The 137,419-nt window shown below is 45.6% G+C and overlaps 4 protein-coding genes and 1 long non-coding RNA gene across 6 annotated transcripts; 3 read left to right on the forward strand and 2 right to left on the reverse strand.

The window, feature by feature from the left end:
• Positions 1 to 17,338: 17,338 nt before the first annotated feature.
• Positions 17,339 to 27,196, reverse strand: HMGN5 (high mobility group nucleosome binding domain 5). 2 transcript variants are annotated; one of them, XR_012675505.1, is made up of 7 exons: positions 26,287 to 26,675; positions 25,052 to 25,081; positions 24,488 to 24,517; positions 23,500 to 23,550; positions 22,183 to 22,561; positions 19,327 to 19,470; positions 17,339 to 18,026 (listed from the first exon to the last, which is right to left on the reverse strand). XR_012675505.1 is itself a non-coding variant. In XM_075161938.1 (7 exons), the coding sequence occupies exons 2-7, from the start codon at positions 26,299 to 26,301 to the stop codon at positions 17,979 to 17,981; spliced, it is 318 nt and encodes a 105-aa protein (XP_075018039.1). In that variant the 5' UTR covers positions 26,302 to 26,390; positions 27,165 to 27,196; the 3' UTR covers positions 17,339 to 17,978. The 2 variants fall into 2 exon arrangements, 1 of the variants encoding a protein (XP_075018039.1); XM_075161938.1 differs by lacking the exon at positions 22,183 to 22,561 and adding an exon at positions 27,165 to 27,196 and having other exon boundaries at positions 26,287 to 26,390.
• Positions 27,197 to 39,507: 12,311 nt separating this feature from the next.
• On the forward strand, positions 39,508 to 76,296 carry SH3BGRL (SH3 domain binding glutamate rich protein like). The gene is made up of 4 exons (XM_075161939.1): positions 39,508 to 39,909; positions 65,756 to 65,941; positions 69,149 to 69,229; positions 73,473 to 76,296. Exons 1-4 carry the CDS (start codon positions 39,865 to 39,867, stop codon positions 73,503 to 73,505), a joined length of 345 nt encoding a protein of 114 aa, XP_075018040.1. The 5' UTR covers positions 39,508 to 39,864; the 3' UTR covers positions 73,506 to 76,296.
• Positions 76,188 to 79,592, reverse strand: LOC142087591 (uncharacterized). Its single transcript, XR_012675506.1, has 2 exons — positions 79,532 to 79,592; positions 76,188 to 78,977 (listed from the first exon to the last, which is right to left on the reverse strand). It is a non-coding gene; the product is annotated as an uncharacterized LOC142087591 (long non-coding RNA).
• Positions 79,593 to 79,769: 177 nt separating this feature from the next.
• Positions 79,770 to 86,005, forward strand: LOC142087592 (TLR adapter interacting with SLC15A4 on the lysosome-like). The gene is made up of 3 exons (XM_075161940.1): positions 79,770 to 80,147; positions 82,283 to 82,344; positions 84,278 to 86,005. The coding sequence occupies exon 3, from the start codon at positions 84,325 to 84,327 to the stop codon at positions 85,246 to 85,248; it is 924 nt and encodes a 307-aa protein (XP_075018041.1). The 5' UTR covers positions 79,770 to 80,147; positions 82,283 to 82,344; positions 84,278 to 84,324; the 3' UTR covers positions 85,249 to 86,005.
• Positions 86,006 to 99,542: 13,537 nt separating this feature from the next.
• Positions 99,543 to 128,701, forward strand: LOC142087906 (sodium/hydrogen exchanger 2-like). Its single transcript, XM_075162694.1, is given in 12 exon segments — positions 99,543 to 100,182; positions 101,660 to 102,123; positions 102,483 to 102,733; positions 107,443 to 107,660; positions 111,435 to 111,631; positions 116,231 to 116,320; positions 118,388 to 118,458; positions 119,596 to 119,760; positions 120,437 to 120,548; positions 121,876 to 122,008; positions 126,435 to 126,509; positions 128,553 to 128,701. Coding segments are annotated over 12 exon segments (2,565 nt in total).
• The last annotated feature ends 8,718 nt before the right edge of the window (positions 128,702 to 137,419 follow it).

The raw sequence follows: 137,419 nt of genomic DNA on the forward strand, positions 1-137,419 counted from the left end.
GTGCGTGTTGGGGTTTAACACGCGGTAGCGGTTTGGTGTCTTATGGCCAGAAGAGGCTGATCTTACCTGTGTAGAGCACGTTGCCAAAGCCAACTTGCCAAAAGCACCTGATAACCCAGGGAATAAAAAAGAAGAGATGTAAGGTTTTTTGCGAGTTCTCTGCAAGCGCAGAGCTTCCAGTCCCGGCGCACAGCCGGGAGGCGTGCTCCTCTTCTCTGGGGTCGTTTACAGCCTGGTTGGATACCCAGAGCAGACGTCCTCATCTGCTGAAACGTTTGCCCAAACGTTACCCTCCCGAGTCCTGCACGTTGTGCTCCACCGCCACAGCATCACTGCAACGTCACCACAGCATCACCGCAGCATCACCGCAACATCACCGCAGTGTCACTGCAATGTCACCGCAGCGTCACTGCAGCATCACTGCAGCGTCACTGCAACGTCACCGCAGTGTCACTGCAGCATCACCGCAGCGTCACTGCAATGTCACCACAGCATCACTGCAATGTCACCGCAGCATCACCACAACGTCACCACAGCATCACCGCAGCATCACTGCAACATCACCGCGGTGTCACCGCAACGTCACCGCAGCATCACTGCAGCATCACCGCGGTGTCACTGCAACGTCACCGCAGCATCACTGCAGCATCACCGCAGCATCACTACAACGTCACCGCAGCATCACCGCAGCATCACCGCAACGTCACCGCAGCATCAGCGCAGCGGCTCAGTCCATGCCCCTTGCGTTTCCCCCCCCCGAGGAGCACGTTGCACCAACTTCAGTGATTTTTCTCCTTCTTGACCTGTCACCTCTTTATAAATATACGCCTTATGTATTTATAAGATATGCCCTGTATATTTATATATAAATATATGCTCCGTCTTTACTTTGCGTCTCAGAACGCTGTACAAGGTGCTGTCGGACACCCTTCAAAAGACACGACACAGTCACTGCTTCTCCCTTCCCTACTAGGCCAACTCTCCTGTCAAAAAATAAATTAGTTTGCTTTGGCGGTATTTGTTCTTGACAAATCCATACTGGTTTTTTTATCATTTTATTAATCTCCAGGATCTCTGTAAGTCGACTGTTTAATATTTTTTCCCACTCCCTTCCCAGATACCGGAGTCGGGCTGACTGGTCTGTAATTTCCCGCTCCTCATTGTTGAAGATGGGTGCTGTGTCTGTCCGTCTGAGCCCCCGGGACCTCCCTGTCACCTTCGGGTGGTCGCGGATGATCACCCCTAGTGACGTCCGTGTCCGGGCGCCGATGCTCTCCGTGACCCGCGCTCCTCATCCCGCTGGTCCCAGTCGGAGGCGTTGCAGCTGCATCCCCTGATGCGCCTCTCCTCTCCTGGAGTTTCTACTCCAGCTGAGATTTTAATCTCCCTCGTGGGACACCTCCCCCCTGGCTTGGGCAGCCTCCCCTGCATTCCTCCCGGGAAGCAGCCGGCACACGTTTCCCTGTATCTCTGCAGTCCCGCAGGTCCTCCGTGCGTCGCAGCCCTTGCCCGGCGCGCTCCGGTTTGCTGCCGTCGGACAGCTCGCTCGGCCGGTCCCGAGCAGACGGGATTCCCTCGCTGACACCAGCTGCCTCCCTTCTTGGTGCCGGCAATCGAGTCCTGAGGGTTTCTGACATCAGGGGAAGAAAGTGGGAGAGGTGCTGCAGGAGGTCCTACACCTGAGGTCCGACATCCCTCTGCTGAGCACCTCTTTCCAAGCCAACGCTTTCTTCACAAGCGTTTCTGCTTGTCCTTCCCCGCTCTGCCTTCCTTCTGCAACTTCCCCGCGAGGCAGAGGGGCTCTCCCGGCCGCGCACAGCTCGATTCGAGCCAAGCCCGACCTCGGTGCAAGCCCATAAAGAAACCTGATGGCTGTTTTATGCCTTTCCGAAAGGAAAGGTGAGCGGTAGAAGCACCACGTTCACCAAAAAATTAATATAATTATTAGGAATTTATTGGCGAACCGCCTCTGATCCCTAAACCCAAAAAGGGGATGATTAAGCTAATTGCTCTCCTGGCTTCGCTGATGCAAAACAGGAAAGCCAGGACCAAGCTGTGGGTCCTCCCCGGCCGGCAGCATCCCCGGCTGCCCCACTGAAGGTTTCTTCTCTTTAACGGGCATCTCTGCGCGGGTCCGTCGGGAGCACGCCTGAGCTGACCCCAGGGCAAGGCGGGCAGCGGAGCTCTGCCTCAGCTTCCTGGGTCTTGTCTTATTTGGATTTTAAAAAAATAACCTCGCGCACATTACAATTACAGGGCACGTTTTTTCAACGTAAGGAGGGAAAAGAAATCAGCGACTTGGACTTCCAATGCACTTTATACCCATTTCTTGACAGCGTGATGTTAGCGTTGTTTTCAGGTTTAGCATTGGCCTTAAATTGCGCTTGAAATTTGGAGTTAAATCCCCTTTGCACAGTAAATAGGCTTAGTGCGGCGGTGGCCATCAGCCTGCTTGCCCCCCTCCTTTTTTTGGGGGGTCTTATTTTTCAGGAAAAGAAAGAGCCCGCTCATCATGCGTAATGCACGGAGGTTCCCTGCTCCAGTAACTGAAATAACTCGGGCTGTTAAAACCCTCGTGAGGAGCAGACGTAGGCTGCTGTGGGGGCTGCTTTGGAGCTGCCGCGGCTCCCCCCACCAGCCGTACCCCGCTCAGCCCCGGCCCTCGGTGCCGCTGCCCGTCAGCTCTGTCTGTATTCTCTTTTCATAAAAAATCACAAACACTGTACAAGACAGAAGTCAATACGCATTTGCTGTGGAGCAGGAAAACCCTATAGCTGCTGATAACTAAAAGTTATTCTGACAGATGGGAATATCTGAAGCTCAAGGCAATGAGCAGGGACTAATTATTGCTAAATATTTTTCATGGACATAGCGTTAATCTCTGTCGAAAAGCCCCAAACACCGTTTCCATGTTTGTTCCCTCCAGCCAGGTTTGCTTTGCCATCGTTTTTGCATTAAATAGGAGCAACGGGTGGAAATTCAGTGGTTTCATTTGGGAATGCCAAACTCTCCCAGGCTCTTTCCATCCCACGAGCATCCCGGCCGGGTTGGGACCACGGCGGGTTAGCCTCAGCGCTGCTGGTGAAACGTCCCCAAGTTTTCTCATAATCCTGGCCGCTTTTTAAACCAGAGCGAATAACTTTGACCATCTCTTTGTCAGGGAAACCTTGATGGGAAACGCGCCGTGGTGCGGGGAAGGCTGCGCGCCGTGCCGCGCTGGAGCCGCGCCGGCAGCTCCGTGGTGGGTCAAACCCCGGCAGCAAACAGGAGTTGTCCTGTCGGGCTCCTCCCCGCTTGTCAAAGGCAAAGAGCATTTATGGGGTAAAACATAAGGCCAGGGGGAAAGCACAGCACCCCCGTCTCCGCCCTGCAGCAGGTCTTGACTAATCCAGTACAGAAAAGAAATTAGAATTGTCCGGCGTTTCAGCGAGGAAGCAGAGATCTGGTGACATTTGAGTTTGAGATCATCGGGATGATACGCTGCAAGAGGTAGATGTTTTTCTGAAAAACCGTGCTTCTCCCCAGGGACCGGGATAACGATTCAGACGGAGAGATGTCCCTGCTGCTCCAGCGGCGGGGGGGCCACAGCCGCCGCTATTTTAAGCCAGGCGAGAAGGCAGCCGGCGTTATGCAAAACCCAGTCTGGGTGTGCCGGGTACGGAGCACCCGGCTGGAAATGTGTAAATAAGTGCTGAAGGCTCCGCGGAGCCACGATTTTTCCCATTTGTTTGGCAAAGTTCAGCCCGTTCATAAAAACCGAGGAAACCCCAGCACGCCCCGGCAGGAATCGGCTGTGTAAGCGAGTCTGGACTTCCAGGTTTTCTGCAGTGATGAGCTGCCGCGAAAATAAATACATTTAAAATAATAAAGCGCTTCCTCGATGCTCTGCTGCTTCGCTCGGCTCCTCCCGGGGAGACTCCTGCTGTCATCTCCCCCTCCCCAAAAAGCCATCGCTCTGCCCCGCTTTCATGTGTCCCCCCCCCCCGAGGTAAATCCAGCTCCTTCAGCAGAGCTCGCCGCGGTCCTTCTCCTTCGTCACAGCCCCTCCTCCTCCTCCCCTCCCGCCCCGGTGGGCTCGGGCCCTGCAGCTCCCCGGGTGCGAGCACGGCCGGGCGGGTGCAGGATGCGTCCCATCGCCCTGAACACCCCGAGGGCTCCCGGCCCCGCGGGTGCAGGATGCGTCCCATCGCCCTGAACACCCCGAGGGCTCCCGGCCCCGTGGGTGCAGGATGCGTCCCATCGCCCTGAACACCCCGAGGGCTCCCGGCCCCGTGGGTGCAGGATGCGTCCCATCGCCCTGAACACCCCGAGGGCTCCCGGCCCCGCGGGTGCAGGATGCGTCCCATCGCCCTGAACACCCCGAGCCTTTCTCCCCCCCAGACCGGGGGATGCACAGCGGGAAGGGAGGCTGCAGCAGCCCCAGCAGGATGCGGCCGCGGAGCCCAGCTTGGTGCGGGATCCCAGGGCTGTCCCGGGTGCGGGACCTGCCCAGCTGGAGCTTTGTCCCTCCGCCAGACCAGCCCTGGCATTTGGAGCCAAATGGTGAGCTCCCTCCAATCGTGGATTTTACTTTGGAAGAAAAAAAAAAAGAGAAAAAGTCAAATTCCCCTTTTTATTTGCTTCCTGAGCTTTGGGTATGCTCCCTGGTCAGAGTTTCTGCTGAAAGCAAGAGGACTATGAACACTTTTTCAAATGGAACCAGAAATCCTTAAGCAAGAACCTCCCTGAGCTTTGGCCGAGCTACGGCACCAGGGGCGAGGGAGCCTGCAGCCGCGTCCTTCCCGGCATTAACGCCCTGGCCCCGCCGGCGGCAGCTCTGCCGAGCAGGAGCATCGCCTCCCCGCTGCCACCCACCCTGCCGCCCTCCCCAGCCGCACCGGTCCCTGCTGCCACCCACCCTGCCGCCCTCCCCAGCCGCACCGGTCCCCGCTGCCACCCACCCTGCCGCCCTCCCCAGCCGCACCGGTCCCCGGGGCCACCCACCCTGCCGCCCTCCCCAGCCGCACCGGTCCCCGGGGCTGCTGCCTCCGGGGGCTGCTCAGCTGCTGCAGGCGCTGCAGGGGCTGCTGCAAAAAAGGCTCTTCCCAAGGATGTCCCTGGAGAAAATACTTTGCTGGGCCTGGCAGGGGCTGGATGTGGGACCGCGTCGCTTGTCCACCCTGCACTGGGTCATCGCGATGGGGGGCAGCGGCTCTGCCTGGCCCCCGGGGATGCGGGGGGCTCGTCCCCTGCGGCTGGGGGATGCTGCAGGTCCCCGGAGGGACCAAGGTGGAAGTTGCTGGGGTGCAGGCGCCCAGGAGGGACGAGCAGAGCCGAGCTCAGACCCCAACCTCGCTGCGAGCCGGAGGGGGAATGCGTGACGGTGCTGCCGCTCGCCGGCTCCGGGCTCGGCACCGAGCGAAACGCCGGCTGGAGCGGTCACACCGCGGGCAGGGGACCCCCGGTCCCGGGCTGGAGCCCCTCGCCGGCAGCGGGGTCCTGCTGTCATTGACTGCATTTTTCGGGGTGAAGTCTAAAAGCAGTGGCGATATCCAGCGACACACGGCTATCAGGTTAGGGACTTTTCCCCGAGTACTCTTTTGATTACAGTGACTGAAGAACTTCAATTTTTTTTTCAGAGTACTCTGTGTGCGTTTCACTCTCTAAATCTCGCTTTGTGAGAGCTTTGCACCCATTTCCACAGCCACAAAAATAATTTACTGCCAACTGCTTCTTTCATAGCAAACCAAGGCAAGTGGATTAAAAGAAATGAGGTTATCTAACGTAAGAAAATACTCCAAGACAACTAATGAGGAGGAAAGGAAAGGTACGGCTTTGACGTCGGGCTGGTTCAACTTGGTGCATTGAATAGTCGGGTGCCATCGCAATGCCAAATAATCGAGTACGTCACATTTTAATGGCATCGGCACGGAGTCCGGACGCTGCCTCTCTCCATCGGTATTCCCTTGCAGCGCCACATTTGCTGTCATTTGACGCAGCCCTTGGTCATTGGGAGAACAAGGAGCAGCAGCCGGTGCAGTTTCCCGACGCCCCGGCAGCGCAGGGGGGCTGCGAGGGTGGGAAGGGTTTCCCAGCGTTAACGTGGGGCCAGCTCCGGCTCCGGCTCTGGCTCCGTCCGGCCCCGGGGCAGCCCCGCTCCCGCTCCCCATCCCTGCCCATCCCTGCCAGCTCTCCCCTGCCAGCACCCACTGAGGAAAAGTAATCACTTGCCTTACCTCCAGGTTTAATTACTCTCTGCTCCAGAGCTAATTAGGAGCGCGGTCCGTCCGGAGGTCGGGGACGGAGCCCCCCTCCTGCTCGGTGCCATCTGCCATTGCCACGACGCTGGCTTTGCTCTCCAGGGCCGGGCGAGCGGGCGGCGCGGGGCGATGGGGCTGGTTCCCCCCCCCAGGTCTTTGGAAAGGAAATTAAAAAAAAAAAAAAAAAAAAAAGAATGGTTCAAACTGCTGCGCGCTGCCCTTTTCCTTGCCGCTTTTTAAGCCTTTTAGCATAGAGTTTTCCATCAATTGGGAGGAAAAATTGCCCTGAAAGAAAGAAACAAAAATCTGTCTTATTTTTTAAACAAAACCCCTCGCGCCACACAAGCAGCTGCAGAGAATTTCTCGTCCAAACGGACGACGTCAGGGGCTTTGCCAGCCAACGCTGTCATGAATAAAAACCTAGACCCTAAAATCAGCCAAGCGTTTGATGAATCTCGTAAGGTTCCTGGAGCAAGCGATCACCAAAACGAGCTCAGGCCGGTGGTTTTGTGGTGCAGATCTTGACTGAAGCGAGCCGGAGAGTCGAGGGCTCGACCTGGGCACTAACCAAAACTGCCGGGTTTTGCACCCGCCGGCCTCGCCGAGGAAGAGGAGAACCGGCGCGGGGGTGACGCCGGCGCAGCAGCGGCTGCGGGGGCACCCGGTGGCACCCACACCCAGGGACACCCTCGGTGCACAGCCCCTGGGGCAGGTGGGTGCTGGGACATCAAATAGGGCTTTCAGCACCCACCACGGAGTCACTCCTGTTCAAAAAATGTCACCTACCACCACATTGTAGATATATTTTTATATATATATTATAAATTTATATATATTTCTATTAAAATATACATATATAATATGAATAAAATATTGTGAATAACTGGCCGTTGCGGCTGCACCGCCAGGCACGTTGCTGCTCTCCCAAAGACATCCCGGGATGCTGAGGTGGGAGACGTGGCAGCGGGCGCTGGGCGTCCCGGCTCGGCCGGGGTCCTGGCTGGGAAGGGGACTGGTGCCAGCAGCGGGGAGCGGGGGTGGCCAGGGCAGCGCCCAGCTCGTCCCGCCAGGACGTTACGGACGGGGCTGGCAACGAGAACCAGGGCCGGGAGCCCGCGGGGCTGGGGGGGGTTTGCTGTTCCCGCAGCGCTGATGCTCCTGATGGGATGAGCCGAGGCCAAGCAGGGAAGACGGAAACGTGGGAGGGGAAATTGAAACGGCAATTTTTTTGCCCCAACAAAATACCTGCCCAAACAAGTTCGACGGCAAAGGGTCGGTGAGCGCCGAAGGCGGCTGCTGCCCGGGACGACGTGCGGGCGCAGCGCGGCCCCTGCGGACCCCCGGGAAGAGGCGCGTCCCCCCGGCCGGCTCCCGACTGGTGCAGGCACTTCTCCTGGGTTAAAACCAGGGGCGATAGCACTGCGTCATGGTTATAAAGCGATTTTAAGTTACGACTGGAGCTTTCTATGGGCAAAAGGCGAAGCACTGCCAATCTACGTAACGCTGAGGGGTCTGTGACCCGCACGAGGCTCCGTCCCCAGCACAAACCCTGCTGCAAAGCCGGAGCCGCTGGAAAGGAGGTGCGCTGGCCCCGTAGATTACAACCACTCGCTCTAACCAACGCGCGCGCTAATTGGGGAGCTTCTACAGCACGTATTCCTCACCTGATGTCCTGTGACGGCTGGAAGCCGTTTCGCGCTGCCGGCTGGCCAAACACGCATTTGGATCATTTTTAAGATGTGCACAGCCTACCCCATGGGCTGTAAAAGATATACGGAGCAATTGTTATCCGCTCCATAAAATATATTTGGCTTTTAGAAAATGTCCTGGTGAGATGCCTTCGTAGAAGCCTCTTAATTTATCGATCGGCGCCGCGGCCATCACCGACGTCCCCGGGAGCTGAGCTGACCACGGCACGCCAGCCGCCGCCGACCTCTGCACGAACGGGAGCCCCTTCTGCGAACACGAAGCAAGGCGTCTTCCAGTCGTCGGCACGTGTCCCCCAGCACCTTTAAACCCGCTGTTTCTGCATCGTGTTTCTACACCACGTTCGGACAGACCGCAGCGGCGGGTCGGACCCGGCTCCCGGCAGCCCAGCGCCATCTGCCCCGCACTCAGCGCCGGGCTGGCAGCTGCACGCCGGGAGCGAGCGATGGAAGACAGACGGTTGTTTTGTTTGGTTGTTGGTAGCAAACAGCACTAGGACTGCTCTGGGTTTCATTAGGCTGTTCTTGCAGGACCTCGTTCTCGTGGTTTTTCAGCGCAAATCGTTTCCAGCCCGGTTTACGTAAGGATCTTCTCGGTGCAGGACTGGGCTCCCCCGTTCCCAGGAATTACAGCTCAGAGGCCAGCCTGCGCACCCGCGGCTGCGGAGCCGAGCGCCCGGCGTCCCGGCTCTTCGCTGTGGACCTGACAACAGAGGCTCCTTCTCCGGAAAAAAAGGACGAAGCTGGCTCCCAGGATCAAAGGGCAGCTCGGCAAGTTGGCACCTGCGGTTCATTTAAGGCCAAGATAGGGATCTTTAAAATAAATCTCTAATGAAAGACGAGCTGTATTCTCCTCTTTGAATGATTCCGACCCTGCGTCCGTGTCAGACGGACGCATTTCCCGAGACACGCGAGGCAGCGGGGCTGGACGTGCCAGAGACCTTGCTACAGCAGCTTTTTTCTTATGTTTTTCTCTTTTAGCTCCTGTATGGTCACTCTGCTCCATTAAAGAAGATTCTTTTATGCAAATCTGAGAAGATAAATACGCGGTACACTAAATAAAGACAAATCAGCGAGTGCTGTGACGGCCGGGTTGTTACAACGACCGGGCTCTGCAGCCAGAGCCCCGGGACGGTGCTGCCGAGGTTCAACCAGCCGGGGCAGGACCAGGTTTCCTGCCTGGAGGCTGTCGGTTAGAGCTGCCGCCGACTGACAGGTCCAAGGAAGACATTAAAAGAAAACACATCTGTTTATGAGGCCTGGACCGTATGAGAGGTATTAGATTTCAATCAAAAAAGGCCAAACTGGCACACTTGAAGCAGAGCCAGTAGATCTAGGATGATCCCATATGATCCTACCTGGATTTCAACTTATAGGAAATTAGAGGTGCTGCTTCCCACCTGCTATAGGTGGAAACCTCTGGAAGAAGAGCAGGGCAGCAGGAGGGCTTTGCTGTGCTTTCACTCCCACATCCTCCATGGATGACCCTGCCGCCTCGCGGGTCAGCTGCCCTGGTTTTCCATAGTTCTCATTACGAATAGTGACCACCACCATTTATCCAGCGCATTAAATTTATACAAAGATTTAGAGAATGAAATCCTCACCTTATGAAACCTGATGGAGAAACTTCTGTTGACCGCAAGAGAGCGATGACTTCAGCTTCGCATCCACTTGGATTCCTACAAACTGCTGTTTCTTTTCCTCCAAGCTCACCCGTTTCAGTAAGCAGGACGTGCAAAACGGAACACGAGTACTTGCTTGCTTCTCATCCACCGCGGGACTGGCGCAAGCCGCTGTCCCCGTCACCGGAGCAGCAGGAAAGCGCGGGCACCCCGCCGGGTACCCGCCAGCCCGCAGGTTCTGCTGCATCCCGAGGGAAGGCAGGCTGGCTGCCCAAAACTCGGCCGCTGGTCCCTGGCCGCGGGGCCCGGAGGATGGGGACAGGCAGACCCACAGTTTCCGCGCCCAAGAGGCAGAGGCAGGGCAGGGAGCAGCGCCCGTGGCCCCGCAGGGCTCCCGCGGGGACGTCACGCTTCCGAGCGGTGGGGGAGAACCGCGGATGCGTTTCGCTTCGCAGCGCCGGCTCACGCCACGGCTGGCCCGGCGGTCTCGGCTGCCCCTGCGCAGCCTCGCTGGGTGTTTCTGCTGCGGGAGCTGGGACACAGGGGCTGCCGCCGCGTCACCCAGCCCCGTGGTGACACGGTGACGCGGCGCTAAATACACCGGTGCCCCGGCAGCAAACGTCGGGAGCTGTGGCACATCCTCCTGCTCACCGTGCCGTCAACCCCCCCACCCAGCCGATTAACCTCAAGGCCAGGGGGTCCTCCCGCCTGTCCGGGTGCGTTTGCAGTGCCGCTGCAGGAGAATGCTCAGACGTGACCACCACCTAGAGGCTAGAGCACTACATGAAGCCAGAAAGATTTACAGTCGAGATGGGCCAAGAAGGGGGTTGGAAATATTTCATGAGCCCAAATCGAACAACGATGAGTGCTGGGTATCTGGACCACCTTCCTCCAACCCCGGGGTGGCCATCGCCTCAGCTTCAGCCTACGCAAGAGCAGCCAACGGCAGCACCCAGCAAACCTCCCACCCTGGGGGGAGGCGTGCAGGGAAGGAGTTTTGCAAAGGGCAGAAGAACGGGGGGCCCCTTTCCTCCCGTGCACCCTCCCCTCGTGCGGGGGGTTGAGGCGGAGCCCGTGATTCAGCTCCGATGGAGAATCAGATTCCGGGGCACACGCTTGCGGGGGGGGACGCACGCAGCAGCATTCCTCGGCTTCGGCAGCTGAGGAGCCAAGGTCCAGCAGCACGGGGCTTGGCAGGGACGCGCACAGCAGCTCGCCAGGCTACGGTCCCGCGCTTACATCCACGCTGAAGTCACCGCTGCGTGTCTGTCCCCACCAACAGCCAGAGACACGTGCAGTTCGAGAGCGGGCACGTTTTTCTCCTTTGGAGGTGGCAGGAGCACGGCCGGCGGGGCTGAGACCAAGGGTGTGTACGAGCCCGTGTCCCCTTGCCTCCAGCCCCGGCCGGAGGTGACGGGGAAGGGCAGAGCCAGGGACGGCTCCAGGTCCTCTCCCACCCTCCCACGGTTTGCGACCTCTGCTCGTCCTGCACTGGGGACGTGTCTTTGTGTTCCACGGCCCCACTGGGTCGTCTTCCAAGAATTTGTCTAATTGCTTACTAAACCATTACGATTTTTGGGATCCATTTGGGCAATGAGTTCCGCGGCTTAATTACACATTGTGTGAAATATCTTCGGTTTGCATCTGCCACTTGGTAATTTCATTTGGTGCCTCTTTGTTTGCTTTGTCTTCCAACACAAGAGCCATCGACCCCTATTCACTTTCTCCGTGCCACTGCATGAGTCTATGCGTCTCCCTCCTCCTTCTTTCCCCCCCCCCCGTCTGTCAATTCTTTGCAAGACAAAAAGGGTAATTTATTTAATTGTTGCTGATATAACGTGCTAAAATTCTCCTTTACCCTCCAACAGTCAATTACACTTGTTAATTATTTTAATTACTCCCAGGGTAATGGTCCAGGTATAGAGGAGGTCCCCACTGGGCTACAGAGGCATAAAGAGAGAGCAGGAAAGTCAGCGTTTATCCGACGAGCTACGTTGATATAACTGGTCTGTAACGGCACGGGTGGTGAAACCGGAGCAGGGAAAGCTTGGCCTAGATTTGCAACTTTCTGTCTGCAGCATGGAAAGATGTCTGGGAGGCGGCCGGAGGGGAAGGCAGACCCCGCGGGAGTTCCCTTGGGCTGTCGAGGCTGCTCCAGCCTCTGCCTCCTTAGCAGAGACGATGCTTTCGGTGCAAAACGGAACCGTGACTGGGCGAGGTGCTCATGGCCGGCACCTCTGTGATGGTAGATATGGTTATATGAAGGAAGAAATCAAATCAAGCAAACTTTCAGCCCGGCTGGAAAGCTGAGGCTCAGTCCTAGGCTCAGCGACAGCCTACCTCTAGCTACGAGACGAGTGCCTAAGGGACCGGCAGCCCCCCATCAGTAAAACAAAAAAGATCATTTGTGGTCTCGCAGAGCAGCATCTGCCAGCACCCTTGTAGCCAGGATGAAATCCGAGCGCTGCCGCAATCTAAACCTCCTCTGCAGTTGCTTTTATCTTACCAGGGGGAAAACAAACAAGAGAACCAGAAAGCTTTGTGGCTAAGATGTCTCACATCTGGTTTTAGCTCCAAGAAATGTAGTTCCACCCCCTCCCCGAATTGTTAAACAAACAAAAAACCTCGGCGATTTTCCTGGATTTCGGCTCTCAGATTACTTACAAGCAGCTTTGACTGCGAATTCCAGGCTTGCGCTACCCTTCGTGCCTAAGGAAAGCACCTCGCGTGGCCGGAGGGAGGCAAACCGAAAAGCCGTGCCCTGGGACCGGCACCCACCGCCTGCGCGCTGGGGACGCCGACGCCGGGAGGGAGAAGCGGGTTGCGTCTCGGCGCTGGGAAGCATTCCCAATCTGGGACAATTCCTAAGAAATGTCAGCCCGGGAGTGCTCTGCCGGAGCTCTTGCACCTCTCCGGGACAGCCTCTGCATTGCAGGCTCCTCGCTTCTGCTCCAAGAGGGACTTCAGCCTCGTCGCTGCTCCGGGGGAGCCTGGCTGAGGAGTAAAACGAAGCTGGGCTCTCCTAGGGAGAGATGAATTTCCTATTTCCAGTGAGATGAACCTGGTTTAAATCTTGACCATTCTATTTTTAGGTTTCAATACAGCATTTTTGCCTGTGTTATTTATGCTTCCCCCTTTTTTTTTTACGAATGCCTGGAAATGTTTAAGATGTGTCCAATTGTATTAACATGCCTTTGAGAGCTTTATGGTGTCAATTTGATTTCCACTCTTTTAGAAACAGAGCTTTCTAATTTGCGATTTTATTCCTTTTACATCACAGAAGCACCTACTTCATTTCACTGCTTTCAGGTGCCACGTCAATCTGAAGTTCACGCTAATGCATTTGGACATCACTTACATTTCCATTTGACACCTTTCGAGCAATTCCCTCGCTGGCGCCCCAGGAGAAAGGCAGCGTTTCATTCCTCCGGGATCCTCGCCCGCCGGCCCCTCGCTGTCCTCTTCCAGCAGCGTTGGAGGTAGCTGAATCGGGGCAGAAGAAGGGTGCGGGAGCAGCACAGCGGTCCTCTCCCCATCCCCTCCTGGGGTCACCCCAAGCCCGATCCCAGTCACACGCCTTCAAAAGCAGGGGGTGGTAGCCAAATGAGACACCGACGACTTCTGTCACCTGCCTCCGCGCTCGCTTGTGACCAGCTCCCCTCTCTTTCGGGAGCTGGGACGGTCTCTGGCCAGGAGCCACGATAACATTGTTCTCCCAAAATGCGAGAGGCTCCTCGAAAGCCGTGCAGCGGCGGGGCCCCAGGGGTGTTCTCGGCTCTCTGGAGCCCGTCCAGGGCATCAGGTTTCAGAGCAGGGGCTCCCATGCCAGCTGCGTGGGGAAGGAACGTCTCCACTGGGACAATTAGAAAGGAGCACCATCCGTTTCTATTCAGGGGATTCAATTTTCTTTCTACTTCATCAGATTAACACCAGTGTAACTCCATTAACTACCAGGGAGTTGCTCTTGATCTGAAAATCAGACCCGTCGGATTTTCTGGCTTTTGCAGGCAGTCACTTCATCCAAAGGAGTGAAGGTGGATGTAGGATGTACCTACAAAAGCCTTCCTTGTATGTGGGTTTGTTTTCTTCCCCCCAATTACCTTTTTTTTAAAGCTCAAGGACCTCACTGTGATTTTCATTTTCTGCTTGCCGACGGCAGCCGTGCTTTTTCTCTCCCGTTCCTCCCCCCGTGCTGCTCCAGCACATTGCTCATGATGGACACCAGGAAGAAGTCTAGAGGTGCTTCCTTCCATTTCAAACCTCGCTTTCCAGGACGCTGAGCAGTGTTTTTCTAAGCCTTTCATTGTTCTGATAAAGCAATAAGCAAATGCTTGCCCTGTTCTGTTGAAGACCCTGTAAGAACATGCGTTATTGCGAAGAATGGGAAGTCTCAGTACTTTCTCTTAAAGGCATCCTGAAGTTACCTCAGCCCCACGCTGCACGAGGAGCCTGCACCAAGAGTTACACCATGAGTCCTATTAATGCACCAAGCCTGGCAAGAATGACAAAACAAAAACCCTAGTGAAGAGCCTTGCTTTGCCCAATGATTGCTCCTAAATAAAATCACTGTGATGAATCTCCTTAGCAATAAGACGGGTCTGAAGCATTAACGTGATCCCTCCAGTGTTGCACTAAAATTGGGTCGTTGTTCACTGTCATCTCGCTATATTACCCTTGACTCTGAAGCTGTACGCTGTCGGCGTTTCCGTTTGGACAGGTTAGCGTGGCCCCAGACGCCGATTCCCACCACACCACCCTGCTATCCTCTCGACACCGCAACACCCTCCGGGCCTGGCACTGGTCACCCGAACGCCCAACACCACTTACCCACAGACTGCACTCACCTTGACACACAGGTCTTCTCTGCACGTAAAACTGAACGATTTCTAGGGTTCCTGCTCCCGATTTCTAGGGTTCAGCAGGTAACAGCATCGGTAGTGCTCGCTGTCTGCTTGTTAAACAGGACATAAGGTTTGTCAAACTACCTGAAACGACCATGAATGTCTAAAACATTATAACCAGCGGTATCGCCTCCTTTCACCAGGTTTCACTGCAAAATCCAAGTCAACAGTTGTACTGTATCTTGTCCAATACCTGACGAGCTACACGGGCACCTCACCATTGCCAGTTGTTGCCAACCTCACTTTAAATCTCTTCCCCTAGCTAAAAATATCATTATGCCACCTCAGAACCACCACTATCTTTAGACTCGCGAATCTGTTCGCCACGTCGCACCTTCTAAGGTCCGTGATTGTTACGATTAATAACGATAATCAAACTCCCGCAGCCGATCTTGCCTGCCCAGCGATTCTATGAATCTTTCATAACCAGCTCAGAACAGGCAAACATGTACTGCTTGCGCCCAGAGCACCGCGGAACAGCCAGCCACCGATCGCGGTGGAGGTCGTTTCTCCACATATTCCAAGTAAACCTGGAAGCAGGTACACCCAACTGACCCGTCAGTCAAAAAGTTTTCTCCCTTCGAAACCTCTACTTTACGGTCAACCACAAACTAAGCAAAGCTTGTGAGCTGACGCGGAGCTAGGCTTTGATTCGGCGTCTAGACATCAGGACCAACAGACGAGGAGGATTTGGCAGAAGGCAGGCAATCTATTTAGTTGTGCAACTCGCTCAATACCCCATTGCTCAGAAAAGTTATGAATTTGAGCAAGGAGGTTTGAAAAGTTCTTAAGCAATTTTCTGTACTTATTTGAAACAGGAATCTGATTATAACAATAGTTATAGAATTAAGAACAACTCTCGTCCTGGCACCAGAAGAGGAAGAAATAAACAAAACCAAACACTCAATTGTATGTTTCTGTATAACAACCTCCGTATTAAAATGGAGAAACATGACTTGACATACAGAATGACCTCAATTAGCATATGACGGGCTGATTATACCTTGGCATATGGATGAGCCCTTTGCTAAGAAGAAAATAGCAACCATATTCACAGTGTCTGCTGCTATTTAAATAACAATGCTTGAAACGCTCAGTGACTAGAGGCTACAGCCAAAGAGAAATGGTTCAATGGTACCAAGATTTGGAGAAGGAGCCCACCTTCCCTGCAGAACTGGATTTGCTATTTTAAACCCTTTTAGAGAAACCACTGGCGGGGGTGGGGGGAATATACAAGTATAAAACATTTCATTCCAACATGCATTTTCTCCCTGAAGCAGTACAGGCCCATCGGTGTTTCTCACTGACTTCAAGCAGCGTTCAGTCAGACCCTAAAAATGATTGTACCACGTGTCCGAAGCAGGCTGCTGTGCTTGTTAGCGATCTTTCATCATTCAAAAGCAGGCTAAATTCAGTCAATTATTTTTACATGTAAAAGTGTCAGGATGATATTTGAACTATTGTTGAATCGTCTTCAAACTGGGACATTCACAGTCTCCCTGCTTTTACCCACATCTCACCACACTTCCACCAGGCAAGGGATTCCAGCTACTTCTCTCCATCAGTTTCCACTGCAGGAGAAACTAAGGAGTACGCCCGAAAGTCACTGTATCTAGGCTGCGTTAGATGAAGGGAATATACTGCCAAGGAAAAGGCCCCTAAATGCTCTCCCACCTTTACTGCGGAGGAAGATCTAGCTCAGTTAACCCTGCTGCTTTTACAGAGCCGATCTACAGAGTGAAAGGTGGTGCGGCAGGAATAAAAATCCCCGGTGCTTTAGGCCTTGAAAATTAAATCCACATTAAACATCATCCGGTAGGCAGTGCCCCGGGGTACTGATCCTGAAACGCTCGTTTAATACAAGACACTATGCACTGAGATGCTGAGTTAGGTTTGGGATGCGAGATAAAATACGCAAGCTCTTGGAATTTCACAGTTCTGGACTGTGAAACAATTTAATGCAAAAGATACGGTTTCTGCATTGCAGACATTTTTCTTCTTATTAAATATATAATGTATTTGGTCATCAGTGTGAAGAGACTTCATATGAAAGGAGGCTTTAAGAGGAAAAATTGAAGTGTGCTTGATAAAGTTGCATAGAATAGCTGTAGCAACAAAAATGAGGCTAGGTAAAACCAACACTGAACCCCCGTTTAACTACTGTGTAGTCTAGCTGTCATTTCCCAGAACAATGAAGCTTGCATTAATGGAAAGCACTTCTGTACACATACATGTTACCATGCTAGAAGCTAAGAGAGTCCAAAAAAACATTTTGTGAGTAATACATGCCTTAAGAAGAAAACTATAAACAGTTATGGAAGTATGCACTTTAACCAGGACTACGAACATTCCTACCTCAACAGAAAACTATTTTCTACTATTAAGGGTTTGATGTAAACACGATAGTCCCTAAGCTGCTGCAGTATTTCTAAGAGGAAAGAACCCCCCTCTAGATCATAATCAATTAATAGGCACGTAAAAGAAAACCAGACGATACCCTTCAGAATTCAAAACAACATCTACAATGCTTAAGGCGTGTTGGACAACACCAAGTATCCCACCTTCGCTCGAGTACGTAACAGGAGTTTACAAGGTCAGCCTTCATCTGAAAGCGCTGGCTGAAGCTCCCAGCTGGTGTAAGCCAGCGCTGAAATCATCTGTTCCCATTTCGGCTGCTGAGAGGCAGCAAACACAAAGTCATTTTTGTTTACACAACTGAAGACGACCGGGGCCCAAGCCCTAATCATGCTATGGCCCAAAGCTTTCCAGCTGCACAGGTTCTCTCAGCCTGGAGCTCTGCACTACTGCAACTCTCCTGGAATTTGGTAGCTTTCCAGCAGTACGTTTGCAGCACAAGCAACAAACCACAATCAGCTTTTGAGGAGTCTTTTTTATTAAGATAAATCCAGCAAAATTCCTAACAGTGGGTACATACAACCAACCTGCCCTTTTAAAAGAAATGTTTGTATTTCATTTAAAAACATGATTACACTTTTATTTATTTATTTTTTCAAAACTGACAAAATAAAATTACATTTGGGAAACAACAGATTTCCAGCTCTTAGGTTTTTCATGAAAATAGCTCACCTTCTTTATAAAAGCAACCCACAGAACCACTGGAATGTTTAACACGGTTATTTGTTTTGAGACCTCCCCACTTTAAGAAACCATACAACACATACAAGGGAAAAATTAAAATCTGAAGTCTGTAAGCATGACTTACACAAAAAGGGACACACTGACAGAAGTCAAAAGCTACCACCACTTATTCTTTCCATGTACCATACAAACTATTACAATCACAAAATTTAAAAACAATGATTTTTTTTCGTTTTGTTTTGTTTGTTAGGGATTTAATTCCCAAGTAACCGAGATGAAGATGTTCCATAATTAAATTCATGCTAAAAAAACCTGCATTTATAAAATAGTTGATAAAAATATTCCTCTCTGTTAACAATACAGCATGGAGGTACGGATACCAAATGATGGAGATATAGGGCAGGGTTAACATTACTCGGACTTGGCTTCCTTATCATCAGATGCTTCAGCAGCTGGTGCCTATAAAAGTGTTTGGGAAGAACAGAAATATTATTCGTAATGCTAATCGGATTCCATTCTAACAAGCATCAAAGAGAGACTAGTTTGCTAGCACAGACATGGACAACATTTTGTGAAGATAGACAAGAACGCACAGCTACTACAGAAAATATCAACACAACAACATGTCGGCTGATAATTCTAAAAATCAAACACAGATGAGTATTAATTGATGATGGAGTTAATTTTGGAATGTGAAGTGCCTCCAAAGAGGCAGAGGTATTTTAGATTAGGATCAATCATACGCTAGGGAAAGTTCAAGTCCTCATCTCCGTAAGTCACAGGGAAGTGTAAGAATTACACATAAAACCGCGATACTTGTCTATTGTCCAAGCTTCGGGGAAATTGGTTCTCACCTGTTTTCTATAAAAATGTCTGCTATTATTTTTTAAGTCAACATATCAAAATTGCAAAGCTCCTATCAAAGATCCTTTGAAGTATATTAGTCCCATATTAATTTTTAGCAAAGAAGCTCCTGAATTAGTTTTAAAAACGAAAGAATAAATGACCCACTAACTGGATAACGATACTCAACACATGAAGAGACATCACTGCAAATCAAAAGCACCAGAGAACACAACAGGCTAGTCTGTGCCTACAGGGGCAAAGGGAGCCCATAGCAAACATTGCGCTTCTACGATCAGCAAGAAATCTGGTAGGAAGAGGCCATCAGGAGCTGACCGAAGCTTGTAGCTAGTCCTAGCAAATGCAGCTCTTAGGTAAGTAGCTGATACAGTAAGAACCCGTAAGAAAGAGGCTTGCAGATCAAAAGACAAGACCAAGTTTATTTTGCAGATCTCTTGTTGAATTGTTCTGAGGCGAAGAATTGTTTTAAAGAATTGTGTAAAACTTAAAACCAGATTTCTGGCACAGTACCAACCCGTGCTGAGCAGAAGAGGCAATCCAGCAGTCCAGAGCGGATATGCAAAGTCAGCTCAGGGCTGGATAGCAATCTTACTGAGCGCTATTGTTCCCCAAATATTCTGCATTGCTCTTGTGCCAACCCTGAGGGGGACACTACGATAGCACAGACCACCTGTGGAAGGGCTCTATCACATAGCAGGAATGAGTTTGAAGGAGAATGCTATTCTTTCAGGCTCTCCCTGGGAGTTGCCCTGTGCAGATACTGCAGCTGGTCTGTCTTTACACAGGATGGCAGTGAAACACGCCACCGTCTGACAAGAAGGCCCAATCGTTAGCTCCTGCAGATGTATTACCAATACACCTGTGTTTATTCCCACGTTTACTGTAGCTAAAGTACCTCATTAGTTTTGGTATCTCCATTTTCAGAGTGGTTTTCTTCTTTAGCATCCTCTTGTTTAGTTTCATCTTTGCCTTTGGCTCCTTTCTTCCCTTTTGTTGCTGCCTTTTTGTCCTCCTTTTTATCATTTGCTGCCTTTTCTTTCTGTTAAGAAAACAGACCGTGATATGGTAAATGCTAATTTCCACCTCGTACATCTGCATAAGCATGTTCTCGAATCTAAAACTGTCTGCACAGCCTGCTTGTACACACTGAACTTCCTACTGACAAAGACGAGAGATGAAAGTTTCTAAGGAGAAGTGCTTTCCTTCTATTCTGTCCTGAATGTGCTACTGGGAAGTGCATGATATAAAAGCAGCCATGGCTGGGGTTAAAAGAATTCCTATTTTAAATAGGCATTCAATTAAATTAGCTAAAAAATGTTGGAGTTGAACTGGCCTGTATTTCTGCTGTGCTGCTGAAAGGCATACCACAGAACAAAAAGAACATGTACAACTAGTAGAAACACCAGAATACTTCAGATGTGCTATTAATGCCTATTTAGAAAACTGTAACAAAGCTGTAGTCAAAGGACTTTCCCCCTTCCCTGCCAGAAATATTCCCTTCTATAATAAACCATTTGTGTGATAGACAAGTTGAGGGTTCAACAGCATCACTTTAATAACAACGAGAACTTTGCATTTATTATTTAAGTGCCGTTTTTTATATGTGGATCAGGCTAAATCAAAACAAAACCTGATGCTACAACTTCTGTAGTAATAGTTTTCTATATAGCAAGGTCAGATCCCGACCCCAATACAGTAACTAGCACGAGTCTCATTAGTTTCACTTCCGAGGATCTGCCTCTTGCTGCCAATAAGTAACTGCACTAAGCAAACCAGCTTAGTTCCTCGCTTGATTAACCTAGTTCCAACAAAGGAACCATAAATATCTGCAAAATTACTATTCACAGGGAAGTGAAGATAAACAGATAATTACTGAATGTATGTATACCTCTCTACTCAGAAGATGGAGTTGTCTCTGACTAGAAGTTACAAAAAGTATACTTTCTTACTTCAACACCTTGCTTATTAGTGTACCAAATTAATTCACATTAAAAATGAGCTGCTTGCTAAGGGTAAACTCAGATACAGAGTATAAGGGGCAAAGTCACCTGATTCTTCAATGATACTGATGATTAAAAATTCACCAAAATTAACACCAAATCCTATAATAATGCAGAAAATTTAAGACAGGAGGTTAGTAGCACTCGAATGGGTGAGAGTCTCTTTCCTCTCTAACCTCCCACTCCCCAGTCTGAAATCCCAATCTGAGGGATTTCAGCCCACCTGGGAAACTCCTACAATATGGTGCTAGGAGCCCCCTTCTCCGGGGCTCTGCCCACTCCCAACAAGCCTCTCCTCCTCTCTGGGGACTGAGTTATCAGCGATACGTAGCGGCTCTTCCCGAGAGAAGGAAGAGAGTCACCAGAGGAGGAAAGAGAAGAGTATGCCTCCACTCACTCTTTTCCCCCTCCATTGGCTGAACAGTCCTCCAACTTTCAAGAGAGGCAGAAGAAAGGTAAATATCACAGTAATATCAGCTCCCAAGTATTCTGGTACTGTTTGGCAGTAAGATTTAGAATCGCAATACTACTACGGTACTGGTTTGCTCTCCGTCACTTGAAGAGACCTCATCAGACCTTTGAAGCACACATAAATAGTCCACTGTGAAGGGTTCCTCCCTCCAGCAGCACCAGCGTGCTGCAACCTCAGGAGCACAGGTGTGTTAGTCACTTTGCTCTTCCAATGTAAGCCATAAAGGATTTTTAAAGACTTGGGGTTGTTTGAAGAAGGGTACCTTTTCCCTTACCCCATGAAAAAAAGACAATAACGCATTAACAGAGCTAAAACTGTAATTCTCTGCAGCCCACTCTTTGCTGATAGAGCCCCTCTTAAGAAAGCATTTGAGGAGAATCCACAGAAACTGGCTTCCATGGCTGGACTGACTGGGGAGAAAGTGTCTCGCAGCACACAGCTGTGAGTGAGGATCCCGGGATCTCTGCTCTGCTCTGCAAGATCCGTGGCTTCTGGGGCCAAGCTAACGGCTATTCTATACGGGATCAAGCCCCCTTCCACAACCAGGAAAAAAATACCCAAGGAGACAATGTTATTTTTCAATTTCCAAGCTTCTCGCATCCTCTCAGCTAGTTCTGAGCTAACACCATTGTATTAATTTTCCTGAATAATTTTTTTATACAGATGGCAACATCAATTCAGTAATAAGGTCATGTGTTTTATAAAGCCATAAAACTTTTTTTCCCAGCTCTATGTTTTTCAATATGGCTAAGTTTAAATGGCGAAATCTATCCTGACACACACAAAAAACATTCGAAGAACCTGAAGGTTGTAAAGTTAAGCATTCGGGGGAAACAAGAATTAAAGATGCCTGCACAATTCTTATTACATCCCCCTTTGCAGAGATATTGATCCAGTATTAGGAGCTCTAGAGAGCCAAAAATGCAACTCAAGTATCCTGGCTTCAAACCAGCACCTTAGAAGCAAGAGGACCAACGCTTTCCAAGTCCAACTGGGGGGCAATGTGCGGGGCAATGTCCAAGGCACCGCTCCCAGCAGAACTAAACCGTACATGATCCCAGAGGCAGACCGCACCATGCAGCTTGTGCAGTAAGGGACCAAACTAAGTTTTGACAGTCACTTACAGTCCTTAACTTCTGAATGCTTATTTTCGCAACTTGTAAGATTCAGTTAACGCAGCTTTTGTGTATAAACCCTGAGATGTTTGCATAAAAATAAAAAAGCAAACTTGAAAAAAGACAAAATACCAACAACGTGCATCGTACGCAACTGCACTGACCTCTGCATGGGTCATCAGCAGAGGCTGAACCCAGGACTCGTAGGTCCCCAAGCCAGCTCTCTGCCACTTGGGCTGGAAGAGCAACCACCAGCGGCAGGCTCTCCTCTTCCTGCGGGACCAGCCCCTTGGAGGGAGATGCAATCCAGAGTGTGCCAGCCGCTCGCACCACAGGAATGCGGAGCAGCAGGGTTCCTAGGTTCCCCTGCCGCTCCGGAATGGGATCTAGAAATCCGGCTGCACGACCAAGACGCAGATGTGAAAAATTTGCTCTGCGCACCACTGAGATTACAGAGCTGAGATGCGGGGTCCCCAAAACGACAAGCGGGGTTCTCCTTCTTGTCCATTTCTCGTGACATCTCTGCTGCTCCAGATAGCAGGACTGGGAGGCAGAATAGTTTTCATCATCTGGAAGTCTGCTGTGCCATTCGCAATTGCAAGACCTTTTAAATGTACGGAAAAGAGTTCCTGGTTCCCAGCCCGTCATCCCCTTCTGTAACTAAAGCATCTCTCGCACCTCTGCTTTGCCCATATGACCATCCAAAACCACAACGGAAAATGTACGATGGGAACAAGTTAAAAAGAACACTAAAGTTTTGTTGTTGTTTTTGTTTTTCCAGCTGCAAAATCCTAATACAATCTGAATATTTACAGATAGGTCTAAAAAAAAAGCACTGCAAACTGGGACTGCTGGGGAAGTTTGTGACAGGAAGGGGGTATAAAGAAATACCTCATGGGTTGCAGAATTGTGCCCTTTTAAATTTCAAACTGTTGCTCCAAAGCACAAAGGAGCTTTAAACAGTTTATTTTTTAACTACATTGTCGGGTATGTCAATATTTTTGACATTTCCAAAAATATCCAGCTTAAGGAAAGGGTGTGTAGAACTTTATCTCCAGTGATTAAAATCTGATAAACTGATAACTAACTGAAAAGAGTGCCTTTGAATCAAAACATAGTAAGAAACTGTAATTAAAAGCATGATTTTCAATGCCTTCTGTAATTGAGTCTCTGATCTCTATTCAAAGCATCGTTTTCCCAACAATGCATTTTATGAAACTTCAGAACGGCTTTGCAAGGCAAGCAGCAAAGCCTCACCACAACTGATTTAAAATCTGTTCAGTTTACCACATTCCTTCACTAGGAATTGGATAAAATTATCTTTACATCTTTCATGTTCTTTTAACTGACATAATTCAACCTTAAGTCTTTAAAGAAAATTACGAAAAACCAAAATGGTTAGTTGTGGATGTTTTCTTCCCCCTATAAACACCTTGAGAAAGAAAAGTATAACTTCAGTTCAAGAGGTCTCGAACACTTACCTTAGGTGCTGCCTTTTTGGGCTTTGGCTCCGGTTTAGGCGGAGCAGGTTTCTGTACAAAACATAAGCAAGAATCAGAGTCAGATGGATGCTATGAAAGTTTTAGCAATATGTTGGTAAAAACTTTTGAAAACTATTCAAACAAAAAACAGTTTAGAGCTGTCTGCTTCATTCTGTAGTATAAAGGAGTAAAAAAGTCAGAGACAGATCAGTGTCTTTCGTTATCCAAACCCACGTTTCCTCAAGTATGTTACAGTGGTTGTGGTACAGATGCCGACTGTAGTAGTAAGTGGATCATTACTGTGTCTGGGTGTTACTGTCTGCCGTGAAGGCAAGCGGCTGTCAAAAATGAAAGGTATTAACATTTGGACAGAACTCTATGTATGAATACACATCTTAGCTTTCACTAAAATTAAGAACTTTTCTTTTTAAATAGCAACCGTTATCCACTTGGCATTTCCAAGATGGCTTAAAAAAGGGCTGGGTGCACAAAGCATCTGTAGAAAAGGATGCCAAGAGCCTGTTTAAGGCTGTGACTTTGGGCTGAACCCTACCGCATGACATAGATTTACACCCTCTAGGTCTCAGTTTACCCAACAGTTGGGCCCGCCAAATCAATGGGCAAATTAGACGTATAAGGAGAGAGCAGGTAATTTATAGAGCTATGAGCAGGTATTTGTATGGAGAAGACCTACAGAGAACAAATGCATCTTGAAATCAATATTCCTTGACTCTGGATACTCATGCGTCCAGACTGAATGTTAACTGATATTGTATCTCGCGTGAAATGTCTAAAAGTAAGCCTGTAACACGTTGATACTCAAGGACTGGAAACATAGAATAGGAATTTTACCTTTAAATATTGCAATGCTCTAACCATGCCTTTCACAATACTGGTAGAAAAAAACGAAATAGTTTCTCTATAACCGTCCCCCAGAACTTAGCATCCCACGTGATGTAATATTAAAAGAGTAAATAAAGATACTTACAGCGGATAGTCTAGCTGACCTTCTCTTTGGCTGCGTAAAGAAAGATGTGTCACTAAAATTCAGAGAGCATATAAAGCAGTGCTTTCTCAGAACCGCACCCCAGAATAACTCGGCACAAACACTACGTCATGAAGCCCTATACAAATTCTAGGATTTACGGAATTACGGGCATTATGGCGACGACTTCCCAAAAGTGCAGCTTTGTTCAATAGCTCCCACTCTGCGCCGCCGCCCTCTCACCCCACTGAGGTGTTAAGCCATAAAGTTTCTTTACTTCCAGGAGCTGTGCCATTAAGGCTCTGCCACCGAGCCGCTGTCTGCCAGGCTAAAGGCAACTCGTTCCCATCGGAACCGATGGCCCCTGGCCTCAGCCCGGAGCTGCCGGCTGCAGCCGGGACACCCGGCGCCCACCTCAGGGATGGGCCTGGGCACCTCGAACCCCGGCGCAGGGCCCGAGCCTGCGCCCACCCCCGGGGGCCGCAGATGGGGGTGCTCGTAATTTATGTGGAGCACCATGGAAGTTCTTGGAGGAGTGGGGACGGGCGGCGAAGCAGCAGCTCCTACCTCCTCCTTTGCCTCGCCTTCAGCTGGAGCCTGCAAGGAAAGCGAGAGACCGAGGTGAGAAGGCGGCGCCACCCCTTGCGCTCGGCCGGAGCCCTGAGGGGAGGCGGGCAGGAAAACCCCAACGCCACCCGGCACCTCCCGCCTTCCTCCCTCGCTCCCCGGGCCGGGAGATCGATGGCGGCTCCCGGACTACAACTCCTCGCCTCACGGACTACAACTCCCACAATGCCTCGGGGCCGCCGAGACGACGTCACCGCGCACAGACGTCCCCGCGTTTAAAAAGTTCCCGCCAATTTACCTGCCACAACAAGGTCGTCGCCGGCTCCGCGCAAGGACAATGCCGGCGACCCGGCCCCGCCGCGGCCGCCCTCCCGCCCGCGGGGCTTCGGACCGGCCCCGCCGCCCCCGGCCCCCGCCGACGGCGGGGCCGGGGGCGGCGGGGCCGGTCCGAAGCCCCGCGGGCGGGCGCGGGTCCCGGCGGGTGGGGGGCGGCCGCCTCGCCGCCGGTGCCCGCGAGCGGCGGGTCGAGGCCGGCGGGGTGCGGAGGGGCGGCCGGTGAGGCCCGCCGAGACAAAGTTACTAATTATGGTGGTGAATCCCTTTCCCCGTTTTCCTTCAAGGACAGTTTCAAATTCTGCGCCGCCTAATGGCTCCAAATTACCATTGCACAACCATCTGGTATGACAAGAAGTGGGAGAGAGGAAAAAAAAAAAAAAAAAAAAAAAAAAAAAGAGAACAAAGGCAAACGCAGGAGAAAGAGGCACCGTTTAGACCCAAATCCTCCCGGGGAATGGCCCGATCCGCCCTAAAATGCCCCCGGAGGTGCCCGGGAGGGCTGGAGCCGTTCGGCCCCGGGGTTTTCGGCGCTGGGCGAGCGGCAGAGCCCTCCGTGCCTAGCGCTGCCTGCCTGTGTTCTCCATAGGGGCAGCAGCAGCACTATGGCTGTTTGTAATCCAGCATGGAGACACTGCTCAGCCTTCTCCTTGCAAACAAAACAGCCCAAAGTGAACTCACAGGCTTCCCCTGCCCGCGCCGAGCAGCCCCGACACACGCCCTAGCCCTCTCCCTCCAGTCCCAGCTCCACTTTAGGACACAGACAAAAAATTAAAAATGCAAAAACTCCACATACACACACACGCGCGCGCGCAAAAATTTACAGATAATTTTGCAAATGCTGCTTTAATCTCTCCGCTTCGTTCCCCATCTGTCTCCCCTATTTTTTTTTTTGTACTTACCTTTCTTTTGGGCATAGTTGCACCTTAATAGTTGATTGCAAAATATATAGATAGAGATATATATAAAAAATAAATGTAACCACCAAAAAACTGTTTCAACCGTTCTGCAAAATTGCAAAAAAAAAAAAAAAAAAAAAAGAAAGATGTATAAGGGACCAAGAGTTAATTGCAGCAGAAACTGAACAAAAAAAAATCCCCCCCTCTTTATTGCAAACAGTAAAATACACCAACACGCAACCAAACTGCATGAATGGGGAGCCCGAGATGGGCCCAGCCGCCGAGTGACGGCCGCGGCGGCCAATGGGAGCGCGGGCAGCGGCCCGGGAGGCGGGGCGTGGGCGGAGAGGCGGGGCGGCGGCCGTAGCGCGAGAGACGCTCGCAGACGGAGGGACGGCGGCTCTACGCTGTCTGCGCAGCGGAGCCGGCCTAAAGCGCGCGGTGAATACGGCGCTGCCGCCGCCGCGGCGGGGAGGGCGCCGCCGGCAGCCCCAGCGCGGCCCGCGGCGGGCGGGCGGGCGGGCGGGGAGGCGAGGCGGAGCGGGGGCAGCCCCCGGCCCGCCGCCTCTCCCAGCGCCTCAGCGCTACGCCGTGTCCTGCCCCGGCGGCCGCAGATCCCCCCCCCCTCCGCCTCCTTCCCCGCGTTCCCCCCAGAGGCCGGGAAAGAAACTTCCCCGAAAGTTACCACAGGCCGCAGGACGACAACATGGCCGCCTCGGCGGCGGCGGCGCCGGCCCTCCCGCCGCGCGGGGCTGCGGGGGGCCGCCATGCCGCGGGGCGCCGCGGCCTGGCAGCCCAGGGCGGCCGGCGGCAGAGGCCGGGGCGCGGCGGGGGGAGCTGGGCCGGCCGGCGGCGGCCGCCACCTCCCGCCTTTGCCGTACCTGTTGGAAAGGGCCGCCAAACCGCCGGGATTACCTCAGCCATCGGGGGGGGGGGGCTGCGGCCTTTATCCGCCCCGGCCCCGCGGGATAAAAATGGGGTGACCATAGGGTGTAACTGCCGCTGGGGCTGGGCCGGGATTTTCGGGATCAGTTTTGGCTCCAAGTTGCCTTTTGGTCTCTTAATCTCAGCTGGAGAGTGTGAGATCTTTCCTGGAGCTGGGCCTGTGGGTTTGGGGTAGGCCATGAGGTGAAGTCTCAGACTAATGCGTGGTTTAAAGAAAATTTGCTCTTGTTTCCATCATACCTGCAATTTCCATCAGGGTTTCCCCCATCTATTTTGTGTATTTCTTTGGGGAAAGCACAAGGCGTGTATTAATACCACCTTTAGGACCAAAGAACTTCGCAACTAAGACTTGAAGCAGGAGCTGCTGCTCTGGGGTGTGACTATTCCTGCCAAAAACCACTCTAATCTCTTTCTAAAAACCTACAATAAAGGAGGTTCTGCAATCTTCCTAGATAGACCGTTTCAGCACTCAGCTGTCCTTAAAACGACAAAGTTTTCCCCAGCATCTAAACCGTACTTTGGTTGGGAATTAAGTTTCTTTGCCCAGCTTCTAGCAGATGTAGAGAACAGTTAATCAACATCAATTTACAATAACATTTTAGATACTGTATCATTTCACATAATACCGTGCTCTCCTGTAAACTTCATTTTTCTAGACTAAACAAACTCTCATAGGTCTCATGATCTCATAGGCTGTATTTTCTAAACCTTTTATCATTCTCGGGCTGCTCCGGACTCTTCAACTTTGCATTTTTCCTTACATCTATATCCAATAATCAGGTTAATTAGGTAACCTATCTCAGCGTGGCATTTGCCGACTTTGCAATAGCATCACCACGTTGGTTCGGATTCTTTTTCTGATCCCCTGTAATCCCCGGATCCCTTTCAATGCTGCTATCTGAACAGCTGTTCCCCCCTATCCTTGACAAATTAATGGTGACTTTTTGATTTGTCAGTTTTTATGTTACCTCATTCTCAAAAGTGCTTATATGTCAGTAGTTTATTATCCTCCTGGACTTTGGAGTTAAGCTGAGCAGTTTTCCATCCATGGGTCCACCTTTCTCCCCCTTCCTCCAGTCAACATAGAACCATCAAATGCTATCACTTTTTTGTAGATACACACCAATTATTCAAAAATGTCTATGACCGGCCTCCTAAACACCGGGGAGTGCTTTTCCAGGCACTGCCGACCTCAATGTAACCACATAACCAAATGCAATTTAGTCTGTTCTTTGCTACCTGTTGCTGTCATCTTCCTTAAAAAGTTGGGTTTAGTAACTGGTGGCAATTCTCTTTATTTGAAGGCTGAAGCAAGGAAGACACAGCTTTTTTTGTGCCTTCCCTTATTTGTTCTCCTTTTCTGTCAGTAATAAGATTTTCTTTTGTTTTGCTCTTACTTCCAATGTGTATAAATAGAATGTGTTCCTATATCCTTCTCCGTTCCTTCCTCACTGCAACTAAATTTTGGACCTTTGTCCCTCATTTTGTTCCGACATGCCCGTTCTGTTCCATTCTACTAATTCTTAGTTGTCTGCTTGTTTCCACTTTTTGCAAAATTTAGAAAGACTGCTGATGCATTTTTAAAGCTGCCATTACAGCTACATTGTACTTTTGTTCATCTTTATGTTGGTCTTTAATATGCTTCCTATCTTTCTTCCACGTTAGGATGGTTTTCCGTTCTACCAATGGGTTTCTTTCTCTCTCATTGCCTGTTAATCATGCCACCTTCAAGTTCTCCTGTATTAATCAAGATTTTAAATAGCGTTTCCAATAGTTTTCTCCATCTTCTGAACTGAAGATTGTCTAAAACACATTTCAAGAGCTCTTGGTCTTCTTTCAAAGCTCTGTGCCCAATAGTAGAAGTTCTCCATTACCAACAAGGCTTGTGCTTCAAGTTGTCTTGAAAAGTCTTGCCCATCTCCCTACAGTTATTGTTTCATTCTTCCTATATTCTCTGAGAAGTCTTTGTACGTTTGTGGAAAAGGAACAGGAATTTGTTGAAGAGTCTGTGAACATCTTCTCCTGAACAACTTGCATGACATGCAATTTGGTTGAAAGCTTGGATCAAAATGTGCACTGGAAATTAAGCACACTACTAATTTTTGCATTATATTTGCTATGCCTTCTTTTTCACCTTTATATTTTTTCAAACATTTTGACTTTTCTAAAAATGTTCATTAAACCACAAACCGACCTGAATAATCATTAGTTAGAAGATCACTTCCCTCTGAATAGATAGGATAACTGCCGCAAGATACTGTTACGCTGAAAGTGTAAATGGCTGTTACTATGCAGACCTATAGAAAATAACAGACCTGGTTGTAGCCTATGGATATTCTAAACACCTTTCCTTCAGACCAAGTGGAAGGAGCAATTAAATATTCCTTTATGCAATAATAACTGGAAAGGAAGCCACCTATCAACTCAATGGGGAGGTTTAAGAAAATTGAAAGTTTTCTTTTAAATCGCAGCTGTATGTTCATCTGTGACCAAAACCAAGCAGCAGGTAAAAGAAGCATCATCGTGCATGGCCATGCGATGAAGACCTTCTGTCCTTGCCGTTCACCCTCAGTGTTAAAGCAACGGAGACCGTGGCTCCACCATTGTCAACACAGTAGCACAAATCTCACCCGGAGAGGCAGCAGGCTCGCTACGATGTTAGTCACAGCACACAGCCTTTATGACTGTACAGTAGCTTTACATTGGGTGTGGAAAGACAAAAAGGATTTGATGACACGTTAGAAGGGCACTATACACCTGAATGGACTGATACACCTAATCTGGCATATAGACTGGCGGTACAAAACTGAACAGTTAAACCTTTTTGATAAATTAGGCCTAGGAGAATAAGTATATTCTGGAGAATTAGTTTGTACCATGTGACCTTTTTTGGCGTTTTTGCCAAAACTGGCATTTTTTTATTCAGTAGAAAAAGACCTAAACCTGAATTTACGATACCGTGTCACCGGACTATGTCAAGAGTTAATCAAAGCAGCAAACCAGAAATTAATCTTTTTTTGTGCTACTGTTTCCATGAGAAAACTTCATGATAAAATTTGAATTCTGCTTCTATAAGCATAAGTATTCGAACCAGGTTATTGACTCCAGAGGTAAAACATCCAGTCTACAAACAGAAACGTATGACTATGTCAAAACAAAAGTAACCAACACAGCCAGCACTCTGAATAGTCAGTCTGAACAGCCCACACTAAACTTACAGAGCAATGCTTAAATGTTGAGAAATGTTTAGAAAATTGGGAAATTTCAGACAACCTAAGTGCAAGAAAATACTTTCAGGCTGAAACTATCACAACTCAGTTTAGGTTTTGCCCCCTAATCTTTGCAAAATAGGGCAAAACTCAGTCAACTTGATTTTGATACCCCCGTGGTTTGACTCCTGGCTGCTCTGTGCCTATTGACCAGTCATCTCAGGGATCTCCAACACCCTCCAAGGTGCTGTTAACCACATCTTGAATGTTGGATGGTTTTCAAGATGTTTGCTGGTTCACAATATCTCATGTAGTTTTTCCTGCTGTCACCCAAGGCAGGAATGTCCTGCAGAGGAGGAGAGCCTGTTCCTGATGTCAGAGAAGATCTGTAGTACTTAATGAATGTTCTCCTAGATTACCTGCTTGAACCAAAGCAGATCAAGATATTCCTGCATAAAGTCACTCTTGGGTGATTGACTTCTAGCCTTCCCCAAACGGGAAGGCGGTTAGATATGTGTTGTTTTCTCATTCCTTTGTGCTAAAATTCACGTGAGTTTTGCACAGTAGGAGATTCCTTTCCACCATGGGATCTCAGTAGTCTTGCAGCTCTCATGGTCATGCTGTTCAGACTCGAGGCATTTTATTCCCTGATTCATTCGTCTCTAAGACGCGTAAAGACTCGGTCTTACTGAAGGTACAGTGATTATGCCCTTCTTCAACACCACATCGCTGGAATCAAAGGGGTGGATGAGATGCTTCCGCAGGTGCTGACAGCGTGGCTGATGGCATGGCGAGGCTGCCCTGACGGCCTTGCTGAAGTCTGCCCTGACAACTTCTGTTAAACCAGACGCAAGCACGATACGGGCTTTGGACACATTCGACTCTCAACTTGGTTCATCTAATTATGCAACCGCCCCATAATCACGAGTTCAGAGGCAAGATTCTGTATGTGCTCATAGTCATGGCACACATGACAAGTAATATTAATACATACATTGTTTTGTGGCCAAATATCACAAAACATGTTTTCATGTTACGTACATGGCTTTTAAAGTGTCCGTTGGCCTTGTTTTATATAACATCTATAGAAGATGTTTGTGCTTAGTTAATTTTATAGTTTACCCTGGGTAGTTTTATGGTTTGTCCTGAGTAAAAATTGATTTATGTGTCAAATTCAGTATTGATTGCGATGAAACATTTAGTGCTTATTAATTTGGGAACATGAGGGTGTAAGTGTGTTGGTTGGTTTAGGATTCACATTGGGTCTGTTTGTTCATCTTTACTTCAGTAAAACCTTTGGCTTAGCTGCAGCTTCATACCTAGTCCCCAATAGTAAAGGGGATGACTGCAAGCACCAAAGTAAATGCAGACTTTTATTAAACACAAAATACAGATAGAAGAAATTTCAATCCATTGCAGTCAGACAAGCAGACTGTCAGCAGCAAGTTTGTCTTTCAGTTAGCTATTCCAGTTTTGGTTCTTTAAAAGAAGATGTAATTTGGAAAAGCAGTCAAAACTAAGACTACTGCTAAAATGAAGCCAGAAAAAGCACAAAAGAAAAATGAGTAGTTTCATCAGCTGATCAGTTGCCAACACTGTCTTTTATTTGCCTTTTCCTCCACAATTCTCGCATGGCGTGCACTGCTGTACAGGTTTCAACCATGCAATGACTGCTGTTACAGTAACAATTCTCTCTCTTCAAAAATATGAAGTTACGGTAATGCACGTGAGAAGAGAAAAGCAAGTTTGAGGAGCGGCAGGAGTCACATGCGTGGGCAAAGTGTTCCCAGTTCCTGGCCTTGCATGAAGCACTGCATGGAGTCCTGTCCCCAAAACTGGGATACACCTTTATTGCAAGGTTGCATGGTGGCAAAAAATGCAAATGCCATACTGGGATGCGTAAATAATATAATCTGCAAAACAAGAACAACTTCCAGGGAGCTCCAGGCAGGATTCATCTATCCAAAAGCAGATGCTTACATTTGAGCTAGGTGTCTGGACTCCTTCTGTAGTCGGCAGAGAAAAGCAGGCACGCTCGGGGTCTGGTGCACTCCATTCTAGGACAGATGTGCAATCTGGCATTATAAACCAGAAGATATATTTCCTCACCTAACACAGGGGAGATTATTAACAGGTTTGGTGACTTCTCAACACAGAAATAAGTGGAAATGTCTACTACCCTTATAACATTGGATTAACTTCATCAGCTAACTTAACAGAGATGATGAAAACAAGGGAGGCGGCAAGGGCAGAAAACTGCAATGGGAAATGTCCAATGTCTCCATGTAGACCACGCAGGTGTTATGTCTGAGTGTGAATGGTTAGACACTATTAATGACTTTTTATGGAGCAGCTGGTCAGGAGAAGCAACACTTGATTTGGTTGAGGGCAGAGAATAGAACCTAACTAATCAGTCTTTGAATCAGTGACCATTACATACTTAAGAGTCACCACTCTGATCAGAGCAACAAAAGCCAAAGAAATCCCCTGTTGTTCTTGATTTTGGAAAGGGGAACTCTGTAACAGTGAGAAGGCTTCTTGAAATAAGCTGAAAGGGGTAGCTAAAAGAATAAAAGGGTTTTATGCAGCATGGAGACTACTGAAAGACATCACATTGGAAGCTCATACCACCATCACAAATGCATATCACCTGTGAAAAAAGCACGTAGGAGGATCAAGCATGGCTAAAAAAATGGCTAAAAAATCAAACGTGGCTAAAAGGCGGGACATGGGTGGCTATCAGAAACAAGAAGGCATCCTTCAAAAAGTTGGATTTGTGTTTTAATGAGGAAAACAGAAAAGATTATAAAGTGAAATGTAAAAATGGTTGTGTAAAAAACAGAGTTTGACACACAACTAGCAAAAAGACTTAAAAAGCATAGTAAGTCATTCTTCAGTCTCGTCAGGAGCAGGAAGCTTGAAAGACATTTTCTAGAACGAATTGCCTATTGAGATATAAAAGGAATATGTAGAAAAGACAATATTGGAGCAGGAAACCCAAATGAGTTTTTTGCATCTGTGTTTATTGTGGAGGAGGCTGGGGAAGTTCCCAGACAGGAACTCACAAGCTCGCCTGAGGATCTGTCTTGCGCTGAAGCATCGGTAAGGGTTAGAATAAATCGACAAAGCGAATAATAACAAACTAACTGTTGCCAGATGGTCCTCACCGCACCCGCAGAAGTGTGCAAGCCTTCCTCTAAAACTGCTTCCACACAAAGCCTGAGGAGAGGGCTGATGCCAGCAGGTTTTAAAATCTGTTCCCGGGGAGACTCAGCACCTGAGAGGGTCATGACCAAGTAAGCAGAGTGAAGTTCTACAAAGCCACGCTACCTTTAGCGCTTTTTTTTTTTTAACAAGTCTTTCCAACAGCCATTTGAAGATGCCCAGAACACAAGGAGAGGGAAGGGGGAGAGCAAGCCTGTGAGCGGACCCTTTGACCAAAACTGTCTTGGTCCTAGGAAACCCCAAGCCCTCTTCAGCTGTGGATGTACTGATTATCTCCCAAGTATCTACAAACTTCTCTTCAAACAACGGCATGGCAGGCATCACGTACTGATTTGCAGCTCCACTTCCCCTTTTTTCAGCTTGCTCTGAGCTCAGGGAAAGCAGGATTTAGTGTTCAGAGCACAAAAATATGTTCTGTGTAGTCTGGGTCCTGAATCAGCGGGAGCCGGGGACCAGGCAAGGGTGTTGCCAGACTTGTGGATTGTATCTTCTGCTTCTCAGGGCAGCAGCCCTCTGAGAATGCCCAGTTGAATGAACTGGCCTAAAACGGCATTAAAAGAGTGAATATTCCTGTTATTCTGGCTGAAATCCTGGTATTTGTAGTATTCCCTTCCGTGCACTTCCCTCAGGTACTTCAGGGTAACTAAGTGCACTTCAGGAGCATGCAGAGGGCTTGTCAGAGCCAGGGCTGGCTGGTGGCTCGGGGCCGGTAGGATGGACGGCCAGTCTGGAGCACAAGGAAAAGGAGATTAAACCCAAAGCGGGGAGTTGTGCACGGCCAGCCCCTTTCTGGACAGAAGTCAGCAGAGGGACGGGAAGGTGTCAGGAGCAGGGAACAGTGACAATCCCCACGCTGGCTGCTGTAGCTGAGTCCTGTAACGCTGCTGTCAGTAACGGTGGTGCAGCCCGGGCGGCTCTGCAGCAGCAGCAGGCAGCCGGAGCAGGAGCTCGGGTCTGGCTGCTGGTACCCAGCGCTGTCCGAGCAGGTGATCCTGGCAAGAGCGTGGCCTCCGCCGCGGTCTTACCTGACAGCGCAAACATATTGCTGGAGCAGAAATGCAGAACCTCCAGCCCTTGGACTAGTTGTTACCTCTGACTTCAGTTTAGTTTTTTTTTTTTAATGCATAAAATATACTCTGCCAAAAATACTTGAAAGGGCTGTCAGGCCCTTGTCTTGGATAAGGCTTGGCACACCTGCCCAGATCAGTTCTGGCTGTGTCTGCCTTACAGGTGGTGGGGTGCAATCGGAACAAACCTGTAAAGCGAAACAGCCGGTGCAGATGACCGACACGACACACATTTTGCAGCTGCTGCAGTGCAGTGTGTGTGTACCTGTTTCATCCAAATGCCATCAAACGAGCCTGCTGCAAGGCTGCTCCGTGACGCCAGCACGTCACAGCACGGTACCTACAACTGGGAGATTCCCTTTGAAAGCGCACTGCGGATCCCAACCACAGCACAAATGCGGATGCACCCCAGGTCCCCAGAGTGGAGTTACTTCAGGCAGCTTTGGCTCTGTAAGTGCTGAACTGTCAGAACAATACCACGTTATTACAAAAATTAAAATCACCCATCCCTTTATTTGCAAGCTGAGAATCAAACTGAAGGTTACAGCCTGCGTCCCCCGCACACAGGCCACTCCTCCAGCCCGAGCCGTGCTCTTTCGCCCCAAGCAAAACCCAGCCTTGACAAAGGGGTCGGCAAAGGCAGGGGGAACTGTTCGATGCTCCTGCAGCCCGCAGGCTTCCCGCTTAGCCGGCGCCCCCCGCCCAGCCCTCCTCCTCCTCCTCCTCCTCCTCCTCCTCCTCCCCCCGAGCCCGAGGGCCCGGGCCGGGGCCCTGCGCCGGCGGCCCCGCCGTGCGCCAGCAGGGGGCGCGCCGCGGCAGCCAGCGGCGGGGCCGGTCGGGGGCGGCGGGGGGGAAGCGGCGGGACGTGTCCGGGGGCCGCGCCGGCCCCGCCGCGGTGCGGAGCTGTGTGTGGCGGGGAAGCCCTGCTTTGGTCCTCCGCCTTCCTGTCCTATTCCAGTGGTGATTCCGAGGGATGCACTGGTACAGACTGGCACCGCTGGAAGCGTAAGCAGGAGTGGATGGTGGTTTACGTTGCGCTTCGTGTCCTACAGGTACACGCCTGTGTATCATAGAATCACAGAATCACAGAAGGGTTTGGGTTGGAAGGGGCCTTTAAAGCTCATCCAGTCCAACCCCCCTGCAAAGAAAAGGGACATCTTCAACTCGATCAGGTTGCTCAGACCCTGTCCAACCTGACCTTGGATGTTCCCAGGGATGGGGCATCCACCACCTCTCTGGGCAACCTGTGCCAGGGTTTCACCACCCTCATTGTAAAAAATTTCTTCCTTATACCTAGTCTAAATCTACCCTCTTTTAGCTTAAAACCATTTCCCTTTGTCGCAACAGGCCCTGCTAAAAAGTTTGCGGCCATCTTTCTTATAAGCCCCCTCTAAGTACTGAAAGGCCGCAATAAGGTCTCCCCGGAGCCTTCTCTTCTCCAGGCTGAACAACCCCAACTCCCTCAGCCTTTCCTCATAGCAGAGGCGTTCCACCCCCTGATCATTTTCGTGGCCTCCTCTGGACCCGCTCCAACAGGTCCCTGTCTGTCCTGTGCTGAGGACCCCAGAGCTGGACGCAGCGCTGCAGGGGGGGGTCTCACCGGAGCAGACTAGAGGGGCGTGAGGGGTATCCCTCATATCATGAGGGATTTTAGCAGAACTCCATTAGTTCCATCACAGAGGCAATTGAGAGATGAAAAGCAGTAACAGAGTACCACGTTCTGTGTGGTGTGGTTTACTTCCTCATGCAACCAACTGCCATGTGTCTTGCACAATTACATACGAAAACAAGGAAACACAGCCCTGCTCTGTTTCCAAATGAGAAGGAGAAGCAGATCTCCTGGACTTCCCCACCCCCTCCCGCGAGCATGTTGGAGCAGGGGAGCGGAGTTTCCACCCACCGTAAATCAGCGGTGCGCTGGCATAGGCTGTGGCAGGACACGGCTCTTGCAGAGCATGGGTGAAGTCAGAAGACGTGCTCTGAGTCACAGTTTGCCTTCTGGCTCCAGTTATTGGCAAGCTTGGTAGGCTTGGGTTGGAAATGGAGAATAGATTTGTTATTACCTATTGAGAACGCCGAGCTGACATTTCTTACCGATCACACGTTCCTCCATTGCAGGACAGACAGACCCACGTCACCTTCTCTAGCAGTAGTACAAGCACAACCTGGTACATTCTCACGTTACTTGCCAAATGTTTGCAGTTGAATTCTGGATGTATTTCTCTCCGTGGTTACAAAGAAGCACATGTGCTTCCTGACCTTTTGTACACGAGGGATTTTACAGTTGCTTACTGTAATACCTTTCATTGGGAGAGTCTACTACATTTCTTTTTTTAAAATAGCTTAATTTGCCCGTACTCAGAAGTCCCCATCCTCGTCTGTGGTTTAAGAAAAAAGCGAGTAGATCTTTGCCATTCCTGGCAACATTTTTATCTGAAATCCCTGGATGACTCCGGGGTGGGCAAAACATTGGGCTCCCCATCAGAGAGCACTGATACTCCTGCTGCCACTGAAGTCACTGCCAGTGCTGCTACTTACTCAATATTGCTGCTTCATAATATACAGTAATATAAACCAAAATTCAACTGTTTAGTTTTCCTTCTAGCGGAAGAGACAGTAATAAAAGATACAGCCTGACAAGATGGCCTTGTACAAACACACGCTACAGCAAGTGCACAAAGGAATCGAGGAGACAGTAATCATCGCTGAGTATATTATATACATACTGTTTTGCTGGCTGCACGAGGATGGGAGATTTTCCTCTTAGAGGCATAATATGAATTTGTTCATTTTGTTTGAGGTTTTGGTCTACCTTGAGAAGGGTAATTAAATACTTCACCACTGTTTAATAGTGAAAACAAAAATACATGAGTACACTGGGAATAGAAAACATTGTGCTTTTCTGCCAATAAAGTAGAAAATTTACTATTATGAGTCAAGAAAACCTAGTCGTTTCAATAATACCCAATTCATGTATTGCTCTTAACTTCATAAATCTTCTTTCATGAAGATAAAATGCCTTCTAAAGTGCACTTTTGAGAGTAATGATTATACTAGGTTTTTTCGTAGCAGAAAGACAAGGTGCAGCTCCCTCCAGAAGAATTTCAACTCCGAGGAGCTGAAGTGTGTTACGGGGAGGAGAGGAGAGCTGGCCAGAGAGCGGGCGGCCAGCCAGCAGAATGACAAGTGAGCCCAAAGTTCAAATAACCCTACTTATCCCGTTCTCCACCTGCATTTTTTCATTCTTTCTGATAAGCTGTGGTTTCTACCTCTAGCGTTCCTTGCCATGAATCAGATTACAGACTGGCACATAGCGTGGTGCTTCGGAGGAAATGGGAATTATCAGTGCATTTCTCAAGCAGCTGTGAAGGGGGCTGTACAAACACATCTGAAGAAACATTCCATGAAGAATTTTAATCTCCTGGACTTAACTCGATTTGTTTTAAAGAGATTAAAAAGTACACCATTTATTTTTATTAAATTTTGAAATTCCCTGAGCCAGGGAATTTTTATTGTGTACCATCATCTTAAATAAATTTTGGTTTATTGCATTTTCAAAACATACATAAATCTCATGACAGTCTCAAAGATTCAGATAAGCATCATAAATAATATCAAAATTAGGCACGTCATCTTCAAAACAGTTCTCTTTCCTCTTATTATGGGCAAATTAATAAAACGCATATAGGTGACTTAATGCAATAGACTTTTTAATTCAACAGGCTTTTTTAAAAATCATGTCTGTCGTTTGAAAAAACACCTGATAATTTGAAACAGGAAGGCTTATTTTGTTTGGAAAAATCATTTCAGAAATACCTCCCCCCTTTTTGACAACAGCAGAACAAACATCTTTCTTTCATCTTAGCTTGTAGGTGGTAAAATTTCAGCTTGCTATGTTTAGCACCGTAAGTATTTTCCATTTTCTGTGAAGTTACTATCTGAAGGTACAATAAAATATATATAAGGTAATATTTGGAGTACCAGAGGCAAGTGGAAGACAGGTGCTGAATATAAATTTCCCTAAATAGCATGTCACCATGACTATAACAATTAAGAACTCTTCGAGGTCTCATCCAACGGTCCTAATTAATACAAATGATGAAACAGCGTGCCGTGGAATTGCAGCGCGTGATGGCTGGCAGTGTCCCTTTGGGCCCTTCCACAGCCCCGGTACCCTGCATTTACCGAGCAGAGGAAGAAGTCGCCGGCCATGGCGCGGAGAAGAGCAGGCGAGGGAAGGGAAGCAGAGGGGCCGGCTCAGGAGAGGGCAGACCCACGGCAGCACTGCTGAAACCTGTTCCTTTGATGCGTTGAGTGGAAGACACAATGATTATGGGAAGGCGAAGAACTGGATGCTCAGTCTGTCTTTTGCCATCGGCCGGCACTTGGGCAATAACTTTCACCCTGGAATAAATCCTGAAAGGAAATTCTTAATTCCAAATATCATTGCCCAGTAACATCTACTCATCCCAAAGTTCTTCACCCCTCCAAGTGACAGGAACCCGCGGGCTGGCTCCAGCCTCGCCGGGGTCGTGAGGCGAGGCAGGGGCACCCCCTGCACGACTGAAGGAGATGGCGCGTTTCCAGCGCCGAGGGGAAGCTGCTGAAGGGCGGGGAGCCGTAACGGCGGAGCCCAGGGATGGGTCGGTCGTTCCCGCGCGACCATGGCGGTCCCGCGCGGCTCCCGCCCGCCCCGGGCCCCGCCGCCTGCCTCCGCGCAGGGAGCGGGGGGGGCCGCCCCGCCACTCCTCACCCCCTTCCCTGAGGCGGCGGCCCCGCCCGGGCCCCCGCGTCGCCTCAGCGGGGCTTCCCGCCGCCATGGCGCGGGCGCCCCCTCCCCCGCACGTCTCGCGTGGTTCGTCGAGAACTCGTCTCGCCCCTTTCTTTCTTCCTTTTTTTTTTTTTTTTTTTTTTTTTTTTTAAACCGTTTTTCCCTCTTCCGGGCCGGGCGGCGGTGACTGCTGGGCCGGCAGCCCAGTGAGCGCGGCGAGGCGGGGCGAGGCCTCCCACCGCCTCCCTCCCGCCCTCCTGCCGCCGCCTCAGCTCCAGCTCCAGCCCCAGCCCGCGCCTCGCCGTGCCGCCCGCACACACCCACCCGTCCGGCTCCGCATCCCGCCGCCGCCTCGTCTCCCAGCATGGTCATCAAGGTCTACATCGCCTCCTCCTCCGGCTCCACGGCGGTAAGGGGCGACCCGGGAAAGTTGTACCGGGCGGGAGGGCGGCGGCGCGGGGCTGGGGGCGCGGGGGGCCGGGCCGGGTGCGGGCTCCCTTGGGCTCCCCTCGCCCGGGGGGCGGCGGTCTGCGGCCGGGCAGCGTGAGGAGAGGCTGGGGCAGCCGGGCTTCGCCCCCCTCTGCGGACCGAGAGAGGCGTCCAGCGCTTGAGAGATGTGTGTGCTGCAGCTGGCCGTCGTGAATAAATGTCATTTCCTTCGTGATTTCGCAGCTTGTGCGGTGAGTTCTGTGTGCCGCTCCCACACCCGGCCGGGCTGGCTTTAGCAGGTCGGGGTGGGGGGCATGCTGTCGCACCCCTCGTCCTGCGCTGGGAAGGCAAAGCCAGCAATGTTTAGGTTTTTTTTTTTTTGGTGTTCTTAAAGTTTATCTCTAAATTGTGTCACCCATCATGTCAGTGTTCGGTTTGGATGAGTTTATTCCTCTTACATCGAATCATTAATGGTGGCAGGCGTGTGTGGCTACTGTCCGAGTAGCTGCAGTTTCTTGCCATGTGGGAATACTGGATTTCGCTTCTTACGGCCCCAGTGTGTGGTAGGCAGAGCTCGGTCAGAAGACTCTATTTTTCAAAAGCAAAATAAACAAACAAACAAAAATATTGGGGATTTGTGCCTAGGTTGAGGTGTAGCTCAGAGCGGTAGTGTCCTCAAGATCATCTGATTTGTTTGATCTGTGTGAAAGATGCTCTGAGTCTAAAATCCAGGGGATTTTCTCGTACTTAGTATGAATGTGCTGGAGAACTACAAAATGCCAGAGACTAGAAAATGCCAGCTATCGCAGTTAATGATCAGTGACTTTTACTGCAAGTAGATAAAGAGACCAAGCTGTGGCTCTGTGATGACCTTTCACGTCACTGTTAGGCTGTGTACTTCAGGTGCAGGCTCCCAGACTTCCAGAGGACAGTGATGTACGGAAGATAAAAAAAAAACCCTCACTGAATTCTCCTTCTCCGGTTGAGCGCAGTCACTGATCTACAGTCTTCAGCAGATAAAACACCACGTTGATAAGCTTTGCTATTGATGGCTGTGATGCTGGAACCCCTTGTTTAGCTCTAACGACAGAAACTGAGCCCTGTAGTGATGGAGTGCAGGTGGCACAGGAGCGCGTGCCTTCGGTGTCCCTGCTGTCGCTCTCTTCCTGTGTCATTTTTGTTAATCTTGATGTCAATGCTGACATCAGTGTGCTGATGCTGATTGTGAAAAGCAGATGATTATGTGATGCTGAACTGGAGAGTCTCTTGAAATCCTGAGTAGTTCATTCATAAGGGGAGTCCAAAGGGGTTTCTGCTGGTTTATACAAAATGATCGTCTGGAAGGAAAGAAGCGGTCATTAGCAAATTGAAAAAGTAATTCTTTCTTTCTAATACAGCTGTTAATAGGTTTCAAGTTGACTGATTCAGTTGCTATAGATTTTTATCAGTGACCTCTTAATGGCAGTTATTGATTTCTGTCTGTGTGGTGATACTAAGCTCCGGGGTGCAACCACTGATCTCAATCCTGACTATGTTTTCCTGTTTTTATATTAGGTTTTAAATTATTAGCTTAGTGGTTTCTGCGATGCTGACATGTCCTTGTGTGGATTGTACATGTTACAAGGCTCGATTCTGACTTACTGCTGCCTTTTAGGTCCTTTGTGCATCCTTGACTGTGGAATTTGAATATAGCATTGGCATAGTCTGTTTTTGTGGAATTTGAGCGTAACATGCGCATAATTGCCAGTTTTATGACGCATGTGTGTGTGTGTGTGTGTATATATATATATATATATATAGACATATATGCCTGTGTCTAAAACTAGTGCAGCTCAAGTAATCTTGTGGTAATGAGCAGGACTTGCACGTTCTCGGTTTACTGAGTACACCGAGGGTGTTTCTGTTGGCAGGGATCAGCCGAGTACCTCACCGGGTGGCTGTTTTCTTTCTAGGATAAGAATTTTAATCGATGTCTCAACCTAAATAAGACAGAGAGGCACCTATCCGAAGGGAAATGTGCTCGATGGGAATGAGTTGTTTTCATGGGTCTTAAGCCGTTGGTGAGACAGGCTTTGCTTGGAGGACCAGAGGAGCCTTTCTGGGTGCTGAATTTGAAATAACCCACTCCGGGAATGGAAAATCCACATCAGAGGACGTTGCTACAGAGAGATGGAACAGAGTCAAAGCTGTTTCCAGCAAAGTAACTGAACTGGCTAACATCAGCCCTGTAAGGGCTCTCACTCCTGCTAAGTCGACTTTGTACTGCAGTGATGCCCGGCACTGTGTTATTTTGGTTTTTAAAAGGCTAATTTGCTTGAGTAGAAGCAAACAGAAATAAGTATAAAATCTCCTCCTTCCTAGAAAACAACTGCCCCGTTTCTGTAAGTTGGTGAAGCTTTTGAGAGACTCCGGAAAGCATTGTCTCCCACTGAAGGGAAAAGGGGTTGAGATTGCTTCACACCTCACAGCCTGGGGCTGTAAGTCTTGGAGGGTGCCCAAATTTTGCGGTCTTTTATTGGCAAAGTCATACTTTGTTATGCAGTATGATTTGCCACATCATAGCATATAAAATGTTTCCCCAAGGCACTGTTCTCCATAAAGTTTATATTCAGTAGTATGTATCTGTGAGGAGAAAATACCGTACAAAGCTCATGTCTAAGCAAAGGCATTTTACAAGTATGTTTCAAGGGATTTCTGGTGAAGTTCACTTAATTCCCATGTACGTGTGTCATTCGGAGTCTGGGCATGGGCGTAACAGTGGAAAGCGTGACTGCCGAGCTGCCCCTTGATGGGTTTTGCAGCATGAGGAGTTCGTGCTCGGTGTTATCTTTGGTGTGTTTCTTTGGTTGCAAAGTCCCGTATTTGTACTCGATCATGGGGTTTGTTTTATGCTCTGTATGGTAAAGGTAAAGGTGACTTTGGTTTGGGGTGGTTCATTGGCATGGCTCTCAAGCAGAGATAACTGAGTATACTGGAAGTTTATAATTAAGGTCTCAGCCAAAATATGATGTTTGCAGTCTTGGTCTAGCCTCCTATTTGAATTTTACCCCAGAAATCATAATGTAATAGTTACAGCACCAGTTTCCTGCTGTATTTGGAAGTCTTGTGTGGAAAGTTGCCCTTTCTCTTTAATCTTTCTCAGTGTGAATGTTGCACTGGTGAGTCGTGGGCTGAAGCAAGGATGCACGAGGGATTGTAATTATGAAGATGAGCTGTAGACACCAAACGTGGGAATATGCATGTGTAGCTTCTGTCCAGGAGTCTTTCTGCGTGACATACAATTGAATTGAACAGCGTTGCTTAGTATGAGACAGCGTTGGAGGCTATGAACGTAAAATGACAGACGCAAATGCCGCATTCGGAAGCACCCAGGCGTTGACTTGAGCAGGGCATGCAGGCTGTGAGAGTGATTTGACTGTAGACTTCTATTCAAATCCTTCAAGAGACGAAAGGAGGAGAGGCCAAGAGTAATTAGACTCTTGCTCCTGGAAGAAAAAGGACACAAGGAGGGAAGAAGCTGGGTTGCACAAGTCCAGTCTGTGATTTTCTCCATTAGCATTTAGGTATTTTGTTGTTTTTTGGGTGAGAGATTGCTCCAGCTTTCCTGCAGCACCAGAAGCACTTATGTATGTCTTCCTGAAGGCAGTTGGATTACCAGTTTTATCAATCTCGTGTTGAAAGGAGCCAGCTGTTTAAATTCTTCTGTCTTAAGAGTCTGCATTTGTTGCCAACAACTGCACGGTCTTGACTACGGACTTTGTCCGAGAGAATTGTGTTCGTTCATCTGACGTCCCCTCGCAAGCTCCAGGAGTATGGGTGAAACGTGGAGACTGTGGCTATGGAAGTGAAGTGCCAGCGCTGGAGGTGGTGGGCTGAGCTATCCCTCGTGCCGCTGCCAGCGCTGCGGGCTGTGGAAACTGCTGCATCGAATCCCTGGTGTCCAGACCGCTCCTTGGAGCAAGGAACTTCGTGTCTGTGGTCTACAGCCCATGCTTCCATCTCTCTGAGCTCTCCCCCCTCGCTTGTTTTGATGACTGCGTGGGTGGTTTTCCTTCCTCGCCTCCTACTGCGACTGCAGACATGGCAAAATAAGAGATGATCTCCAGAATCGGTGTCAGAGTCCCATCTCTCTCAGAGATCAGACTCACTGCTGTTTAGGGATGGTTTTAGAGAGGAAAAGAGATTTTAGTTTATTTGTTCATTCACAAAGCTAGGGATGTGGGGGGTTTCATGTTTTTCTTGTATTGTTTTCTTGCTTGAGAAAGGATCTGGGTCTTTTCCTCCCCACCCACCAGGAAATGAAGAGGAAAGTGGCCTGTGGTCTGGAGAGCGAACATTTGCTCGCAATTACTCTTTTCTTTTCCCCCACATAACCCAGTAAGGCACAGGAGCACTTTCTGGTGCTGCTGGGGATATATAGCCAGTGGCAAGTGCTTTCTAGAGCATTACGGATTGCAACTGAGGGAGAACAGCTTTGGAGAAGAGTGACTGGAAATGAGCAGAGTTGTGTGGAACCATCAGCTCTTGTCCCTGTTCAAGAACTCAGAGCTTTGGGAGGCTGGTGAAGCTGTTTCAGAAGGATCCTTCTGAAGCAATCCCAGCAAAGTAATTCATGGAGAGATGGAGATTGTACAGAAAAATTTATATTTTGCATTTAAAACCCTCTAGAGTCTTTTTGCATGCTCATCACAATAAATGCAAATATTGCCATCCTAAGATAAAATGAGTAAAGTCCGCGTGCTTTCTGTTTCTGTGTTGTTTGGCTGCTTTGAGGTTTCTGCGCGGCTGGCACTTTGCTGCGTGAACACCCCAGGGGTGCAGGGCTGTGGCAGGAGGTGGCTCTGTGGTGAGCCTTGCTGAGAGCAAATGCAGCTACAGCAGGGTGGTTCTTTGCATCCAGCGTTTTTATCAGTGTGTATAAGAAGTGTGCTTTGTTCTGCAGTTGCGTTGAAGGTTGCATATGTGTTGTCAAAGCCCGGATGCGTGTGGTCACATTTGTCAGCCCGGAAGCCCCAAGCAGCGGCAGCAGATGTTCTGGAGCTGCTTCTGAACTTCTGTTGGTCCGAATGGCGCTGCGTATCGGTGCGGTTAATATGAGAAGAAAATAATGATATGAATCTTTCAAAAACAGTCTTGTAATATGGTGCAAGTTTAGGTAAAACCATGTATTATGGGGAAAATAAGCTGCATCTGTAGTTTTAAAAACAATCTCACAAGTGTATATATATTTTTGTGATACTTGGCTCATGCATTTTATATACTGTGGGCGAGAACTGACTTGATAGTAGGCTTGGTATTGATTTTTAAACCCGTCTCTTGTGTAAACATAATAGGCATGAAGTACTTTTTTGGATACTCAGTGTTAACCAAACTTAATCTCTCTCAATAAAACGGTATGAATTGTTCTGAAATAGAGCTCTGAGGGTGGAAGACAAAATATGTAACGCGACTCTAGCGAGGCAGTTAGCTAGGGTGCGTTCCATCTGCCTCGTGGGTTGGTTTTTTTTTAAAGTCATTGTTCCAAATTCTAAATAAGTCAAATATTTTTCTTAAAATATTGCATTCGAACTTTTAATAAAGCTGGAGATTAAATTGGCTGCAGTTGTTGCAATAGTTTTAATATATCAAAATAAAAAACATTCTACTTAAAACATTCTGCTTAAATAAAAACAATTTTCTGACAGCATGAGAAAGATGGGAAATTATACTCCACAGTTAAGGCTGGAAAGGGTTTTTGCTGAGAATACCTGTAGATCATATACGCAGGTATGACTGTTTATTTTGAGATGGTGCATCAGGATTATGTCTTTTCTCATGCAGTGCTTGGGGAGAAAAGACTGACTTGCACTGGCTTTGCTTGAACGCTTGTTCTGGTTTCGGCTGAACCTCAGTACTTATCAAGATATGATCCATACAGTGTCATGTCAGTGTTAAGCACTTGTGCTTTTTTAATAAATATTTGTAGAGTTGAGCAAGTAACTTTTCTTGTCCTGAGGCATTAAAGTTACACTCAGAAAATTCCTATAGAAGTCAGTGAATTGGCATGCGTGTAACGAGCAGAGGATGCCAAAAACAAGAGTCTCTGCAAGGTTATTCCTATTCCTCCCAGAAGAGGAGGAATTGGGGAGAGAGGAGACAAATGGAACTAAACAAACATTGATAGGTTTCAGCTGTTGAAGCTCAAAACAACTAAAATATTCCCCTATATGATAAAAAGAAGAGCTAAGGATGCGTCATTGTCGTAGCCAGAAATAGATGAGCTCCGCCTTATGCAGCTTTTCTTTGTGCTCCCCAACCCTTGAACTGCTGCCCTGGAACCCCTGATCTTAGTGCCTGGCACTAATCAGTGATCTGGAAACCTGAACCAAATCCACAACTTATATCACTATTATGCTATTCAAGAATGTTTCTACTCAAACATGAAAATACAATGTTAAGGGCATTAGTTTAACCCCAGCCATATTCAGGGGAGACCTTCAGTTTATGATTAAATTTAAAGTACTTTTGTTGGTCAGATACTTAATCAAGCCTGGAAGAGTTTTAATTGTAACGCTTTTCTACTATTATTTGTCCCAGAAAAAAAGCCTCTGACCAGGAATATGTCCTTTCCAGGACAGCACGTCCAGCTGACTGTTAAGGCCTGTTTTCTGAAATTCGAAAGGTAGTAAAGTGAGACCGAGGTTTAAGCCACCAGAAGAAAATGTGAAGGGTTAACATCAAACTGTGGACTGACTGAAGTTAATGCTGTCTGGATACAGCTGAAGTAGTCTTTGCATCTTGACTTACAACTTCTTCCTGTTGGGCTTAGTTTCCCCTGTGAAAAGTGGATGTGGTGATTTGATTTCTTTAATTAGCTATCTGAAGTTTAGTTTTATTGGGGCTCTTTTTCCATATGTGAATACTGCCTTGCTTTAAATTCTATAAGGCGCTCGAGCGTAAAATTTGAACTATTACCTGTTGAGGGACCTATTGTTTGAATTCCTGTAGTGTCAGAATGAGGAAAGGAGCCAAAGGCCGCGGTGGTTTAGAAAAGGATCTCAGCGAAGTCTGAAAGCTTCAAGCTATCTTCCTGTGCTGGACAAACTGATGTTATTGTTAGACTCTTTCCCAGCGGACGCGTGGACAGAGACGGAACAGGGGGGAAAAATCAATACACTGTCAGAGAAGAAAGCTATGCCTCACAGCTGAGTTACCTGGAGCAGCCAATGAGCACGCAAATAAAGGTGATCCCTTAATGTTGAATCCCTGGACTTCCAGAAAGTTTTGGACAAGCTTTGGCCAGGTTAAAAATCTTTTTTTCATAAAGAAACTAAGCTGCTCTGGGATAAGAGGAAAGTTTTTTGTTTTTTTTTTTTTATTTTTGGCTTATATAATTGATTACACACCAGTTATATAAACCAGATAACAATCAAGACTTGGAATATATAGGCAGCTTTTGCAATATGCAGAAGATACAAGGACATCCCACAGAGACCTGTACTGTACCCTAAGCAATCCGGAGGAAGAGTGAGGTGATGAGGCTGTTGCTGAAGTGAGGTTGCACAGTGCGAGAGCAGCCTGCTGTAACTGTCCCAGGTGGGAAAGTGGGAAGAAACAATCGTCGTCCTGTGCAAGAGTGAAGTTTAAACTAACCGATACTGTTTAGCAGAGAGGTCTTGGAGCTGTACTAGGTAATTCTGCGAAAATACCATATTAGTGGTTCATAAAAGCAAACAAAATGTCAGGAATTTTTAGGATGGGAGAGAGCAAAGGAAAAAAAAAACAGTACTACGGTATAAATCTGTGGTGTGTCTCCATCTATAATAGGCTGGAACAGTGGTCTTTAAATGATATTAAAAAGTTAGAAAAGATACAGGGTAGGGTGAGGTTAACACTGTACAAGGAATAACCAAGTACGGTAGAATTCTGCAGCTGAGAAAGAACTGAAAAAGTATGGAAAGTGATAAAAGCATGTTGGGCATGGGAGAACAAAGAGGAGGTAATTATTCATAACTTTTCCTAATGCAACAACTGGGGGAGAGCAAGTGAGACTAGCAGGTGGCAGGTTCTGAATAAATGAAGTACTTTGTTTGACAACATGTAGTTTAATGGAGAAACTCACTGCCAGAGAACATTGTGTATGGCAAAAATTGCATGGGCTCAGGAAGCAGTGAGACAAATTAAGGGGGAAAGTCTATTAAGGGCTATTACGCATAATTACTACACCTCTGACTCAAAACGGCAGATTATTGCAGACTAGGAAAGTATAATGTGCTGTAGCCCTCTGTGCTCAATCTGTTGGCATGCTCTTCCCTGGGATCTGTGACCGGTGGAGACAGGATATTGGGGTAGACAAGTGTTGGATCTAACCCAGTAAAGCTGTTCTTCTGTTCTTGGATGAAATTGGCTCTGCTCCCAAAATTATGTTAACAATTTGCATTTAAAAAACTAAGAACATGTAGTCCAGGAAAAATGTTTGATGGAAAAGAATAAATAATATATGTACGTGTTTGGGATGTGTTGATTTGTTTTTAATTTGGTAGTTATTACAAACGCCTGCAATTGTAAAAGTATTAGAAGACTCTGGACATTTAGGTGTAACTAGAAATTTCCTCTGAAATATAAACAGATTCTGTGTCTGTTTTATATTCAGACACACCAATGAGACTGAAATCTTACCTCTCGCTGCTTTGCAAACTCTGAGATGCTGTGAGAGACCATAGATATAGGAGGAACTTTTAACTATATTTGTCCCCTGTATCTTAGAAACCGGGGGGGGGGGGGGGGGGCAGGGAGCAGAAGTTGATAATAATTCTCCTCTCGGTTTCCTTCTGAACAACTGCAGTTCAGTTTAGGAGCCGAGGACAAGGCTGTAAGAAATGTTGTATGAAGCTATTTGTTATGCAAGAGATGCTGGCAGGCTGAAAACTCTCTGTTGAGAGGGAAACACTGAAATCTCAAGGTTTGGACATTGAGTAAGACTTTGCATAGGGAAGACTTGCTATTAGATCTTCTATTTTACATGTAATGAAATGCTCTGTGGGATCCAGATGGGGGTTGGGGTGTTAGTAACTGGGAGAGTCAGCATGAAGCAAGCTCTGCCAGGTGATACACAGCCTCTCTGTCCAAGGTTTGGGTTGGATGTTGTGCTCGGGTGTGACTGGGGAGGGGTTTCCCTTAATCAAAGCTGAAACATCACTCAGTTTTCCTGGGCTCTTGGGCGGACAGGGAGATGTGAATGAGAGCTTGCAGGAGCGAACATGGCTGTTGTTCTTCATGTGTCTCATCGCCGGTTACAATCTCAGCATTTCTTACATACGAAACATCAGCATTTGGTGATATGGACAGCAAGTGATTCCAAAACCAACATGATTTTGCAGCATGAACAGCAGATGCTGGCATACATCAGGTTTAGACCTAGGCAATAAGGTAGGTGTATCAGAAGCCCCTCCTGTCTTAGGCATAGGTCAAAATAAACTTGCAAAGCCCAATGTAAACAGAAAACAGGCAGCCTCTGGGCTGTGAAATAATAATTTTCACATAAAACCACATTTTTATGAGAGTAGTGGTTCAGGCAGGTTTAAACAGCACATCTGTATCCACCTCATGGGATCAACCTTTGGCTGTGCTGATGTCACTGGGAGTTTTGGCATGGACTACAGCAGGACAAGATTTTACTCCTTAGGAAATACTTAATGCAGCTTATCCAAGATCATTCCTGTGCACATTTTGCAAATGTACTCGGCCAGAGCAGCAGCTGCAGAGCAACTGGCAGAACAGGAGAGCAGCAGAATAGCTCAGTGAACAAACTAAAAATACATCCCAAAACTTTCTCAGTGGACATGGATAGAAATGAAATTCAAGTGAAGCTGATTTATGGATAATAGATGTAGGATTCTTTTTCCCCCCCCCTAGGTAGGAAACACAATATATGTGAGTAGAAATAAAAAGATAAAAAGGGGCAGGTTTGCAAACTTACTTGTTAGCGACCTGATAATCCCGATTAAGAACTGGAAATTCCTTTCCACCCTGTAATGCAGATAAGCAAGTCTCATGGTTCTGGTGGTTAAGTCCATGAAACCTTTGTACTTGAGCAATCTTTCTCTAAATTTCTTTTTCCTTTCATCACATTAAAATGTACCAGGAGGTAGCTGTGAAAGCCTCCGTTTCACCTGCAGAGGACTGAGGTATGAGTTCTGCATGCTGTGAAAAGATCAAAGTAGGTCCATAAAGCTATCTCAGGGAATGTTCCTTTCTGGAATTTACACCTGTATAAACTGAGGAGCAGCTGGACAGACAGCTATGTCTTCCATATAATGATTTGGGACTAAAATTAGCAGCTTGGAGGGCGTTAGGATAGCCATCACCTCACACTGCCAGCCATAGAGCATTAGGCTGAGACTGAAGAATTTCAGAGGAATGAAATGTTGCTCACCCAGGCCTGGAGAACTCCATACTACAGCAAATAAACAGCTGGGGGACTTAATCTTTTAAAAAATAAAATGCGGTGTGTATTTGTCTTAGTTTCTGATCGTGGTATGCAGATGCTAGCTTGCACAGAGGCAAAAGGAAGCTTGTGGTTTTAAAAAAAAAAAAAAAAAAGGCACCGCGGTGACAAGAGTCATCTAAAAAACTTAGAAAAGACAATGGGGGGTTGCGAAGTGGCCTCCAGGTCGTGGCTACGTCGGTGGCCGTGCCCGCCACTGAGGCGTGCGCAGCATCCAGGTTAGTGCTGTTGGTCCGGGGTGGAAGGTGGCACTTCCCTTCAGGCTGCACTGATGCAGTGGGTGAGAATAGCTTGTCGATGGGAAGGACCTTACTGTGTTGGAAAATGCTCCATTTTTTTTAAATTCCTGTGAAGAGTGACTTCAGGATGTCTCCTGAGAAGTCCTCTTGAGAGCAAACCCCCAGACGTTGGCCTTCCTGGCTATTGCAAGCAAAGTTGGCCAACTCCTATATTGCTTCAGCTACTGAAAGTATTAGAAACTGCAGTGTGGCCAATTCTTGTGAGCTTTTTATTTATCTCCCCCTCTACCCACCTTAAAGACACAGTTTCTGAAGTTACAATATTTTGTCTGAGACTGCACTAAAATAAAGAGGGGATCTGGGGCCCCCCGGATGCACTTGAAATGTTACCCAGGCAAATTAACTGGTCAGAAAGCTGGTGCCCATACAGACTATTGTTTGCTAAATCTTTTGTCTCTGGGATGCTTTGGTGTGGCTGTACTGACCTGCTGTTCTCAATACAGCCCGACTCTTTTTGGAAAGAGGAGGAAAACTTGTATTTAATCCATAGCTTTTCTCTTAATCCCCTCTTCCTTTATATTATGATATTTAGGTATTTTAGTTCAGGGAAAAAACTTTCTTCTCTTGAAAAATTTATTTGGTTTAGTTTTAGAATAGCAGTCATCAAAAAGACTCTTTTGCTAAATGATGTCTGTGGTATATAAGTTCTTCGAAGGTAGAAAGTAACACAGATCAGAAGCAGCTGGATTTAGAGTAGGATCCCTGAGGTCCTATTATATTTCTTCTTAAAGTAGTTTTTTATTTAAAGATCATAAATACCTAACAGTATAAAGGCAGTGAAACAACAATTAATGCTGTAAACTTTTAGTCTTGTCAGTTAATTTAGTCTCTCTGTGTGCTATACCATACAGGAAATAAACCTTCTTTTTATTGCAAACCACAGGAGCCTTGTGCAATACTTGTCTCTGCTTTTAACTCCTTTCCTAACCGGAGTTCATCTCTCGTCAGACAAAGAAAACAAAAAATGTTTTTCCTCTCTACTCTCTTTGTCATGCAGGGCTCCTCATCGCCAGCATAAATCCACATATTCTGAAAAATAATTACATTAACAGCTGTTTCAATAAACCCCCCAAACTGTAGCCCTCTGCTCTCTGTGGTGCGTGTTGATCTAAGGCTATCTTCTCAGGCTGCTCCCCCAGTAAATATTAGCCAAGTGCTGTCAGACCATGGAGACTGGAGTTTCAGGGTGGAATGAGGTGGGACCTGTGCTGTTTTGTTTTAACTGACATGACACGACAGCCACCAGTTTTCATAGGGTGTAGTTGCTGCCAACACTGCATGGACTTCTAAGACCTGTCCTGGAGCCCTCTTATGAAAATGAAGATAAAGGAGGAATAACTCTGGCTTTCAGAGAGAGACTGGCTGAAAAAAAGACTCGGAACCTGACAACAGTTGTGAGATCCAGACTTTGAGCCCTTTTGAAAGTTTCTGGAGCAAGCGGTCAGGTTTTCAGTGGCACCGTTGGTGCCTTTCCCCCCATTTTTCTCAGCCACATTGAGAACTCTTGAATATCTAGAAATCTGTCATGTTCCAGAGAGTTTTCTGTGTCTCATGTGATACTGAGCCTGACTAACTTGTTGGAGATAAATGCTGTATGTTAAATTGCGTTACAGTCAGTGCGTAAAGCCTGTCTATGAGGCTGGGCTGTGGTGTATTAGATACTCTTTGTAGAAACAGCCAGAAATGATCCCTAACCCAAATAACAAAGTAAATAAGCAGTGATTTGAGAAAATAATTATTCCTGCTGACTAACAGCTTAGGAGAGGAAGCTCTGAGAGGCGAAGGGTGCATTCAAATATGTTCAAGGAGTCTGTGACAAAGGTAGGTTAGACTGACGAACTTTTTTTTCCTTCCACGTAGCAAAAGCTCCTGTTTGCCAAGACTGTTTTGTGCCTCAGATAAGAGAGTACAGCAGAGAGACTAAGGCGAGATGCTGAGGCTGTAGAGACACTGGCAATACACTGAACAGTCGTGCCAGGAGAAGAGGCTGTTGCTGGAGGCTGTCCTCTGCTCAGGTCCTCTCTGAGTTGCCATTGGGCATCTTAGGGCCGAAGGAGGGCGTGAGCACAAACAACTTCACCTTTAGTCGTGGCTAACCCGGCTGGCACTGCCTGGAACAGGGGTCGTGAGGGAAAATTCAGAAGCTGTGACAACAGGTTTGTTGATAGTTCCCTGCTTTCCTGCTAACCATAAACCTTGCTCAGAGAAGTGGAGTTGCTGGAGATGCTCTGGCAGATACACCATTCATTCCAGACCCTGGGCAGTTTTTTTTAAGCAGGCTTGGGTTTGCAGTTCCTTCTCCCGGGTAGTCTTGGAAGCCTGATGATCACTGCAGGATAATGCAATGTGCATTTGGTTCCTTTGTCTGCTTTTCCTGCTGCTCTCATGTTTGTGATGTTCAGGAGTTATGTTAGTTCTATACTGGTTTTTGGGAGGAGTGGATCTGTTTGTTTTTATTTAACCCTGTGCAGAGTTTAGATGCTATGACGAGGCGCACGTTAGACATGCAGGGAAATACAGCCTGCCAAGCTCCAAGTCTGCTGCAGAAAACAACCGCGCGTAATAAATAGAGTTCATATTCTGCTGCTGCTTATGCTTTGTTAACGGATAACCGAGATAATGGAGCCTGTATTCCCGCAGTAGGAAGCTGTCTCTCTGTTGGTTTTGGACCAGACGAGCAGTTTTCAGGCTTATGAAAGTCAAATGCCACAAAATTGACTTAGAAAATTGCCAAGGGTCAATTTATTTTATATTATAGTGATGGTGTTTTCCTTTTGATTAGGACAATTCTGGGTGCTGCAATGGTTCGTGGACGGTGTCAGTGCACGTCGTTAAAGCTATGGCTTTGCAATACATCGATGTTTCTTTACATTCTCATCTAAAGCAAGATAAGGGGAGGCTTTGGTCTGGAAGCTTGATTTTGCAAGATACATTTATTTTGGCTAACTTCAGTCACAGTCACAAGTGTCTAGTCACTAGTAGTCTAGTCACAAAAGAAACTAGAGAAAATCCCAATACGTGAATATTTGCAGTTGCAAATCCTTCTTTTTACTGAATGGAGCAAAGGCCCAAGACAGGGATGGCCTGAGGCTACGGTTTGATATATGCTTTCAGTCAGTATTGCTGCTGGAAGAGGCAGACCTGCATCCCCTGGCTTGTTTCCTTCCCTGCCCATACCTTTCCTTGTGATGGCACAAGCATCCGGATGTCAGCACGGTGAGCTGGGTTGACGCCCTCCAAAACAATACCGCTGTGCGACTGGAAGAGTTTCTCCGGCTCAGACCTCCAGGTGGCCACGCCAAGGCATATGCTGGTGCAAGAAGGGGTGAATACGTGCTCAGAGACAAGCCTTTGGAGTTCAAGGAGACAGTCTCTTTCCGTAACCCTGATTTACGCAGGTTGAATGCATGCAGTCCCAGCAACAAGCCGTGCTTCCCCGACAACTGTGTGTCCCTCCTGGACAACTATCTGGACCCAGCGCTGGAGGAGGTGAGGTCTGGGAGCAGCCTGGGCAGAGCCCCTGCGTGAGGATGGGCAGGCTTTTGGTGCTGGAGAGGTCTAGGCATACGAGTTTCAAGCTGTTGCCAGCCAGTGCCCGGAGACGCCAGGCTGCTTCAAGTGCAAAGTTCATCCTTAATCAAACAGGGCTCCTGGTGGGGCTGTTTGCAGAAATCACATGAAGGGAGGGGAGAATCGTGCTGCTGACACATCTCCCGGGGCCACAGGGGCCTGAAGCCCAGCGTGAGCAGAGAGTTAAGCAGTAGTCAGGCATCCCCCCTGTTTTAAATCAAGTGCAGATCCTTCCTTTTGAGAGAGGACAAGCGTAAGTCTGACACCTCTCCAGATCTGAAACACTTCACACAGTGTTCAGCAGTTGGAAGCTTCATTTGCATTCACTATTTTTCTGTGTTCAGGCTGTTAAATTGTCTACAAAAAACATGCACCTAGCGAGGTTTGGTGCCTCTTCTAGTAACAGCTCTGGTGTTGCCAGACCCTTCTTGCAACTTCTTGGGTTTTAACTCCTCCCTTGCCCAGCTGCTGGGGATCTTGTGTTTCATGTGCCTGGAAATACAGAGTGTAAAAAGGCTTGCTGCCATGCCATGAGCATGATGGAAAGAGATTTTAAGTGTTAAAATCTTGCATTAAAATCCCTGGAAATGGAAGTTTTGGCTGTGTGGGGATTGTTTGTTTTTGAAAACCAGACTAATAACCCCGCTGGGCGTTGCTGTCGCTTTTCACATAACCTTTTTTTTTAAAAAAAAAAAAGGAAGGGAAAACCCCAAACAAACAAAAAGCTAATCTCTTGATGTAGGGAGGGATCTGTGTTTGGAGAGGTGACTGATGGTCCCCACAGGCACTGTACATCAGCTGGTGCAGTAATGGGCTCAGGGGTATTGTCATGCCAAGAGCATCACAGTTTAAAAATCCAGATAATATATGGTAACTGTTCATATTGTATATACATCTTTGTCTGAATCGCATAGTGGGGGGTAGGAGTTGTTCAGACATACGGCGCAGCCAAGGTTTTTTTAATTGTTGCACTTTAGTCACTGGTATGAGTCGTTGGTCAGATGTAAAGCTTTCTGTAGGAATATCACTTACCTGCCGATTGAAAAGTAGTGTCATACAGGGTTCAGTAAATCCAGGTTATCAAGGACCATCATGCGGACTACTCAGAGATCGTTATTTTTTCCCCTTGGATTTAGATCACTTTCGAGTTGTGTAATGTGTTCTGTTTCCCACAACAGTTAATAACCTGATTGTCAGTATAAATCAGTGTGTTGGACACAGTGCTTATAAGCAAAGAGCAAAGATGAGCACACATGGATTGAGTATCTTTGGTTATTTGAACCAGATTACAACAATAAATTAACTCCTTTGTATTGGAGTTCTCAGTTTTAACCATGTAGCTGAATGTGTTTCCAGCTGAGGATCCACAGGTAACTAGGGAAAACCTTTCCTTAAGGAAAGTGAAACACATGAGAGAAATGCTTGGTTATTGTAGCACAATGAGTTAATACATGTTTGTGATAAAACCTTGAAATAATGTTTTGTATTACTTCTATGCTTCTAGTCTTTTAGCAGGCAATGGCTGCTATGGAGAAGAGCATTGGCATCCTGACTTCTGTGTAACTCTGATTTGGCAATAGTGACTCTTTATAAGCACTTCACAGAATTGATAAAAGCCTCTAAAGCAGACAGCAGAGGGATGTTTAATATATTTTTTTTTTTGTGAGGAAACAGATATCCTGACTAAAGTCATGTTGCATCTGCTCTGCACAGCCATCCAGAACACTCTTGTGAGTTTTGTTCATCTGGCTAGTAGGCTTGTGGCTGAGCTGGACTCTTCGGCAAAACAAGTAGGATGCTGCCAATGTGGTACATGAGCCTTGGCAGGCCAGGAAATGCTAAATGAGTGCCTGAAAAAAATATTGGGAAGTGGCCAGTAAGGAGAAGAGTGAAAGGAGAATGCACAATGTCACCCTCCTTTGCCTTGCAGCCAAAAGAGAGAAAGATTTGCTTCTGAATTTGGTGGCTTCAGTAGGAAAAGAGGTGGGTTTTTGGCTGACAGAGAACCATTTCATGTATGGGAACAAAATCTGAAGTTTATTAAATGGTACTTTTACATATTGTCTTCAGGTGTTGCCAATGGTAAGATGTTCTGTGTTAGAAACCTGGTAGCACCACAATAGTCCTTGATAAACAGTTATAAAAGGATGAATGGATTCACCTCCCCTCACTCCCCCAGTGCTTGGATATTATTTGTTAAGAGCAGAATTTTACTTAAGCTGTGATAATACGTTGATCCTTAAGGTGCCTTTATAGAAAGTAAACTTAAAACACATTAAAAAGTAATCAAGCCTTCATTAGGCAGTGCTGCTACTGCTATTTGCCAGAAGCTGAGAAGATATAAATAAGGAAATGTTACTTGTCCTCATACTTGACTAATGGGTAAAGGAATCTGCTTTTGGCCACTGCTGGAGGAAAGTAGCTAAACAGACATTCGATGCGATGCAGCAAGTCAGTTCTGACCTATTTATGGCCTTTTAGTATCTTTCTTATTAGAATTTGACTGTAATAGAGCTTGGGTAGAATTGGCTGTATTCCATGTCTGACCCAAAACTAGTGACATTCAAAAATCCTGCTGCAACATTAAACTCGAATCCTGTGTACATTTAAATGAAAGTATGGATGCCATTTGAGTCCGAATATTTTTTACTGTTGATATCATGCAACACTAACTAAGGTGAACTTGTTACAGATTTGCTTCTGTCAACTGCTTGTGTGATTATGTCCACAACATGATTAAGGGATTGCTTAATGTACTTCAGCCTCAAGATTTGCTAGGAGATGTCTACCTTTGTAGGTACCAAGTGACAAATACCCCAGATCACCACGTAGTGTAACTGTAAAGAGCCTTTGGAATCCTATTTCTGAGCAGTTGCTTTCCATGACCATTCAACTTGTGTGGCACGCTGTTCGCAGCGCTGTATTTACACCTCCGTGTGGTGTGACACTCAGTACTCGCCTGGACCTCCCCCGGGTGAGAAAGCCCTCTTGGGAAGTAACGCTGTCCTGTGTGCATCCAAGGGTGATGGAAACCAGGCATTAGCGGTATTTACACCATTACCTTTCCTCAATGTCTATCATACTTTACGTCGCACGAAAGTCCTTGCCTAGAGCATACGTGGTGCTGTCCCACCGTTCAGGCATATATGCATGTGCACAGTGCATGTACACACATACATAGCGCAAAGGCACCAGCCAGCTGGGTGCTGAGCACTGACCCAAGACGAGGAGGGAGTGGGCAGCTCAGGAACCTTTCAGAAACGGTGAGCCTGCGTGGGTTACTTCAACTCTCGATGCTGTTTCACGGCATAAGTGGATGCGTGAGATCCTGTATTTAGTGTTCTCCTGTGCTTCTGAACAGCATTAGGCTGAGATTAGTTTCCTAAATTAGTATCTTCCAAATGATGATTATATTACTCTATTCTTTCCTTTGGAGCAGTAGAGAAAATGTTTCTTATTTTTTCTTAACTAATTCCTTGAACTTCAATAGCAAGTCAGTGACATAGCAATTAGGAACCTGCTCAGCAGGCTGCTTTACTGGGCTGTACCAAACGGAGGAGCCAGGCCTGTGTTACTGGCTGAACTTTCCAAAGCAGGCTGAGGGGACTAAAAGCCAAACTCCCACGGGGGATTTTATTCTCTTTGCAGGCTCTGTCAAAGAGTAAATAAAAGTCAGTGGGAGTTGGGTTCATAAGGGCCTTGGGCTCCGTTGAGAATCCTGGTCCCCAGGACTGTCGTACATGACATTAACGTTCATGTTTGGTTCTTCTGGTAGGAAAAAACTTGTTGAATGCACTAGGATCTGGGTTTTGTTGGTGTGGGATTTAACAAATTTTTAGACCTTGGGTTATTGAATGAGTGCACTTACAATGGCATTATAATCTATAAGAGAAGCTTTTATTTTTGTTCTCATGAATCAGCTTTTCCATTTATGTAACTTTCTACGGTTTCTGGAGCAAGTTGTGGTCTTGTTTTGGGAAGTACAGGCTTTGTCCTTTGTTCTAGCTATATTCTTGGCTTGTGCTGCAAAACCTGATCTGTGGTGTGGTACCTTTTGCCTGGATAATGCCCCATGGCAGGCAGACCACGTGCTTCCAGACATGATGCAACCTCCAGGTTAGGTTGCAAAAACCTTTCAGTAGCCTGGATTTTTCCCCCCAGCCTTGCTCTTGAGTGGTGGTCCTTTTGCGTCCTTTCACCCCAGGACTTTTTCCTGCTTTTAAAAAAGTGTCTTCCAGAACCACACATGAGAAATGGGAATCAGGTTGCTGTCTCGCTGCGAGCTGGAGCCCATTCCCTCCTGCCCTGCTGGCACGTGCTGCTAATGCAGCCCGGGGTCGGTGGGCGCCTGGTAGTGAGAACCATGTCCGAATAAACAACTTTTAAGCTGTTGGGGGCAAACCACATCAAGAGAGGGCTGCTGTAGCAGCTATGCAGGATACATGTTGATATGCCATGGGCTTTCCCAAAGGGCCCTGGAGGGAGAGAGTAAGTACATATGGAGCCCATCTGGACACTGCCTAATTTCTGCAAAAAAAAAAGCAGCACAAATACCGCGTGAGCTTTTACAGCCTCCTGTGTTTGATTTGGGTCACATAAGTTCATGGTGGTTTCGCTGTGTTTGTCCTCAATCTCATTCCTTACAGACCAGAAACGAAGCATTGGGAGAGAGAATGATGACATTACTACGTGTAATGCTCGGCTTAAAATAGCCAGAACAAAGAAGTGGTTTGAGTTCTGTAATGATAATTGCCCAGACCTAAAAATAGGTAGATGTTCTACCGGGCAGAGAAAAGCAAGACTGAGACATGAATCGCTGGGAGACGACACCTCAGAGACAGCCTGCAAAGCTCTGATCGAGCAGGTCATTGCTGTAGGTGCCTGCAAGTTTCCCACCCTTTGACCGCCATTTACAGCGGATGGTGGCCACCAGCACCACCGGAACTGGCACCTCTGAATTTTAAGCTAATATGGGGGAAAAAGAATCTGGTTTGTTCATAGGAATAAAAACAACAAAAACACTTTCTACAAAAAAATGGCTCCTTGAATATTATTAAACAGAGAAAACTCTGATGGAGGCCGGGACCAAGCCTGCTCGGAGGTGTTTTGTCTCTGAAGGGAGTCCTGCTGTAGTGTCCTGGGGGTGGAGAACAAGCTTAGGGGGGCCGTCAGGAATCCGTGACATTTAAATACATAGCTGAGCTGCCGTACTGTTCAACTCCTACAAATTACGTTGCACTGGGAGGCAAAATTATAAGCATTTTGCAGCTAATTTGCAAGTACTAGCTTCTGCATTAGCAACTCACATGAGGAAGGCATTATCATTTTAGAAATCTGATGAGAAATGTAAAAAAAAAAAAAGCCAACTTTTTTTTTTTAATTCCAAACATTAATAATTCCAAACTGTGAATTGCTGTAGTGTTAGCCAGCCACAGCAGCAGAGGTGGTCAAGTCCTAAAGTCACGGTGCGCAGCTCAGCCTGCGGGACGCCCTGCGGCAAGTTAATTTGTCTTGGCAGCAGCACAGCATTCCTCGTGCTGCCCCGCTCCCTCCAAGGAAAACCACTTTCTGGGTATTTTCACCTCGGCCGCTGCGAGCGAAAGGACAGCGCTGCTGGCTGCCACCAGAGTTTGCTGAAGATTTCTTACGCTGCGCTTTTCCCATTCACTGTTTAAATTTGAGTTTATCTTCAAAAGGTACTGAGCCGTTTGAAGAACTGACGGTCACAAGTCTGGCTACAAACAGTAGCTTCATCTGGGGATTTGAACTTTTTCACTATTCTGCACAAAGCAGATATCCCCTGTGATTTAAAGAGTTGCCCCCCTAACGATGATACAGCATGTTTAAAATCGTCACTGGCTTAAAATGCAACCACTTTAAAGATATAGTTACTTTTCCTTAGCTAGAACCCAGAAGGCTGGAATTGGAAATGGTAAAAAACCTTTTAAAGCTGGCTTTGTCTTTAAACTCAATTGAGAAGCGTGGAAGATCTAGATGCGAGGGGTTGCTTCTCTGTTGTCCTGGTGCTGGCTCTCAGCTGTGAGGCTGGGAGAGGCAGCTCAGGCCACGTGTTCGGCAGGAGCTGGATGCTGTAAGTGATGATATAACCATGGCTGGGAACTTTATAGGAGATCTCTTTAAAGTTCTTTTAAATCCTCACAACAATGTATGAGCCATTTAATTGCATCTTTGGGGGGGGGCGGATCTGTGTTTTTCCCCTGCATGGAGGTCAGGACACAGGACCCACAGAAATGGCGGAGAACGCCCCGTGCCGAGTGCCAGAACGGGAGAGCTGCAGCCGTGTTATCGGCACGGGGAAGTTTGTTGTGTGATCAAAACAGCAGCGCTCAAACTGTAAACTTGCTTTGGGTTCCAGTGGTCCATAAATAGATTTCCAAAACATGTCTATTGTCCAATGAGGAATTTATTTATAAACTGAAAAAATAACAAGACTTAAAAAAACCCTAAAACCCCCTCTTGGCCAGCAGTGTAAACTAGACTATTCTTTTGTATGCCTGTGTATACCAAATAAGATAGAAACTTCTTTGAAGTTCATTTCAATAAAGCATTTAAAACAACTGTTTCCTTGCAGCGAGGTAAGAAAGGCTGGCTGTTGGACAGCCAGTCCACAGCCCTGGAGCTGGGGATGGAGTATTGCCTGCTCGCTGGACCAAGGTCCTGCAGCATCGCCCCTGCCTCCTTCCTGTTTATTATCTTTTAGTTGAGTTCTTTTTTTTTTTTTCTTTTTTTTTTTCAATGAGTAAAGATTTGGAGGAGAAAAAAAATACCGAGTCTAAAATGTTGCAGCATTTTCTGGGAAGTTTTCTGCCCACTGGGGTTAAAGCTCCATTTCTGATGGACTGCAATTTGTTGGAAAATGTCACCCATCTCTACTCTTGGCAGCTTTGACGTGGTTTCTCTTGCATTACTGATGTCATCCACTGATGTGAGTTAGATCTTAGAACAGTAAATTTAACTTCTGATGTGTATTCGAGTGAGGGACAATAATCCTAAGCTACTCATTTTCGTAACGTTACTCTATGCACATGCTTAATGTTTCATGATTGGCTTGTAACTGGAAAGGAAGAGAATCTTGATACAGAAAGGTATCTTTAAAAAAAAAAAAAGCCTGCTGGAAGCATGAGCTTCTAATGTTGCTTGTGCAGATTTTATATGCGAAGTTTATAGGTCGGTGGTGAGACTTTGCTTAACCTCCAAGCACTTGCCATAAAGCTATTTCTGTCTTTGGAACAGACAGTGAAAGCCAAAACCAAGTGAAAATAGATTAATTTGGTTAAATGTTTCCTTTCAACATATCTTCGGAACGTCAGCAAAAAGTATAATGTTTCCACTCACCTGAGTAATTTTAGCTGTTTTTCCCACAAGAATGCCCCGAGAAGCGTGAGTCACTGTTCAGGCTGAGAAACCAGGTGTGTGTTTCTGGGGGCGGGGGGTAAAGCCATCTGTGACAAAACTGGCTTTCACGAGGGCATTCTTGTTTCCCCAAGCAGGGCAGCGGTGAGCTCCAGCAGGATGAGGCCCTTCCTCTTGGCAGTACTGACTTCTGCTGCTCCCCACCCCAACCCTTCTCCTTTCGTCCCTTTGTCTCCATCCCACCTCCACCCCTGGGATTTTTCCCCATCTCCATCCATCCATTTTGCTCTGTCCCATCCGCTCCTGCCTGCAGCCTCTTCCCTGCCTTGCAGTTGTCTGCCCATCCCTGTCCGTGATTTCTCTGTTGTTCTTGTGCTTTTGTCTCTATCGACGAGTCCTTCTGCCTCACCAGGGCTGGTCCCCCAGCCTCAGGACCCTGCCGCAGCAGCATTGCTCTCGGCTCCCCAGCTCCTGCGCTGACTGTACGCACGTTCCCAGCTCTCCACTGGTGCTCTCTGCTCTGCAAAATGTGTCGGGAGCACTCAGTATAAACAAGGATTTTCGTGTTTGCAAACTGCGGTTAGCTAACAGGCCAAAATAGCTTCAGACATGACAGTTGTTTGCGTAGGACGAGGTGCGGTATCTGGAAAGGCGCTGGCTGGTGTCCATGCCCGGTTAGGCAACTGGGAGAGGTTTTTTTGGGAAGCGAGTGCTGCGTGTTGACAGGCGCATCCTGAAGAAAGACTCCTCGCTCCTTCCCAAAGATGGGCAGCAGGAACCGTCTTCCAGCCTCTTGTCCCGAGGAGAGCGTATGCCCTTTCGAGTAAGACAAAATACCCTGAAGCAGCAGCAGGCGTCTCTTGCTCTATTTTAGGCACTTCCCTCCCAGTGGTATTCCACTGCCTGAGATTAATAGACGTTTTCTAAATAAAATCCCATAAAATAATGCAATCTGGCAGCTCGGTGGCTGTTCCGCCCAGCGGTTGGTGCCATGTTTCTCTGGAGCATTTAATGCTCTTGCGTAAGTGCTTGTCACCGTGGTCGGAAGACTCATCTGAGGAGCTGGGAGGAAGACATCGCCTCTTAATCTTCCAACTTGTTTTTTTTAGTTTGGCCAGAAAACTAATACTACTCATGCATCAACACCAGCTCCTTGCTTTTCTCTACAGTTCTTTAGAGAATTATCTCCTTTGACCACAGGCAGACTGAGAGCAGCACAGAGACCAAACTGTCGTGCTTGCCTTCCACACGGTGCCTTTTCTAGCAGAAAAAATACATTTCCAGCTTTGCTAGCTCTTCATAAACAAGCAGGGAGGGTTATCTGCTGTGATAGCCCTTCGGAGCCACGGTCATGAACTTGGGAACTGGTTGTGCTACCTGTAGCCGAAAAAACAATCCAGACACTGTCCTTGCTCCACAAAGCTGGGAGAATGAGCGAAAATAGAGCAAAACAGGCAATGTGGCAGTGTACAGAGAGATGTTTTGCATACATATGTCCAAGAGGAAAACACTATTTAAGTTCATCATGTGAAATAATGGCAACATAGGGTAGTCAGAGGCATTTTCTTCATGTTGAAGAAGCATCTTCATGGCTGAGGTAGTCCAGCCCTGTCAGACTGGGTGCTGCACGGAAGGACTGGGTATGCAGAGTCTGCCTGTGAAGGGGTTGCGCTGTGAGACTGAGCTGAGATGCTGGGAGGAATGTGAGGATGTGTGCATGGCTAGGAGGCAATCTAATAGTAAAAATGATTTTAAAAAGAAAGAGACTTCTCAGGAGATCAGAATGCTAATTACTGTCAAACTTAGGCTCTTGTTTTACATGGCAGATTGTATAGTTTAATAGTAGATTGGGTAAAAACTTGGGTTTCTTTTTTTTTCTTAAGAATTCTGGGACATCTCAAAGTGTGTTCTCACTAAGCAGCAGATTTTGGACAAGTTAAGGACCTGAGACTAATGAAAAGAAACTAGCTGAATCTGTAATTTACAAATGGCGGGAAATGGTTAATTAAAATATAACTAGTTTGGGGAAAAAAATTTCCACTTACTCCCAGGTCAGTATGTTGCCTTAGATACTGACCACTGGCAGAGGAGTTTACAATTACAAAGACCTTTCCCTTATTTTAGTCCTACAGAATAGTTCATGAAGGAAGTGCTTGCTTTTTTTTTTTTCTCTGAGCTGTATTGCACAACGGAGGAAAAACTTCCCCTGACTGCTCCCTCCTGCTGTGACCCCTGTTATTAAAGGCAAGCGAAGAAATCTTACCAGTCGATTTGAGTCTGCTGAGAAATGTTTTTCTATACAGCCTGTAACATGAATTATTTCCTCGAGGTGGTATTAACTTGTCCATTTTTATTTATTTTAGGCCATGATGAAAATTAGCTGATGCCCAGCAATATTCTTCTGTTTAAGGGTACAAGGGTACTTGCTAATCGAGTTCAGCGGCTCCTTTACTGACATGCCAGGAGGAATTACGATGGCTCTTGCAGCCCTGGGGCAGGCGGTTTCCCCCCTGAAGCTGGGAGCACGTTTTTCCTCCGTCGGGAGAGCAGGTCTCTGTGCACTACGCTGAGCTAGATGCAGAGGGAGATCTATCTATCCAGGTTTTTTAAGAACAAACCACCCCACCCAAGATCTAGTTTAACCTGGACTGCTTCCCTATCATGGATTGTCACGCAGCCAGCAGCGATGGCTCCAAAGGAGCTGCTAAAGAACGAGTCAGTGGATGCTTAAAGCCTGCCAAGGCATGGCAGTCTCCTCTTCAGGCTCTGCTCTCCCAAACCGAGCCCTTCCAGGGCAGCACTTTTCCTACAGTAAAACCTCGCACCCTCCCTCCAGCTCCCGGTGCCGCTCCGTGCCCCGCGGGTGCGGGGCTGTGCGAGCCGGGGCGCAGGCACCATATTTGGCTCTCGGCTGGCTGCGCCCTGACCTCGGCGCTGCTCGCCGGGAGCTGCCTGTTTTCCCTTCGCCCTATATGGAGAGGCTGCTCGGGGAAGCTGGTGGCTGACCTGAATTAGAAGCAGCGCAACATCTGTATGAAGCGCTGCTTTTGCTGCGCTGAGCTAATTAAGTTAAAGCCAGGCCTTGGGCCGGTTTTGTAGTGAAGAGAATAATTGGAAGAGAACAAATTTCCCATTAAATTCCATTTTTTTATTGTTTGCCAGGATGTGCATGGTTATAATTTCCTTTATGGTGGTAAAGTCATGCAGAGGAACAACAGAGCGTAAGCAGATCTCTGTATCAGGAAGTCAATAATTCACATATGACAGTAATAAAAACCACCTTTCCTGTAAAAAGGCAACACAGTCTTTGCCGCGCAATCCTGCTTTTCACTTGGGTGCTGTGTGAGTATGCAGAGGACAGGCTGCATCAGGTGTGGGATCTCATCCAGCCTGTGCAATCACCCCCCCGAGACTTCTCCTTGAGTCGAGCAAGGACAGGGGCTGCGGGGTCGCAGCTCTCCAGAGACCATACCTGCCACCACCGAAAGCCAGAGCACAGCAGAGAGGGTTTTTTTTTTTTTGTCCAAAGAAACACAGCCAAAATTGCTTTGAGATCTTACTGTCAAAGATGACTTTGTGAGATCTCTGTTGGGAGGTCCCTGCAGCGAGGTGCATAGCCTACATGAGGAGAACAAAAACCTGGACTCTGGGAAGGGTGGGTTCAGCCTGTGCTTTCAGGGGCACGAAGGAAGCAGATTGTACCTCAGATGTCCCTCCAGCAAACTTTACTGCACCTGAAAAAACAACATTCCCCCAAATTAAGCGTAAGGCCTGGACAACACAGCCTCTGCAAGGGGACTGCTTGCACCTTTGCTTTTGGTTGGAGACCTTTGAGGTTCACAACACTCACATGTGTATAGGGGCAGCGTCTTTAGACATCAGCCTGTTCAATTATATAGGAGCCAAGTCAAGGTGCAGATATGACTCTTTAGAAGATACTTTTTTATTCTAAGAATTTTCTTACTGCTTCCGTTTTCAACCTGTTTTGCACCCCCTTGTTTCTGCGTTGAACCCTGGAATTGCATAATCAGCAGCAGAAAAAAATGGTTTGACTGATTTTGTTTGCTTTCTCTCCCCCCCCGCTTCTTTTGTGACAGATTAAAAAGCAGCAACAAGATGTGTTAGGTTTCTTGGAAGCCAACAAAATTGAATTTGAGGAAAAGGATATCGCCGCCAATGAGGAGAATCGGAAATGGATGCGCGAGAACGTCCCTGAAGACAGCCGGCCAGCAAGCGGGAACCCCTTGCCGCCCCGGCTCTTCAACGACAGCCGGTACCTCGGGGTAAGGGATGGCTCCAGCTCTCCACCTCTGCTTGTCCCAGTCCTCTTACGTGCTGCCACAGTCTGTGCTCTGCTGTTGTGATCAGCAAGAAAGGACTTGGCCAGCTGTATGTTCAAGTGTGCAAACTGTGAAGGACATGGAAGATGTTAGACATTTGCCCCTGCTCTTGGGCTTTTAATACTAATTGATTCTTGAATATTCCAGTTTTGCCATAGAGGAGAGATTAAAATTTGGACCTCCTGATTCTCAGATCATTGTGCTACTTACTGGAATGAGCCTACCACCACCTTGCAGTGTATATGTATTTTGTCCCCTCTTATGGCTCTGAAAGTTTACAGGTTTTTTTTAATTCTCATGTTCACCATGATTGTGAACTAATACTTCACAGAAGTCTGGCACTGTTGCATCAACCTTATGTTCTGTAGCAAGTTCAGAGATCTGTCTGTCTACATGGGGTTTGCCAATATGTGTGGATCCCAGATCGCTCTGAGGTCTGTTCATCTTCCAAAATAAATGCTCAGACATCAAGTGATGTCTGCCATGACCATAAATCAGTTTTCTGATCCTTCTTGGGATCAGTTTTTGTGCACTGCTTGCAAAATGAAGGCTGTTGCGGTCCACTTACTCCAGTGCCTTGAACAGATTAAAACTCATATTGCAAATACAATTCCAAACTTGTAATCATTTTAATGCTTGATCAAAAGTAAGTTGTCCTGCAGCACTTCTACTCAGCGGGCCATGCTTGAATGATTATTAGATTAACTGTTGATTTTATTTTTAAAACTTAGTATCTTCTGAAAAGAGCTCACAGTGTGCATTCCTCTGGTGCCGTGTGTTGGTTTCTAAGTTATTTTGCAGTCTGGTCCTGACCTTCAAAGCCTGTAAGTCAGAACCTGCCAGTTCTGGACTTCTGTGAGGCGGTTCTGTGGCTACTGAAAGAAATTATTTTCAGTGCACCAGGATTTTTTTCTTGCTTGTAATAAAAACAGAACTTGAAACAATATCCACAGTGAGCTAATGTGTGACTTGGCTCTCAAAATTTTACTGACTGTGGTTGTGACATGGAAAAAGGTTGGTTTGGAGCAACAAATATAGTGATCAATAGTTGTCTGCAGCTGAAAGCTGAGAAGGGGCTAGTCACAAAGCATTGAAAATCTCTGTTCAGTTATCTCTCTTTAAAAACAAACAAACAAACAAAAGAGGCAAATATTTCTGTACCAGTAGGAAGTCCAGTTGCAACAGTATCACCTTTCTCCCTTGGTGTACCAGAGCTTTAGGGATGCAAGCAGATCACTGTGCAGTTGTCTTTTATCAGCGAAATGTTGCCAAATTTCTGCTGCATTGCTGCACCTAGATCTGGATGCTTGCTTCTCAGAGATGCTTCTAATGTATCCCCAGCTGCAACCCATGACAGTTCTGTAAGCAGTAATTTTGGGGGGAGGGGTGTAGATGCTTCAGACCAGTTCTTGCTATGGGTTTATTTCATCCCCAAAATTTTGGTTGGTGTCACTCTGAAGTTTTGAAGTTTGGTCAATTTGTGTAGCTGGATTCGAGTTACTACCGTTTAGCTTTCAGGAAGGAAAAAGTTAATTGTATGCCCACACGCTTGAACCTCTTTATATCTTTATCTGATCCATCTCAAGCATGAACTTCCCTGTTTGTTTCATCTGGTGCAGCATAACTGGCAGAGGAATGAGCAAATTGACTTTTATTGGCCTGTGCGCAGCAGAAAGGCTGAAACTGTAGATGCCATGCAAGTTGGCATGAACCCTGCTCTTTAGTCACAGGCATTCCTTTCCTGGTAGATGCTACGAAGCAGACTGCTGGACTATGCACTAGCAAGATAAACAACCCCTTTGTTATCCAGCAGCCCCAGTACTGTCAACTGAAGGGCTTCAGGGAGGATTTAACGTAATCATACACATTTTTATCAAACTAGCACCCGAATGCTACGTGTACAATGTGAACAATAATTTAACATCCCTGATCTCTAGGCAGCTTGAATCCTCTGTTCCCTGTATGTTCTTCTGTCCCAGCTGCAACAGCCTCTTCTTAGAGCTGCCCCTGCTCTGAACACGCTGCTGTTTTCAAACAGCATTTGCTATTTCTTAGGCTTTTGCCTACCAGACAGACAAGCATGCGAAGCAGCGTGCCCTTAATGGCAGCTCTCTCCCTGACTTCAGCCCCAGACTGAGCCTGCTCTGAGCTGCTGCCTTGCCTTGGGTTTCTCAGCCAGGACTCCTGCATCAAAGCATTCCCCACTAAAGCTGGAGAAAGCTGGTACTGTTGCTTCAGTTAAAAAGGAAGAGGAGGAAAGTCATAGGACAGATATGTGCTGAGTTTGGAAATCGGAGTGAGGGAAGTACGTGGTAACTCGGACGACGGTGGACCTGCACAAACCTTCTGGGTTTGCTTGGTCAGTGTTTGGCAGCTGCTGGTGGTGAGCCACACTGGGCTTTTTGATTGCTCCTTCCTAACTTAGCAGACAGCTAAGCTGTGTTGTTTGTGCTCTGTACAGCACTGCATTCTGCCTCAAATATAAAAAAGGGCAGAGAAGGAAGCATTGTTACTTATTTTATTATTTCATTGTTTTTACCTTAATTTTCCTGGGAAGTGGCTGTGTGCATATTTAGAGCAACTGTAGTGCACTATGAGTACAATGAACAGTGCCACCTGATTTCCTTCGTTTGCGTAGACTAATCATTAATGGGAAACATGATGGGAAAGGATGTACTCTCAGTTTACAGGTTTAAATTTAACTTGTAACAGCTTTAAGAGTTAACGTCCATGGTTGCACAGTTGCCATTACTGACCAGTAATTAGCAATGGCACCTGTGGACATCAGTGTTTCTGATGACAAGGTATGGGCTCAGCCCGCTCCTGCAGGAGGGACATCCGTACCAGACCAGTGACAACTACCTTCCTATGGAGGCTGTCCCTCTGGGAAAGGTGGAAGCATCTCACAGCAGCATCTTGTTGCTACAGATACTGAAATTCCCAGCTTGTCACTTTTCAGACAGTACAATTTCTGTGGTATCAGCGCTAATGATAAATATCTGAGGCGATGCTCTGAATTTTGCTTTCGGCCACAGGAAGCAGTTTGCTCGGTGCGGGTTGGGTAACGCACCAAACTGAGCTGCGATTATTTCTGATCATTCATACTTCTGTCTTTTGTTTCCACCCCCCTCCCTGACTCCCATGGTGAAGGACTACGAAGCTTTCTTTGAAGCTCGAGAGAACAATGCGGTATATGCGTTTTTAGGCTTGACTGCGCCACCTGGTTCAAAGGTAGGTGTGTACGTTTCTCACAGTAAACCATAACCTGTATTTTACACCTTGTTCTTCTCTGCTCATGGGAGGATCTTTTGTGTTCTGTGGTTGCCCCAATCAATCTGCCTCCTGGTCTGATATTTAGTCTCCAGAGACTAACTTTCAGGCTTCGACATCACAGCAACACGCTGTTGTTATGTGCTGGTTTATTTGGAGGATGCTGTGTTCCCTGGAGGCATCTTCCTCCCCCTCCTTCTACCAGAAAAACTGCATGTTCAGTACAGATGCTCTTTTGGTATCCTCACTGCAGAGCCACCCTGCTCTTTTATAATTTAATGGAAAAGCTTTTGTTGCTTTGGAAGGAAGAGCTGGGTCAAGTTCTCCACATAATAATTGTCTCTTACCATTAGATTTTTTTTTTATTGTACCCTCTGGGAACAAGTGAAAGAGTAGTTAATATTTGCACTGAAGAATGCACAAGATATCTAGATGAAAAAAATTGTCCAAAACCAAAGAATTACTTCAGTTCAGTGAAGAAAACTTAATTAATGTGAAGTTTTGACGAGATTTTTTTGCTAGAAAATACCTTGAAACCAGAGTCGCTGTTTTTGAAATAACGTGGTCTTGCTTCACAGTAATTTTTTCCTCCAGCTTGTTATCTGAAGCCTTATTTTCCTTTGCCAATTACAAACTGGGTTGCTGCTTTGCGGATGCAATGGGCTGGACTTCTTTTGATTTTGATAGGATAGGACAAGCCTGCTTTATACATTTCACTTGACAGCAGCAGGATCCTCCAGGTCACTTCCAGCTTTCTTGTTCCAATGAATAAACACGCCATTTCCTTTCAACTTTATTCATGTAAGAGTTGAAGGTCGTGCTGTGCACATTGCTAAAAGACCTAATTTTAAAGGTGGATGATGATCCATCAGTATTAAGCATTACAAGTTGTGGGTCAGATTGAAACAGTTTTGGAAGCCAAACGGATTTCTAGCGGTAGCTCCACTAATGTGAATGGTGTAGCAAGGAAAAACTCTGCTTCGTACAGAGAATTGCAGAGAGCAAAACCTCTGATACGTGCCCCGGCCTCATGTGTCGCCGGCGTCAGGAGGCCAGCTGCGCAAGGTGCGATAGTCACGTAAATCTTATTTAAGTTTCTTGGAACATCTGCACAGCATGGCACAAAAGGGTATGCAGGATGGAGCCAAGGAGTGAGAAAGCAGCCCTGAGACCACGGGACGCAGGAAAGCCCGTGTGTTTCCCCTCACAGCCGAGATCTGGGAAGTGCAGCAGCACTGGAGAGTAGTTGCTGCCGTAATGAATCAGGTCATCTGTATCTATAACATTTATGAGCATTGCTGCTTACTTAACCTGCCAGATTGCAGAAGCAGTCTGCATGGCTATTGCTTACTCCAATTCTGTCCTAAGGGGTAGGTTTTAAGGAAAAGGTGAGTTTTAAAAGGGAGAAACATAATGCATTTGTACTCTGCTGAATTTTCATATTGCTTGCTACAGCATAGGGAGGTGCGTTTGAGCCAATGAAGATACCCTTTGCATAAGTGACCTTGTACCCAGTGCATTCTGCTGTTGGGCTGACTTTTGGTATCCGTCCCACAATTACATGATGTCAAATCAAGCTGATTGCCTGCTGCTGAGGAAGAGAAACTGATTTGTAGATGCTGAATTTGGCATTTACAGCATAGCTGCATGCAGCTTGGGTATGATATTGTAGTTAATGACATTGCGTCTGCATATGTTGCTACATAAAATGGAAGGAGTCTGGGATCAACCTATTGATCTTGCTGTTGCAAGAGAGGACCTTGACAGCAAACCTCCATTAAATGTCATCATGAGAGATTTGGAAAGTTGTTTGATTCTGACACAAAGTTCCAATATTAATGCTAAACAAGAAGGGCTCAGAAGTGAGCATGGGAAATGCAAGTAACTATTTACTGAGCCCTGGTGCTTTGGTTTGTGCTTTGGGCACTGAGAGTACAAATGGACCTACAAACCCTGGGAAAGGTTGGCATTCAATTTATCTTAAGTATCCCCACTTCAAGCAATAAGGTTTTAAAGGGAGAAGATTTGGTGAGTTAAAGGCTGTGATTAGTTATTTAAGGACTGAGAGCATGCTCCGTGAGGGGCCTGGAGGGAGAAATAAGAAAAAGTATGAAAGAGGGATAGTGTCAGATCTGAAAAGCTGAGCCTTTCCCAGGTAACTAGCAGGGCCATGCCCAAGGAAATTGGGTTTGACCTTCAAGACAATTAGGTTAGCATGTTCTCTGAGTTACTTGTACCCACTTTCCCGGGGATGATGGAAATACCAGGAATCCTCTCCAGCTTACCACTGCCTGTTTTGAAGAGAAGTACTTTGTCCTCCATTTTCTGAAAAAAAAAAAAAAAAAAAAAAGAGCTAGATGTCACTTCTGTAGTGCCCACGACTGGTTAATGGAGTTGTTACAAAGCCAAGGGAACCATCTCCTCTTCGTTACCATTCAAAGAATCACTTGTCTTTTAGAGAACATCAAACATCCTTTTTTTCCCCAGGCTTTGTAGACCTGTTTAATCTTTCCTTCATTCTTCACCTGCCTTTTCTGCCGTGAACTGATAGGATGCTGTCGCACGAGCAGCGTGGCTGCGCTGTGGCATCCCAGCTCCGCTCTTTGACCTGCGACGTGCGGCCAGAGGAGCAGAGCGCAGTCCGGGAGCGCGGCAGACCTGAGCCAGCAGTCCGAGCCAGGCTGTTCCCACGCCCCTCAGTTAAAACGCAGCACGACGCGACGCGCTTGGGCAGATAGCCAGGAAAACCAGCGTGATCCACCACGTCTAAGATAACGGAGATATGCGTGGTACTTCCTGCCCTGCGGGCTGGGGTCACCCGCTGTGTCCTCTCTCTTACAAGTCTTACAGGCTTCTTGGAAATTCCCTTCTTAGTCCTTTCTCCTCTTGTTTTTTATTTGTTTAGCGTACTGGCTCATGTTAACAATGATGCTGTTGAGTCTGTTATCTTCAGTATTTCTACGCAGTCACCAAAGCAAACAACTCCATTACATAAAAGTTGAGTTTAGCAGAACTTTTTCCTTTAAAATAAGCCATGCTGTCCACCCAGTGTCCAGTGTCCACCAGTGTTGCAGTGAGAGCACTGACCGTTCATCTGTTTGTAGGCCACGTTGCTGCTAACAGGTAATTAAATTAATCTTGAGTCAAAAGTACACTTGTAGAAACCATCTTCAGAAAAAAATTCCTTTTGCATTTCTTCTGTTGTCATTCTGTTCCTGTTTGTGACCACCTTGTGAAGGCTGAAAGAAGACTGAAAATGCAGCCTATTGTTTTTTAATGTTCCTTCTGAAACATACTGAGAATTGTTAGAGGTTAGCTGGTGTGTCCACTAAACTGCTTCAGCTGTTCCTTCATCTCAGAAGCTTCATAGGAATGTTTTCATGTACCAAAGGGCACCAGATCTATACCAGGTCCCTCGAAGGGGTGTGGGTTGGGAGCCCTGGGCATGGAGAGCAGGTGGTGCAGGAGCGGCTCCCAAGGAGCACGTCCCCGCTGGCTCGCTGCCCCCCGCAGCGGGGAGCTGGGGTGACTCGGCAGCGCCAGTGCCAGGACAGACCTGCTGCCAGCCCCAGGATGGAGCTCACGTATGGTCTTCTGCTGGAGCAGCTCCGAGCTGTGTCTTACTAAGGACTCGCAGGCTGCTCTGATCACCCTTCTGGAAGGCAAAAGCTAAACACTGGCTTTTGGTCGTTTGGTCGGGTTTAGTTCAGAAAGTAAATTATGTCTCTGCTGAGACCTCTCTTTTTTTTTTTGTCTTCCTTTTTTTTTTTTTTTTGATGTGGAGACTTCTATTAATTAAGAATTCCTTTTCCACTTAACCATAGTTCTTCAAATAATCTTTTATCTCTAAATAGTTCTTGTGCCCTAATATAAAATCAGGAATAACTCATTATATCTGATCTTCTTTTTTTTTTTAAACTTTTATGATCAAAACTGATCTTGGCCACAGGTTGGCATATTCCTGCAGGTCCTACCTGAGCTAGCTTAGAATTGGAGTTAAAGCCAGCACCGTATGGGGCTTGTTTTATAATGTCATCATAGGCAGTGGGGACTCTTCTATTGAGTTGGGTTCAGCGCTGCTCAATTCTTAATCCTGTATTGCTGCAACTTCTGTTATGTCGTATGTTGGTGCCTAACACAGGTATGTGTAAGTTGTCGCCTTTCATAAAGTACTAATACGTGTAATTCTGTTCTGCTGTTTCAGGAAGCTGAAGCACTGGCAAAGCAGCAAGCATGAATTTCAACTGCCTTAAATGTTCTGTAAAGGGAATTTCCACAGCTTTTTATAAAATAGTACAATTGTCTCTGCTTCAAGAAATGTAGATGTGATTTCTAACATTCGATTGGTGCTTGCAGCATTCACCGTACATAACACAAATTTGAACACAAGATGAAAATGTGAACATAAAGGTAGAGAGCACAGAGTGAATTATTACAAAGTTGGAAGCATAGGAAACTGAAGCAATTAGATGAATGATTTTCACGTAGTTTAAACTGTCTTGGCAATTCGTCCATTTTGTGTAAACTTCAAGAAACTATTTTAGTACTAATAATACAGATGGGGTTATACCTAAAGATCCAACTATTTAAAATATGGAAAACAAGCAACAGCATCTAAAACCTTGTCAGATACTAACTGTAGTGCCTGAGTTGCCTCAGAAACGTTACTGAATTACACAGTAATTTTTCAGTGTCTTTTCTGGTTTCAGATGAAATTGTAGGTGGTATTGTGTAGTATAGCCATTGTAGTCACTTTTGAAAGTTGTGTTTGTTCTTTTGTAGAATGGATATTTAAGATTTGTATTGTAACACACTGTACAGATGATGAAAAAAAAAATGCCATGTATTTGTCACTTAAGTGATCCGTGTGGGCTCTTTGGACAAAGAAAAAGGGATTTGGGCAATGGACAGCCTTTCCGTTGGCAAGTTCATCACACAGCTGCCTAAGCATGGCTCGATTACATGTCTGTGTGCCAGATTCAGATGAAGTAGGCGCTAATTCCCAGGCAATGTTGCAAATAAGCCAAAACGGCCAGAAATGGCATTTCCTTACCTGTGTAAGGGTGAAAGCCTTTAATGTATTTCTCTACAAAAATACCAGTTCACACTGCTTATAGTATTAGGCATCTTACTGTATGTTCAAGTAGTCATTAGATTCATATACTATTTTTTCAAATGAGGAAATAAATGTTTGAATAGCAAGAACTATTGTAATTAAGCAAGACTTTTTTTTTTTAAGGTTTAAAAACTTTTTTTCCATTGTTATTGCCATATCATGAAGCTATTACAGGAATTGCGAATCAGTTAAAGTGTCTTGTATTGATGAATTTACCATGTGCAATATTAACCTGTCTGTTCTCCCAGTGCTCATGAGATAGACTGTATTTCTTGGCCATATTCTGCAAAAATATGAATAATTACAAGTGCCCTGAAGGATAAGAAACAGGTTTAAAACGTGTGTGGGTAATTTAAAATGCATTTTGCACCACATAATGTATTTATTCCCCAAAAGCATCAAAAGACAGTGAGAAAGATCATTAGTCCTTGCTATAGTTAGAGGATCATTCTAATAGCTCTGCACACACACACTTTGATTTTCTTTGCTCTATGAAGACAGAGAAACAGGTGGTACAGATCAGCAAAAGGCTGCAGCTGATCATCGCCATGCGGTTATTTTACACTGATGCTGTAAAATGTGTGCAGTGCTTTTTAAATACTTTCTGAAATGGCTTACAGTTCATAGTTTTGAAGTCTGAAATTAGGAACAGGATAAAAGTAAAAACTTACAAAGATGTTCTAAAGTGCAGCAATTTAAATACTTCCGTCACCAGCATTTCTCTGGGGCTTGTGTTCCGTTCACTACAACTGATGATTTTGTCAACATCTATTAAAAGAGAAATGCAGCTACTTGCTTTGGTTGGAGGGGAGCTCTGCTTCTAGAGAGCTCATGATGAAACTTCCACGGACGTCCGAGTGAGCAGGATCTAGCATGGAGCCAAGTTAGTTAGATGATATTTAATTCCTGTTTTATCTTTTCTGATTTGGGAGCCTGGGAGTCAGTTTGAAGCTTGTCCTTACAAAAGCAAGCACAGTATCAAAATGCATAGGGATAGATTAATGTTGCCTTACCTTCAAGATTAACACACGCATTTGTGCTTTTCCATTAACAAGCTTTATCGGTAATTACTGAAATTTTGTGAAATTTATTCTTAAGATCTTTTGGGGATGGAAGGCAGGTTACATTTTAAGTCCAGTGTCCAATTTTTATTGTTCACTAGAATTTCATCTTTCTGAACCGAGGTGATTTTTCTTTCTTAATATTGGCATAATCTTTCTCTGTGTCTAAACTAGTGAGAGAGTTTTTGAGAAAGATATAAGAATACTAAGTGAAGTCTTGTGAAAAAAGTGGAATTTGACACACAAGTCAATTTGCTGTGTTTCCTGTGTAAGGAAAGTATGGTGTAAGTTTTGTGAATTATAGTCATTATTTTGGAGAAGCCGTAATTGAAAGTCGCTGCCAAATTCTGGCAGTTCAGCGACCCAAAACATTCTGGAACGAGGTCAATCTCTGTTTCTGACGGTGAAGAAAATTGCCAAGTTTAAGAAAGCAAAGTCACTTCCCTCGTCTGGTCCCCCACCCTTGCCATATGGTAGCGTTCAAACTGTATCAGCATTCCTAAGAAAGCTCTGTTGAGACAGGCTGAATTATTTCTTTGTCCGGGGAACAAGGCACCAACACAATCTGAAAAATACCGAAAATATCTCTTTGTTGTGGGACTGCGTGGAAAACTTGCATTCATTTTGATGCAAATATCTTGCATGAATTTAGGAGCGCTAGGAATGCGTTGCCTATATGCTAGTTTTCTGTTTCCCATACCTGTGTTAGGTTAATAATGGGCGCAAGAACTGAATTTGTTCATTTCTTCTTTTTTTTTTTCCTATGTAGAAGGCAGGCATTGAGGATTTAACCTGTATATTAACCATTCCTGTATCATTCCAATAAAATTGTTTTAGAATGCTTTCTCACATGATTGACTTGTTTGCATGTTTTGTTCACGGTTTGAAGTGGTCCCGTAAGTTGAAAGAAGTGGAGTTTTCAAGTGAAAATACTGCTTTATTTTAAAAGTACAGGATCTATACGACAAAGGGAACATAACGCATCCACTGCTGCTGCATGTTAAGCCTGTTGGGTTGGATTTCTCACCTGTTGCAATTAATGGGTTTTAATTACTTAGGATACACCTACACAAAATAGACTTTGGAGGTTTTGGGGGTTTTAGGAGAGCACTGAATACACTTTCTAATTAACTTAACTGCTTTCCCACTCTTTCCCCAAGGCAGTTACAAATTGAAAGCGGACAGGGCAAATCCGCTTCACCCCATGCCTGTAGAGCTTGCCAAACAGTCTCTGTTGCTTTTTTTGCAATGTGTGATTAATTAGCTTTATGCTGCTCGCAGCAGGGGAACTATGTTATTTAATATTTGGGTTGCCAGAGGGCGGTGTAGGATAAATGTTTAAACTAAAACTATTCATTTTTACCTTCTCTATTTGCCTGGTAGATCCAGCAGGTACATTCTTTGAAGCTTTACGTGCTGAAGTTTTGCACCACCTAGTCTGTAGACTACAGAAGATGCATTCTTAGCCCCCAAACCGCACTAGGATTTGCCCAAATCCCAGGCTTCAATTCACATCCTCTGAAGGAAACCAGCAATTTAATTCTAAACCACTAAGAGTGGTTTGCGAGAAGGCTGCTTGCTTGCCATTTATAGGATCAACTTTTTTCTGTCTGAACAACTAAAGCACAACTGAGAGCCATCAGTTACACTGATGTCTTTTAATGGTGTTTATTGCTTGTCTCTCACTTACTTGCCCTTCTTTAGTGTCTTAAAAAATGGTCCATAATGTAAGATAAGAGAAAAGGGCTTCTGATGCCATTCTAATTATAATGAATCCCATTTACTTTCCTTGTATATACACTTCACTTGTATAACCCAGAAAAATCTCTGGTTTTCTTGTTTGTTTATAAAAAGTCTTAAAATACCAAATTGTTATTCATTAATGTACAGCTCAATACAAATAATTTTCAAAAATCTGTTTAAAAAGCAAACTGCATGTGTGCATATAACGTTTACTTAACTTGCTGTTTCAGGTTACAATGGTGTGCACTGTAATAAACTTTTCTACCAGTTAATGTGGGATTTCATTAATTTCTCATTTAATAATCTGTATGTCATGGAAAATTCTGTAAAGTCTGACTATATCCTTCAGCTTGTGTTGCACATATTTCAAATACCAGAAATGTCTTGCAATACAAATTTGAGGTCTGCATAGCGGAGATATGTGCCTGCTGGTCCCTTATCGACGAGACTTCATTCAGAGTCCGTCCAGGTTAACGTCACAAAGACAAAGCCCAGAACGGGTTAACCTGAGGTACGGTTGCAGTCAGCAGCAGTAGGTGAGTAAATGAGTAGCTCCTGAGCAGCTCAATTGCGGGTAAGAGACTGTATGTGTGTGTATATATATATAAAAAACTGTATATATACACTGTATATAAATATTTCTTCTGCCTCTTGGTGTTTTGTTTTGTTTGGTTTTTTTTTAACATGAGAAAAAGGTATTAGCTAGTCCTGTGCACTCAGGCCCACAATTTGAGAAATGCAAGAAATAAGACTTACCAAGAACAACGTAATAAATTTTTTTTCAGAGGACTAATTTAAATCCATTAAAGTAATAGATTCAGACTGATCAGTAACCTGTGTTAAGAACTTTATCAGACCTCATCTCTCTGTGTTTTCCCCGTTATGGTAAGAGAATTTTAATAGCCAATTTAAAAAGAAACTGAGACAACTCATTACCTGGGAACAAGCCATTAAGGTTTCCTGACGTAGTGTTTTCCTCTTTTGCCAGTCTTGCTTTTTCAGGGTTTTTTTGTGATTTAAAGAAGAGTGGGAGAGCGTGTATGATACTACCCAGAGAGAGGCGTTCTGTGATCACATTTCCCCACCTCATCCCCTGCCTCTGATGTCGAGCTGATTCAAGGTGTAAGGGGAAAATGAAGGCATTTACTTATTGCTTGTTATCCATTCCAGATCTGAGTACTGCCACTGCATTTCTTCCTTTTTTTTCCCTTTCTCAGAGAGATCATGACAGCACCTGCTCTTTTTCTGGAAATGGATCACACTTGGTATAGAAAACTGATGTGTGAAGCCTATCTGAATAGATCAGGTAGCACTACCTACACAAAATAATCCCACTCTACAAATAAATAATTATCAAGTAATTATCTCTCAGTGAGTTTCCTGCAGAAGTATTCTGTGATTTCTCCATATTATGTGATCTTGGTAGAATGTTTTCGATTCAAAATTGTTAATAATGAACTTTTCAAGAGTTTAACAATTTTGAACTGTATTGGTAAACTTTTCGGAGAACTTTGGGAAATGCAAAAGGATTCTAAAAGTCAGCTTAAGGTGATGAAGTAGAAATCACTGTCCTACTACAGGAGGTGAGCACTGCTTCATAGTAAGTACTGAGTACTCTTGAGTGTTCTGAGTATGCAAAATACATGTATTTAATATGTTGCATTCATGAAGTATCAAAATTGGTCCTGTATACAGTAATTCCTTGTCTCACAGGTTTGTCTATTGAAGACATCTTAAGGAAGTTGGAGACTTCTTTGTTTTCAGTTGCTTGGTATAACATCTCAAAATCCTTAAAAAAAAGGAAACGAGCAACATCATTAATACATTGTCAACGGCAGCATAATTCCCGTCTGACTTCAGTTCCGTTTTGAGTCCTTTCCCAGCACGTAGGGCACGTTATTTTTTGTTTATGCAAACAGAACGCGGCCAGATACACGGTTCATAACCACGAATGTGACATTAAATCCAAATTAACCTTCGTGAAACCCCAACGCCAAGCCCGCGGATGGTAAATCCCAGCGCGGACACGCACAGTGGCCCCGAGCACGCTTCGGTCCCGTTTCCCTCAGCTGAGGCGCGGTGTAAGGACAAGGGGGGCGGGATGGGCCCGGCCGTGGGGCAGGCCCCGGGGCTCTGCCCTTCCTCCGCCGTACCCACCGCCACCGACTATGAAGGGCGGCATGGCGCGGGGGCCGCCCGCCTTCTCCGGTCCCCGCTGACCGCAGCCCGTTAACGCCCAACCCCGAGCCGGCGGCCTGCCTCTGCCTCACCTGCCGTGCGGGAGGGCGGGAAGCGGCCGAGGCACCGCCGCCCGGACCGGGGGCTCGCCCCGACCCCGCTTACCTGCCCGAGCCCGGTCACGCCGCTGTAACAGCCCTTAATGGCGCCCACGGCCCCTCACCGGCCGCCGCCTCGCGCCGTTGCTGCGGCAACCAACCGCCATACAGCCACCGAGGCGAGGCTGCCCCGCCAACCGCCATACAGCCACCGAGGCGAGGCTGCCCCGCCTTCCCCATTGGCCGTTCCTCTTGTCAGTCAGCATGAAGACCCGCCCCCGTGGGTACTTGGGCGCTGTAGCGGCCTGAGGCGAGCGGCGGCGGCCTTAGGGTGGCTCTGTCCGAGCCCGTAGCCCGGCACCCCTTCTGGTAGAGCCCATCGCACCAGCGAACGGCCCCACCGCCAGCAACCGGAGCCCTCCGGGTCCTCTCCGCAGCCTCCTCCGAGCCCGGGCCGCCTGCTCCCCTCAGCGCTGGGGTTCGTCCCCGGGCACCTGAGCCTGCTGCAGGGGTCCCGCCTGCCTGCTCTGGGTGTCCGCTCTGGGCTGCGGGGTGCGCTCTCCTCTGACCCAGCCTCGCCGGTTGCCTTTGCTCCCCTGTGACCTCCCCGTCCCTCCTGTCCGCCGCTGTCTAGCGAGACTTGGCTTCTTTTCATTTACAAAGTACTTCGGCATCCCGGATAGGTGAGTGCCTCCCGGCCGGAGCAGCCTGCGCCCCGGTCGGCGTGGTTCGCTTTCTGCAGCCGGGAGGTGGCAGCGGAGAGGGCGGGTTCGGGGTGTGCTTTATCGCATCAGTCGGGGCGGGAGCGCGTTCGGGCAACGAGGAGCTGTTGGGCAAGAAGGTGCTTGAAAACTGCGAGAAGTTGGGGTTGTTAGGATGGTACAGCTGGTTTAAATGGAAAACGAAAGACTTGCAACAGCTGTGCTTGAAAAAAACAGTTGATGTAGTCAACTTCTATTTCATGTTTATATGCGCATAAAATACCTAGTCTGGGCTGAAATAAGGGACTTTGTTTACATGCTGCTGTAGTTCATGTAATATGATAATTGTGTATGGTAATACACAATGCTGTATTATTTATTTTTTCCATATATGAATGATCTAGTCAAATTTATTTTTCTTTCTTTATACATTGTGCTTTAAGTTTAGCTTCAGGATTCAGACATGCTTGTATTGCTGACTGTTTCTTCTAACTGCAGTCTGTTTTCAGCTTCTGAAATAACTTTGGGTTTGTCTTTTTCTGATTTTATTTTTGTAAATATAGGGGGGGTTTTTTGTAAGATCTTATTGATTGAAAGTTATTCATTTCTTTGAATATTGATGCATTTGACATCTGAGTAAAACTGAAATGAAAGGTGACTTGGTTTTAATCACTCAAGACTAATTACCTAACCTGATTTCTTCCTCTCCCTCTCTGTTACTTTTGTGTTTTGTCGAAACTGCTGCACGAAAAACACGGCTGCAGCTGGCACCGATTATAAGCTCAGTGAAGGAGGCAAGGTTTAAAACTACATGGAATTTGAATCACCCTGTTTCCTGTGAGGTTTGGTCTCCCCCAAGACTGGGGGCAAGAGTACTCTGTTGAAGTCACAACCACATCTACCATGCAGAAATCAGTCATGCAAGATGATTAGAAATAAAGTAATTTTGAACAGCCTTTAAGTACGAAATGAGCTTTATATAAATTCAGTGGGAATAAAAACATCTTTCATTCTGCCTCCATAAAAACTGAAGTCTTCTGTGAAATATAGGTGATGAGGAGGGAAAAGGAATAATTCTAAAGAGACTCCATTGGACCTATATGGTCATAGTTACTTCCAACCTTACATTGATTCATTTCTAAGGCATATCGTTATTTTACTGCCAAAACATGTTGAATGATGGGTTGCAATCAATATGTTGCTGTAATGTTATCTTTACACTCTAGTTCTATTTTACATTTGTGTCTCACTCCTATCATTACACTAAACAGTGTCTATTTAAGACCTTTGTCTAGTACTTGGATGAGATTCAGCTTCTGATTTTTTTTTATCTTTGAGAAGAAGGAAGTTTAGAAAAGGCATCAATGGAAAACTCCTCAAACTGTCTATAGGCTAGGTCTAGTGCTGGGGGGGTGGTGTGGCTCAGTGCATGAGCTCGGTTTCAGCCGCTGTGAGAAGGACACGCTAAAACCACTGTGGGGGCACCTCTGACATGCCATGGAGCCAGAGGTAGTTTTTGACCCCAGAGAAAGTGTCTTTGATCAGTGACAAACAAGACTCCCCGCGGCTGTCTGATGGCTGCTGCTTTCAAAGAGGCAGCTTCTCATATTTGCGTTTTACAGACAAATGATATTCATCAAAATCTTGATGAAATGAAGCTGTCAGTTTCTTCCCCTCCAGAAGAAGGTCACAAGACTATAAATTTAGCTGTTTTCAAAAGGGGAAATGGTGTAAATAACATCGCCTCCGTAAGTCTGGTGGATGATAGTACAAAACTGAACTTCTCTAGATGGAAGTGTTGGGTGGAATTCAGTTTCAATTTTGAACAGCCTGGTGAAGTACAGGCACCCTGATCCTTTAGTAGGAGTTGTTTTTAAATGACTTATTATGGCAGTTAGCAATTCATCAGCATTGCACCACGGTCAGAAACATCTCAATTCGTTTTTTTAACATCCTCTTTTAGATTTGCTGTCACTTTGTTTTCAAAAACCGCACACTTTTCCAGTGGGATCACTTCTGTTTTAAAAGGAAAAAATGGGGAACTAAATCATGTGTGTCAGGTTTTTTCCACACAGACAGCAGTGAAGAAGAACATGTAAGAATCTATTCTCTTACAGCAGCTGGAGTAGGAGAGTTCTAGGCTATGTGATTATCTGCCTCTCTCACCCTACTAGGATTGGTAAGTCTGGGCTTTTTTTTTTCCTTATGCTTTGTTCCAGAATGCAGGCACCATTTACTTCACTTGAAAGAGAGCAATTTTGCTAAGATTACCATATTTTAGCTCTTACATTAGCACTATGAGCATTTTCAAAGCCATACAGCAAATTTTTTTAGCATGTAAGGATCTGGGTACCTGTGTCCTGTTTTTCAGAAGCAAATGAGGCATACAGCATTCCAAATTCCATTGACGTTCAGCAAGATTTAGACTGCCGAGTACTCTCGTCTCTTTCGAAAACGGCACTTGGTTTCCTAAGTCCCTTAAGTGCTTAAGAAAATGTTGTCCTGCTTTTTCCATATGTAAATGATTCTGTAGATAAACAGTTATGCTAATGTAGCCAGGAGAAGGCACAGTGTACTGCTTTTCTTGATTGCTTTGGTCTCACTTGCAGGCATATCGCAATTCCAGTGTTACCTTCAGCTTCAGGGAGGGAACAGTGCGATTTAAGCTGAAAAAGAACCCTGAAAAAGAAAAAAGCAAATGGTTGTACTGTGGCAATCTGTAAATTTAGGAGGGAAGTAGAAAATTGCCACCTCTCAAGTAACTGGAGTTTTAGAATTCTTTTCTGGAAGGAGTACTGGGATTAAAAAAAGTGACCCAGTGTATCGAGTTTCATTGCAGAACAAAAAAGCCAGAGTTTATGGTTTGGTTGCTGACAGTTAGAAGCAAATGAGTGGAGTGAGGGGGATGTTTCTGGTTATATATCAAATATATTAAATTTGCAGAGGTTTCGTTTGTGTGAGAGCTATCTAGTGACTTGCATGGCATTACTGCTGATGTGAATTGCCAGCACCGTGAAAAGTATTGAGCCTTAATTGTCCATGATATAAGTAGAGTTTTTTGGTGTATTTCAAACAGCATGCCAGTATGTCCTGTTCTTTGGGAGATTTACTATGTACTCTTCAGTAAAACTGCCTCATCCCTTGCCTCTCCCCACTATTTCAAACCATGAGCACGCTAGAGGTGTGTGAAGGTACTTGAAACATGCAGAGATTAAAAAGACATTTGAGGAACAGAGGGATTTTCTTGTGTTCATCTTTCCTATTCCTCCGTAAGAGGAGTGGTGATGATCTTTTCCTTAGTGAGTTTAAGTCAGACTTGGCTCTAAATGGAAAGATTCCCTTTGATTTTAACGGTAGGTGAATTGAAAAGGAATGACAAGGAATCATTAAACATAGTAGATTATTTTGAGACATACTGGCTACCTTTTAATTATTCACATGCATTTAGTAAAACTGTGGAGCCTATAGATACACATACTACTCATCACTTCACTATTGGGGAAGACAAATTAACAATTTATATCTTTTAAAATCATCATTAAGAGGGACACTAAAAACATTTGTATATGTGAACTGCATTTTTGGATGCAGTCCTGAAGAACTATCAGCATCTCTTTGAAGCTCCTTGGCGCCTCACAGGAGGGCTCAGGCCAATTCAGAATCAACCTCTGTGTCTGAATGTGATCTTGATTTCCTTCCTATGTCACCTCTTTAGCTCTTCGAAATTGTTGTTTTTCAATGGGAAAAGTTGATTTGCAACTGATGGTAGTGATATAGACAAGTAAAACAATTTTGCTGATTTTTACAGCTCATAAGTATGATTTATCTCAACTAGCCACAATGCAGAAGAGATGTAGGAACAGAAGCAATACCACAGATGAAGAACCCAGTTAATGCCCTTCCTATATCTTCAGGATGATTTTTGTTGACGTGGTATAGAGGTTAAAATTGTAGAAAAGCGTGTGGTTTACTGTTTACTAAAACCAAATATTCTAGAGAAAAAGAAAAATCACGGTCAGTCTTTATGAAAAGTGCATTGTTCATTTTTTATTATTATTCCTCTTTGTCCAAATAAGTTTGAGGTACTCTGCCTGTCTGTCTTTCACTCACAGGACTACATGGGACTCTGGTGAATAGACTGTTACTCACACTTGTCATCATGTTGGCAGAAGGCATCTTAACTAGACTCATATATAAGGAAAGCTGTCATCAAGATAAGCCTCGCAAATCTCATGCATCCAAAAAGGATAAAGAGGGAATCTGGAGACAGAAACTTGTAGACAACCCAAAAATTAAAGGCTTTGCTGATGGACATGAGAAGCAGGATAAGATCTCTGCTAAAAGTAGCAAAATGGAACACAGGAGCGGTCCTCGATGGAGATCCATAAAAGAGGTACCAGCAAAAGATCAGAAAACACTTGTTAAAGGAACCGTGTCACCAGCTTTACATATTCCCAAAAGAGAACAAAATACCGAACAGATGGATTTATATAGATCCTGGTCATGCAGCAGCATTTATCAAAACTATCCTGACTTACATATTGGGGGAGACCATGTGGGGGACCATGCATGTGATTCAGGTTGTGTTTTGGACCATGTGTGTGATGAGCTTCCTGATGGCCCTGTTTTACTGTCCGTAGATATTCCTCTAGGTCAGTCCCCTCTACGTGAGGATCCCAAAAAGCCAAGTATGAAGTCCCTGTCTGGAGATGAAGCTGGGGAAAGGAGTATGATGCTCTGTGAGGAGCCTCTTACAAACTCCATGCTCAACAAGTACATGGAAACAAAAGTGGCAGAGCTCTATAAACAGTTTTTGGAAGAAAACTTGACCAGGTGTGGTTCTGTAACAAACCTCCTCACTTGCAGTTTGATAAGGAGTAGCCTGAACCAGATAAGCTTTCAGATATCCCAGGAGCAGAATATAGAAACATCAAAAGCCAGAGAAGTGCTCTTGCACTCTTTAGCTTTGTTTAGTTTGCGCAACACTACCAACAGAAATAGCTCTGAATTTAGTACTCCAAACTTACAAATCTCAAACCCAGCATGCATGAAAAAGAGCTGCAGGATGCAGTTTACATCATGACTGATCTACTTAGCTGGAGAGATGAATGCGATTCAGATACGAATATTTTACTCCAAGGATTAGGTTGGGAAATGAAAACCTTTACACACTACAGACTTCTTCAAATAAATAGTTTAACACTGAAACCATAGTTTGTCTTTGTTAGCAGAGGAAGTAAAGGTCACTGTTTTCTTTTTTCTAAAACAGAATGTGAAATGAATTTCTCTCTAAAATGCTAGTCAACCATATTTTTATAATGTATTTGTCCTCCTTCTAAGACTCTGGCTGTATGAGTAATTTTACTCATGTACCATCGGATTTACTCCTGCAGGAAAAATCAATCAAGGCATGTGCTGGTAAAACTTTGATCTAAGAGACTGATCCACCCAGGCAGTAAGTAAGAGTCAAGTTGTCTTTGCTGGACTTTGGATTAGGCTGTGTAGTTGAAGCCCAAGTTTTGGACATTCAGGTTCAAATTTTGCTCCTGCAAAGTTTGATCACAGTGGCTGAAAAAGTATTTCTTTGGCTTGAAAATCTTCTCAGCAGATGGAGACGTTCAGGACTCTGGATTATTTTGTATATATTATCATACATAGGAAGTGTATCGACATGAAACACGAATCAAGACACAGATATTGTTGCATATGTAAGTTTGTACTGCATAGGTGGAGTATGTTACAATGAAAATCTAGGTGAAATAGTTGATAGAGATTGTAAAAAAACATTTCATTTTCTGTGAAAAATGTTTTTCTTTTAAATAAATCCTTTGATAAAATCAGCTTTCTGTCAGTATATTATTATTTTATGTTCCACTTGCATTTTTAGTAAAAGGTCTCTGTCTTTATTTCCTTGGAAGTGAAGCACCTGCAAGCTAAGATGACTGCAACGTTCCTGAAAAGGTAGTGCAAGCTTTCTTCATCTTCATTTGGAAATTTAAATGCAGATTTTGATGTGGAAATGGTGTTACTTAGCTTTCAAACTCATTTTCTTCCTTTTCTGTTACTTCTTCTCAGTAAGTATTTCAACTGAAAATTAATCGCTGTGTCACCATTGTAGAATGATAAATGAATTAGACTGTTACCTGGTCTGCGGAAGTGTTCTTCTAGTACGGAAACCTCTTTACTTGCACTGTGATTGAGTATGGTTTGACACACCTGCAGTTCTGAGTTTGCAATCATGAAATCCAAATCCAAAATCTAGCAACAAGCTATATTTATACAATTATAAGCTTCCAAAATGCACAGTAACGTGCTAGTTAAATCATTTTATCCAGTTCCTGATGCTGCTCAATGCGTAGGTATGGGATGAGTTATAAAGCAGAGCTTCTCACTGAAACTTGCTATGAAACAGCTAATGTAAGCCAAAATCGCCTTTGGCTTTGAGACACAGCTCTTAAACTCTGATGCATAATACGCATTTTTAAAATATTTGTCAGCCCTCTAAGAGAATATGAATGATCTTGTGATCTCTAGGTAATAATACATCAAATGCAAACATATTTGTGTTTGTACATCAAGGCCCTTGACATCTGATCAGTCCTTTGAAGAGATCAAAGTTGTTTGTTGGGTTTTTTGCTTGGGTTTTTTGTTGTTTTGCTTTTTTGGGGTTTTTTTTTTGGTTTTGTTTTTTTAAAATCCAGCATCTTTAGTTGTTGGGCTTTTTTAAAAATCATCTTTGAGCTGGCATTTATAATGAAAATATCAGTAGGCTTGAAAGAAAGCCTCAGAACACTGAGAAGATCTGAATTCACCTTGAAGCCCTTAATTCAAGTAATTTAGCTTATTAATTAGTTGCATTTACTGTAATAGGAACTGTATGATGGGGCTTAGAGTTAAAATTGTACCTGTTTTGGCCTATACAGAGAAGGAAATTTGCAGAAAAAAGTGTACTGGACCCTTAATAAGCTGTACCTATGCAAAGACTGCACCTTCGTGGCATGGGGCTTCTTTTGGAGGAGGAGGATGCAACTGCCGCTGTGTGCGTCATTGTACGTGGTGTCAAACAGTCTGCTAAATATAGCAGCGTGCATAATGGAAAGGAAACTATACAACTTCTGTGTGTCTCAAGATTTTTAACCTTTTCTGATGCCTTGCAATGTCTTTTAGGATTGGTGGGACTTAACTAAAGTGCATGGCTCAATGCATATAGGTACATGATGTCTAACACAAATGCAAGCATGTGGGGTTTAATAGGGTGCGTATGTTCAAATTTGAGATCAAAGCTCCAAAGTAAAGCACAAAAAAAATAATTGGCCGACAAGCCTACTCCGTCTGATAGATGGTCTGAATGAGCTTATCTAAGCATCGAGCCAATTCGGCATCTGAGCAGAGTGAATACCCCTGGTTTTGAGGTGTTTCCCAGCTTTTTATGTACTTGGTTTTAAAGCTGTAGGAAGATGGGCACTCTGCTTCTCTGGAATTGCCCTGAAAGCTGGGCATTCATTTCCCTCAGCTGCCTTTGAAAATCCTATTCCCGCTCTTTGTTTCTCGTGTTGAATACCCAACTTTCAATCTTTTATGTTGTTTTTGCAGGCAGTCTTCAGACTGAGGTAGACTTTTTCATTATAGCATTGTGGTAGGATTGGGTATTTTCAGACGGATAAAAGAAAAGAGAGATTGCTGTAGTTTGGTGACTGGCAGGATTGAGAAAAATCTGCTCCTGTGGAAAAAGTGATCTGGGTGGCCAAAGTAAGAACCTCTCTTTCCTGATTAAAATGACAGGCAAAGACAATTCCTGCTGAGTTTGTAGCAAATAATTAAATAAAATCAGACTCCTACACGTCCAAGACCTAAGTGAACGTTCCTTGCCCGATCAAAAATCTGTTGACCTTAGTGGTGCAAGGAGCGCCTGTTTCAGTCCTTGAAACTGATCCCTGTTTTCCAAGAGGGATGCTCTGCTTTTACTATGCATTGCCCTAATTCCACATGTGTCTCATTAATCCCCTTCTCAGCATTCAAAATCAAGTCAGGAGTCCTTTGGAAGAGGCCAAATGACTTCATTAAATTCTGGAGGAGTCCAGAGTGGGCAGCACTCTAAAGTCTTCCTTGGTAGAGGTGCAGAGAATAAGTTAGCTGAGGGCGAGAGGAAAAATATTCCGAAGGGCATCAGTAACCAAAGGGTTTGCAATTAACCGTAGAAAAAAGTGCTCTGTGGCATTTGTGCTGCCTTGCCCTAGCCTTTGATTTCCCCTGGGATGTATTTATAGTTCAAATCAAAGTCTTGAAAGAAGTTAATTGCACAAGGTTTTTCCTCAGAACATGTGGAAGTCAGAGTTTAAAGCTGAAACCAGACTCTGGTTGTTTTTCTATCCTTCCCTGCCCTGAGAAATGCATTAGAGGAGACCTGTCCTTCTCTCCTGCTGACTTCAGAATCCTATCCCTAGATATTAAGGTTTCAACATTGATGTTAGCAGCAGCAGCAGAAGCTGCTGAGCATCGTCAGCTGCTACAGTGGGAGAAACCCTGATGGCCCTGCTTCTCCTGTCACCTTTAAAGAAGTGGAGTGGCAGAAGAGAATCTGAGGTTACTGTGAAGCTGTCTCCATCCCACACCTTTTCAGGACTGGTTTCAGAGCCCATTTTTGAATTAGTTTTATCAAATATGTGGACAGTTTTAGCGACGATGTAAATGTTAGAATGAAAAGAAAACACAACACAACGAGCAGTGGTATGAGAAAAGCTTGTGTTCTGTAGCCTTTGTTATAATTACAGCCTGCATTACAACCTGATGGAGGCAAAGAGCGTGTAACATAATTCGTGATAGCAACTATACTGAAACCAGCCGTATTATGGATGCAGATGAAGCAAGGATGTGTCTGGCACCTGTAAGGGTAATACATGACTTCATTGCGGGCATGCTTTGGGGTTTTGTTTTTCTAATAGAAAAACATAAGATGACTTCGTTTTTAGAATTTTAATAAATGAACAGTTTGGAGGAGGGAAAGGGAAAATGAATTTTCAGCTAATTTGTGTAGCTACTTAGCACAATAATGCAAGTTTTAGCAGTGCAAATGAAGATGTAGATAAATGCACGTTGTTAATGTATAGTACCACAGCCAAGATTTTGTTATTGATGCTATGCAGTTTTGCCCATGGTAAAGTATTGTCTATGTACTTTTTCCACCCAGCATTTGTTACTCTGGTTTAATCCAAAATTTAAATAACTTCTCAAAATTCACTTCTCTCTGTAGGAGGAAGGATGTCTGTGGTGTTGCTGCAGAATACATTTTAGGAGCAAAATGTGGTAATTTCTGGAAAAATGAGACAAATACATTTATTATTCACTTCGATACTACTTTTAGGTCAATTTTAATTGACATATTTCAATCCATGACATGCTTTGCATTTATTTATGTTTGAAAGACACTGAGTCCCATTCTGGATTAGGTGAGTAAAACTCCACCAGCTGCACTGGAGCTGTGCCCATTTTCACCAGCAGGAAAAATGGCTCAGTGAACTCAAATTACACAGGGAAAAATCACTTAAAGGTGTGCTTTTCCAGACAGCTGAAGATGTATTTTATTACAAATGAAAGCCGTGCCATATTTTACAGGTCAGGCACATAACTGCCAGCCAGAATTTGGCCTTATGTTTATCCATAAAAATCTGAAATTGAAGGAGAAATACAGGCAGGGAATTTTTGCTTTCATTTCCAGTTCTCATTCCGTGTTCCCACAGAGAAATGTTATCAGGTACCGGGACCAGGACCCTGGAGTATGCTGGGCTCTTTAGTTAAATCTACCCAATTAACTGAGACCTACAGTTAGGACGTCATTTCCCAGCCTGTTATCTGTTGTGGGATATAAGCCTCTACAGAAGGTGACTTAATCTGCCTGGGTGTGTAATAGGGATTTGTACGTGCCAGATCAACATTAACAATTTTTCTGATATCCATTAAATAGTCAAATGATGATATCTAGTGGTGGTTTCCTTTAGTACCTTCAGGATTTCCAGAGGTTTACAACCATTTTGCAAATAAATCTCAAAGTCCAACTCTCTTTGGAGGGAGGATTATTTCCCACAAAAAAGAAGCCCAGGTGTGCAGAATAACAGCTTCCATCAATTGATGTTCTTATATTCTGCAGGTTAAAATCTAGAAAGATGGAATACAGCTTTCTTTCCACTAGTTTATATCTGAAATTGCAATCCTGATGGTTTTTTTGTTTGTTTTGCTCCTGTTTACATATAGGTTTCCAAAATTTAGCTATTTGATTTTAATTAACCTAATTCTCTTTTTCTTTAACAGAAGAACCTCATCACTTAATTCCTGCCTGCATCTCCTTTGAGTTAATTTATCTGTGATAACCCCCTCAATCTATTGGGAATATAAATCACCTGTGTGGGTCAGCAGACGCTTGGTAAATGAGTGCCCAGCTGCTGACAAACCCTGCCACTGCCACATACTGTGGGCTTCTAAGTGGAAATAAAAGTGTTTAGTATTGGCCTATGAATCCCAAGAGGCCGAAGACTTCCTTCTTCTTCCACCCTGTCCCACGCAGGGACTGCAGATATTCCCCTTCACTTGAGGGCTGTGCTCTGGGGAAGGCAAAAAGGCTGGAGGAATATTTGATGCAGCGGAGCAAGCGGGGGGGTTTGTGCATCGATCAGCAGCAGGGCTGTCCAGAGCTGAATTACTGAAACTTGCCCAAAATGTGCTGGGGCTCTTTTGTGGACTGTGTCTATCAGGGCTTTATTTTGCTTGGGATGCTTGTTTGGGGCTCTCTTTCAGGGAGAAAATATGGCACTGCTGTTACGACCTTGTTAAATTGCCATTTCTTGGAAACAGTCTGGCATCTTGTCACTTTTCCTGGGGCTTTATTTATTGATGTTTGTTTAAGTGCTGGAAGGTGAGCGAGGGGCTGAGGAACTTCCCCTGGTGAATGATAACTGCAGGAGACCAGAAGAGCTGTCTCTTTAAAGCCAACCACAGAAGCAGCAGTAAGACTCGCAGGCATTTTCCATGTCTCATTAACGCTGCTTCTCCTTGAGGGTAAGTGGAAACAGCATCTTTCCTAAATATATCTCCGGTTATGTAAAATTGAAATATGCAGCTCTGAACTCTGAGACTATTTGCTCCGTCCGTCAGCAGTGCTGGCGAGTTGGCCAACGCTGGCTTACGTGTTTATTTTGGTAGCGTCGCTGCAGTGGAATTAACCCCAAAGAGGGCTGCTAGCTTTAATTTCTCTCTGCTGTTTACACGGGACTGGAAACCCTAGCTTTGCTGTGAATGTAGAGTTTTATTCATCGAAGCTGAAGTTCTTCACTTTACATTAAGACACGTGGTATGGCTCTAGTTCACTTCTCATGCTTTCGTATTAGGCTTTTCTGCAAACTCTCAGGTCCTACTGTACCCAGCTATAGGAAGCCCCATATAGGTTTCCCAAGTTCTAAGGCACAGCATATGCTTAGAGTTCCCTGTGGTAGAAATGTGCCCACAGAATATTGCTGACGTGTAAGCTCTGACTTACTATTTAGGAGTCCTCCATGCTCCTCAAAAAATTTCTTGTTTTGTGCAATAATATAATTTCTTAATATGCTGTGTGCTATTTTTTGTTCTCATTCCCCATCTGTAGTGACTGCACACTTCTGCTTTCCAGTGCCAAATTTGTAAAACATGCTGACCATTTATTTCCTTGCTCTGTCCATTGCTCAACCCTATACAGTTGGTGATTCAATAATGAATTACTACTCTGAGATGTAACAAAGTTAACAAAGACAAGTGAGAGAAAACTCAGACTCGTGCCCGCTCTCACTCTTTTTCTGTATGTAAATGATATTACTGCTTTGTTTCAAATGAATAACATTTGTGAACTTAATGGGACAGGGAACATAACTGCAAACTAATTTCCAAAAAATCTTGTCTTGAAGTTTCTGTTCGTTCTTATTCCTCTTTCCTGTGAGTTGAATTACAGAAAACCTTTCCTGGAACAGAAAATGAAATTTTTAATGTTGCATATGCAAAAATTGTGCAAGTTGAGCTGTAAAACAATACGCCCGGATACTTGCACTGGTGGTGGTTGAATGCTCAGAAGGGAAGCCGACACAGCTCCGTTTCCCTTTGCTAACCAGTCACCACTCGAGCCCAGCTATTAAACACAAAGTACAGGTCACTGGTCACAGGCAATGCCATCGCATTGGAATGGCTTTCGGACAGATTTATTGAATATTTTTATGTAACAAATACATCCTAGGAAGTAGCCACCTGCTTACGTTTATTCCACAAAAAGACACCAAAGGCTGCGTTCAGCAGGTAAAGGACTTCAGAGAAAGCAGACATCTCCTAACGGCGCATCTCCAGCCTAGCTTGGAGTACGCTGCGTGGGACCAGTGTCCAGAGGGAGCGGGTGCTCCTCAGTAAGCCAACGGGTGAGGGCTGATCTCCACACTGAGTTGAAGTCTCTGAATTAAAATATCCGTGATATCACTAGTAAATATACAATCTTCAGGAGGCAGGATGTGCTCACACCTCTGTCTGAGGTGAAGAAATACTGTGCTCCTGTATGTTGGATCTACTACAACTTTATTACAAGACATTTACAGTCATAAGTTTTCATGCCCGTGGCACTGCACTTTGCCTGCTGTAATCACTTATGCGGATTCCCAGGGTTCGTTTCCCTCTTTGGCGCTTGCTTTATTTTGGGATTACAGAACTATCGTAACGAGGCACCATGAGAACAGTAATATTCAACGTTTGGTTTGTCCAGGCTGGTGTATTTTCCCAGTGGGTGGTCAGCAGTTTGGTCAGGGGGCAGGAAGAGTTGAGTAAACTGGCAGAAAATGGTGAATGAGAAGAATTTCTTCCATCCTCCCTCGCCGCCGAGGCTGTGTGTGAGCGTGAGGGAGAGCGCCAAGAGCAGCGATGGAGAGGAAGCAGCTGATGTCCCTCACCCTTGCTGGCAGCCAGACCACAGCTGAAGAAAGGCTGGAGCTTTGCAAAAACGTTGACGTGACCCATGGGCATGACCCATGCTCACCCTACCAGGGCAGGTTCCTGCAGGAGCTTGTTCCTCGCACCATGAAATACCTTCCAGCCTTGTTATGTGTAACGCTCAAGACCAGAACAGGAAAAATCTTCAGCTGTGCTCTCATGAGGAGGGTTTGAAGGATCCCTGGAAGTCCTATTGGTTTGGGCTCCTAATTGATGAGAAACAACTTCCATGTCATGGCTGATTCAAGGGGACTCTGCTTCCTCTGGCTGGACTCAGCCTCTGAGTCTCTCAGGCTGACCCACTGTAAGCACCGTGACCTGGAGACTTTCGGCACAGGTTTAAGGACTTCACTCTAATTTGATCATCTAAAAAGTAATGTGTATTAGAAGTATTATTGATTTGGAAGAAATCTCATACCACCACTTGAATATGAATCTGATTTGCAATTGTGTGAGTTCTGGATGTGTTTCTGGGAATTAAAAGTTTGGAGTTTAAATTAGAAAAATAGTTTTTAGATTAGCAAAAAGGACAAGTATTAGTTGTTTTATTGAGGCCACAGTTACAAGCTTCTCCGGTTATAATGACGAAGAAAAATATTAAAGGCCATTTAGTTTACAAGTCATTTAAGCAATTGTGCTTAAATGACTCAAAGTGCTCAAGCTGTTACTGACAAAAGCAGAATCCAAACAGAAGTCAGTGCCAAAATGATGAAAGTGGTACTCAGCCTGGAATTGCCCTATAGGAATTCTTTAAGACCATGTTAATTAGGCAGTTGTTAAATGTAAAGCTGTAATGCAGTCAGTTTGCAAGTCTGCTGCCTCAATGCTGCGTGGCGGGGAGCATAAGCAGGTTGCTGTGTCTGCAATGAGAGCAGTATGGAAACTATATGGGACCTGTATGGAAAAAGACTAGGTGCAAGGCAAGGAGAATATGGATCTTTTGGATCTTCCTGATACTGATATGGGAGGGACTATTTGTCAAACTCTCTCCATTTAGGCAAGATCAATCTGTGATTTTCAAGTTGGTGAAATGTTAAGCAATGAACCACAAAATTTGCATCTAGCGTTGTATACGTTTTCTGCAGCTTCCGGATGATGAGAGAGAGTGTGGGTACAGAGAATGTCTTATTCTTTTGATTTATTCTTCTTTACTCTTTTCTTATGAATACTGAATTTCCTCACTGTAATTTTGTTCAAATTCTTGTTAAAACCAGATTTTGGAATGAAGTCCTTGATGTTGAATTAAAAACGCATTCCTGCCTGGGCTCTGTGGGGGGCACGTGAGTTAAGCAGCACATCAATTCATCCAGCTCACTGCAACGCAAAGTTAGTTTCTCAATATATTCATGGCCTGTGATATACTGAGAAAACCCCATGCTATGGCTTTGAATTTTACGGGGTTTTCCATTCCCGCGGTCCAGAAAAGCTGCAAGTGCGACGCTTCCCAGCAAGGGAAGTGTGATGAGGGGCTTGGTCTTAATTCCAGTTCCGATTAAATCTTCTTGCTAAACTGCTTGTCTGCTTTACATGTTTTCTGTGTTTGCTCGCAGGCTTGCGTATGGATGGAAATACGTATTCTTCTGTCCCTGCTTCTTCAGAAAGAAGATCAGTATTTTATGTGCAGTCTTCACTGTGCATATAGAAATGTAATGGAAAATGCAGGCAATAAGGAGGAGAAGCTGAAAAATAAGGTGATTGTATGTGAAAATGTGAGCAGTTCCCATCCTGATGGGGGAAAAAGAGATTTTGCACATTCATAAGTGAGAACGGCTTTCTCCTTCAAATTTTAGACAACGCATGTAAACAAATGCCTGTTCTTCTGATCTTAGTGGGAAAAATCTTATTTACATACCAAATGCAGGTATCATTAACAGTTATATTTTATCTTTTCCCAACGAGCTGATTAGCTGGAGTGTATGGGTAACTTTTTGGGAGCTTTTCTATGTGTGTCCCACAGATTTGTCGGAGAGCTGTATCGGTTAGGACCAGCTCAGGTGAGGATGTATATCTGAATTTTTGCTTGGGGTGGGGGGTGGAGAGGAGACCAAACTGCCATCCTGGTTTAGCTTTTTTGGAGAGGCTCCTGGATATTAATTTGCTTGTGGAACAAGATGCTTTTAATGAAAACTGTTGGCTGCTTTGTGCAAAAAGGAAGGTTTTTTAGGGTAAGCTGGAAAAAAGGTTTACTTCAAAAAGGGGGGGAGAAGGTGATAACACTAAAACATCACTTGCGTGATCCCAAACATCATCTGGGTGATCTCTAAACAAAATTCACAGATTTCAGCGTGGCACACTGAAGGGTTTCCCCAGAGGAAGCCAAGAGCTCCCACAGGGATGATCCACCGTCTTACTTCTGGGGCTGCCCGTGGTCAGAGGGAAGTGTTCCCTGGGGGGAAAGATGCAGAAATCATTTGTCTTCTGAGAACTCTGAGGTGAAAAATAGATTGCTATATCATGCCTATAGTATCAAGGTCAAAAAGTCTTGGAAGTGGGTGTAGGGTAGGTAAGGGATTAGGATCTACCCACGGTTTTTGAAGAGCGGGGGATTTACGGAACTAGACTTGTCCCAAGTCTACCAGAAGTGGTGACACCGTCGGAGCCAAAATAATTTTTGGAAGGAAGGTGCAAAGGGCAGTTTACGTTTGAAGGATTACTAGTGTGGGGGAGAGCATCCCTGCTGCGCTGCCGGGAGCCGTGGCTCGGTGGCCGCGGGGCGAGCGGTGCTGCCGGGTGTTTGGGTGATGGGCGAATAGGAGGAGTGAGGAGGAGCGTTCGCGGTGCCTCCTGAGGTCCTGCGGAGACTGTGACGTTGGAAAGCTTTGAAAGAAGAGACACGTGTGGGCTATTTTCCATAATCGAGTTACCTATTTAGGGCGCTATGCACAATCAAAAGGCATTCTCTCTTTAAGAGAAAACGAAGACGTACTGAGAATGGACACAATGCCTCTGCATTTAAAGAATTTCTGGAAATATTAAACTTTCATAGTATAGAAATAGAAAAAGAAGTCTTAGCCTTTCTGAGGTCAGTAAACACCACAAGTATTTATCTGAAAATCTCTTTATTGCCACAGATCATGAAACCACAAGTAGAACTGCTGTGGCCAAAGATAGCCCTGTCCCTGCTGGCAGCAGCTGGCCCGGCGGTTCGTGCTTTCCTGGGATGCCGCAGATCTGGCATTTTCTTCTACGAAATAAGAAATAATTCTATTAGGATTACCTGAATTGCACTGAAGAGTGGAAGTGAGGGGGAGTCCCAACGCTGGGAAATCCCGCAATCCCTCTGCAGCGGGAGGGGGACGTCCGAGGAGTTTTGAGCCTGGCAAATTTTTTGAGAGGGTTATACAAAGTGATTCTTTGTGCTGGGTATTTCTGGGAGGCCCCAGTCCAGCATAAGATTTTCACGTGTTATTAACCATAAACTGTGAAACTTTGAGCACTTATATTTGAGTAAATACTTAAATGATTTCCTGATTTGAGGCCCAAATAATATGGAAAGTCTTTGCAGTACCGTAGCTAAAAGGTGCACCACAGGTTATTTTTCTTCCCCCCCTTATAAGGCATGAACTTATTCAAAGTTCTCTTTCATAAACCTCAGTGGTTGATCTATGAATTTCAGGAGGTGGTGGAAATTGGGATTTAATTTACAATGTTTATTTTTTCACGAAGTGATACACGCATTCATAGCAAAAAAGAGGAGGCATAAGTTAGAATGGACTTGGAAGTAACTGCACATCAGGAAGGTAAGAGAAAAGACTTCACATCTTTCCTTTCACTCTGAAGGTAAGTAAAGAAAAATAATTTGTTGCAGTTGATTACAGAGTATAATAGCAATAGTTAAAACTATTAATCTAACATAACGTTTTTGTTGCAGGAGCCTGAACTCTGGTCACTGTTACCATATCACACGATACTCTGTTCTTCTCATAGTCCTCCTCATTCCAGCAGGGGCAAAGTACCCGTCAATACAATTATGGGGGCCAGAATCTGGCCCTGAAACCTAAAAATGTGGGAAAGCACATTACATTAGAAAAAAAAGAAAGCATGTCAATAAACATGTGATCAAATGGTACTCGCATTAAAAAGTGGTTCAATAATCTCAATAGCCATTACAAGAGGAACAACACGTATTCTGCTATCATAGAACTTTGGAAAAAACAGTCTTTGGCTTTTCATTTATTTATAGCTAATATATAATGAACAGTGACACATATAAGAACTTAAGGGAAGGAGCAAGCTTATTTATCTAGAACTTTGGGGTAAAACAATTCAAAACAGAACAATAAGGAGTTTCAAAATCCTAAAAGCAAACTTGAAGGTTCTCACTGGAATGAAAAGCGATGTCCAAAATATTTGTGAAGAGCCTTTCGTTATCCTTGCACGGGTCTAGCTACAGCGAACCAGCAATTAGGCTGAGAAGGGCAATGGAGCTTTTAAGGAGATGCTCGAGGCTTTGCAGGGTGAAAGCCAGTTTGCAGGGAGAGGCCGCGCTGACCCATCTGCGTGGAGCTTGTTGCGGGGTTGCAACCACCGCTACAGAAAGGAGCAGAGAAGAAAGCAAGTGAAACAGGTTCCTTAAGAACTCTGCCCAGGGTACTGGCTCAGGCTCTTTTCCCCTCTGGTAACATTTTATATCTTTTTCTTAAGAACCACGGTGTGTTTTGCTCTGTTCAGACAGAGAGTTAAGGTAAATAAGCATGCGTGCGTGTCTTTTCACTTCGCCTCTTAACTGTTGCTTAGTCCTTAAGGTCCTGATTTTATAAGTTAACTTTATTTGGAAAATGGAGCATAGTTTAATGTTATCCTCTCTGTTGACCTTCCTCAAATGCTGTCCCAACTCTGCTGTTTTTTTCTGGTTCCATTATCAAATAGGTATTGATTCTGCGCACAAAACCATTTTCCAGATAGTGCTATTGAGCTCCGCGCTGCAGGTCTTTTTTCCATCCAAGACGCAAACATTGCATTTTTGGCTTAAGGTAAATGGAAGCGAATATTAACTTTCTTGCCTTTTTCCTGAGAATAGCAAAAATCAAAACGGGTTGTTTGGGGTGGGAGAATAGGACGCTGGCAAAACTCCTGTTCCACGCCACCAAACTGGAACAAGTCTTCAAAATCCCAAGTTCAGCACCAAATATTTCAGCAGAAGGAGGAAATATGATGGCTTGGCATGCGAGCCCAGGCTCAGAACTGCTTCCACTGCTCTCAGCTCTGGCTGAGTAATTTCTTAATTACTCCTTAACTGCTATTAAGATCACTGTGTTCTCCCTCTTTCAGAGTAAGAAGGGATCCTGTCTCCTCGCCTCTTCCTCTCCTCCCCATCCCAGACCCTATGGAATTGAACCGTGGAATGAAGTCGAAGGAAAACCTTGTGGGATTTCTGTCCTCCAAGCGTCTGTCCTGCAGTTTTGTTTATTTTTTAAATACGCAAAGGGAGAAGTGGCACCAAGTTTAAAAAGCTTAGCTTGCTAGAAGACCGCTCCAATGAGAGGAGCGTTGCTCTGCTTTAAAGTCAGCAAGCGTGGTGAAGACACCATAAATTCAAATTAACCACGGTAAAGTAGAAAGAAGTCACTCCTCGAGTGTATCACTGCATCTGTCCTGTCTCCCAAAGTTTATCCTCCTCCTGCTTTACAAATCAGATCAGAAACAGGGAGCTCACGTGGGGCTGAGAAAGCCAGGATCTCTGTCTGCGTGATGTTGGGTTCTGGCCTGACAGCAGAAAAGTGCGTCACCAGCTTGTTATTGGCAGCTCAATTTTGGTGTCATTTAGGCAGATGAAGAGAAACAAATAGGCCATCGATCAGTCTAGCAACAGCCCGGGGCCTCCATATTTTAATTACATGTGTTCTTTGGACCAAATTAATCCCTGGTGAAACATCATCAACCTAAATGAAACTCCACAATGGAGGAATTTGGCCCAATATGTTTTTTTTCCTCTGTATTATTAATATATCTAACCCTGTTGCAAATAACTTCATATTTTTCTGTCTCTCCAACTTTTCTAAGCAAGCCCATTCAGTTTTTGATGCTGTTTTCAAGTAGTGAAGAGAGATGAAGATAACTTTTCCTGTTAGCCCTTATTATAGGAAGAAGCTTTAAGCAACAGTTGAAACTTATTCTTCCAGTACAGGTGGCCTCTATCCAGCCCAACGCTGCATTTAGCATAAGAAAGCTGGGTGCTCTGCGTGATTTACCAAACAGAAGCTTTGCTGCCGTGTGTTCTCTCTGTGGGCACTGGAGAAATCCGGTGAAGCCCACTCTAAGATGGGCCCATTTCTGGATGGGGCTGTTATGTGTGGGACCTGTCCCGTCAAAGCCTGGCTGCTCCAGCAGCAGTGAAGATCTTGTTTTTTCCCCTCCAAGAAGGGTTTCTGAGAGACTGGAAGCCAAAATATGTCAAGAGTTAGGACTAAAGTGCAACTTGGCTCTTTCTCAAGCGTGGATAGATGTGCAGTTGGTCTAAGGGCGCACGAGGCATTTTTTCAAGGAAGCATCTGCAGGAGGAGCCTCTGCCTGTTTGGGCACGTGGTGCCAAAGGCTGCGGTTCTCCAGCAGGGTCTCCCACCTGGAAGCCAATGGAGCAGGGAGGAGAGGCAGTGTGAGGCGGAGCGGTTGCTCCTCTCTTTGCAGCGACCCACGCAACGAGGGCGAGCTGAGCTCCGCTGCCTCCGGCAGCGCTCCCGACCGCTCGCCCGCACCAGTGAGAGTGGGAGCAGCCAGCGGCCAAATCCCGGCGGCAGACGGCTTCCAGGGCAAATGGAGCGGCAGAGGCCACGGTGCAAAGCTGCAGCTGCTGTCCTCGCTGGGTCCTTGCTCTCCTCCGTCCTCCAAGCCACCAGGGTCAGAGCCCTGCAAGGCTCCCCGCCGCTGCCGCGGCTGGAGGACGTGATCCCGGAGAACATCAGCTGGGCTGCCGAGGAAGCCCAGGGCAACGAATCCTCAGAGCACGCATTTTTCTCTCTGGATTATCAGCATGTTCAAGTCCCCTTTGAAATCACTCTCTGGATCATGCTTGCATCCTTGGCCAAAATAGGTAAGGCGTCTTGAGAGGGTGAGGAAGGACGGGGGTCTCCGTGGGGATGGTGTGGGCAGGGGTGGCCTTTGCTTCACCTCTTCTCCAATCCTGGAGCCTGAGATAACGTGCCAAGTCCTAAGGATGCACATGTTGTGTGCCAGACATACGGCATGCACAGGAAATAACTACCCAGTTGCATTTTAGGTTGGAAATGATGGTGTCCCATCTAGAAGTTCACACCTGTGCGTGGTGTTGCTATTAGAAGGAAAACTATCAGGGTTTCCAGGAATTTCATTTAACTGCAGTACACGCCAAGGGCTGCATTCATCTCGATTAGCTCGCCAGCTACACCGACATCTTCATCTTAAAATGAAGACTCCTTGGTCTTAAAAAAGGGTGCTGCATCTGGCCAGCCGCAAGGACTAATTCGGTCCATGTGCAGGGTGTTACACAGCCTAAAATAAAATCTCTCTGCATCAAGGAGGTTATCTGTGTAACAACACCTCAGAAATTATATTTTATATAACTTGGACCTGTCTTTATTTTTTTCTGCAAAACTGGACATAGGAAAGTGGAAATTACATATTCTTTTTTTTTTTCTCCAGGAATTGTGATCGTTTCTGTTAAATTACTGCTATAAAAGTTATTTTATAGCATTTTTTCTTTTTTTTTTTTTTCCTCAGAAGGGAAAAGTCTTGGAGATTAGATCAGAATTTCTTTCCGATGGAAATAGTCTTTTCGTTTCGCTATTCTGCATATTATATGATGAGATCTCAACCCTATTAACATGCATGAAGAAATAATAATGATCACAGAGGGTTTTTTTCTTATTATTCCTATTCCAGTTGGGTTTGTTTCAATTACTTTCTCTTGATAACTCACCCTGAGTACTTGTAGTGGCTGTCAGCATTTCTCTCTAACATTGGGTGTTGCACAAGGCTGGCTGGCTTGACTGGACTTTTTTCAATGTTGCCTTTAGCTTTAAGTGATAATGATTAAATAATATTAGAAGTGACATCATTTATAATTAATGAGAATGGTTTTTCTGATTTTTTTGATGTATGGAATCTGTATTGTGTTTAAAATTAGCAGTTGCTATTTACATTAGTGCTGAAGATGGCATACTAACTAGATTACATCATAAATCATGTCAAATAACTTTTATTTATGCAGATTATTTAGTTTTTCTATTTGTGTGTTACCTAAAAATATATCTTGAACCTTATGCTATGACGAAACGCAGTCTGAACCAACAGTAATTTTAGAAAGTTTGGTATTTTCAGTAACCTTTCCGATTTTCTACCCAATTTCTGATTGAGTGACTTCACCTTAATTGTGTGCATTTATTAGTACTACTCCAAAGCGTAGCCTGCTGAAGGTGGGAGCACGGGGACCCTCCTCACCCCAGCGAGGAGCTGGTTGGTGCTTTTCAGCCAGTTTGGGCTAATGAGATAATACTTTTTTTTCTTTTCTTTTCCTATTCATCCCTTTCCAGGGTTTCATCTATATAACAAGCTGCCTTCCGTCGTTCCCGAAAGCTGTTTATTGATATTTGTAGGACTCATCATGGGGGGAATCATCTATGGCTTAAACGACAGGTCACCGCCTGTTATGGACAGCGACATCTTTTTCCTCTACCTGCTGCCACCCATCGTCCTTGATGCAGGGTACTTCATGCCCAGCCGTCCCTTTTTTGAGAACATCGGCACTATCCTCCTCTACGCGGTCGTGGGGACGATATGGAACGTGTTTGGGATCGGCTTTTCCCTGTACGGGATCTGCCAGGTGAAAGCCTTTCGCCTGCAGGATGTGTCTTTGCTCCACAACCTCCTGTTCGGCAGCCTGATCGCCGCCGTGGATCCCGTGGCGGTGTTGGCAGTCTTTGAAGAGATACATGTCAATGAAAAGCTACACATCTTGGTCTTCGGTGAATCGCTCCTGAATGACGCGGTGACGGTGGTAAGGGCTAGCCTTTATTTTGAGTATTTAATGTTCAGAGGAAGGATGCTCTGGTGCTGAGAGGTGGGACGCGAGATCTGCAGAGGGAAAAGGCGTCAACAGCCTCTTCTAGCAGAGGACTCCTGGTCCACTCCTCTGGCCTGAGGTCCTGGGAAGCTTTCAGGTGAACATCTCTTCGGCTGTGTGTCTGGAGATAGAAATGCACGTGAGTGCCACAGCACTGCCCTGGTAGCAGCCTGACCTCCAGAGAAGGACGCTGACCCTGCACTGGCAGGGTATTTTAGTGTCATTGCTACATATGGCTATGACTGGTGAATGTCTTGTTAACGGCTGTTTTTCCTCTCTCATTTTTCACCCAGGTGCTCTACAAGCTATTTCGATCTTTCTGTGAAATGCCAGCCATCAAAAGTGTGGATGTTTTTGCTGGAGTTGGAAAATTCTTTGTGGTTGGGCTAGGAGGAGTTTTAGTAGGTCTTACTTTTGGGCTGACCGCTGCCTTTACCACGCGATTCACCAAGGATATCCGTGTCATCGAACCGCTCTTTGTCTTCCTGTACAGCTATCTTTCCTACCTCACTGCCGAAATGTTTCACCTTTCGGGGATCGTGGCGTAAGTATGTCCCAGCATCTCATCTGCCCAGGAAAGCTTTCTGGCTATATTTACTGAAAAGTGTCAGAAAACGTTTTAAAGTAAGTTTGCTTAGTTGGAAATCCGCGTATGGCAGCGAACAGCGAGTACAAAAGCCTGTGGAAGAGCGGAGGGGTGAGCCCCATTTCACACATCAGACAATGACACGTCAATGGTCATTGCTGCAAGTCACAAGCAGTCCAGACGACTGCTGCTGGGCAAGCTTCAGATGGCTGGTCGGTTTGTGTAGGTTATTGAGGAATGCTTATCTGAGCTCCATGGTTTTCATTTGGAAACCCTGAATGTTCAAGCTGCGAGATGTCTAGAGGGTTTGGCAGAGCCAGAAGAGGCTTTCTTGGCATATTTTGTTGTTTTCCATGTGAGGCCCAGTTAAAACTAACATTTGAAGAGCTGCAAGGAGTATTTAATCAAATCCTCAGAAGGTTTGGTCTGAGTTTACAGCACGTCTGTTCTAGCACCCTCCTCCAGACCTGCACGCCCATTTGGGCGGTGGCCCCAAGGGAGCGCTGAGGCAGATCTTACGGTGACGGAGCAGAGTGATGGGGTGGGAGTTGTGTATCCCCGGCAGAGCTGAAGCCTGGAAATATTCCTACTGTTCAGGAGTGGAGAGCCCTAATGGAAACCTCTGCTTTGGAGATTCAGACTTACTGCCAGAAGTTGTTCAGACACAGCTCATGAGTTTGGTCTCCTAAGTGAAGGTGTCATCTATCATCTATCTCCTGTAACGTTTGAAATCTGCTGACCAATTTCAGCCAAAGTTGTCAGAGATGAAGGTTTCAAAGGTGCTAAACCCAAACTGCCTGCAATTTGCTACAGCACAGTCAGTCCTATACACTCTTCAACCTAAAACCCACTTCAGAGCACGGACGGGTTTACCCTGTGAAGCTCTTGTACCACCAGGGAATGGCACACGGGGCAGACGAGGACTGCCTGCGGCCGAGTCCCACGCTGTATCGGGTACCACCTCGCATATTCCCATGCAACTTTTTGGATCAGTGAAGAGAAGCTATTTGTTTCTGTAAATTCACAAATTTCACAACTTGTAACTTACAGATGATGAGTTAATTTATTTTGCTTTTTACTGGGTAGGTCTTTCAATAAAACGAATAATTTTGGGCCAGGTCCTTCAGTTTTGAGAGGTAACTGAGCTTTGGGCTTCCCTCCTGTGTTTCACTTGCAGAGCAGGTGCTGAGAAAAAAGTAGATATAATAATCCTAATGGTCGAAGAAAGCTCACCTTGGAAAGCAGAGACAGATGAAAAACAGAGTGACCCAGTCCTTCTGGTTTCTGTGGGCTGATATCTGCTGCAGTTGGTTCTCCTGCCTAAACTAAGTCAGCTGGTGCTGAGGATCGCAACCAACTATTTAATATTTCCCTGAAGACTATAAAGTGCACTTAGACTGCATTGATAGCTACAGTGTAAACAACTGTAAACCTGATAATAATGAAGACAAAAAGAAAATAAAAAATTAAGTCAGGTACCAGCTAGACCCAGGAGTATCTGGAGATCTATTTTAAAACTAATGCTACCGCTTTGGGTAGAAACCATTCCTATATCTTGCAGATTTTTTTCTTCGAGTGGTTAATAGGAGCAATATTCTAGCATCACTGAAAACAATTCTAGCTGTGGGAATAGGTAAGAGAAAGCCTATTTATAGGAGACAGAACAGTGAAATAAATATGCTGCATAATCATCGTGGAGCAGAAAACATTCAATCCTAATGGTGTCTCCTTCTATCAATCACAATCTAATGTACCCATTATGGAACCCATTTTCTATTCTTTTGAATAATGCATTGTTTCTAAGGCAAAACAATTGCAAAGGCAGCTGATTCCTGCACTGCTGGTCTTATAATTGCCAAATTATAAATGCCTCTTTTATGTATCTTGATTTCAAACAATTCATTCATTTGTGACCAGGGAATACAGTATTATAAGAAGCAGATCTTGGCAGTTTGTTTCTTTGAAAAATAAATTGATTGCCAAAAAAATCAATTCTACATAGTCCAAAAAAAAAAAAATCTGTGAATGCAACCCAATCTGCTAAACAGTTCTGCAAATTTTTTTTTAGTTTGTTTCTTTTTTTCCTTCCCCCCCTTGCCCTAGTGGCAGTGCCCATCTTTGAAGCTGTGACAGAACAGGTCGGGTTTATTCCCTGTCAGTGAATCGGGTGTGAACCCATATCCCTTTCCCCAGAAGTGTTCCCAAACCACGGCTCTGGAAGTCACTTCCCATAAATACTTGTTGGATTTCTTAGTTCCTAGCTGGAACTATTTTATCCACTATTTATTGAGGCAGATACAGAAACAGAAGAATTTTTTTTTTTTTTAGCCTGTGGTTCAATCCCTGTTACTCTTTCTGGCCTGGTGCTTTATGCAAAGTGGGTCAGTCTGAAAAGGATAAATCAAAAAAGACCGATTTCAGAATATTTTAAGTATTGGTACATTTTCTTAGGAGAAGAAAGATGAAAAAGGGGTTTGAATCCTGGCCTCATGCTGCTGGATAAAACGGGATCTCTTTCCCCAGTAAGAGCATTGTGGCTTTTCTGAGTCTGACCTTTTGTATCCTGTGCCTTTACTACAGGCCCTCCCCCTGAAGCCCAGTTTTAATTTAAAACCCAAATGTTTCCTTCTCCTTCAAAAAATGTATGGCTTTTCATGGCAATGAGGAAAAACAAATAACAATTATTTTTAAATGAAAGAAATAGAAACGTGTGTGTTTGTGGTTTTTCTTTTGTTTGTTTGAACGCAAAGCCCAGTAATCAGCAACACACGGGGGGGGACGTGCATCTTCATTTGAAAAAGCTGGGTTTTTTTCCCCCTTGTAATTCCTTATTTGTTGTTCCAGCTGAATATCTGATAAGTATTTTCCCATAATACTGTTGCTGATTTTCTTAGTGCTTTAAGTAGAGCAGAAATTAATGTAGTCTTGGTCCAAGAAGAGGTGCAGTTGTGGCAGTGAGGATGTGTTAGTGATTCACTGACGAGCCGGGAGGAAAGCGGCCCTTACTCCGCTTTTGTTAGCAGCGGTGCGGATCAGGAGCAGCAATGCAGTGGCCGACAGCATCTTCCTGAAATAAATCAATAGCTGTGGAGGAGAGAATCAGGGTCTTTGGTTTCGTACAGGTTATAAAACCACAACCAGAGCACAGTCAGCTCTGCCCAGCTGCAAACTGTTCTGTTCGCCGGGGCCAGGGGGCAGCCCTGGGTTTTTTCCATCAAAGCCCAAATAATGCAAATAATCTCCTTTGTGAAATTCTGGGGTTAAATGTGATGTTTTCACTGCAAAGCAGTAGTTGCATGGCTGTTTGCTGAATAGCTTAGAGCTTACATTATGGATAATGTGCTGCGGAGGCCACCACTTATCTTAACACCTATTTGCACCTATATGGGTCACTTACCTGTCCTGGTCACAGCGGTGTTTAAAGTCAGTCTGCCAGACCCAGGGGCACTTCTGCAAGCTGAGGATCTACTTCTCTGTGGGCTTGTCTGCATGTGATATAATGTAAAGAAAGTTACCGTGATGTCTCCTGTGAAAGGAATTTTTAATGCAATAAAACTCCACGTGGGTGGCCTTACCAAATACCAATGGAAATCAGATTTCGGAAATGTAAAGGCGTTTTGCTATTGCTGGTACAATATTTAGAACAAAATGTTTCTGTCCAGGTTAAAATATAAAAAAATGGAGCTTCGACTCTTTGAGCACTCAATTGTTTTGACCTTCTAAGATTGCTGGCCTGAAAATGTATTGATTTGAAAAGCTGACGAATCAGGCTAACCACATGTACCCTGTAACTTGGAGAACCAATTATCCATGAAAAATTGCAAGGCAGAAGTTTTAATTGGTGCTGCATGCTTCTGAAGTGACCTTGGGTATGCGGTACCCGAGGAGGTCAGATGTTCTGACTATAGCAACAGCATTTCTTGGCTTATTGTGCAGCCTTGAGAGTGTGCTTGAGCTTATTGTCTCTTGGTTGCATGGAGTCAATGGCTTCCTAGCTGTGCCCAAATAATATGTAGTGCAAGTCCAGGCAGGCTTAGAACTATACAGGGTGAGGTACATCGTGTGCTTAAGTTTCTCCAACTTTAGATTAGCTTTGGTTCCTTGGGTGAAGGAATACAGCATTCGGGCTGCTCTTAAACTACACCGATTCCGAGTCCTGCAAGAATCTGCTGTAGTGACCAGATATCAGCCAAACTCACAGGAGTCCTATTTACACATTTCTCATGCTGAGAAACAAGTCTCCCATTCCCTCAACTGTCTTTCTCTCATCCGGGTGAAATAGGTAATGTGGGCTCCTGCGCATGAAACTCTTCAGCCCAGATGGTTAGAGTTTGGCAAAGTTAAAGAACTGAAAACAGTGTGTTGTGATGGGACGAGTTGGTGTAGCGAATCATAGGTATTGCTGTGTGGCTGTGATAAATGCAATAGATGGTGAGTTGTTTGTCTGTTAGAAAAGAGATTCGGACAGTCTGGTCAACGTATATAGTATCTTATTGTCCTGGTGGCCCTCCTGATATTATTGGACTGATGTAGGAAGCGAATCACTACCCAGTGAGATGTCCGCAAACATCTAAGAGTTGATGAAGCCTATTTTTTTTGTAAATGACAATGTGTTGATTTTGTGTGCTTAAGTAGAAAAATTTATTTTTTTGTTTTCATTTTCTCAGCATCATTGCTTGTGCCATGGGCATGAAACGTTATGTGGAGGCCAACATCTCTCTGAAGTCTCACACCACAGTCAAATACTTCATGAAGATGTGGAGCAGTGTCAGTGATACCCTCATCTTCATCTTTCTTGGAGTTTCCACCATTGGAGAAAATCATGAGTGGAACTGGCCGTACATTTGCTTCACTGTCATTTTCTGTCTCATTTGGAGAGCACTAGGTATGGTGAAATTATAGATTTTATTTTTTCATATATATTATTATTTATGGGAGTGAAAAATGTGATTCCATTAAATGAGAGAATATTCCTGCCCCCACCAGCATCCTTTCCTGCTAGCTCTGTGTGTGTGGTTATCCCGGATGTGAATGCAAGGACTGCAGAGGTCACCCCAGCTGATGCTTCCCTCCTCCTCCATCACTTGCTCAATAGCAAGTCTTGCATTTTACTGCAATTTCCTAGTCTGTGCACTCACCACAGACAGCACTGGTGCTAAACAGAAATTCTCATGCCATCTATTTTATCAATACCTCTGTCTTAGACCCTCCTCTGATTGCTGTGATCTCCTCTTCCATTTCAGTGTATCTTAGTCCCTTGGTATTATCTTCACAGTAGGAGGGAGATTGTAAGGACCTACCTTGGGATCAGAGGGCCGTGTAAAACCATGGGGCCTCTGACTGCATATTCTGAGTTGCAGAGATTTAAGGGATTAAATTCGTAACAAGTTTGTGTACAGCAGCATCCTTAAATTGGAAACTGGAGGAACCTTCAAACAGCTGCCCCTGGAGATGCTGTTCTGCTTTACAGAAGACAGAACTGAGAGAATCAGGGAGTTGTTGAGGTTGGCAGGGACCTCTTGAGATCATCTGGTCCAACCCCCTGCTTGAGCAGGGTCAGCTAGGCAGGACTGTGTCCAGACGGCTTTTGATTATCTCCATGGACGGAGACTCTACGACCTCCCTGGGAAACCTATTGCAGTGTTTGACCGAGTCAAACAGTAAAAAAGTGACCAAGACTTAGCGATAACAAGAGGAAGAGAGCCACACGTGAAAATGCTCTCCTGATAATTGTTGCTAAAGATAATCACCTTGAGCTCAGTTACGATGAAAACCTGAGTCCTGATCCCAGAATACTCTGGGATCCCATTTTCATGTGTTGTAAATGACCAGAAAAATAGATGCACTGCTCTACCATCGTCCCCAGTTGTATCTTGCGCTGATTTGGTGTTCAGAGAGGCTGATTCTCCGTTGCCTGTATAGTGTGCCGTCACTGTCACCGAAGTGAGTGCAAAGAGCCTACCTTCTCATTTAGGGATGGTTTTATATATTAACTATATCTGCAAATATAACAGAGCACACATTTTGGCAAAGAATTTGAGAGCTAAAAAACATTCGATGGGGTTTATATTTACAAACCACTGAGAGTGAACTCAAATTTGATAGACACTTCAAGAAATTGCTTAAATAGGATAGGCCATGATTAGCAAGACATAGCAGAATGGGTTTTATTAGCTGTTAATGCATGCCAAGGTTTGTTTTAATAACTGTGCACCATAAACGCACTTGGAAACATGCTTATTAGTCAGTTGTGTGTACATTCAAACGTTTTGTTACGATTAAGTGGTTTTTCCTTAAATTATTTGCTCAAATGAGAAGAAGGTCTAAGTGAGTTTGACTTTTTTTAGTTCAAAAATTCTTCATTGCAAGACATAAGGAACATGGTAACATTACAGAAGCACACTGAAAATCCTCTGGCTCTCTAAACACAGCTCTCCTGATTGCACTCTCAAATTATGCAGCACATTATTAGAGAAGGGCTCAGCGCTGCAGCCAGGAAAACAAACCCTCTTTCCGTTCAAAATCCCCCTTGAATTAAATAAGAACACACAAACCAGGGCTGAAAACCATCTTGCGCATCTGATCCTGAATAGGGTGTCCCTTTTCTGCAGCACCTTGCTGGAGAGCCGTAGGTGTGCCGGGAGGACGCGAGCTGGGCAGGGTGCCGCACGAAGCCGGGCTGGGAACCTCCTGCTGTGGAGGTGGTGGTTGAGATTAGACCCTGACCTGCTCAGACCCGTCCAGCAGCTCTGGACGTGCTCAAGGCAGGATCCAGAAATGGGAGGCACCCACAGAGGTTGCTTGCAGGGATTGGGGACTTTTGGGTTGACGGTGCTGGGGTAGTGTGTAAGCTCTGCTCTAGTCCTTCACTGGACCCTCCCCGTGCTCTTAAATGAGAAAGGATTCTGCTGAAGCCTGGGGACTGGCATTACTTTGATATAGGAGAGAGCATCTAAAACGCAAAATACCTTAATTGCATGACAGCACTAGTATTTTACTGTCATCCAAGCATGAGGGAGATTTCCCTCTGCTCTTTCTAAGGTGTATCTCCAGAAGAAAATATATTCTACTCAAAATGATTAATTGTATGTCATCTCTTGGAGCAAACTGGCCTTGAATTAGTTTAGCGAATGCTAATAATAATTTATGAGGAAAGATTAAATTAAGACAAAGGCCAGGATATCAACTCAAGTGAATTTTGTTCCTTTAAATCATCGGCGCTGCCTGAGCTTTACAGAAGCTGCAGATGTGATCTGAGGTATGCTTTATTTTATTTTTTTTTTTTTTTACGTTACAAAGAACCTTGAAACTGAAGTACTTCACATCTGCTGGTCTGGGCACCAGCTCCACGGAGCTCTGGAGATGGGGAAGGTGTCGCAAGGTTCAGCTAATTGAGTTCCCCATTCCTGAACATCCCCAGCTTTTTGTTTTCTTCAAACCGGTCTGATGTGCAATCAAAGTTCAGATATTTTTAGTTGTATGTGTGTGGGAAGATGTTTGATATATACAAGCGCACTATTTTTGAAGTTTATTTCTTTTACAAACACCCTTTAGAAAAGCAATAGTGATGTGGATCCAGCTAATTACTAGCAAAAGTCAATGACAGTCTGTGTCACCGGTTCTCAAAATGGCCATTAATCTTCAGGAAATAAGATGTTTATCATATCCGTTGGTATTAAGATCACGGCTTACTGATTTAAGGCCCAACTTTTTGTACCTTTGTGCATCTGTTTGTGTATTTGCAAATTACTATAAATTACATCAATTGCTGTGTCACCTTACGTAGTCTTAAATTTATGCAGTATAAATCTTTGAGTGAAAGATTTGTGAAGAAACAACATCAACACAGGCAGAATATGGCTACTTATCCAAGCTACTGCGTGGAAACTTTTGGAAATTGGAGGGTAACTTGTGGCTAAATTGTTGCTGGTGGTTTGTCTCGAGAGCATTTGTAATCCAAGCAATTCTATCATTTGTTATCACCAATTAGAATAAATCAATTAATATTTCAATTCCGTTCTAGGAATCTGGCTCCGTATCGTTATACGAGTAAAGTTTTGGCTGGCACATGACCATAGAATTGCCCTAAACACTTTAATTAACCGCCATCAAAATAAATGTGCTAATACATCCTATGTCGCCAATAGTTATTGCTTGTTCAGTGTTTAGCTGGTGCGTAACACCGAGTCAGCAGGTAAACGGTATGTTCTGGGGATCCGCCGTCATGGGGGCGGGATGACACTAAAACTCCCCTGCAGACTTCCGAGCCCTTCTGAAGGAAACTCTGGTTTCCCGCTGGACTGTGATAAGCACAAGGCTGAGTTAAAAAACAGGCGAATTTGCTACAAGATGAGCTACCTAAAATTTTATAGTCGTACAAACCCCCAGAACTGCGGCCAGTCAATGGTGTTTGTAATCCCCCAAACCAGGAATGTGTTGGGGATTAATTTTCGCCTGGACAAATCAAATGCAAACCTGTCGGACCAGGCTGGAAGAAAAGCCCTTCTCCAGTGGGATATTGGGAATATACCACCTCGGGCCCTGGCCAGTTCCTCGTGATTGGTCTTTGCCAATTCAGTAAAATATGTAAGAAGATTATGAGTTTTATCTAATTGCTCTTTGTGTTTGATGTGCTCCCATCTTCTTTCCTGCTTTTCAGGGGTTCTTGTGCTGACTTTCTTTGTGAACAGATTTCACGTGAACACCATCACCAGCAAAGACCAATTCATTATAGCGTACGGGGGTCTCCGAGGAGCCATTTGTTTCTCTTTGGTTTTCTTGCTTCCTGACTTTCACAGAAAGAAGCTCTTCATTGCAGCAACAACTGTTGTCATCCTCTTCACCGTGTTCATACAGGTAAAAACAATCTCGGTGTCGCCAGCAGATGTAAAGAATGAGCATGATTTATTTTCCAGACAAATAACTTTCCCTCCATCGAGTGGTTAGGCATATAAAAATTTAAAATCATTACTGAAGGAGGCAGAAGGTGTGAGAATATGTCACACCTTCATGAGGTTGACTAGCAGTCGTTGACTTACAACATGAGCTGTAACATTTTCCATGATAACTTGTCCCATCCTTGATCTGGTCCATCTGTATTGGGGTAGCAATGGTGAAAATTGTGAAGAATGATGCTGGCGTAGGTTTCCTCTCTGAAGTAGTGCTTTTACGTGTTTTATGTGAGAGCAAAGCCAACACAAATCAAGCTCTACAACTAGTTTGCTGTTTGAGCAAGGTAAGAACCACTTGTTATTGTAGGCCTTCTCATGAAATGAAATGCTACCTGAGCCATGCAGTAATGAAGGTCAGTTTTCCTGATCCCAAAGGTGAGAAGATGGAAGATACTGGAGATACTCCAAACCCTCTGAATGTGGGCAGCAAGAATTTTAAGAGGTTTATGGTTTGGTTGTCTCAATTTTGGTAGTTCACAAGTGGGACAATTTAAAGGGACCTAATTTTGAAGGAGTGACTTCTTAACACTTTATGAGAATGAGTTCCATTTTATTGGGGCACCCAACAGCTGAAGCAACAACAGTCATTAGTTGTTTAACCAAATATTTTGTATATACGTCTGAGATGTTTTCACATTCGTGCAGCAAAGCAGCTGCAATTATTTTATGATGATGCAGCAGGAAGGGGATTGCTTTAACTCTTCCACTAGAAAAAAATTTGGGTGTGTTACTTGTTATAAAAGCCAGGAAAATCAGAAGCAAATAAAAATGTCATAGCACATTTGATTTATTTGCCTCTAACTTTTCTTTTATAACTGATCCCTAAGCCCTGTTGCTACCTGCTTTCTCTTTCTGCCCTAGTGATTCTTGGGTTGTTTCCTACCCAGTGGGAAAGCTTCTGCAAGTGAGTGCAACCTGCCCCGATCATGGGCTGGCTGTGGACATGTTAATCCCCTGCTGCCAGGGTCGGAGAGGGAGGTGGACCCTCACAGCACTGGTTGCTCTGAGATATTGGGTTTATTGTTTAAAGCACGAATGTACTTTTTTTTTTTTTTTTTTAAGACTGTTCTCTGCTGTGGGTGTTTTTGCAAAGCCCAATCCTATAGAAAAGCTGTAGGAGCATCTGCAGCTTGAGCTGCTCCTGGGGAGCGTATGGAAGGTGCCACATCTGACCCCTGCCTGCCGTTGCATAGCGGGCAAGGACCCAGGCTGGTCAGCCTGCAGCTGGGGCAAGGGGCATTGCTCTCCTCACTAATATGCTTTTATTTTTCACGGGTTCTTAATTAGCACCCCTCCAGGTGCACGATGGAGAGGTTTTCTCTCCCCAGGGCGCAGGCTGGGGTTGCCAGGGGTTGCGGTGAAGCCCTGCTCGGGAGGAGCAGGCAGCAGCTCCCGGCATCGCTGTGACATCTAGCGGTAAAACCCTCCCTGCAGCCTTCTGCGGGGGGAAGGCTTTGGATGTCTCCCTGCTCTTCTCTGCCCAGCAGCAAGTCTGGAAGGGCGAGGCTCCTTTCGGGGTTTCTCTGAAATGCACCTTTTAGTTCACCTGGAAAACGCCGTCACGTTTGAAGGAGGATGTGGTGGGAAAATTGGGGCCGTCCGGTCCCGAAGTGAGCGAGGCTGATGTCCTACCTGGGGTGCTCAATCCCAAAAGTTAAGAGTGGGTCTCCATAGGGCTGAAGCAAGTGGGATGGGAGTCTGGGAAAGACGCCGTGCAGAAAAGCTCACCGGGAGCTCCTGCTCAAGGGCATGAGGTCCATGCAGAGCTGCTGACCCCGGGCTGCCCTCGGATGAAGGGAGCAGAGCAGCTCCTGGGGCTTTGGGAGATGGTGGGTCACGGTGACAGCTGCCCCATGGCTGAGCATCACCCCGCGAGAGCAAACTCCTTCCACTTGGCCTCCCTGAACCCCTCAGGTGTGGGTGTTGGGCAATGTGGAGGGTTGGGGTTGACCCTCTGCTTCCCCACCACCACCTAATCCACATCATGAGCTGAAAAAATGGTCAGCAAGTGTGACGTGCCGATGGGCTCGGAGCTGAGACCCGCAGGGCAGCTGGACCGGGCGCAGTTTTCAGACTGAAAGGAGCAAGCAGGGGCCGGGGGTGGGGGGAGCGTACTTAGGTGGAGGTTGACAAGTTTTAAGATGCAAATGTGGGTCAGAAATTGAAAAGATACGGTCACTAGGCACGTCCGCTCATGCAGAGACGCTCTTGAGTCTCAGACAAAGGTTGTTCTAAGGCAGCAGCTCCATTCTGCCGAGGCTTCGGAAAATCCTTCCCAGGACTGGGAAAAGGGCTTTTGTGTAACCTCAAAGCTCAACTGGTGATGTCATCTCCATGCGAAAGGGTGAGAGTTAAACAGGGTCCCCCACGGGTACGTGTCGGCGGGGCGACCCCTTGACCTTCATTCAGCCATTCAGCGGGAACATAGCATCTCTAACGACAGACTTTGCCCAGGCTCCAGATACCTGCAGTATTGTGGAGCTGAGGCCAGCACGAGAACAGAGCAGGGGGAAAAAGTAAACTTGCTTAAAAGCTGAACCAGAAAGATATTGGTGCAGCTCAGCACAGAAAACATAGGTAAATAAACCAGAAGCGGTTCTGAAGATGAACCTTCAGAAACCTGGGTTTGCAAATGAGTCCTACAGCTTCTGAAGTCCGTGGCAACTGCTGCCAGCCACGTCGATGGATGCAGGATTGAAGAGTGAATATCTTTAATATCCCAGCATCCTTCACGGTGCATGTCACTTTGGGTGGAAAGGATGAGTGAAATATTGGCTACAAAACAACTTCTGCGGATAGTGGACTTGGTTTTTTTGTTGTTGTTATTTTGTGCAGTAAGTTTTCTTTATATTCACAGTGATATCAATGCAGACTTGGGGGGGGGTGGGTCCTGTGTTAAGATGGGACAGAAACTAGGGGAGAGATGATTTGGGCCCTTTTGAGCTGGCGAAGGCCAGCAAGGCATCTTGTCGGGGCACAAACCCATTTCATTTTCTTGGAAATCCTGACAACACTGTGTGAAAAGCCTCCTGCTACACGGACTGATGACCAGCGTGTAAGCAATTGGGCTTGTCCATACACGGGTCTATCAGTGCATTACACAACCCAGGAAACTCATCTATTTTGGTCTAACTCCGTTGCATAAGGCTTTTCCCACAACAAGCCTGGTTAATAATTTTGAGAAGGTTGACTGAGCAATTGTCAAGTCCTCAGCGCTTCCAGGCAGGCCTGGATATGCGCCACGTAGACCAGAAAGTCCTCCAAGGAGCTGTGGGCTTGTCTGGAATGTCACAAAAAGCCCTCATTGTTCTGCCTTTCAGTGTGGTTTAAAAATTAAATACCACGTTCTCCATTTGAAGTTCACTCTCTCAGCCTATTGGCCTCTGACCTCTTCCATGAAATTGTTAGCAAATATAATAATTGTGAAGAGGTTTTTTTTTTGTTTGCTGCCTACGCTGACTCATTAGCTACTGGATCGCTGGCGGTAGAAAAACGTTGTGTGAGCCATGATAGCATGGGATGCACTTCAGATGCGTTATCCCTGGTGGGTGGAGGAGCATCACAGGGGACCTACAGGTGTGTTGTGAAGTGATGTGTGGCCTGAAATGACACATGGGATTCCCATAATGCTCCCAAGGTCAGGAAGGGCCAAAGGAATTCAGGTGTTTCTAAATTTGGGAGTCCTGGTCACAGAACTCCAAAATGCCACTTTAAAATGAAAACAAATGCAGCTGATTATCCAGTGAAGGCAAGAGACCAAATTGCATAGTCTCTACTTAATTTTTGTAATATCTGTTATTTCTGAATTTGTGAGTTTTATGTTGTTTACTCTGAATAGCAATGCATTTTTTATTGCTATTAGCTATTAAAATGACACATTAATTGTTTCTGCAATTAAAAATGTGTTCAACTCTCCTCCGTGCCAGCATTTGTGACATTCAGAAGTCATAAACATCAACTACTCCATCATTTTTGCTGTAAATATGTCCTAGAAAAGTCATTTCATACCGAAGCCAGACTAAGAAATGCATCACAGCAGCATTTTAGAAGTTCTCTCACGAGGCTTAAAGGACATTAAAACTCTTCCCTTGACCCTTCCCACCAGGTGGATACTTTGATTAGTAAACTTAGCCACCGGCTACCCATCAAAGATCGTTGGAGTAATGATCTGTGACACGTAATACTCAAAAAGTTAGCAGACAAATGCTGGCGGAGGCTGCGCGCTGTGAAGTCTCAAGGACTATCATCGTTTCAGGCATTTATTTGAACTTTGAACGTTTCAAGCCCCTTTCCATCTGGTAGGCTACAAGCAATAGCAAACCACAGGCTTGACCTTGAAGTTATTGGTTGACTTTTTATGGTCTTTGTGTTGCTAGATGAGGAGAGCGGAGCATTTCTCCTCTCTGCGTACCCCCATCCTGAAGCCTGTATGTGAGCTCCTGTTGGCACTAAAAACACTTGATGTGAAGAAAGGCTGATTTTTGTGTATGTGGTTATGCTGCAGGGAACGACCATCCGTCCTCTCGTTGACTTGTTGGCTGTCAAGAGGAAAAGAGAGAGTGCTCCCACAGTGGGAGAGCAGATCCACATTCGGGTAAGTGATGATCCATCAACACACAGCCAGAGCTTTTCAATATGCTTTGCTGATAGCGAGATGGTCCTGAAATGTGGTGTGCCTCCAGGCACTCTACAGATCTGCAGTTTTACCCGAATCCTCTGCAGGTCAGTCCCTTTCCAGGTTTGAAGTCCTATGCAGCTTCCTAACCATGGGCTGTTATTTGCATTGGAATAGCAGCCACCGACTCAATCAGGCTGGTGTTGCATTAGGTGGTGCACAAACATGACGGGAAGGGACAATCACTCGCCCAAAAGTTTATACTTGAACCTAACACCAACTTTTCTGTTTCTCTGAAAAGAGCAAAAGAAAGAAAATGAGACTTGGTTGCTTTCAGGGTTGGGATCCTCCATGTGTTCACCAGTCACTTCACTGCCATCAGTTTGGATATTTTTGCAAAAAAATTTAGAAAAGGGAGGATAAGGAAAATGCTGTGTTGGAAGGAACCACTGAAGTCACCATAACCCAAAGGTGGAATTTAGTTCACCTTGCTCTCGCCATCCAAACGTTGGCCTTTCTAGTTACAGAGGACTTCTCCAGAGAGTGGGTCAACTCCATGAGAAAGCAAGGTACTCTGCACACCTAGCTGAGGCTCTGCATTGCTGGAGGGAGGCTTGGCTGGATCCCACCGCAATGCTCTCGGTGCACTGAGGAACAAATCAGAGAGGCTTTGCACCAGGTCTCCTTAGTCTGAGGCTTACAACCTGATAGGGAGCTGTGGCCTGGGATTTTTAATGCAGTGAAACCCTGCATCCAATGTAAAATAATGTTTCTGAATCTAATTGTTTATGCCCAGTCACATTTCTGTAGCTATGAGTCCTTCAGGAATATTTTTGTCATCTTTTTGGGCAGCTAGAAATAAAGACGTTAGGTCTGAGGACATTTGTAAAAACTGTTTGGCATCCTCACAATTAGGTTGTATTACAGGGCTTTGTCTGAGGTTAACAGAACAGTTCAATAGGCTGAAGAGGCTTTTCCTAACATGAACAGAGAATACTTTTCTTCTTTTGTTAGCCTGTGAATAGTAAATCATCTCTGGAAACGTGTTTATTAGGAAATGTGAGCTGAAAATGGCTGTGTACCAATTACGTTAAGTAGAGAAGGTAACAACGCAGATAGTTGGAAACCAGGCACGCAGAAGCCAAGCAGCTTTCTTCCTCAAATTCATTTCCCCGTCTGGATAGTCGGGACATTCTTGCTCTCAAGAGCGATGATCAGTGGGGGGGTCATTTGTCGGTCCTCAGACCTACAGCAGCTAATAGCAATGTGAGGACTCTAAACCTGGACTGCAGGGCTGAGTGAACCACTCTGAAACTTTTCTGTCTCTGACCCCACAAAAAAGATATATATTTTTTAAAATTAGATCTGGAGAAAGCTCCAGGGACATTGGTACCTGACTGGGGGGGGGGCATTGACCTCTCCCAGTTTAGAGATGCTAGTAGGAGGGAAAACAATTTGGGAAATTGCAGAGATTTATCTTCTAGGTGGGAAAATCAACCTGTCCGGGATTTTTAATATAATTTTAAACAATAATAATGTTTTTGTATAAGGCACGATATGACCAATGATTTCATTTAGTGGGAAGTGTCTGGGGGAAGGCAGTATTTATTATTCAAGTCAAAGCATCATTTGTATGTTATCTACATCTATATCCTGAAGATACTGATCTCCTGAGACAAATTGTCCTCAAAAACCGCAATATGAACATTTCCTGCTTATCAAGGCCCAATATGCAGGACATGCAAGCCATCAGCCATCCTGTATGTATCATAAAAAGCAGATCCACGTCCCTCAGTGATTATTCTTTGCTCGCACAGACCTGAAAGCATGCAGCCAAACCACTTATTGTGCTCCAGAACCGAGGGATACGCGTGGATGACTGGATGGGGAATTAGCCCGACATCCCCTCTTCTTGTTTACCGGTGCTGGGTACCGAGCTGAAAGCATCCCCCGTTTTGTCTGCTGGCTTTTGATATTTGCTGACTGAGTTCATCACGTATGCAATAGATGCAACCGGTGTATAGCAAAATCCTCTCTTCTGTTTAGTTCTTGGATCATTTGCTGGCTGGCATTGAAGATATATCTGGACACTGGGGACAGTATTACTGGAAAGACAAGTAAGGATCTGCCAAAATACAACTGTGTACATGTGTAGAAAAAAAAATGAGGCTGGTTTCTATTCCCTAAGTTTCCACTGTGGGCAGCTGAGCCTTGTTCATCCTTGTGGCACAGGGCAGGTGACAGAGGGACAGCTTTTCCTTGTCCAAGGTGAGACCAGGTTCTTGGGGCACTTCCCCGCTTGCAGGTCACATATTGTATCTCACCCTAAAAAGACTCCTTTCTCCTCTCCTCTGGTGTTTGTCCCTCCTTGTCCAAAGAAATCTGCTGGAAATGAAAGGGCCGTACCAGCACAACACACAGCTTGTGTGGCTTCAGCCTGTCCCTGCCTGCAGCGGCGCTGCCTGTGCCCTCCTGCCTGCACAATTAACATTAAAAATATGAGCTTGTAGCACTTGGAGGGGCACCCGCTTGTTGACTGACAAACTATAGAGGATCTCTACAGATTTTTGTAGCAAAGTACTCCATTTTCATTAAGTTCTGATAGATTGCACACATAGGAGATTTGTTTGTTAAAAATACAAATAACATAAAATAGCAACCTACCAGGTTTAATTCCTTGGCTGTGCAGACACAGATGCAGCTAACTTCATGGTAAGGACTGATTAATGCAGCTGGCAGGGATTTTCTCAGGAATGCCAGTGCTTGGAAGTGCCACTAGAGGGTATGGGAATAGCTGCTGCTGCTGAGGAGTGTCCTTGCTCCGTGCAAGCAGGTTTGTGCACAGCTAGCAACAGCCAAACCTCAGCATCAGTGTTTGATACCGGCTAGATCCTTCCCAAACGTTGTGCTACATTTGAGCAGAAAGCGAGAGGAAATGGCTGAAGGGGGAATCTGGAAGCGTTTAAATCTGTTGCATCCCTTGGGGCTACTTGTAGTGGAGTTCATGATAAATTGGTACTTTGGGGAGTTTTTATTGTATTTGGCCAAGTTTTGATATCTTAGCTCATGTACCGTAGTGCAGAAATAAGTGCAGGACTGACCCCTTGGACCATTGATTTCTGGAAAGGAGATAATGGGATATCGTGGAATATGGGGCAGTCATGGACTATGAACCTGCTGGCTTGCTCAGGATCATTTTGGTGCTGGGGAGTCGGGGGAGGAGGCTAAGCCCGTCTTGTTTTGTTCTCAAACAGATTAGAATATTTCAACAGCAAATACCTGCAGAAGATCCTACTTCGAGAATACGACCAGCCAAAATCAAGTATCGTGCTCCTCTATGAAAAGCTGGAGCGGAAACATGCCATCGAGCTGGCAGAGGCAGGGCAGCTGGGTCATGCCCCGTCTCACCCATCCTTGCTGTAAGTGCTCCCCTGCAGTTGTCCCCTTTCCGTCGCTCCTCCCAACCTTCCCGCCGGAGGGAACAGTTACGAAAAGCTTTTGCAAACTTCTCTGCCTCCTCTGTTCTTCCCTGCTGGGCTATCCCACGGGAAGGTACAACGTAGCTTGGACAAATGCAAAGTAAGCACTATTTAAAGATTAGTAGGTGGGTATTAAAAATGATCAGCTGGATGAGCAATCTACTGACACTGATGAACCCAGTTTCTGATCTTGTAGATGGAGGCTCACCGTATCCCCCCAGAATTACACAGAAATGGTGCTCTGAGGAAGAGGCTCTTGCACCATTTTTTGATGGCTTTGCACCGTTACGGGTACTGAAGGAACCAACAGCGAGAATGAGCATCGGCTGAGACAGCAGGGTCAAATATTTGCATGTCAGCATGGCCATCTCATCTCTCACAGACGGTTCTGCTCCACCACAGCTCCCCACAGCTCTTTCATCTACCAGGGAGCCACGGATGGCGCGGCTCTGGTGCAAATACCAAATGCCCCTTCCGCAGCGAGCGAGGGTTAGCTGTCGGTCGTGTCTGCTGGTGGTGGGACCCGAAGGGGCTGCTGTGAACACTGGGCTTTGGGGATGCACTGGTTGTGCTGCTGTGCATCTTCCAAAATAAGGCGTTCTGGTTTTCTTTGCAGCAACAAGAAGATTGTCATAACGGACAAAAAATTGGAGGATACTCTGAATCCGGATGTCCTGGAAAATATACAGGAAATATTGGCAAGGAACCTGTACCGAATAAGGAGAACGGTATAACTCTTCCCTCAATCTGTATTTTAGATGTCCAATAACAAAAGTTATCTCAGTTATCCTAACAGCCTGAGCAGATGTTATGAATATTTACATAATTACTAATGATATCTCTTTGTGAGCAGAGAATAGTTGGCTGTGTGAAGCCAGCGCCAGTTTCCAAGTCAGTGGCACATTTCTGTTTGCAGCATGACAGCTTTTGAAAGGTTCACCCAGTCAGCCTATAATTTCGTGAAGTATTTTAGGCATCAATACCCAGAACCAGAAGGGAGAAAGGAGGAGCACGTGGATCTTCAGGCACCAGGTTAGCAGATCCAGCAGTTGCAGCAGCTCCTGGTTACCCACAGGGCAGAGCAGGCATGGGGTTATCCTCACGTTGCATTTTTTTGCTATAGAAGAGAGCACAGTCACTGAGCTGCGAGTGAGAATTAATCTGCAGAGGTTTTAAAGCCACCCGGCAGTTTTGCTATGAAACTGGTACAACTGGTAAATAGCATAGAAACCACTTGCTGTTTACAGAATAACTCATGAATAATCTGTCTGAGGTTTTACACAGCACCTAGGACTGAGCATTGTAATTGCTGTTCACATGGAGCCTTATCCTTAAAATCCACCTAAGCCTTTGTTTTACGGATTACGCACGAAATACTGAGTCCTTGGGGATGCGGCTGGTGTGGGCAGCTCAGCACGGAGGGATCAACCACCCCCTCCTGTCCCCATGCTGAGCCAAGAGAAGCAACTAGATAAGGCTGGGAGGAAACCTATAGAAATGGTGAATGGAATGAAGATGACGGCATACCTCCTGTTTGCATTTACTCCTGTCTAAATCCAGCCTCACCCCTTGTAGCAACAGAGTTATCTCCACTCCCACTGATGTCAGTGGGCGATTTAACTTTGGTTGGTTTACGGCTTTTGAAGCAGGATTTATGGTTCCTGTTGATTGCATGATTTATATATGAAGGTGGGGCTGATATAAAATATTGGGGGGCTGGGCAGAGGCACTGAGGCCGAAGACACCTCGAACAGAGTAGTTGCACTAGGTTGGTGTGTCACCTGGACTAATAAGAGATGCATAGAGTCTTGTCATTCAGTGGTCGCTTGAGCAATTTTGCTTGAAGAAGCAGAGTTTGGAGTCCCATGTTCCTTCTTTGGCTCTTTCCCTCCATCACCGCCCTACTTGGGTGGATCAGTTTATCCCCATAACTAGGCAGGATGGTTACAGGGGGGTTGAGGGACCTTGGAAGACGCAGGCACTAGTGAAGGGATGCTGCCGCGGAGGTTGGGATGGTCCCACCTCCAACAGTGGTCTCCCTGGTGCAACGTGCAGGGGCCGGCGTACAACAGGCACACCCTTCCCGGAGAGACCGAGCCCGTGGAGCATGCCAAGGAGATCCTGATCCTCCGGCACAAGAGCCTGCGGGTGGACGTGAGCGGAGGCGACACGGCCAGCACCAGGAAGGAGGTAAGAGGGAGCGGGGAAGGCTTGGACCTGCAGAGACCATGCATGGGCTGCTTTCCCCATGCAGGTATGACAAGCGCTAGGAACAGTGCTGTTTATTGCTGGTGGTATTTCCTTTTAAAGACAAATCCTCTTGCCTTTAAAAAAAAAAGTGTCTCTCAATCCTAAATTGCATTCCAATGAGTGGGAAATAGCGAGGAGAAGAAAACCAACCCAACTTCTGACAAACAAATGAGCCGTCTTTGGTGCAGCGCCGTTCAGTGCTTTGTGAACACGGGCTTCCGTCCATGCTAGGAAAGTTATTTACTGAGCAAATGTTATTAATTGGGCTTCAGCCTGTAGATTCAGAGGTCTGTTTTTCCCATGTTTTCTTTTCTGGGAGATTTCGTCGCAGGCGGGAATTTGGTATGCCCATTGTCAGCGCTCCAGATGGACTGTAAATATTTGGAACTGTTCAGTGCTTTTTTTCCCTCCAACTCTTTTGAAAGGACAGAAGTGTTATTGTGAGCTTTCCTATTTATTCTGGGGGTGAATTTTTTTTTGTTTTTAAAAGCAACTACTGTTCTGGGAAGACTTGAAAGTAAAATAGAGGAGAGTGTTGCATACCGGATTCCTGGGAGAACTGCTTTAAGTCCAAATTTACTGCTGGCACAGCTCCACATTGGTTCATGTTCTGAATTAGAGGAGAAACAAGGTAAATACAATGTCTGTGGCTGATGAAGACTTCTGCTGGCTGATTTTGGAAATCGGTAAGAGAAGCTGGGCAAACGTTTCCCCGTGGAAAGACAAAATGGTCCAGGAGTGGATCATGAGGAGCAGGCTTGGTCTTTTCAATTCCTCCCATCCTCTGTAACTCTTACTCTAGAGAAAAGCAATTAAGCCCCTCCCTGTATTTTGCTCCCAGACCCCCAGGTCAGCAGCAGTAATTGCTGAGCCATCCCTAATTTTCACCACTTCTCCGAATCTTAGGTTTTGATGGCTTGAGCTAGAGCACTGTCCAAGTGCAGACTGTGGTCTCTAATCTGGGCAGCAAGACTCTATCACTGAGGAGAACAGAATGACCTTTTAAAAAGAAATCATTTATCTTTATTTATTTAGATAGTAATTTGCCACGACAGCACAAGAAGTCGGGACTGCTGCAGGCTTTCTTCCACTCTGATTTCTTTGTTCAAATGCCAGTCATTGAAGAGCCCACCGAGAACGGCAGTAACGCACCAAATGCTGCTGCTTCTCAGCCCGCCATTCACAGAAAGGTGTTCCGGCTCTTGCAAACAACTTAAAAGATTTAATTTGATCATTTACATGCTGGTTGGTACTTACAATTCGAAACAGATAGGCAAGAACATGGCATGTTCCTGTAGAACGTTTGGTATAATTAAACTTCAAAAGAACAACATCAAACTAGGGCTGATTTTGAGCACGACGTTAGGTACTTTGAGGACATTTGATTGTTAACCCTTGTGCTCCTGCATCTCCTCCTCTGCTGCTCCCATTAGGTTCGGCGGTGCATTTGGTAGGAAATTTAGCACCTTTGGGAAGACCGTTTCTCCTGTTACTTTGGGTGCTTACAGCTGGCCTTTCAGAGGACAGAGTATTTTTGGGGAATTGCAAAAGCAGTAGAACTCACTCTGTCTCTATACGGACTCATGGATGCTGGCTAATGCCCTACGGGGTTGGCGAATGCTCCTGTGGATTATGCAATTTGATGCTTAATACTGCTGTCTCATAGGAGTCATTTGTTGGTGCTAATTACACCTCTTTACAGCAGCTACCTTTGCTTTGTGCCAGTCTAAGTGAAGCAGATGTAAATACTGAGAGCTGATTCCAGTGACATCTGCAAGGGTGACTCTAAGCCCGAGAAGCACCCTTCTGCACCCAAAAGGAAAAATCAGGCATGCTTTGTGTGATCAGCAGCTTATCTGCTAATGTTTTAGAACAGCTGCCTCATTTTACTGCGAATAGAAATAAGACAATACCCAAAAGTGATGGGATAATGTTCTACAAGAGCCCTGGAATATTAAGACGAGGTGGGAGGGTGGGTGAACGCTGTTACTTCACGCTGTAGGAGGACAGATTGCAGAATTTGTCAGCAGAAAGAAGGAACACTCTGCTAAAAAGTAGATTTCAGCCCATTAAAAGCAGCTCAAGATTTTAAATTTTTGGGAAAAAATTAAGCCACTCAGATTTCGTTTCATGCCAAGTTGACAAGCAAATGGCATTTTCCTGTTTAAAAAAGAGATGAATGAGAAATATAGCTAGTTAGTGTTTGAGAGTTTCTAATTGTCACGTACTCCATCTCTGGTAGTCCCAAAGGGAAGGGTTTGGCCTTACGGGTTTTGAGTCAGCAAGAAAAACTAGACACTCTCATGCCACACATTTTTCTATTCTGCATTTCACCACGAGATGGAAGCATTACAACTGTGTTTGCAAACCCAACTGGAAATCAAGGAACTGTGAAACTAACTTCAAGCAAAGGGACGCTGGAAACCCTCCGGTGCTGGTGAAACGCCTGCGTGTCTTCCCTTGCCAGCCTATTTGAAAAAAGTTTTGGCGATACATTCAATCAGTTAGGCGTTATGAGCTGAGTGAACAATTTAAAAAGTCTCTTTGGTTCAGTAGAAACACTGCTTTTTCTGCTCGCTGGCTGTCTGCGTATGTATTTTCTTTTTTAGTGAAGTTGCTTAGTCCTTTGCTATTCCAATATGAAGCCGTTGTAGCTCAGGTAGATTCATCTCATAATTTATTAGGTGCTGGTTGGTCTTTTCCCCCTGTGTCAGTCACCACAAAAATAAGGTATGTATGGAAAAGCATCTTTCTATAGGTCTGTGGCTCCACCAGGCTGGGGAGGAGCCAAGAGTGAAATTCATCTCGCCTGATGGATGATCCATCTCCTTCCACAGCCGGGGTGGAGAAGCCGGTGCCCTCACCAGGACAGGCACCGGTCCACGGCCAACACCGGGCTTCAGCCAGGACGAATCACCTCTTCTCTCTAACCTGGGTGGCTTTAGGTGCCTTAGGGGTCTGCTGCACTTTGGGTGTCTACCTTCGCTTTTGCAGAAGTGAGAGATGACCCTTAGGCTGCGTTAGAAGCCCCTGCCAAGGAGAGGTCGGAGACTGAATAGGGAGGGCAGAGAGAAGAAGTAAGAAAAGAACAATCCTCATCCCTCCCGAGCCGACGGCGCAGGTTAAATGATTTACACCAGGCATAAGAACCTTGGCAAGGCTAGGAGGTGACTTCAGATCTGAATCGTAGCCCAGAGGATTAACTCCAAGACTGACTATTTCCAGCAGAAAGTTCGCCTTCCTCCGCCTAAGGACAGAATTCCTGCCGAAGGCTGCTGCTTCCTGGAGCTGTGCATCACGCTGGCTCCGAACACTGTCCGCATTTTGGGCTTGCCTTATTTTAGGCAAGGATCCAACGCAGAGTACCCTGGTGGGGCGGTTTCTGAGACCCAGGATAGCTTTTATTTACCACTGAGCACCCAGAAAATCCTTGCACCTGTAGCCAGGCAACTTCGTCCTCTTTTCTTCTGCCAAAACTGGAGTACGCTCCCCCAGAAGGAGCTTATTTGGAGCTGCCTGTAAGCCATGTGTGTAAATGACATACTGCCTTTGGTAATTATGTCGGAGCCCTTTCATGGAGCATGCTCTGAGAATCGTTAAATGCCCCTGGGAATGGCTTTCCAGGGAGCCGGGCGCTGCTGCTGGAGCCGGGAAGGCATTGTTATTAAAATGGTCAATAAAAGTGGGAACAAGGGATGGAGGGCATCGGTCCTCGTTAGGGGAGGGAGGAGAACGAACAGAAACAAAACAGAAAACCAGGCTGGGAGGTGTCCAGAGTTATTTTGGCAGTCTGGGTTTCTGGACCGAGGTGCCAAATCACAGCTGTGTAAGAGGTTTATTCCCAGTTTACAGAAGCACTGAACAATTCAGGCAGCATTGTGCTACCTGCTTTTTTTTCTTTTTTCTTTTTTTTTTTTTTTTTCCTGAAGGGTGGAGATTAGCACTGGAGTGAAAGGACAGGGAGCTCGTTAATGCAAGCTCGTTACCTGCCTCCTTGGCCTGTAGCCAGGGTGGGGAACAGCCAAGGTGAGAAACGTCCGTGTCCTGGGAATGGGCTTTGCCTCCCGCACTCGCCTGCCCCGTCCTCCCCGCTCCAGGGCTGCTCCCTCCCATCCTATCTGCCGAATCACTCCTGGAGAGCTCAGACCTCTTCCACCAACTCGAAACAAATTGGTGTCTGTAAATATTTCCTGCCATCTATTCGGTCTATTTTTAGCCATAGTTCTTTTTGTTTTTCTTGGCAAAAGTAAAACAAATGGAAACGGCGTCCTTGGGGATTGCAGATGGCTTGTTTATGAAGCAGGAGGGTCATTAACAGACTTGCTAGCAATCTTCATAAATGCATTAAAGCACTTTTCTTCCTTAATCACAGAAAGACGACTCCTACTCAGCGCAGGGCGACTCCAGCACGCTGCCCAGGCTGTGCCGCTCCTTCACCGGTAAGCCGGGGAGCTGGTGGGTGCCGGCGGTGATTTCCTACCTCCCCTGCTCGCCCTGCCCCGGCGCCGTGGGGGACAGGGAGGATGTCCTGAGGTCCGTGGCATGTCCGTTGCAGGGCTGGGATTTGGGAGACGGCCACGGCAAAGCCTCCTGCCCTCCCTACCTCGCTGCAGGCAGCAGCGGGAAGACCTGGGCTGTGTTGCGGGCAGGGCGGCAGCGGGCAGGGCGGCAGCGGGCAGGGCGGCAGCGGGCAGGGCGGCAGCGCCATCGCTCCAGCCCGGGGGACAAAGTAGGGCTCCTTAGATGAGCACCATGAGTGAGCAAGCAGAGCCGAGAGCCTTCCCAGCCCCAGGGCCCCGTCTCAGCCCGACCTGAGGCAAGACTCGGCGTGCGCCGGGATGCACGGCTGGCAGCGAAGGTGCTCCAGGCAGCTGCCCGGGGGCAGGCAGTGGTGCTGGGAACCGTGGCAGCGAGAATGTGTCCCAGTCCAGGTGTTTGATCTCCTTACTGCCTGTGTGCTGCAAGGGGGTGCGTGAATTTACACAGAGTGTTCTTGTCTCCCGTGTCCAGCCAGGCAAGGATTTGAAACTGGTACCGTTCTTCATATTCCACCAAGCGCTAAGAAGTTCAGCAATAATTGCAGATCATTCTGCTTCTGGTGACGCTAATGCATAAACTAAAACTTTATAAAAATAAATGATACTTCAAAACATGAAGCTTGTGCCCGAATGCTTTCCAAAAATTAAGATGTATTTCTTTTTGCTTGCTAAGTATTATTAAATGCATTTTGAGTGCCCCATTAGCAGCACTGTCTGTTTTGAATATCTGTTACAGAAAGATCAGTGGCTCAAGACCTCACGTTTTAGTAAAGCCAAGCTCAGTCTTTAGATAACTGAAAGCTTAGTTTTCACACTTAAAAAAAATGGTTTAATATCAATGAACCCTCACACAAAGTGTAGCTGGTCAAAACTGTAGAAAGAGTCATTTTAGCCTCTGAACCACATGAGATGTTCAGTGGGAAACTGAGCACTGAATTTTTACAATACTTGGCACAACACCTTTTAGCACAATCATGTCTGTAAAAGTGATGATTGAAAAGATTCAATGTTTGTTGAAAACACAAAAAAATAGTGTTGCCTCCCAATATAGGCTGAGATAGGTTAAGGGGCTGGGTCTGATGTTAATGTACAGAATATTTCTTTATTACATATGTACTGGAAAAATATTTAAGAAGCAAGAAAGTTTCCTTTCAATCTTTTTGTGTCCTTCTATTTCTAATGTTTTTTTCCTTTGTAATTTTCTTTAAACAATTAACTAAAAACTTGCTAAATACAGAGCTGTAGAATAGCTGGCACTTTCTCTGCACAAAGGTATCTTACTGCAGGTTGGCAAGAGTAGATGGAAGGAACGCAATTGTGTGGCATTCGTGTGTTCAACCGTCTGCTGGGGATGTAGCTATTTTAATCCACAGTTTATTATAAATGTTTAAACTATATTCTTCCTGAAGAAAAACATGAGTGTAAGCAGAGCAAAGTGATAAAAAGCGGTGTTTCTGGGTGGGGTTTTTTTTGGCCCAGGGAAAATGTGAGCAGAACGGCCCCCGACATACCCTCCAGCAGAAGACTGTGACCTTTCCATCGTGATTGCGTGTACACCCCCCCCAAATCACTTAATGGGGCAACGTGAAATTATAGGTGCTCCAGCAGGACACCTGCATCTTGAAAAGCTATTTTAAGGTAGTCACTGATAGGAATTTTTGTTCTGCAAAGTCGCTTGTGGGGACTGACAAAAGAATGATGATACTGATCCAGATACTTAACATATTTCAAAGTACAAAATAGGGTTTAAATTGTCTTTTTTTTCTTTTTCTTCCATTGAAACACTGATCTTCTGTTTTATAATTGAAAAGTGATCCTTGCAGTGGAATAGCTCATCCCCAATGAGCAAACAGCCGCCTCAGTAGCTCTCGGTATTTCTTCATTCCTGCTGACGCCCAAAGAAGAATATTTCTCATACAAGTTGGTGTTTTTCTCTTCCCGCAGTGGGGAATGCAGAAAAGGTTCGAGAAGTGAAGCAGAACCGGTCGAAGTCGGTGTGTGTCATCCCACCGCCGCAGCCCAGCGGGACGTCCTGGGGTGAGAAGAAAGAGATGGAGAAAGAGCTGACTTTGGAGATGTAAAAGCACAAGTGATGCTGCTGGCTTCCCGTGAGGGATCTGGCTCTGCTTCACGGATGGCTACTATACATGTAGATAATGTAAATAAGATGCATCCTGAAAAGGACAGCATGGGCAGGGCAAAATATCCTGAGTGGTTTGCATCAAAACATGTGCTCTTATTGCACAACGCTGGGTTTTTTACGGGAACCAAGAGAAAAGATGCACAGCTGAGCACTAGCAATGCAAGGTGATGTCTGAGAGAGAATTTCTAAGAAATGTCTAGAAAAAATTAGTCTGTCCAGCCTGGGAAAATTGCTGAAACTGTCTACAACTGCAAGAAAGGATGTTTTAATAAGGTGAGATATCAGATCTTCTCATTAGTCAGCAGGGATAGACTAAACAGCAGGGAGCATTTAGATTATATGTTAGGAAAAACTTTATAATCTCAAGGAGGGTTTTATTAGGCGATGGAGCATGCCACCAGGAAAGACAGCAGAAACAGTGAAAGACCCCTTCCGCTCCTCAGGAACTGATGGGTCTGGCTATGAACGTTAATCACGTGAAGTCCAAAGTTAAATCATACAGTTAAATAAGGCGTTGTGTCTTACCAGAGGGACTGTCCCACTCCTAGACACAGTTCTTTTAATGAAAACTTATTACAGCTGCATTAAAAGGGGAAAACATATTCTTACTGAATTTTTAAAAATTCACTTAAGGAATGGTTCACCTCAGAAAATGAATCAGGGAAGCTCCAAATGCAGTGGCGATGAGGAGGTGAGCGTGCCAGCCCTTACATAGCTGGGCAAGCCTTGCGCTGTGGCTGGTTGGTTGCAGCGAAGCCTCTCCAGGGTGATCTCTGCTGCCACAGCCGAGAGCTGCAGGGTCAGAGGAGGCTGGAGCGCGTCTCCTTAGGAGACGCGGCAGAGAGGGGGACCCAAAACCTGGCTGCTGTGGAGCGCTTCTGCCAGGAAAGGTGCGATCCCCTTTGCAGAGCAGATGCGGGTAAACTCCAGGGACAGTACCTGAGGAGGAGAGAGACCTCCACATTTGGGTAATTTTCTTTGAAACTCCAGGTAAGTGTTCAAGCCTTCAAATTCCTGTCCTTGGCTGAACCTGATAGGGTAAGTTTTAGCATTGCAAACATCGACACTTTTCTTTCTCTTCCTCTGCATTGAAGGATCCAAGAGTATTTAATCTGAACAAGTGGCACTTTCTGAAATAAAAATAAAAGAAACTGTAGGAATTTGCATACTCCCCTCCATGATATTTTTGGACTTCCAGAACCTATCTCCTGTGTGCAGAAATACTCCGTTAGGAGACCACTGCCTGGTACATGGGGCTTTCATTTTAAGACAAAGACACAAAATTTTGTGTATTTGCTTCGCAGTGACGTGAAGGTCTCATTTTCATTTGAACAAACTCCTTTACAGTGTCCTGACATAAGCTGATGTAGTTCATTTTGACTTGAAGGCCACTCTTCTCTGCCCCATCACTGGAATTCACCTCATTGCAAATGAAAATTGGACCTTTTAGCCTTACATCTGTATTTTGTGTGTGTATATACATATGTACCTATTTATTGATTTTAGTATAAGTCTATTGTCGTCTTCGGTTACTTTATTAAGATTTTGGTTCGTTTCATAGTTTAATCCGTCTTGCATGGGAGTCATGTGGATTTGTCTACACTTTGTTTAGAAAACTGCCCATCTTTGAATATGTTGTAATATACAACATATATGAATATATTGTAACGTACTACGTTTCTATGTCAATTAAATATGCTGTGTTATGAGATCATCTAAGAGTTATTACTTCCTTGCATCCGCAACACGCTCACGATGACATCAGCGGTAGCTGGTGACACGCGGGGGTGTCTCTCCGGGTGTCATCGGTCCGGCACAGCAAGCCCGGCAGATCCGCTTTGAACAGCGGCGCATTCAGCTCTGCCCCGTGCAACCCTCGGTCAGTGATCACAGGACCGCGGGCAAGGCGAGCAATTGTGGCGAGTGAGAGAAATGCTCTGTTTATTGGCGTAAGCAACCGCACACAAGTGAGAGGAAAAAAAAAATACTGAATCTGAAGGTCCTCGGCTGTCTGGGCTTGAAATGTCCGCTGTTGACCTGCAGTTTAATGTCTACAGTGTTTAAAATTTCTCCGTAAGTTCTGCACAGTAAATAGCTATAGAAAGATTTACTAAGATGGGTCCTTTTTATTCTGCAGTTGGAGAGCAAAAAGAAAAATAAATAAAGTTGCTTGCCAAGGAATTTTTAATCAATTTTTTTTTCATCAAGGATAGAAGCTTTGTGAATCCCTTGGCAATTTCTTGCTTGGTTTTTGGTGTTGTTTTTTGATTTTGGGGTTTTTTTGTGGGTTTTTTTGTTGTTGTTGTTTGGTTTTTTCTACTTTTGGCTTCTGAACTGTCTTGCTTTTGTGCAAAATATCTGGATGCCTGTACCACCTTTGTCTTGTACAGCATCCATCATGCTTCTGGGCATTGGGTTCGTAAATAATGATCTTTTTCCGTTTGAGTTTCCCATCATGTAAAACGAGTTCTCTGCGATATTCTTATGGGCTACCAAGGACCTTATCAAATGGTGGCTGTTTTGGCATGTGTAGATTTCTTTGTAATACTGTAGTAGGCAACAGAAACGGTTGGAAAAATCAGGACACTTCCAGAAAATGGAACTGAAATTTTATCTGATGTGGAAAAAAGAAAAAAAAGTTTTGCTTGCATTTTTTCGAAATTGTACTTTTTCATCTCACTTTAGCACAAGAAGAGACATTTCAATGCCAGGGTCTCCCAGCTTCTAGCAATTCCAGATGTTGCTCGGCTCCAGGTGTGCGGCTCGGTGGCTCGTGGCTGCAGAGGCTGCTCCAGCCAGCCCCGCGTCCCTGTGCACATGCGCTGCCCGGATCCTGCACAGATCCCAGCCCGTTAGTCCCTTTCAACCCTGCTTTGCAGTGCTGGGACCATAAATACCTCTCTGCTGTATTAACAGTTTGCTTGATCTGCAGAGAAGACAATATTCTGTGCAGTACATACTTTCCCAATGAGTCACCCTGCCCCAAATTTAACCTTCTAGATACTGTGGATTTTTTCTTAAAGTTTCTTTACAAAATATAATAGCACGGCTAAAGCTTTCATGAAGTATTTTCCAGTTGCTTAGTGGCCAAGCCCTCCGACTAGTATGTATTTCAGCCCAGAATACCTTTGATAATCTTTGCCAGTATCCAGTGTTGGTGGTCTTAAAATTCTACAACCGAGTGGAAAACTGTTAAATGCTCAGGCTTCAGAGCATGCCTAATTCATTCTTTCCAGGGTTTTAGTCCTTTAAAAAGTGTTAAAAACATGGATTCAGTGTATCACTGACTATTGCACGGTTCTGTGGAAATAAATTGCATCAGTTTGATTCCTTTAGTAGTTCAGAGAGTTATTGCTCCGTGCTTACTCTGGAAGTTTGCAGGAGTCTTCTGAGAGTTAAGGTTAAAATAGGCGTAGTTCAATGGCAAAGTGAGAGCCCAAAAACTACATCAGAAAAGTCTGCGCACATAGATCAAGCAGCCGCATTTAAAAATCAGGCTATAAATCTGCCTGGCACTCGCAACTCCAGAAAGCATTTCTGTTCAGCACGTGGACTTTTTTTTTATTTTTATTTTGACCAGAAAATCGCACTTGTGTTTATTTTATTTCATGACTGCTTAAGGAGATTGTAATGGCTTAATCCTGGAAAGTGCTGGCAACACTTAAGAAGCAGGTGAGGCAAATTTGAGCTTTTTTCCTCTCCTGACATCAAGTACTGGGGGGTATTCAACCTCCTAAGAAACATTAAGGATCTTTCAACATCCCGGCTTATGTGCTTCTTCCAAGAGACGTGTAGACGGGAGAGATGAAAAAGGAGCATGTGATGGAGATGAACCGGTGATTATAATTTTAATGCAGAATTAAAGGGGCAAATGTCAATATGGATATCTATTCCTCTCCCTTCCCGCGCAGTTCATACTGGGGGATTGCTCTTTGCAAAACCCTCCGGGGACATTGGTGGCATTTCCAAGGCAAAGTTGGTAGTGCTTGGGTAGCACTTGTCGTGGTCTTGGATGGCTTTGCTCTCCCTCTTGGTTTCTTCTTGTTCTGAGGTTTGTGGAGACAACAGTAAAGGCAGAGACCCATGAGAGAGGTTCACCCCATCTACCCAAGGAAACACTACGGGGAACATCTTTCAGAGCATGACAGATTGTCAGGGTAAGCTCCAATGCAGAAAGGTATGCAGATCTCCAGAGGGACTGGGGGAAGTCTCCGAAGGCAGCCCTGAAATCACATCTATTCATAAAATTGCAAGAAATCCTCTGCTTTCAGCATGATAGAGATATTCTCTCTCTACATAATATATAATGTTTCTGCGAGCATGGATCAAAACACAAAAAGTAATGGTAACTCAGACTGTGCTGATGGAGTCTTTGATCAATCAAAAGGTAAAACACTGATTCTGTGAAAAACCTGAGCTGACTAGCCCCAGCTCCTTGCTAGAGTATGTGTGTTTTGGAGATTCACAATTTCAGTTTAAAAGCTTAAGGGAAAAAAAAATCATCAGGGTCAATTAGGAAACAAAGGTCACTAAAATGCCCAGGATACGACCTCCCTTTCCTCACACCTAGGTCCCAGTGCCATCCGTGGTGGCACCCTTGTTCGACCTCTCTGGGTGAGGGGACCCTGAAGGCAGCTCCCGCCGGCACCAGAAGAGGTAAGGGAGGAAGGGGAGGGTCATTCTCCTCGGTAATTACATGGTATTTGTGTCTGACTTTTGCACGGATCGTGGTGATGGTCAGTCAATACACCTACCTAGCTTTGGTGTAGCACTCCAGAGATCCCAGTGCAAGCTGCAAAGGACAACCAACATCATTACCAGTTTCTATAGGCTTAGAAAGTGTGGCAGGATGTTACTTGTTTGGTGGTTTTTCTTTTTTTTTTTTTTTTTTTTTAGGATGGGGATCCTAAGCCTGTAGCTATTGTGCTCCAGGGGTGATATATTAACTCAGGTACCAGCTAGTGATGAGAGGAGGCTGTAAACTAGTTTGGGATGATCGCTCCCCTCCATGGCTCCCCCCCACAAGCACCTGCCTTCAGGTTGGGGGGCAGGCAGAGGAGCTCCTGGTCTGCCCAGCGCCCGTGCCTAAGGTAGCCTGTTTGACATGCAGAGACTTGCTTTGTAGGAGGAAACAAATGTGGTCCTAATGGTCATCCAGGCCAACCAAGAGCTGCATCACCTTCTGGAAGTGCCTCTCGGACCTCGTGCCGTGGGGTGGGATGGACCGGACAGAGCACCTACGGGACCTGGGACCAGTGGGTGAGTGTCTCTATCAGGGCTTGCTGTTCCTGGCTGGGAAATCATTTCTTTTCTTCTCTAAATTAAAGATCATCTCTGCTGGAAGAGTAAAATCAGGGCTCCTTGAGCCCTTGGTGAGGCTGAGAGATGGAGAGTGAAATTCCATTATGTTAGGCAAATTGAAAATCTACTATGGATTTCAGGATTTATTCTACAGTATTTTTGTATAATAAAAGCACTTTTATTCCTGTTTTCTCCCCCCTATCCGACAACACGTTGCAAACACACAAAGGGTTGTGGAGCTCAGGCTGGGTAGATACTGGGCCATCCTTATGGCCCCACTGTGCTTTCTTTATGGCCGCCCAATAAGAAGTGCTGGATGTTGGCTGTCAATAGTGTGGTCCAGGGCTGCAGCCGGACCCCCAGCACTCTACACGGGGGCAACATTTCCACACAGAGTTCAGATGCAAAGGCAACACCATAAAGCAGCCCAGGAAATGATAAGATGAAAAAATATGGATGAGTTGATCATTATTTTTAAAAATATTTTATGAAAAATTTTACATCAATTTAGATATTTAATAATTGCTTTCATTCTTTGATAGATATCAGAAGGGGGTTTGCTCTCCAGAATGGAACTTTCTCTTTGAAAATATTGAAATGAAATATTCAAAATTAAGAAACGCCTTTCTTAACATTTTTCCAGAGGTAAAAATATTTTTCCTTAAAATTTTTCCACGCACCCAAGCCCTTCCTCAAAAATGATTTGGTTTTTATACCCCACGTTTTCTGATTAGTTCATCAGAAAATCCCCAGCCCTTTCTAACTGAGGAGGGGGTGGTTGGAATGATTTATTGGTGACTTTCTTGCCATTTCTTCTTTCTTTCTGCCCTTTCTTTTCTTCTGGTATATGTGTGTCCTGTCTATTAACAAGGCTGTCTATTGCATTGTATAAAATCTATATGAACAAAATGCTCGCACAGAAGAAAACTAGAAAGCTAAGTTACACTTTGAAGCCAGAATGGGTTGGAAGCTTATATTTAATAAAGATGTTTTTTTCTGAAGAGCAAAGGAACTATTTTTTCTATTAGTCTAGTTAGTAAGACTGAGAAGTCTTATGAAAAAATATTCCTATTATAAGAATTTTAGTTTTATCTAATTTTTTTCCCTAAGCAACAGGGAAATAGAGAAGCAAGGGAGGTGCAGAGGGCTGAGCGGGGCTGAAGGAGTTTGCTCCTTTGGTAGCCCCCACAGCCTGCTGGTGTGAGGGGCCGGCACCTTCTGGGCTGGCTGGACGCAATGGGGTTGATGCCTAATTAAAAAAAATAATCAAGCTGAACGGAAGGAAACATAAGGGGGCCGTAGCCCCATCACATGCGTTCGCCGTCCCTGGCAAGCCTGGGTGCTCCCACCATGTGCTGCTGGAGCAGCTGCACCGTCCCTGTCCCTGCAGCTGCCGGTGCCCCAGGACCGTCTCATTGTCCCTCATGTCCAGGAATTTTTCAGATCCTAATGGTGATGAGCACGTGCCTGGGGGTCTGCCAAGGAGAAGGGAAAGCTCGTTGCACGGGGAGATGTTTTGACCTTGCAAACTCAATTCCTATTCCGCAGCCTAAGAATTTGGAAAATGTTTGGCTGGGCACATAACAGCCCGCGAGGAGCCAAGGCTGGGCACCGGCACTGCTCTGCCGCAGCCACGCAGGGGTTTTTCTGCCAACGGGATCGAGAATTGCTGAGGATACCTTCCAAATGGCAAACAGCGCTAACTTGCGAATACGCATTAGCATAAATACAGCAATGCCAAATACAGCTGACTAAAAAGCACACACATAAATGTGGAAGTGTGCGTTAATCCCTTTTTTTAAAATACACAAGTGCCCACTTTGCATTTTAATTTTATGCAATTGCAGTGCAATCTGCAAAAAAAGTCCTCGCTGCTAGTGTGCAAACCCTTGTCTTCACCGAGCTCCTTCAAGCATTGCCAAAGCTCTCCCGTCAGTCGTGTTCAGCTTTGAGATCTAGATCACAAGAATAGGCGGCAACTGATTTTTCTCATCACTTCAGACAGGTTTAACCAGTATTACATGTTAGTTAAATCGCAACTGATTGAAATTACACTTATTGAAGATTAATTAGGTGATAGATATATTGCACTTTGTATTTGATCAACCATTTTATGTTCAATACAAAGAGGTCATCTCATTGCAGCAATCGTTGCCCGCGAAGTAACCAAATGACTGCGAGATGGCTGTGTTATTCCAGTTCAAAACTATGGAGAAAAAGTCGGTATGCTGGGCTGCCCAGGGAGGGGCTGGGAGAGGGTTAACACGTGTCGGAACGGGACGAGCGAAGGTGATGGGAGGGTTGGCCAGAAGCACCTAGGTGCAAAGGCATTGCAGCAGCAGGGGTTGCTTCCCGCAGAGACGATAGCTAAATGTGGGAGGGCAGGTAAGTGGCCGGGGAGGGACAGCGCCTGTTTATTCATGCAGAATTACAGGGCTGAGGAGGGCTCGTTTCCCGGGCGGCACTGCCGAGGGAGCGCGGGAGGAGCGGGAGCTGCTCGCTGCTCCCCCGTGGGCATGCCAAGGGTTTCGGTGGAGGCTGTATCATCTCAGAATGACTTTTTTTCTCTCCCTTAGCTGACTAAATAGTTTGCCTGGAAGGAAAGGGATGGTTAAGCAGGCCAGAGACATCATGTATATTTTCTCTTCCCTTAAAATGGCCTTTGTACTGCAGCTCTCCCATCGGATGCACATCCACTGCTCCCTGTCTGAAGGCCACACAATGATGTTACTACTTGCCGAGAGCAGCGTTCAGCCCTGCTGTGAGGACTTTCATCCCGTTATACAAACATCAGAAGGCATTCTTCCACTTTAGCGACCAACCAAGATGTAAACCTAACCTTTGAGACGAGCCGCTGGCCCTGTCCTGCAGCTCCCCGTTGCCTTGCTCACCCACCGCCTGCCCCGCCGTGCCAGACCCGACAACATCTTCTGCCCTCCTCGCGCTCTTCCCCTTGCAGCCCCGCGCTAGCTCTAACTAACGGGGCTGTGGGGACTGTGGCTGAGTTTCAACCTTGCATGACGGTAAGTCTGCAACGCGGCTCTCCTTTCCTTTCTCCACGGGTTGGTGCGGGGACTCCTCTGGGCAGGGACCTCTTTCCTGGATCCTCTCGGATGCCTCATGTGCTCACGGTTAGATTAAACAAACAGCAGCTCTGCCCCTGCGACAGTGAAGGTCTAATGTACTATTTAAAAGCTATCCCAGCCTGCATTCCATATTTTCTTCCATATTTAAGGAAGAACAATGCAGAGGATAGAATAAATTATTATAATTTAAAGTCTATTGTGCTCATAGAAGAAGAGCGAGCATATTCATCAGTCCATATGCCTCAACAGTTGGCTAGAAGTGTAGTCAAAATTTTACCAAA

Source organism: Calonectris borealis, chromosome 13 (genome assembly GCF_964195595.1).
Source record: "Calonectris borealis chromosome 13, bCalBor7.hap1.2, whole genome shotgun sequence".
Lineage (NCBI taxonomy): Eukaryota > Metazoa > Chordata > Aves > Procellariiformes > Procellariidae > Calonectris > Calonectris borealis.

Bases quoted from the DNA above. Each gene is read 5' to 3' on its own strand.
- HMGN5 (XM_075161938.1), bottom strand. The intron at 24,518-25,051 runs GTAGGAGCTGCT...TTCTTTACGCAG, and splicing joins AAGGCGAGGCAAAGGAGGAG to CCAAAGAGAAGGTCAGCTAG. The intron at 23,551-24,487 runs GTAAGTATCTTT...TGTTTTGTACAG, and splicing joins GGTCAGCTAGACTATCCGCT to AAACCTGCTCCGCCTAAACC.
- SH3BGRL (XM_075161939.1), top strand. From the start codon at position 39,865: ATGGTCATCAAGGTCTACATCGCCTCCTCCTCCGGCTCCACGGCG. The intron at 65,942-69,148 runs GTAAGGGATGGC...CCCATGGTGAAG, and splicing joins ACGACAGCCGGTACCTCGGG to GACTACGAAGCTTTCTTTGA. The intron at 69,230-73,472 runs GTAGGTGTGTAC...CTGCTGTTTCAG, and splicing joins CTGCGCCACCTGGTTCAAAG to GAAGCTGAAGCACTGGCAAA.
- LOC142087592 (XM_075161940.1), top strand. From the start codon at position 84,325: ATGTTGGCAGAAGGCATCTTAACTAGACTCATATATAAGGAAAGCTGT.